Source organism: Scyliorhinus torazame, chromosome 17 (assembly GCF_047496885.1).
Source record: "Scyliorhinus torazame isolate Kashiwa2021f chromosome 17, sScyTor2.1, whole genome shotgun sequence".
Classification (NCBI taxonomy): Eukaryota; Metazoa; Chordata; class Chondrichthyes; order Carcharhiniformes; family Scyliorhinidae; genus Scyliorhinus; species Scyliorhinus torazame.
The window spans coordinates 9,341,609-9,464,542 of NC_092723.1; the positions used below are offsets into that span (position 1 = coordinate 9,341,609).

A 122,934-nucleotide genomic window follows, 5' to 3' on the forward strand; every position below is an offset into this window, starting at 1 on the left:
TACAGAGCGGAGGACAAAGTGATGGGGAATGCAACCGATTGGATAGCTCTACCCAAGGGGCTAGCACAACCAGGATGGGGTGAGTGGCCTCCTGACGTGTTAGATCATGATTCTATCTATGATTCCATAAGCAGTCACTACAATCTTTAAAGTGAAATAAGTCCCATTACTGACAGAAACAAGACGTTTCCAGTCATGATGGTCAGTTGAATTTTAGTTGCGATTATGACCCAAGGATTATCAAGGCTTCCAGGAACTTTTTAATTTGCTTCCAAACATCAGAGAGAATTTTCCAGAGATGTCAAAGGATTGGCCACTTGTTCAAGTGAATCTGCCAGGAATTACTCTATGGGGCTTGTCATAATATACACCAGTATATCATGGTGCAGACACACACTGATGGACACACAGTGGGACCAATCAACACACACAACACCGCAGCCAATCACCAGTGAGAGCACACGCACTATAAAGACAGGGGGCATCAGAGTTCCCGCTCATTCGAGTTGCAGCTAGCTAGGAGGACAGAGCTCACAGCCTGCAACACAGACATTCACCATGTGCTGAGTGCATCGACTGGTTAGGACAAGGCAAAGGTCTTTAGTTAAAGCTAGTATCGTATTAACCCACAGTCTAAGTAAGTTTAAACGGTTAATGATTCAATAAAATAGTGTTGCACTATTTCAAGTGTTGGTGACCTGTATGTGATCCAGAACACCCAACACATCATGGTACCAGGCGTGGTGGGATACTAGCACTTCTTAGGCCTACCTGCAAGTGATCTGCCTTCCGCCAGCATTCCGTCATCCTGCGACATGGACAACATCAGCCCGCCGCCACCGCTCCGCATCGCCGGCAACCTCGGGGCCAACTGGAAGATTTTCAAACAGCGCTTCCAGCTCTACCTCGAAGCCACGGACAGGGAGGGTGCCTCGGACACCAGAAAGATTGCTCTTCTCCTCGCCACGGCCGGGGACCATGCCATCCACATTTTCAACTCTCTCACCTTTGCAGATGATGAAGACAAGACGAAGTTCAAGACGGTTCTCCTCAAGTCTGACACTCACTGCAGCATAGAGGAGAATGAAAGTTTTGAATGCTGCGTGTTCCAGCAGCGTTTGCAGGGTAAGGACGAACCTTTCCAATCCTTTCTTATGCACCTCCGCATCCTTGCGCAATCTTGCAGCTACAGGCCCACCTCCGACTCCATGATACGCGACCAGATCGTTTTCGGTGTTCAGTCGGACCCCCTACGTCAGCAGCTCCTCAAAGTAAAGCAACTCGCCCTAGCGACCGCCATCGAGACCTGTGTCCTACATGAAAACGCCACGAGTCGGTACTCCCATATGCAAGCAGCAGAAACGGTGCGGCAAGGTCCCCACGAGGCGGAATGGGTCCAAGTGATTGAGCACCTCCAGGGCCTCAGCCTGGATGAGGGCGGCCATTTCACGCGCTTTTCGAGGACTCCCGCGCTTGTACATACCAAACGAGGGGACGGCGACGCGGAGGAACGTAATGCGCAGGCGCGCACCACGCAGGACCGCACCGAGCATGCGCGGTGGCTCAGCGAACGTGCTGACGTCACGACATGCGGCAACTGTGGCTCTGCCCATTTAAAGCGGCAATGCCCCGCAAAATCTTGACAATGTCTACGATGTGGCAGACATGGCCACTATGCTGCCTGCTGTCGAGCAGCTCAGCTTACCAACTCATATCGCTTCAGCCAGCCTTGCAGGAATGTTCGGGCAATTCAACCCACAGTCACCGAGTCCGATTCCGACCTCCCACACAGCAGTGACACCGAGGACCCGAAGGCGCCTTTTCGAGTCGTAACGAAAAACAGGCTGTCCCCGAAGCAAAGACACCAGCCGCTGTCGGTATACAGCATCGATCGAGACGATGAGTGGTGTGCCACCCTGACGGTCAACCGGTCCCAAATACGATTCCGCCTGGACACTGGTGCCTCCGCCAATCTCATGGCGTGGTCTGTTTTCCAAAGCTTTGTGTCAAACCAGCCATCCTTCCATCGGCCTGCCAGCTATTGGACAACAATGGCAACATCATTCCTGCTACCGGCTCGTGCCAACTTGAAGTGACGCACAAGTCACGGAAAGCCATCCTTCCTTTCGAGATCGGGGCTCCTCGAAGGACTCCCTGCTTGGCGCACAGGTGTGCAAGCTGTTGAACCTCATTCAAAGAGTTCACTCTCTCGCTCCTGATGACACGCCCGCCTTCCGGGACGCTGACTTCAGGGCGCAACTCGACGCCATCATCGACCAGTACCGCAACGTCTTCAAAGGCATGGGCACGCTCCCATATACTTACAAAATCCTACTCAAACAGAACGCCACGCCTGTGGTGCATGCACCTCGCAGAGTCCCAGCACCCGTCAAGGACCGCCTCAAGCAGCAACTGCAGGACCTCCAAGACCAAGGAGTGATCTCCAGAGTTACGGATGAGGCCTCATCATGGGCCCCCGTTGCCTATGCGTCACGCGCCATGACCCCCACGGAGCAGTGCTACGCGCAGATAGAAAAGGAGTGCCTGGGCCTTTTGACCGGTGTCGTCAAGTTTCATGATTATGTGTACGGCCTTCCCCAATTCACCGTCGAGACCGACCATCGCCTGCTGGTCAATATAATACAGAAAGACTTGAACGACATGACGCCTCGCCTCCAGCGTATTCTTCTCAAGCTCTGGCGATCCGACTTCCAGCTGGTATACACCCCGGGCAAAGAACTAATCATCGCCGACGCTCTCTCCAGGGCTGTCAACATTCCGTGTGACCCAGCGGGATTCGTCTGCCAGGTTGACGCGCATGTGGCCTTCGTGACCTCCAATCTACCTGCCACGGATGAACGCCTCGTCCAAATTCGCCGCGAGACAGCGGCTGACCCTTTGCTACAGCGTGTCATGCGCCACCTGACAGACGGGTGGCTCAAGGGCCAATGCCCGCAGTTCTACAACATCAGAGATGATCTGGCGGTAGTCAATGATGTTCTCCTGAAACTGGACCGCATCGTCATCCCGCACAGCATGCGCCAGCTCGTCTTGAAACAGCTACACGAGGGCCACCTTGGTGTGGAGAAGTGCCGCCGACGGGTCCGAGAGGCAGTGTACTGGCCCGGCATCAATGATGACATCGCCAACACAGTGCTCACCTGCCCCACTTGTCAGCGGTTCCTACAGCCCCATGAGTTGGTCACGTCCCCTTGGTCCAAGGTCGGCATTCACCTGTTCCACGCGCCGGGCAGGGACTATGTCCTGATTGTAGACTATTTTTCAAACTAACCGGAGGTGGTTCGTTTACACGACATCACATCGTCTGCAGTCATCCGTGCCTGTAAGGACACCTTTGCTCGACTCGGCATCCCACTCACTGTGATGTCGGACAATGGCCCCTGCTTCGCAAGCCAGGAATGGTCCAACTTTGCCAGGAGGTACAACTTTGTGCATGAGACACCCAGTCCCCTGTACCCCCAATCCAACGGCAAGCGGAGAAGGGCGTCCACATAGTCAAACGGCTCCTCTGCAAGGCTGCCGACGCTGGGTCCGATTTCTACCTCGCCCTGCTGGCCTATCGTTTGGCCCCACTGTCCACGGGCCTGTCGCCAGCTCAGCTGCTCATGGGTCGCACCCTGAGGCCGACGGTGCCGTCCATTCATGACCCAGACCTCGACCACGTTCCGGTCCTTCAACGAATGCAACTGTCTCGTGCACAGCACAAGGCGGCTCATGACTCCCGTGCAGCTGATCTCCCTGCTCTGGCTCCAGATAACAACGTCCGCATCCATCTTCCAGATGGTGGCTGGTCTGCAACCGCTGTTGTCCTTCGGCAGGTGGCTCCCCACTCGTTCCTGGTTCGTCTACCGGATGGCTCCATTCTGCGCCGCAATTGATGTGCCCTTCGTCTCGTTCCGCGCTCGCTACGTGATCCTCCGCCAGTGCCAAGCCCTCCTGTTGACCCTGACCTGGACTATGCAGAAATTCCGGTCACTCTGCATCCTCCTCACTCTGATGCAGTCTAGCCCGCTCCTCAGCCGACGGCTCCCGACCCACCCTTGAGGCGGTCAACCAGAATTCGTCGCCCACCTCAGAGACTTAATTTGTGAACTTTGTGGACTTATGGACTTTCTGATTTGTTCTGTTCTTCCGTTTAATCGTCCAAGTGGTTTGTATATAGTGTTCATCTCGTTATTCTTGTGACACACTGTTTTTCTGCACCAGGCACCTTCCCATGTAAATAGCTTAGTTTTATGTACATAGTCCTGTAAATAGTTCGCACACACATAGTCAGGAACATCGAGTTGCAGCTAGGAAGGAGGACAGAGCTCACAGCCTGCAACACAGACATTCACCATGTGCTGAGTGCATCGACTGGTTAGGACAAGGCAAAGGTCTTTAGTTAAAACTAGTATCGTATTAACCCACAGTCTAAGTAAGTTTAAACGGTTAATGATTCAATAAAATAGCGTTGCACTATTTCAAGTGTTGGTGATCTGTATGTGATCCAGAACACCCAACACTTCAGGGCTATCCATGATTAACCACGTGTTGCTTCTTGCTAAGGTTGCCTCGTGTTATGCATTCTGAGAGCTGAAAAATGTCATGAGGCTAATTGCTCTATTATTACCCAGTTTATCTTATTTCTTATATTACTTGACCTCATCTTTTGTCTGAGGTTAAGAGCTACTTAAATATTTTGATGCTATTTAATTTGTATAAGAAAGGAACACATTTTGAGCCTGAGATACCACGGCCTTCACCAGTGAAGGTGAGAAGTAAATCATTGACTAATCACAGGTATAAAAACACCCAGGCTGCATCCGTCTCCAGCACAATTGAAGAAATTGTGCGAATCACGTCAGCCGGTTACAGTTTTCCACAAGCTCACAGCAAGAAGCAACATGAAGTGGTTAATCCTTTCACTGCTCTGCATCCAGCTCTCTGACTGTCTCCACAGGTCTGTTGTTAAACCAGCAATTGTGCATTTTCTTTTGATGTGCGGAATGATCTGAGCTGCGCGCAGAACAATACTTTTCACTGTACCTCTGTACACATGACAATAAACCAATCCAAATCCAATCGAATTGATATCAGCCAATTCGTGCACCGTTGCGTACATCAGGCACCCACTATATTCCAATAATTTCACAGGATTTGCTCATTTAGGAATTGATTAAGAAAATCCTACCTGTGATCTATTTGAACTTGTTGAGTTTAGTTAAACGCCACATGGATTAACTTACTGTTGCCGCTTTGATGGTGTGTTTGTGAGCTGAGATGTTCAAACCAGAAAGAAGATTAAACGGTAAGACTGCTCCAGTGATCTATTCACTCTTTATCATTTCAGAATGCCTTTACACAGAGGGAAGTCTATGCGAGACGTCCTGGAGGAGCGCGGGGAGCTGAAGCATTTCCTAGAAACTCACAGGTTCGATCCAGCCTTGAAATACCGAGCGCTGTTCCCAGATTTACCAGCTCAGATGGGAAATGAACCACTTCTGAATTCCTTGAATGTAAGTATGAAGTCAGTCCACTTTAGAAAGAACTAAAACACCCATGGTTACTTCATATTGTTGTGAGAGAGGTGTTTTCAGAACCCCAAAATGTATCATGGAGTTCACCCAACTCCCACCTTTAATGGATTGTTGCTTTTGAAAGCACACGGCTTGTTCTCCAGGTGTGATATTACAATTATGGACATGTGGTTTTTAAAACAAAACAATGTTTATTCCATGAACTCAAATTAACCTTTTAAATAAACATTGGATCTCTTAACACCTCTTACTTCAAAGATAACCCCGAAAATCATACAACACTACCCAATCCTGCAAACGGTTCCTTTACAAATCCAAAAGACTTAACAAATCCTTCAAACAGAAGCACATTAGTTTTATATTCAATACTGAGACCTTTTTACAACTCCGATTTCACCAAAGGATTAGGAGATAATCCTTCATGGCAGAGATCACCAGCAATGCAGCTCACAGCCACATCCAAGCTTTCTTCAAACTGGCTTTCTCCTTTCAAGCAGCTCAATGCAAAACAGCCAGACACGTTTCAGCTGCACTCTCTCAAAACTGAAACTAAAACTTCAAAATGGCCGAGCTGGAGCCCCGCTCCACCCACACTCTGACATCACTGCATTTCTTAAAGGTACATTGCTTAAACATCCATTTCTTAAAGGTACTCTCACATGACAATATGTCGAAGGGGATGTGTTTCAGTGGAGGCTGAGTATCCTACACATCTAGCTATTCAGGGGTAAGCACTGCTGCCTCGCAGAGCCAGGGACATGGTTTAATTCTGACCTTGGGTGACTGTCTGTGTGGAGTTTGCACGTTGTCTCCGTGTCTGCGTGGGTTTCCTCCGGGTGCTCCAGTTTCCTCCCCACACTCCAAAGGTGTGCAGGTTAGGTGGGGTGACCATGTTAACCTTAGTGACTAGGGATGTGCAGATTAGGGTGGGGGGAAGTGGGCCTGGGTAAGGTGCTCTTTTGGTGGGTCGGTGCAGACTCAATGGGCCAACTGGCCTCCTTCTGCACTGCAAGGATTCTCTGGTTCTACTTTGTGTCTATTTTTATGGCAGAGAACTTGGAGCATTTCCCAAAGAATTTGGAAAATGATGAGGTAATAGGGAGGGATGAGTTTAATACAATCACCACCACCAGGGAAAGGGCGCTAGGAAAATGATTAGACCTAAAGGCTGACTAGTCCCCGGGACCAGATGGTCTACATACTAGAGTCTTAAAAGAATTGGGGGCACAGGTTGCAGGTTCATTAGTTATAATCGTCCAAAGTTTCTTCAATTCTGGAAAGGTTCCAGCAGACTGGAAAATAGCTACTGTAACAGCTCGAATTCAATAAAGGGGCAAGGCAGGTAGCAGGAAACTGTAGGCCAGTGAGTCGAACATCTGTTATGGGGCAGTGTCAGAATCCATTATTAAGGGGGTGAGAACAGGTAAATTATGAATTGATCAGCGAAGCCGATATGGTTCTGTGAAAGAGAAATCATGGGGAACTGATCTATTAGAGTTTTTGACCAGATAATATTCAAAGTGGTCAAAGGGGAACCTGGTGGAATCTGAAAGGTATTTGACGAGGTACCACGTCGAAGCTCACTGAACAAAATGAGAGCACATGGTGTAGGGGATAACATATCGGCGTGGATGGATGATTGGTTGCTAACAGGAAGCAGAGAACCGGGATAAATGGGTCTTAAGGAAGAACAAAGAACAATACAGCACAGGAACAGGCCCTTCGGCCCTCCAAGCCTGAACCTTGGCCAAAACCCTCAGTCTTGCTCAGATTGATAAACTGTAATTAGCGGAGTACCAGAGGGACCAGTGTTGGATCCTCAACTTTTCACAATTTACATCAACGATTTGATGAAGGGCCCGAGTGTACAGTAGCTCAATGTGCTGATGACACCTCGGTAGGAAGGAAAGTAAAATGTCTGCAAATGGAGGGAGCAGGTTAATTGAGTTGGCAAAAATTAAATAATGCGGGAAATGTGAAATTCTTCACATTGGCAGGAAGATTAGAAAAGCGGAATACTATTTAAATGGAGAGAGATTGCATAACTCAGTGGTACAGAGAGACCTGGGCATCTTGGTACATGAATCGTATTGGCCTGAATTTCACACTCACCCACCAGCAGATTTTAGACAGGGGAATTAGCATGATATAGCATAAGTGTGCTTCCCGCTAAGCTCCCCCCTTCGTCCCATCCTTTCAGTGATTTTATGCTGGGTTATGGGGGGAGCCCCAAAATAATTGAATTTTGGCCTTGCGTGGGAAGGGTAGGGCATTCAATAGAAACCCCCTTTCTAACTTTGGGCACCCCCACCCTCTTAAGGTTCGTGGCCAGTGGACTTCCCTCACCCCCCTACGGTCTCCCCCCCCCCCCCCCCCCAACACCCCAAACTCCCACTATCCAGCCTCCCAATTCTCCCCCCCTGTGAGACCCTGGAAAAGCACCTTTACCTGCACTCCTGGGAGAAAGGCTCCAGGGAACACCTGGAATTCCATTTGTGTCCACTTCACCTTCTGGCGCTGCAAAACCCAGAGAGCTGCCAGCCAATTAGGTTAGACGACAGGCCCCAAAGGCGGGACTTCCTTATAAGTGAAGGGCATTGGGAAATCTCTTAATCCATAAACTCCTGGCCATAAAGTGAATCATGAAGTGAGTTTAGTCGGTGATTAGGGAAGCAAATGGAATGTTGATATTTATTACAGAGGTAGGGAGGTACAGCTGTACAGGGCCTTGGTGAAACCGCGTGTGGAGCACTGTCTGCAGTTTTGGTCTCCTTCTATAAAACAAATCTGCTTGTATGACAGTTTGACCTCAGTTTTCACAATAGTACTCCCTGAGAGCTCAATCACATACTCGTGTCTTTCATATGTGTACTTTCTCTATCTCCTTGATAGCTGGCTGATCAAACTTTTGATGGGACAATGAGTGATTTCTTTGCCAATGCATGAACAGAGAGACTAAAGATTCTGATCATATTAACTCGTTTTGATCAGTCCCATTATTTTCACCTAACAATACAAAATAATAAATATTCAATACTTTCTCACATTAGTGAGGCAAGGCCGCACAGTGGTTAGCACTGCTGCCTTACATCATAGAATCATAGAATTTACAATGCAGAAAGAGGCCATTCGGCCCATCGAGTCTGCACCAGCCCTTGGAAAGTACACCCTACTTAAGACTCTGCCTCCACACTATCCCCCCAACCCAGTAACCCCACCTACCCTTTTGGATACTAAGGGACACTTTAGCATGGTCAATCCACCTAACCTGCACGTCTTTGGACTGCGGGAGGATACAGGAGTGCCCGGAGGAAACCCACGCAGACACGGGGAGAAAGTGCAAACTTCACACAGTCACCCGAGGCCGGAATTGAACCCGGGACCCTGGAGCTGTGAGGCCGCAGTGCTAACCATTGTGCCACAGTACCTCCCCCTTACAGCCTCTCTCCCTGCAACCTCCTATTCCCACCTAGGGAGCAAAATTCATCAGCCTAATTTGCAATGATCAATGTGTCACAGGAACCAAATAGGCACAGCAGCAAGGAGTCTCAATAATCTGAGCTAACGGGTGGTATTTTCCAGCCCTTCCCATCACGGGTACCCCAGCGTGGGCAAGCGATCCATACAAAACACTGTAGACCGAGCGGGACCAGGAGATGAGGCCAGTAGACAATGGTCAGCAGCTTCCGTCAGCAGGAAATACATTGTTGAAAATCTCAAGCAACACTTTGATTCTGTGACCAACTGAAATCTATTCTACCTGTCCACGATCTTCTGTCCTGTGACCTTAGCCCCTGGAGAACAAAGCCAATTGTATTGTAAGATATTTCCAGCAAGAATTCCATCTCCACATTCACCATGGTGCCACAGGAAGATACCACAAAGCTTGAACATCACTTTGATAAGCGCAAGAGCTCATCAGAAAATGCACAGTTTTGGTGTTTTTTATGGCGATCTTTGGTTTCAGTTATGGTCGTTAGCCTTGAATTCACGTAAATAAAATCCAGTTCTTGTTTTCCAAATCACTGTATAGACTTACTACTACGGATACATTACTGTGGGTACCCCACCCCAGAGCTTCACTGTCCTGTTTGATACTGGTTCATCCAACCTTTGGGTCCCATCAGTCTACTGTAACACTAGATCATGCGGTAAGTGAAGATAACATGTGATTACTTGATTAGAGCATGTTTTTAAGATTCTAACTCCACTGACTTTCTATGGAACCTGAATTCTGAAGTAATAGGTGATGATTCTTTTATCTCTTTCAGATAACCATGCAAAATTTGATCCAACTCAATCCTCAACATTCAGTTCAAATGGAAAAACGTTCAGTATATCTTATGGATCCGGCAGTCTGTCTGGATACTTTGGATATGATACAGTGAATGTAAGTAGTGAACAATATGCTACCAATATGCATTGAGCACTTCATCTCCAAGTTACCCCTGGACATCAGTTTTGCAATGGTTTTGTCTCAATATTCAGTCTTCAATGTGTATGAGCGTCATCCCATGTTAATTGAATAAAGTAACATTCATAGAACCATAGAATCCCTACAGTGCAGAAGGAGGCCATTCAGCCCATCGAGTCTGTACCAACACTTCGCAATGGCACCCACCTAGTCCCAACTCCCCATCCCCATTACCCCACCGAACCTTTGTCACTTTGGAGCAATTTAGTATGGCCAATACACCTAACCTGCATTTCTTCAGACAGCATTGTACTGACAGTGTTATGGGCCACGGTTTAGAGAACCCCAAAGTGTATCATGGAGTTCACCTGACCCACAACTTTTAATAGATTGTGGTATGGGGAGCACACGGCCCACTCTACAGGTGTGGTACTGCAGAAATGGAAAATTATTTTTTAAAGCAAAACAATGTTTATTCTATGAACTCAAGTTAACCTTTTTAAAACATACAGTGAACATCTTAGCAACCATCAATTCAAATACAACCCCCAAAGAATACAACACTAAGTAATCCTTAATAACTTCCCAAACAACATCCAGAAGACAAAAGAAACATCTTTTAACAGAAGCACATTAGGTTTATATTCACTACTGAGAACATTTATAATTCTCAATTCACCAAATGATCAAGAGATAGTCTTTTCATAGAAGAGAGAACAGCAGTACAGCTGCTTTGTCTGACTTCAGCTCCAACACTGAAAATGAAACTAAAACACACCCTGCAGCAAACATCCCAAGACAAAAGTAAAAAGCTGACAGCCCAGCTCCACCCACTCTCTGACATCACTGCAGTAATAAACACACATTTCTTAAAGGTACTCTCACTACAGATATTTATATACACACCCATTTATAAACACCCATTTCTTAAAGGTACTCTCACATGACACCTCCCCCCAAGAAAAAAAAAACCATCAACTTCAAGATGGTTTAATTTTTCACCTTTTCACTATCCTTGAAGAAATGCACACATTAAATATACATTTTCGTTTCAAAAAACAACACACGCAATTAGGTAGAATAATATATTCCATTTCTTTTCCGTTCTTCTTCCTCCAACTGAAACTGCTTCCGTTCATTTCTCTACGCCTCGGCATTTCTCTTTAACGTCAGATACTTTAGTTCACTGAAATTTTGGACGTTTCTTCAGCAAGCCTATCAGTGGAGCAACCACGCTGCAAAGCTTTTTCACCAATGTTCGATCAAATCCACTTATGCCAAGAAATCGCATTATTTCCCTTCGTTTCCAGGGTATTGGAAACTCCTCAAGTAAAGTGACTTGGGCTTTTCACTTTTGGTTAAGTTTATCACCAAATCCGCCTCCTGAAGTTGATTGAATAATTCCATCAGATGTTTTAAATGCTCTTTCCATGTCTGGCTGAAAATTATCAGATCGTCGATGAATACCGCACAATTGGGTAATCCTGAAACAACTTTGTTAGTTAACCGTTGAAATGTGGCTGGGGCGTTTTTCATGCCAAATGGCATAATTTTGAATTGGTATATACCATCTGGAATCACAAAAGCTGAAATCTCCTTCGCCTTTTCGGATAAAGGTTCGCCAGTAACCTTTAAGTAAATCCAGTTTGCAAATATAAGCCGATTGTCCCACTTTTTCAATGCAATCCTCCAAATGTGGGATAGGTTAAGAGTCCGTTCTTGTAACTGCATTAACCTTTCGTCCATGCACAACCGTTGGGTACCGAGCGGTTTTGGTACCATCACTATAGGTGAGCTCCATTGGCTGCAACCCACTTCAATTATGCCATTTTTAAGCAGACTCTCAATCTCTTTGTTAACCTGTGCAAATTTTAAAGGGTTAAGTCTATATGGATGTTGTTTGATTGGAACAGCATTTCCCACATCTACATAATGTATAGCCATTTTAGTACTTCCCAATTTATCTCTACAAACTTGCCCATGTGATATCAATAACTCTTTCAGGTCAGTTCGTTTTTCCTTGGGAAGGTAACTCAACAATTTATCCCAATATTTAAGAACATCCTCATTTTCCAATTTAATCTGAGGTCTATCAAATTCACAGTCATTTGGATTTGATTCGTCACTTTGAGTTAGAATCATTAAAACCTCCTCCTGTTTCTCCCCTTCCCTTTCAAAGTACCTTTTAAGCATATTCACATGACACACTCGATGAGTCTTCCTTCTATCTGGTGTTTTTACCATGTAATTCACCTCAGTTAATTTCCTTTCAATCTGATAAGGTCCAGAAAACCGAGCTTTTAAAGGCTCACCTACCACCGGCTACAACACTAAAACTTTATCTCCACTGGCAAAACTACGAACTTTGGATTTCTTGTCCGCGGCCGGTTTCATCACATTTTGTGCAACTTTTAAATGTTGTCTAGCCAATTTACCCACTCTATTTAATCATTCCCTAAAATTTGACACGGAATCCAATAGTGTAAATTCCAATTGCTCACTCACCAATTTTTCCTTAATCAATTTAAGTGCTCCTCTTACCTCATGACCAAAAATTAGTTCAAAAGGACTGAATTTGGTTGACTCATTTGGTGCATCCCTAATTGCAAACAGTACGAATGGAATTCCTTTACCCCAATCCTCTGGATAATCTTGACAATACGCCATCAACATTGTCTTTAATGTCTGATGCCACCTTTCTAACGCTCCCTGCGATTCTGGATGGTACGCAGTTGATTTACATTGTTTTATTCCTAAGCTATCCATAACTTCTTTGAATAACCTCGAGGTAAAATTTGATCCCTAATCCGATTGTATTTCTGTGGATAGTCCATATCTAGTAAAGAATTTAAGTAACTCCTCCACAATCTTTTTAGCTGTAATATTACATACTGGAATGGCCTCTGGAAACCTAGTAGACACGTCCATTATAGTCAAAAGATATTGATTCCCACTTTTTGTTCTAGGAAGCGGTCCTACGCAATCAATTAGGACCCTTGTAAAAGGTTCCTCAAACGTTGGAATGGGTATTAAGGGCGCTGGTTTTATCACTGCTTGAGGTTTCCCTATCACTTGACATGTGTGACATGATTGACAAAATTTAACTACATCTTTATGTAGTCCAGGCCAATAAAAATGTTTTTGTATTTTAGCTTGAGTTTTCCTTATTCCCAAATGACCTCCCACTGGTACCTCATGTGCAACTCGCAACACCTCCTTTCTATACCCTACCGGCAAAACTACTTGATGAACTTCTGCCCATTTTGCATCCGCCTGCATATGTAAAGGTCTCCATTTTCTCAAGACATCACTGTTACGGTAATAACACTCTGGTGTACACTCAGATTCCTCTTCCGTATATGCTTTCTGGTACATCGGGTTTAGTTCTATATCTTTCTGTTGTAACTCCGCCAATTTCCCTGAACTAAAAATATCCGCCTCATCCTCAACCTGTTCTTGTTCTTTTTCAACCATCTGATCAAAAATCGTTTCTGATAATTGCACTTCAACTTCATCTTCACTCTTTGATTCCTCCTCTTGTCTTAACCTGTGACTTTGCGACCTCGTTACTACACAATCCGGAAAAATCCCAGGATATTTGTCCTTCAACACTTCAGTTGTCTGATTTTCCACTGGCTTATCAACCACAGTAGGCATCACTCCCACCTGCAATCCAGCTATATCATTACTCAAGATAAATTGTATTCCTGGACAAGATAGTTTCTCTATTACTCCTACTACCACTTCACCACTCTTCACTGGATTTTCCAACCTTACCTTATATAATGGAACACTACACTTCTCACCTTGAATTCCACATATTACCACCTTTTCTGGTAACATTCTTCCCAAACTACATAACTCCTCATCTCTTACCATTAAAGATTGACTAGCCCCTGTATCTCTTAAAATTGTGACTTCTTTACCTGCTCCTCCTGATACACGTGGGTAAACTTTACCCACACAAGTCAATTCTTTAAAGAGATCTGGCACCTTCTTATCAATCACCTCTTGATCAGGTTGTCCAATCATTTGCACCTCCTTCGCTTCACTTGGGCTTTCCTTTCCCACGTTAACAAACTCCATTGTCTTATCCTGTTTTACCGCATCAGCCTTCCCAATGCTTTTCTTCAACCACCAACACTGTGACTTTACATGGCCTAGTTTATTACAGTGAAAACATTTGAAACTTTTTATTTCTTTTCCACCCTGCTGGATTTCCTTTTTAATCTGAGGTACACTCTCTTTATTGTCTCCCATCAGATCACCTTTACCACTTGAGTATTTCTCATGTCCCCAGTTTCTATCCCTCACCGGCCGAAACTGATGTCGGAAACCAAGCTTTGATTTATGAACTAATTCATAATCATCTGCCATTTCTGCTGCTAATATTGCAGTTTTAACCCTCTGCTCTTCCACATGAGTTCTCACTACATCAGGAATTGAATTTTTAAACTCCTCCAAAAGTATAATTTCTCTGAGAGCTTCATACATTTGGTCTATGTTCAACGCCCTTATCCACCAATCAAAATTATTCTGTTTGATCCTTTCAAACTCCATTTATGTTTGACCAAATTATTTCCTTAAATTTCTAAACCTTTGTCTGCATGCTTCAGGCACTAGTTCATATGCACCTAAGATAGATTTTTTCACCTCCTCATAAGACTCAGATACCTCCTCTGATAAGTGATGCAAACACTTCACTAGCCCTACCTATCAGCTTTGCTTGAATTAGTAATACCCACATGTCCTGTGGCCATTTCATTTGTTTAGCTACCTTCTCAAATGAAATGAAAAAGTCTTCTACCTTCTTCTCATCAAACCTTGGCAATGCTTGGACATATTTAAATAGATCCCCACCAAGCCTTCGACTATGACGCTCTTTCTCACTATCCTCATCACTGTCATCCAACTGTACGTTTCCCTTTATGCCTCCCAAGTTTAACTGACTGTCATGTTTCATGGCCATTTTCTGAAGTTCAAACATTCTCTTTTTATCTTTTTCCATGATCTGCATCCCCCTTTCTCCTTCTTTTTCCTCTCTCTCTTTTTCTTTTTCCTCTCTATCTCTTTCGTATTCCAGCTACTTTAATTCTTTCTCATGTTCCATTTGTTTAATTTGGAACTGAATTTTTGCCATTTCCAATGAGTCAAACTGTATCTCAGGCAACTTTAAATGCTTAACCACCGCCATAATTACCTGACCTTTTCGCATTTTGTCAGGTAATGTTAACTGCAATGTGTTTGCCAAATCTAACAGTCTGCTTTTAGTCTCTCTCCGTAAGGGACTGCGTGTTACCGTCTCCACCCCCAAAAACCTCAGAGCCTCTGAAAGAGCTATTGTCCAAAACACACTCTCCACTTAAACTGGAATACCACACCTGAAAAGCAACTGATGCACAATCAATGACCACTAAAGCGAGGTTGTAGTCCAACTAAAGGCTTTAATAAGCTAGATGTTTCCCCCAGCAGCTCAGGTACAGAATGAAGGTTGTTGGGGCGGCACGGGCTCTTATACCCCTCCTATCAGGGAGGAGCTACCATACAGCTTGACCAATAGGAAGCATACAATATCTACCAATGGTGTTCCAGCATGACCAGGTACCGTAATACCTCTACACAGATTACCACATTCACCCCCTGTTAAAAAAGAGTCCGGCGGGGGTGGTGGCCTGATATTACAACATGGTAATGTGGTAGAATTTTAGTTATGGAGGTACCGTAATACCTCCGTACAGCGTTTTGTAACTATTGACAATTATATTAACTATTTACAACTTATGATTCACACTTTAAAATGAAGCAGTCAGTCAATCCCCTGGTCGTTCTCTGTGATCGTCGAAGCTTCGGTGGTGACGCCGGTGGAGGCTCGGGCGTCTGTGACTCCAGGTGCGTGGCCTCGATCTCTGTGCAGCTTCGACACACCTAGACGGCGCTGGTGGGGAAAACGGTTGACCTGGGAAGGGAGTGTCTGCGGGGTGCGTTGGTGGGTGAGGGGGCCTAGACGGGGCCGGAGGGAGGACCGATCCTTCTGTAAGGTGCACTGGTGGAAGGGAGGGTGGGACTGGTGGCTGGGGTGTGCGTGGGGCTCCAGCGGGTGCCAGGTCTCGTAGGAAGACCGTATCTTGTCGGCCGTCGAGGTACGCCACGTAGGTGTTGGGGGTTAGTGTGGTGAAGATGGACCCTCTAGACCAACGGGTCCGACTTGTGCGCCCGCACGTGTTTTCGGAGCAGGATGGGTCCGGGAGCTGCCAGCCAGGTCGGGAGCGAGGTCCCAGAGGAGGACTTCCTGGGGAAGACAAGGAGACTACCGTGAGGTGTCTGGTTGGTTGTGGTACAAAGCAGTGAACGGATGGAGTGGAGGGCATCCGGGAGGACTTCCTGCCAGCGGGAGACTGGGAGATTCCTGGACCGTAGGGCCAGTAGGACGGTCTTCCAGACCGTTCCGTTCTCCCTCTCTACCTGTCCGTTACCCCGGGGGTTGTAACTGGTCGTCCTGCTCGAGGCAATGCCCCTGCTGAGCAGGAATTGATGCAGTTCGCCGCTCATAAAGGAGGACCCCCTATCACTGTGTATGTAAGCGGGGAACCCGAACAGTGCAAAGATGCTATGGAGGGCCTTGATGACGGTGGTTGCGGTCATGTCGGGGCAGGGGATGGCGAATGGGAACCGGGAGTACTCGTCAATCACGTTCAGGAAGTATGTGCTGCGGTCGGTGGAGGGGAGGGCACCTTTGAAGTCCATACTGAGGCGTTCAAAGGGACGGGAAGCCTTTATCAGGTACGCTTTCTCTGGCCGGTAGAAGTGCGGTTTGCACTCCGCACAGATTTAGCAGTCCCTGGTGGCTGTCCTGACCTCCTCGATGGAGTAGGGCAGGTTGCAGGTCTTGATAAAGTGGAACAAATGAGTGACTCCCGGGTGGCAGAGGTCCTCGTGGAGGGCCCGGAGGCGGTCCACTTGTGCGGTGGCACATAGAACATAGAACATAGAACAATACAGCGCAGTACAGGCCCTTCGGCCCACGATGTTGCACCGAAACAAAAGCCACCTAACCTACACTATGCCATTATCATCCATATGTTTATCCAATAAACTTTTAAATGCCCTCAATGTTGGCGAGTTCACCACTGTAGCAGGTAGGGCATTCCACGGCCTCACTACTCTTTGCGTAAAGAACCTACCCCTGACCTCTGTCCTATATCTATTACCCCTCAGTTTAAGGCTATGTCCCCTCGTGCTAGCCATTTCCATCCGCGGGAGAAGGCTCTCACTGTCCACCCTATCTAACCCTCTGATCATTTTGTATGCCTCTATTAAGTCTCCTCTTAACCTTCTTCTCTCTAACGAAAACAACCTCAAGTCCATCAGCCTTTCCTCATAAGATTTTCCCTCCATACCAGGCAACATCCTGGTAAATCTCCTCTGCACCCGTTCCAAAGCCTCCACGTCCTTCCTATAATGCGGTGACCAGAACTGTACGCAATACTCCAAATGCGGCCGTACCAGAGTTCTGTACAGCTGCAACATGACCTCCTGACTCCGGAACTCAATCCCTCTACCAATAAAGGCCAACACTCCATAGGCCTTCTTCACCACCCTATCAACCTGGGTGGCTACTTTCAGGGATCTATGTACATGGACACCTAGATCCCTCTGCTCATCCACACTTTCAAGAAATTTTCCATTAGCCAAATATTCCACATTCCTGTTTTTCCTTCCAAAGTGAATCACCTCACACTTCTCTACATTAAACTCCATTTGCCACCTCTCAGCCCAGCACTGCAGCTTATCTATATCCCTCTGTAACCTGCTACTTCCTTCCACACTATCGACAACACCACCGACTTTAGTATCGTCTGCAAATTTACTCACCCACCCTTCTGCGCCTTCCTCTCGGTCATTGATAAAAATGACAAACAGCAATGGCCCCAGAACAGATCCTTGTGGTACTCCACTTGTAACTGAACTCCATTCTGAACATTTCCCATCAACCACCACCCTCTGTCTTCTTTCAGCTAGCCAATTTCTGATCCACATCTCTAAATCACCCTCAATCCCCAGCCTCCGTATTTTCTGCAATAGCCTACCATGGGGAACCTTATCAAACGCTTTGCTGAAATCCATATACACCACATCAACTGCTCTACCCTCGTCTACCTGTTCAGTCACCTTCTCAAAGAACTCGGTAAGGTTTGTGAGGCATGACCTACCCTTCACAAAGCCATGCTGACTATCCCTGATCATATTATTTCTATCTAGATGATTATAAATCTTGTCTCTTATAATCCCCTCCAAGACTTTACCCACTACAGACGTGAGGCTCACCGGTCTATAGTTGCCGGGGTTGTCTCTGCTCCCCTTTTTGAACAAAGGGACCACATTTGCTATCCTCCAGTCCTCTGGCACTATTCCTGTATCCAATGATGACATAAAAATCAAAGCCAATGGTCCAGCAATCTCTTCCCTGGCCTCCCAGAGAATCCTAGGATAAATCCCATCATGTGCCGTGGAACAGGGCATCAGGAGGCTCGTTTAGCTTCCCGGGATGATACAAGATCTCGTAGTTGTAGGTGGAGAGTTCGATCCTCCACCGCAAGATCTTTTCGTTTTTTATCTTGCCCCGCTGTGCATTATCGAACATGAAAGCAACCGACCGTTGGCCAGTGAGGAGAGTGAATCTCCTGCCGGCCAGGTAATGCCTCCAATGTCGCACAGCTTCGACTATGGCCTGGGCCTCCTTTTCGACTGAGGAGTGGCGGATTTCGGAAGCATGGAGGGTACGTGAGAAGAAGGCCACGGGTCTGCCCGCTTGGTTGAGGGTGGCCGCCAGAGCTACGTCAGACGCGTCGCTCTCGACCTGGAAGGGGAGGGACTCATCGATGGCGTGCATCGTGGCCTTTGCGATATCCGCTTTGATGTGGCTGAAGGCCCGGTGGGCCTCTATCGACAGGGGAAAAGCTGTGGATTGACTCAGGGGACGGGCCTTGTCCGCATAGTTGGGGACCCACTGGGCGTAGTAACTGAAAAACCCTAGGCAGCGCTTCAGGGCCTTGGAGCAGTGAGGGAGGGGGAACTCCATAAGGGGGCGCATGCGCTCAGGGTCAGGGCCTATAACTCAATTTCTCACTACATAGCCGAGGATGGCTAGGTGGTCGGTGCTAAACACGCATTTGTCCTTGTTGTCTGTCAGGTTAAGGATCTTTGCGGTCTGGAGGAATTTTCGGAGGTTGGTGTCGTGGTCCTGCTGGTCGTGGCCGCAGATGGTGACATTATCGAGATACGGGAATGTTGCCCGTAAACCGTACCGGTCAACCATTCAGTCCATCTCGCGCTGGAAGACCGAGACCCCGTTGGTGACACCGAAGGGAACCCTTAAGAAGTGATAGAGCCGCCCACCTGCCTCGAAGGCAGTGTATTTGCGGTCACTAGTGCGGATGGGGAGCTGGTGGGAGGCGGACTTAAGATCCACCGTGGAGAAGACCTTGTACTGCGCGATCCTGTTTACCAGGTCAGATATGTGGGGGAGAGGGTACGCGTCCAGCTGCGTAATCCTGTAGATGGTCTGACTGTCGTCGATGACCATCCTATGCTTCTCCCCGGTCTTTACCACCACTACTTGAGATCTCCAGGGACTGTTGCTAGCTTCAATGACTCCTTCCCTCCGTAGCCTTTGGACCTCTGACCTAATAAAGATTCGATCCTGGGCACTGTACCGTCTGCTCCTGGTGGTGACGGGTTTGTAATCCGGGGTGAGGTTCGCAAATAGGGAAGGCGGATCGACCTTGAGGGTCGCGAGGCCGCAGACAGTGAGGGGGGTATAGGGCTGCCGAATTTGAAAGTTAGACTTTGGAGATTACACTGGAAGTCTAACCCTAGGAGTGTGGCCGTGCAGAGGTGGGGAAGGACGTAGAGCCGGTAATTTTTAAACTCCCTTCCCTGGACTGTGCGGTTTGCGACACAAAACCCCTTTATCTCCACTGAGTGGGAACCGGAGGCCAGGGAGATTTATTGATTAACGGGGTGGACGAGGAGAGAACAGCGCCTTGCCGTGTCGGGGTGTATGAAGCTCTCCGTGCTCCCAGAGTCGATTAAGCAGGACGTCTTGTGCCCGTTGATTAGTACTGTTGTTGTAGCAGTTGAGAGTGTTCGAGGCCGGGACTGGTCCAGGGTCACCGAGGCTAATCGCAGCAGTTTGAGTGTTCTCTTCGGGCAGTGTGTGGTCAGCCGAGCTGGGATCCTGGGAGTCCATCCAAGATGGCGGCTCCCATTGGTCGCACATGGCTGGGGGTGCACAAAATGGCGGCGCCCATCCATCGAACGTGGCGTCCGTGGGACAAGATGGCGGCACCCGGGGGCCGCACGTGGCCCTGGAGTAGGAAGTTGGTGGCGCTCGCTGGCCGCACAGGGACCGTGGAGAGGTTTGTGGTGGCTGTCCGCATTCGCCGCCGGAGACCGCGGCGACCACATGGGCCTGGCATACCACCACGAAATGGCCCTTTTTACCGCATCCCTTGCACATGGATGCGCGGGCCGGGCAGCGTTGGTGGGGGTGCTTGGCCTGCCTGCAAAAGCGTCCCGGATCAAGAGTTCTGTGTGGTCGCTCGCCGAAACTTGCGGGCAGCTGCAGTGTCTCCCCAACACCAGGAGTGCACGGTAGAATTCTTCCAACGATTCCCCAGGGATTTATCGCCTCGTTGCCAGCAGATGCCGGGCGTAGACCTGGTTTACTGGGCAGATATAATGTCCTTTTAGCAGCTCTATTGCCGCATCGAAGTCTTCTGCGTCGTCGATGAGGGTGTAAATCTCCGGGGTAACCTAGACTGCAGGACTTGCATTTTCTGTTCACCTGTGGGTGTGTTTTCGGCCATTGCGAGGTGTCCTTTAAAACACGCCAGCCAGTGCTTGAAGATTGCCGCAGAGTTCGCCGCGTGGGGGCTGAGTTGCAGACACTCCGGCTTGATTCAGAGCTCCACCCTTTTAAATCCAGCTTATTAAATTGATGCACAATCAATGACCACTAAAGCGAGGTTGTAGTCCAACTGAAGGCTTTAATAAGCTAAATGCTTCCCCCAGCAGCTCAGGTACAGAATGAAGGCTGCTGGGGCGGGCTCTTATACCCCGCATTGCAGGGTGGAGCTACCATACAGCTTGACCAATAGGAAACATACAATATCTACCAATGGTGTTCCAGCATTACCAGGTACCGTAATACCTCGACACAGACTATCACAGCAACCACAATATGCTCACCCCTCACTGACTTTAAGTTCACTAAGCCAATCCAATAGATAGACTTTTATATTCTCGAGTCCCCAATTTGTTATCGGCCAGGGTTTAGAGAACCCCAAAGTGTACCATGGAGTTCACCTGACCCACAACTTTTAATAGATTGTGGTATGGGGAGCACACGGCCCACTCTACAGGTGTGGTACAGCAGCAATGGAAAGGTATTTTTTAAAGCAAAACAATGTTTATTCCATGAACTCAAGTTAACCTTTTTAAAACATACAGTGAACATCTTAGCAACCATTAATTCAAATACAACCCCCAAAGAAGTGATCTTGCCTTGTGAGCAGTTTGATCAAGGCACAAATTGCCAAAACTATTTTGAGGAGGGGCAGGCAAATGGATGGAGTCAATTGTCAGCTCAGTCACAAATGCTTCTTTCAATGCACTATTTTTCATTCTCTTTTATTCTTCCCAAGGTTGCCGGCATATCGATTTCAAACCAGGAAGTGGGCCTGAGTGAAAATGAACCAGGCAGTAATTTTTATTATGCTCCATTTGATGGGATTCTTGGTCTGGCATACCCAGCGCTCGCGAACGGCGGAGCTACGCCTGTGTTTGACAACATGATAAGTGACAACCTGGTGGAACAGCCTCTGTTTTCTGTGTATTTGAAGAGGTAAGATACAAGAGTGAGGGACCAATAGATTAAGATGCCTTCAATGACATGTCATGGATTAATGGGAGTTTAGGCCGATGCCTACAACACCACAGAAAGGTTACTGCGCAGGAAGAGGCCATTCAGCCCATCGTGTCTGTGCCGGCCATAAACGAGAAAAAAGAAACTAGCCGCTCATTTTAATCCCACCTCAAATAAGTCACCCTGCAGCCTCCTCTGTTCTAAGGAAAACAACCCTCGCCTGTCCAATCTCTCCTCACAGCTGCAAGTTTCAGACCCCGGTGTCATCCCTGTAAATATCCTCTGGAATCTCTCCAGAGCGATCATGTCCTTCCTGTGATGTGGTGACCAGAACTGTACACACAACTCCAGCTGTGGCCCAACCAGCGTTTTATACAATTCCAGCGTTACATCCCTGCTTTTGTATTCAATCCCTCGCCCAATAAAGGGAAGCATTCTATATGCTGTCTTGACCACCTTGTCCACCTGTCCCGCAGAGATAGAAAGTTTTCAGTTTGTATCTTCTTGAGTCGTCAAAAGTGAATCACAAATATAAGTGTCTGTCTGCTCAGTATGAAACCCCCGTGCACCCTAGCAACACAGTCTGTGTCGTCTGATTGATCCCCTTGCGTCCAATTACAAAGTACCGCTAAGTAAAACATCCATTTGTGGGGCGAAAAATTGGGGCTACTGGTAAGAATATAACACGTCCTCGCTGAAAAGGGAGGTTTGGCCTTTCCACCAAGTACATGCAAAAACATGGAGGCCGAAGAAATTGAGTTGTTTTATACACCAGTTCAACATACAGTCCCTGACCGAGACTATTAAGAAGGAATAGAAGCAGCCATAGGCCATACAGTCCCTTTAGCTTGTTCCACCATTCAATAAGATCGTTGTTGATTCAATTACATCATTGCTGATTCAATGACATCATTGCTGATTCAATAAGATCATTGCTGATTCAATGACATTGTTGCCGATTCAACAAGATCATTGTTGATTCAATGACATCATTGCTGATTCAATGACATCATTGCTGATTCAATAAGATCATTGCTGATTCAATGACATCGTTGCCGATTCAACAAGATCATTGTTGATTCAATTACATCATTGCTGATTCAATGACATAATTGCTGATTCAATAAGATCATTGCTGATCTTTGGCCTCAGCTCCACTTTCCTGCCAATCCCCATATCCATGATTTACTTGGAGTTCAATCATGTATCTATCTCTGCCTTGAATATATTCGACAGCAGAATATCCACAGCTGTCTGGGGTACAGGATTCTGTCAATTCGAAAACCTCTGAGTGAACATTTAATGGGCAGAATTTTCCGATATGTTTCGAAGTGTGGGTCTCGACGGGAAAACCAGGGAGAATCCCGCTGGCACTGTCGGTGAGAAAGCTCGCTGTGTATTCAACCTCTTTCAGGGAATTGCTTTTCCCCGCAAGTTTCAGGCCTTGCCCATGGCGACCTGCTCTGATTCGCTCACCCCACCACTTCCTAATCTCTGCCCTCAGTGGGGCTCGCCATTTAAATGGCTCCCCAGCACTCGTTCCAAGACTAATCGGGGGGCGGTGGGGGGTGGGGTCTCACAGGAAGACTGCACCGTAATCCACCGAGGGAGCCATCAGCAAACTTCTGGATAGGGTCTAGCTAGCAGAGGGGCAGACCCTTGGTCAGGCAGACGTCCCGGACTCGAAGGGAAGTGGATCGATAGGAGTGCAGCCTGTGGCCTTCCACCCAGGAGACCCTGTGAGCAACACCCCTCTAACTGGCACGCTAACGAGGGCCAAACCCGTGTTCCCAAAAGCAGGCCCGGACCTTCAAGGTCCCAGCCCCCCAGGGGACACCCACCAAGGTTACCTCAGGCAACAAGGCATGGGGCAGTCAGCAGGCCGCCTCAGCCTCAGCTATGGATACTGGGGATACACCTAGACACAGTGGGAGGGTGAGGAAGAGTAAGAAACTGTCAGCCTGGTGTGGGCACAGGTGAACCGAGGCAGTATTAGAGAAAAGTCATCATTGTAATAACCAGCTAGCACTAAAAATCATTTTGATCACCCATGAAGAGGCACCACACTGTCATGTCATGGTGCCCTGCTCCGCAAACCCCAACGCAAACACACCGCTTCCTCCCTGTGCAGTGAGAGAACGGTAACGCTCTGTCTCTCCCATCTCCCAGACTGATGATGCAGTAATGTCGCACCGCTCGTGGTCAGGCACCCCCCAGCCCCAAGCCCCATCCATTAAAAAGTTACCCCCCCCCCCCCAGCTGCGATGTGTCATTCCGCCTCTCTGGGCCCCTAGGTCACCCCGTTCAGTGGCTGGTTGCGATCAGCTCTCTGTCAGACAGAAGTCAGAGATTTGACTGAGGGAACGAGGAGCATCGCTCTGTCCTCGCTGCACAACATCATCCTCCTCCTGCAGTTTCCAGCCAATCGCTTTAGCGCCCTGCCCGTGAATGGTGTAACCATAGCGATGCTACAGTGTCAGGTGGTGCAGTGAGCAGCAGATTAACAATGATGTGGGCCACCCTCTGGGGCTGTGTTGGAGGGCTACTCCAAACAGTCTAAACACTGAAACCGCACCTGGAGCAAAGAAATTACCTGCTCGACCAGCGCGCACGGTGACGCATGAGCCTCGTGTAGCGAGTCTCAGCAGGTGTTTGGGTTCTCCACACTGGCGCCATCCCCCACCTCCTGAGGGGGTACATTTTGTCCCCAACAAGCCGCCCTCTCAGCCGCTGCTCTCCCTCAGAAACGGCTGGGATCCGCAAGCCTCCCGGGATGTAGGTTTCATGGATTCTCCACGGGAAACGTTCCACACTATCTGAGCATTGAGGGAGTGGGAAGCCTTGCACTTTACAAGTGGCACTCCATTCTGCCATGGGGAATGCAGAGACACGTGACTGCAGTCAATGGCGCCCTGCACTTCAGGTGAACCCCATGGTCCTGGCTGTCATAATATACACCAGTATATCATGGTGCAGACACACATACTGATGGACACACAGCGGGACCAATCAACACACACAACACCGCAGCCAATCACCAGTTAGAGCACACTCACTATAAAGACAGAGGGCATCAGAGTTCCCGCTCATTCGGGATGCAGCCTCCTAGAAGGACAGAGCTTATAGCTTACAGCACAGATCTTCACCATGTGCTGAGTGCATAGACTGGTTAGGACAGGCATAGGTCTTTAGTTTAATCTAACATCGTGTTAACCCACAGTGAAAGTATGTTCAACAGTTTCTAACTTAATAAAATAGTGTTGCACTATTTTAAGTGTTGGTGGCCTGTATGTGCCCCACGGATCCAGAGCGCCCAACACATCACTGGCATCCTGGAGCGCCCAGTTCTGGTCAAAGTTGGTGAGCATGTAAGCCTTGACAAATAACGCATCTGTGACCTCCCTTATGCACTTGTGTGTGGCGGCCTGGGAGATGCCCAGGGCAGCACGGTAGCATTGTGGATAGCACAATTGCTTCACAGCTCCAGGGTCCCAGGTTCGATTCCGGCTTGGGTCACTGTCTGTGCGGAGTCTGCACATCCTCCCCGTGTGTGCGTGGGTTTCCTCCGGGTGCTCCGGTTTCCTCCCACAGTCCTAAGATGTGCAGGTTAGGTGGATTGGCCATGATAAATTGCCCTTCGTGTCCAAAATTGACCTTAGTGTTGGGTGGGGTTACTGGGTTATGGGGATAGGGTGGAGGCGTTGACCTTGGGTCGGGTGCTCTTTCCAAGAGCTGGTGCAGACTCGATGGGCCGAATGGCCTTCTTCTGCACTGTAAATTCTATGATTCTATGATTCTATGCCGCATAGCGCACCCATGCAGCCCAGAAATGAGCTGCTGTCACAAAGGTTCAGAGCGGTAGTTTCTTTCAGGGCCACAGGCAACGGGTAACTGCCCAGTCGATCTGGTGCCAACCCTTGCAGCACCTGGCACAGGTGGTCTACCATCCCTCGGGACAGATGCCGTCTTCTCCGGTACTGGACCTCTGGCATGTGGAGATGGGGGATTCTCTGGCAGTAAACCCATGGCCGCGTTTCCTGATCTTTGTGGGATTCATTGCACGTGTTGCCGTTTTCGCTGCTGGCTAACATGGGCTCAAAATTCCACCCAATGTTTCAGAGGGTTGGGGAAGAGGGAAACGAGTTTCAGTCAGGAGCTAGAAAGTAACTGAGGGGGAGAGTTGTATTGGACTATGAAATGCACTAAGTGACCCTGAAATATTTCATTGATTCCAGGAATACAAATAGCCAAGATGGAGGTGAAGTGATATTTGGCGGAATCGACAATAGCCTTTACTCAGGTCAGATTACCTGGGCGCCAGTTATTCAAGACGTGTTCTGGAGCATTGCCATACAAGGGTGAGTGAGAAACAAATGATACAGTTGAACAACTACCCTCTCTGCAGACTGGTACTGGGTGTGAATCCCTTGAAGGATCGCAGCACATTTCTGTAATGGGATCCCCGTTCAAAAGTAAAAAGAAGCTTTTACTGCCACTCCAGAATAAAAATGCATTGACCAATAATTTATATAAAGTTTCTGAAAGCTTTGGCCCTTGATTACTTCAACGACTTACAGGCAGATTTGTAAGTGAAACACAAAACTGTTTATTTATAAGGCACGCAATAATTATAATAGAACAATGGCCAGCTAATCCACTACTCCCTCATTTTGCCGTCCCACGCTCCACCCAAACACACACAAGACAGACACACACAGAGGGAAGGGGAGGGATAAAAATAATAGGAATTAAAATATGAAATAGAAGATAAGTGTCCTTGCTTCAGATAATAATGATCTTTTATTGTCACAGTATGAAGTTACAGTGAAAAGCCCCTAGTCGCCACATTCAGGCACTCGATCGGGTAAGCTGGTACGGGACTTGAGCCCGCGCTGCTGGCCTTGTTCTGCATTACAAACCAGCTGTCTAGCTCACTGAGCTAAACCAACCCATTACCGCAATAAGCTGTCCTTCCAGGATGCGGAATGAGTGAAACCAGCGGTTGGATTACTAATGAGGATCTTCTGCCAGTAAAATTCAGTCAGAACTCTCAGGCTTCAGAATTCCCTGTGGGGAGTCACTTTCACCTTTATTAACCTGGGCCTTCACTCCAAAAGAATAGCCTAAAGTCTGTGCAATTCGTATTTATGTCCAACTCCCCCGGAATGTCTAAAAACCTTTTTGTGATAAGAGCAGAGCTCCCCACACGAGAATTCAAAAAGGGTTTTCAAACTACTGACCCTGCCTGCAGCTGGTGCTGGACTGGATTTTCTGTGCAGCTCAAACTGGCTGTGCAGAGAGAAAAGTCTTTCCTCTGGACCTTCAGAAATAATCGATCAGGTGAGAGAGATATGAGAGTTGTGATGCTCCAGCTTCTGTACAAAATGAAACTAAACCCTGGAAACAGAGTCTCACTGAGGAAAGAACACTCCAGAACGGTCAGCACCAATCTGAAGTAGCTCATTTGCTGCCTGCCAAGTCCATCAAGAGGTGACATCACTAATATCAGACCAAACAGCACATCCTGCTGGAGTGCCATGTTTTTTTTTTAAATTCAAGGTAAAGTCCATCTTAACAGCATAGGTCTCATTAATTGTCCAGGCAAAAAAATTGAAAAGCCAACAAGGGACAGACGGGGATTAACAGTAGGTTCCTTACAGTGCCTTATTCTAACATTGCTTGAGACTTTATTCTAGATCTGGAGGAATTTGCGGCAAAATAGAATCACCATTAATCACCACAAGCCCACCCTTTTTAAATCAAACTCAATCCCATGCACTGAAGTTTTCATCCTATCCTGAAATCTCTTCATCTACCTGAAATGCAGCTTGCTGCGTCTTGAAGCCAATTATACTTCTGCTACCTTCTTGAATAACTTACTGCGCAAGATTGCATTCAATAAATTTTTATAATTTTCCCTCTCTCTCCCAACTTCCCAATTTCTATCTCAACTCTTCAGCACAATGAACAATTTGCTCAGGTTAACTTTGTAATTCACCAGCATGAACTAAAGAGAAACCACTTTTCAATTTTCATCATTAAGAAATTAGCGAATGATTCCTTTGCAGATTTTGAGTTTTTGTGTAATTTGGTGATTTTGTAGCTATTTCAGTGCTCACTAACAGCACAGTTAAGTCCCGTACCAGCTTACCCGATCGAGTGCCTGAATGTGGCGACTAGGGGCTTTTCACTGTAACTTCATACTGTGACAATAAAAGATCATTATTATCTGTGAATGCCAATATTTCTTCTAGCTCTTTGTCCCATTTTACCTAAGCAAAAGATCAAATTACGTACTTTTATTAATTTGTGGAGGAATTGTGTTTCATATTAAGGTTAAATCGCTTGAAAGTCCTATCTTGGTTGCCTGTGTGAAATAATTTTGAGCCGTCTTGGGCAGACACCTTGAGAGTATGAATAAATGGCACAAAACTCTTCTTCAATTTGCCTTTCACTCAGAAAGCTACAGGCCGGAATTCCCCTGCCGTTGCGAGTCACTTTTCCCACTGGCAGCGCACCCCTTCCCAGCCCCCGGGTTTCCCGGCAGACATGAAATGAAAAGAAAATCGCTTATTGTCACACGTAGACTTCAAATGAAGTTACTGTGAAAAGCCCCTAGTCGCCACATTCCGGCGCCTGGTCGGGGAGGCCGGTGCGAGAATTGAACCGTGCTGCTGGCCTGCCTTGGTCTGCTTTAAAAGCCAGCTATTTAGCCCTGTGCTAAACCAGCCCCAGAATGAGGAGGCTTCAGTGTGAAATCCCACTGACATGCGGCGGGGAGACAGAATCCCGCAGCCAGCGAACGGTGCGCGGCTGAGAAACGCCTGGTTGGACAACCGAAGAATCCAGCCCATAATGATGGTTCGCAAGGGAAGTGGAAAATAGATTAACCTGCAGTCTTTTGTGGGATGTGCTCAACAGGATGGGGAAAGTGGAAATCATTTGGAGGGGGTGTGGGGCTAATTGGACGGTTCTATCAAAGACGCGGAAGAAGCACGGTGGACTAAATTGCCTCTTTCTGCGCTGTATCATTCTGCGATAATTCTATGATTGTAAGTACTGCTCAACCGCACTGCAGCCATGTTTTTGCTGCAGGAACTATCATGAATGCAATTCTTCCTTTCAGTGTGCTTATCAATGGCCAAAGTGCCTTCTGTTCCCAAGGGTGCCAAGCGGTAATCGATACTGGAACTGCCCGAATCACCGTTCCACATCAGTACTTCACCACATTGTTACAGGAACTTGGTGCGGATCAGGATCCGAGTAGTGAGGTAAGTTGTTGTAACAAATACCAATTAATTCTGGGCTGGCAGAACAATTAGGAATGTTGTACCATGCTGACAGCGGAAGGGCTGCAAATCACTAGATGTCATCAATAATTAATGTTTATCTGGTCACATTTGTCACTATTAAATAATATTTCAACGATTAATTAAAATGTTTCCTCTACAATCCTCTTCCCGCACCTCACGGTAAGCTGAGGCAGACTTTCATTTGTTTCAATAGCTTCTAATTCCCGGAACAGGGGCAAAAGTCTCCGGTATCGGCGCAATGTCCGCCGACCGGCGCCAAAAACAGCGCACATCAGTCGGGCATCGCGCGCCCCAAAGGTGCGGAATCCTCCGCATCTTGGGGGGCCTAGCCCTAACCTTGAGGGGCTAGGCCCGCGCCGGACTGATTTCCGCCCCGCCAGCTGGCGGAAGTGCCCCGCCAGCTGGCGCGGAAATGACATTGCCGGGCGGCGCATGCGCGGGAGGGTTAGCGGCCGCTAACCGCATCCCCGCGCATGCGCTGTGGAGGGAGTCTCTTTCGCCTCCGCCATGGTGGAGACTGTGGCGAAGGCGGAAGGAAAAGAGTGCTCCCATGGCACAGGCCCACCCGCGGATCGGTGGGCCCCGATCGCGGGCCAGGCCACCGTGGGGGCACCCCCGGGGCCAGATCTCCCCGCGCCCCCCCCCCAGGACACCAGAGCCCACCCACGCCGCCTTGTCCCGCCGGTAAGGTAGGTGGTTTAATCCACGCCGGCGGGACAGGCATCCTAGTAGCGGGACTTCGGTCCATCCGGGCTGGAGAATCGCAGGGGGGGGGGCCCGCCAACCGGCGCGGTGCGAATCCCGCCCCCGCCGAATCTCCGGTGCCGGAGAATTCGGCAACCGGCGGGGGCGGGATTCACGCCAGCCCCCAGCGATTCTCCGACCTGGCGGGGAGTCGGAGAATCTCGCCCCAGGTCTTTTGTCTGTCGCCAGGGTCTTGTAACTTGACAGGCGCCACTCCACATCAAGTGTAGCTCACCAGGTGTCTTTGCCACTCTCACCACCAGCCATTAGCATGTTTGAAAGGATTTGCAGGTTGTCGTTCCACCTGTTTGACCGCATTGTGAAAGCAACCTCCTTGGCCGTCAGGTTCTGGGGTGGGACCCAGACCTTTTGGCTCAGAGGCAGGGGCATTACCCACTCCACCACAAGACCATGAAGATGGTCAATAACATATATTTCCAAACAGCATGCATCCTGTTTTAAGGATTAATATTGCCTCACGGCACTTAAAGTAAAATGGATGACACAGAGGATTAGGTGTCTACGTATTCAGTTCTGCGAATATAGATTCAAATTCAATTCAAAATGACGGAACTAAAGTTTCTTCTCTCTGGCAGTTGGAAGGATCTTAAGGAAAATGAGGTTAAACTTCAATTCCTCGCACATCTACCTCAGTAACAATGGGCCTCCGAGTGCAAAGAACTCAAATATCATGTGTTGTAGGAAATGGGACTAATAGGATTGATGTAATAGGGAGTGTTCATCTTTGGTTATAGTTCATGTGCAATTCAGTCTAATGGGAGCTTCACTTTGTGTTTTAAATGATGCCAAACTCACTGCTGGGAATCTTGATGCTCAAAATGGGTGTCAAAAAGAGAAATGTTTGATTTCAAAGTGCCTGGTCATAAACCTCGAGGACGATAAGTTGTCGTTTTGAAAAATCTTTATGATTTTTTTTCAATTTGATACTTAGGATTCCATCCAACCCACAGAAGCTCATTCACCAAGGAACCAGTTGTCATGGTAGCAACATATTGAAACCAGTTTTCCTATGTTAGAATTTTACTCGAGTACCTCGACCTGCATAATTATGTTTATGTTAATGCGATCCAGAGAGAACATATAGTGGGGGCCCTGAAGTGTAGCATTAGCACCATTTCAAACTTGAGTTTGATAATCTATTTGACAGGTTGTTTGTGAAAAACATGTTATGTCTCATGCTATTCACTTTCCATTTGTATCAATCATATGTGAATCTTCAGTGTCATCTGCTCTATTCAACAGTATCTTATCAACTGTGACAACGTCCCAAACATGCCTACTTTGACCTTTGTGATCAATGGGGTTGAGTTTCCACTTCCTCCATCAGTATACGTCCTTCGGGTATGTATGTACTTAGAAACATTGTATTTATATAACCCCTTTGATGTCATCAAATGCCCCTAGTGTTGTGTTTTGGGATGTATCCAGTGTGAGAGGTCAGCTGACTCACATTCACTTATATACTAGTGACACTCCCAGTGGTTATTCAGTGAATTACAACACAACCATGATATCACTACAACAGGGATGGGAGCGCTGCCGTGGCGAGGGCCCGGAAAGTCGTTCCTGTGCAGGAGGACTCCTCCACCCTCACCCATTCCGTGTCTGGGTCCTTCACCCACCCCCTCACTCATTCTTTCCGCTGTGGTTACCCAGTGGCAGTATTGCAAGTTCAGGAGGGCCAGGCCCCCATGTTTCTCCTTTGTAGTACTGGTTTGGGGATTCTTGGATTCCTCCCCCACCCCCACACAAACACCAGAATCAACTTGTCTATTGAATGAAAGAAGGCCTTGGGGATGTCGATCGGTATGGATCTGACCAGGAAAAGGAACCTGGGCAATACGTTCATCTTGATTGTCTGACCCTCTCCACCAGGGAAAGGACATCAGGATAATATAACGTGGGCGGGATTCGCTCACCCCGGGGCCGGGCCGGAGGATCGGCGCGACCGGCGCGAATTGCGCCATGCCGCCGGGACGCGATATTCTGGAGAGCGGAGAATCAGCGGCATTGGCGCAGGCGCGGTCGGCGCGGCGCCGGTCGGGAGCCGCTCTACGGTGCTCCCCCGGTGATTCTCTGCCCGGGCTGGGCCGAAGGGCCAAACAAAAAAACCCGGGTCCCGCCGGCGCCGTTCTAACCTGGACTTACCCGGCGGGACCTCGGCGTGGAAGGACTCGGGGGCGGCCTGTGTGGGAGGATGGGGGGTCCGACCCCGGGGGTGTGGTCCTCCGCTGTGGCCGGGCCCGCGATCGGGGCCCACCGATCGGCGGACCGGCCTCTTGGGCTGGGGGCCTCCTTTGTTCCGCGCCGGCCCCTGTAGCCCTACGCCATGTTGCGTCGGGGCCAGCACGGAGAAGGGAGACACCGTGCATGCGCGGCAATCGCGCCGGTCCCACTATCCATGCGCAGACCTGCGGCGCCCACCTGACGCTGGGATCGGCAGCTGGAGCGGCGTGGGCCCCTCCACTGCCGTGCTGGCCCCCTGTAGGGGTTAGAATTGCTGCTCCTGAGGCCGGGCTGATGTCGGCGGGAAATGCGATGGCGTTCACAACGGCGTCAACGGCCTCTGGATCAGAGAATCTCGCCCAGTGTTTCAGTTTTTTCTGGTAAAGTTCTAGAATGATTGCTCATCACACGCCTGGAAAACCTGGCACAGGGAATGATAGATTTCAATGAACATATTCGCCTGACCTGATTGTTGATCAATTCGCTGAAAAAAGATGGTTAAATCGTACAAAAACCTCAGTTAACGCACTGTCATTATTTTACAGCAAAATGGATACTGTATTGCTGGGTTTGAGCCAACCTACATCTATCCCCCGACCAATGATGGACCACTGTGGATTCTGGGAGATGTCTTCCTCGGAGCATTCTATTCTGTTTTTGACAGGGGGAATAACAGAATGGGATTCGCTGCAGCTGTCTAAGGGACATGTGTTCTCATTTCGATCCACATTTCAGTGAATAAAGCAAGACCTTTTAAAGCATACAATTCTCTCGGACTAAGTTTCAATTCTTTGACACACTGACTTCAACAGGGATGAATATCAGGCAGTTTCTACAATTAGCAGCAGGTGGGGAAAGTCAGTTTTACAGCCAGATATCAAGTTGTGAATCTGCTCCAAATTGTTTATTGTAACTGCAGGTGGGTGAAAGGCTTTTAACTTCAAACTGAATGGGATGTGTTGGGCTTCATCCTTTTCTCATTTAATCAGTCTTCCGCCCTATCAAAGACGCTGGCGGGATTCTCTGTTAGCCGACGGCGGAATCGGGCGGAGAGTAGGTTCCGAAGCCGAAATCGCGGCGGGCGCCAAATTTGACGCCAAATCATAATTCCCCACCACCTCGAAAATGGCATCAATGCATTTCACTCCGCGCGTACTTTAAGCACCGTTTGCATGTCATCAGTGGGCCCACCCACGATTCTTCACCCCCGATGGGTCGAGTTCCCAGCGGCGTGGTCCACGTGTTCTATTAAAAATATTGAACCTGGCGTGGTGGCTGCTGAGAAAGAGACAGAGGAGGTGGACATGGAGAGGACCGACTAAGGGCTGCCAGGCCCGATACTGGCCGTGCTGGCTGAGGTGGGGGGCACGGGGTGGGTGGAACAGGCTGAGTTGCCTGAGTGACCCCCCCATGGGACTAGGCCGGTGTCCAGGCATGGAGCGCCATTAGAGTGACCATCTTTCTTTGCACCCAGTGACCACCCACCCTGACCTCTGGTTCTGACCTGTGTCACCGGCCTTATGGGTGCCCCACCCCCCGCATGTTAGCTGTTTGGCTGCTGTTGTGCAAAGAGTCAAGAGTTCTGCTCCTTTTTACAAACACCTTTATTTCCCTTTATAAAACTCTGTACAAAACTCTATCATCACATCACATGCCCCAAAGGCCACCTGAAGCCTCTTTACATAATCAGTGTCAATTATTGGATACTTAACATAAATGAGACATCGAATTCGAATGTCTCTTAACCCATTCCTTAACAGGCTCCCATGTGTGCTTTCTTCATCGACGGTCTGCTCAGAAGCAAAGGTATCTTACTTGATACAACATCCGTGCTAATGAAATGATTCACTCCGGCAATATTGCAAGGGATCACCACTCTTTTCAGCGACTTCAGAGTATTATCATCCCCAAACCTGAAACTTGTGGAACTTTCAAATTCCTTAACCTTGTTACGACTTTCAGCATTCAAAGAGTAACATTTTAACCAGTCAATTCCACACACAGTAGATGTACAGCCACTGTCCAAAAATTACAATTGAAGGATTCTGCAACCAACACTCTCATTACCGGAGTAAAACTGCTTGTTAATAGGACAATTCCTTCTTTCTGGTCACTATCTTTTTCCTCTCCCGACTCTTCCGTGTCATGTGTAGCTTCAAGCACTCTACGATAACTTGTTGGACAGTTGAAAGCATAATTGTATTGAGAATCACACCGAAAACATCGATTTATCATACCCTGGGGTTCATTTTCCTATTTCCATTCTCCATGTCCATCCTCCTATTATAGGTTTTAAATGGGTTTCTGTCCTCATAATTTCCGTTTCCCGATCTCCTTCCATACTCTTGTAACCTGTTCGTAGCCATACGATTTCGCCATCCTGTCAGTAGTGTATCTTCCATAGCCTGCTTTATTGCTGACTGACCCATTTGTGTCAGAAGAGCCATAGAAATTGAATGTTTCCCCAGAAACTTCTTTAAGGCCTCTATCATCTGATCGAATAAGGTATCATTATCCGCAAATTTAACTCCTATCAAAACCAGGAGTCTATCCATGTTGCTCACTCTAGCACAGTCCAGTAACTTAAATGCCAACACAGACTGGAAATTCCAGGCGGTGTTTGTGCAACCTACTGTATAGTCTGCTAAATTCCATTATGTAGTCCTCAATAGAGATAGCCTCTGTTTTCCAGAATCTATCAAATTCTGACCAGTCTTCATACGCACTTAACAAGTCATCCTTTTGATAAATCTTATCCATAAAATGTAATAGAGTCTCCAGACCTAGTCTGGAGTTGCTCTCCTTTCAGCCACCTTGTTGACTGGGATGAGGGTGTGTGGGGGGAGAATCGTTTATCTGCGGCTGCAGCTTGTCAGCTTCCTGAGTGTCAATCACGGACCCGGTGAATCCCGCACCGTTTCTCACTGCAATCGATTGTGTTCCACGTGGCACCGGTGCTAACCCCTTAACAGTGGCAGAAGTCCACAGATTCTCCGTTAGCGTCAACGCGCAGGGTGGGATTCTCCATTGCCCAACTCTGAAATCGGGAATAGCGATCGGACAGAGAATAGCTCCCGATGCCGGGTCGCGATGCTCCGTCCCCTCCAAATCAGCATCATCGCGATGCACGACGCGCGCAGTTGCAACCGCGTTCGCATCTCATTATTGGGCCCACCTGCGATGCTCCGCCTCCTATGGGCCGAGTTCCCGATGGCGCGGTCCACGTGTGGTCTCAACAGTCATGAGCCTGGCGTGTGGGCTGCGGAGAGAGAGAGCGTATGGACAATGTCCAGCACTGTCAAACTTCATCGACCATTCCCATCCTTTCCATAAATCCTCCCAGCTCTTTCATCATCTTCAACTTTCTCATTGACTTAGTGCTCGACCTATCCACCCACGGCCCCAGTACACAATTAAAATCACCCCCCATAATCAGTTTATTATGTCCAGGCCTGGAATCGCTCCCAGCAACCCCTTCACAAACTCAACATCGTCCCAATTTGGCACATAAACATTCACCAGCACCAGTGGCGTCCCCTCCAACACCCCGCTCACCATCACGTATCTCCCCCCTTGGATCCCACACTTCCTTGGCATCTACAAACCCCATCCTTTTACTCAACAGGAGGACCACCCCCACCCTCCCCCAGCCACCCTCCAACCCCCCACCCCGCGACTTTGTATCGAAACCCGAGTGCAATGCCTGACCCACCCACGCCTTTCTCAACCTAACCTGAACCTTCACCCAGAGGTGCGTTTCCTGCAGAAAGACCACCTACACCTTCAAACTCCTCAAATACGCGAATACCCAGGACCTCTCCCCTGCCCAGGTTACTCCCCGTGTGTTCCATGCAAAACTGCTCACAATACAATGGGCTAAACAGCTGGCTTGTAATGCAGGACAAGGCCAACAGCACGGTTCAATTCCCGTACCAGCCTCCCCGAACAGGCGTCAGAATGTGGCGACTAGGGGCTTTTCACAGTAACTTCATTTGAAGCCTACTTGTGACAATAAGCAATTTTCATTTCATTTCATTTCATTTCATGTCAATAACCTTACCGGAGGATTGCACCTCCACTCCCCTCTACCATCTGCCATCCTCCCAATCCAATTCTGCCCCCTTTAAATTCACCTTAAACCAAGCCCATCCGAGATGGCCCCCTTCTCCGACCATGACCCCGCTCCTACTCCAGCACTACCATGTTGTGTCTCCCCCCCCCCCCCCCCCACTTGGCCAAACCCCGCAGCCACCTCCCCATCTCACTTCTGTTCCCCAGCATTATCTGCCAGCCTGGCAGCTCCTGCCCGAAGGCCCCCCCCTAACTTCGCCTCCACCCTTCTCCTCCTTGGTCTGTGCAAACATCTCCCTGCGGACCACCCCCTTCCCCCATACATACAAAGACACATCCAAAGCCATCTCCTCCAAAAAAAAATCAAAAACCAACACAAGTGGCAGGAAGGGTGGGGGTGGGGGTTAGTGGGTGTGGTGGGGCGGGGGGGGGGGGGGGGGGCGGCGGTGGCAGTTGCCCCCTAACAAACGTATTGCACCTGAGCAAACAATCACACGACCCGCTTCTTCCGAACTCTGTTGTTCCAGCTCCTCCGTCTCCCATCAACGTTCAGTTCTCCCCCAGTTTACGGTCTCTAAAAAAGTCATTGGCCTCCTTTGGGGATTCAAAATAGTGCATCCGGCCTTCGGAAATCACCACAGTTCCTTTGGGGTTTCTTCAGTACCCCAAACCTGATCTGCCTTCGGGACTGAACTGCTTTGGCCTTGTTGAACCAGGCTCACCTTTTCGCCAGCTCCAATTTCCTGATAGATTAACACCCTGTTCTCCTTCCACCCGCAGTTTCGCTTCTCCCTGGCCCACCGCAGGATATTCTCCTTCTCCATGAGCTCATGGAGCCTCACAATCACCGCCCGCAGCGGCTCCCCCACTCTTAGAACAATAGAACATTACAGCGCAGTACAGGCCCTTCGGCCCTCGATGTTGCGCCGACCTGTGAAACCACTCTAAAGCCCATCTACACTATTCCCTTATCGTCCATATGTCTATCCAATGACCATTTGAATGCCCTTAGTGTTGGCGAGTCCACTACTGTTGGAGGCAGGGCATTCCACGCCCTTACTACTCTCTGAGTAAAGAACCTACCTCTGACATCTGTCCTATATCTATCTCCCCTCAATTTAAAGCTATGTCCCCTCGTGCTAGACATCACTATCCGAGGGAAAAGGCTCTCACTGTCCACCCTATCTAATCCTCTGATCATCTTGTATGCCTCAATTAAGTCACCTCTTAACCTTCTCTCTAACGAAAACAGCCTCAAGTCCCTCAGCCTTCCCTCATAAGATCTTCCCTCCATACCAGGCAACATTCTGGTAAATCTCCTCTGCACCCTTTCCAATGCTTCCACATCCTTCCTATAATGCGGCGACCAGAATTGCACGCAATACTCCAAATGCGGCCGCACCAGAGTTTTGTACAGCTGCAACATGACCTCATGGCTCTGAAACTCAATCCCTCTACCAATAAAAGCTAACACATCGTACGCCTTCTTAACAACCCTCTCAACCTGGGTGGCAACTTTCAGGGATCTATGTACATGGACACCGAGATCGCTCTGCTCATCCACACTACCAAGAATCTTACCATTAGCCCAGTACTCTGTATTCCTGTTACTCCTTCCAGAATGCATCACACTTTTCTGCATTAAACTCCATTTGCCACTTCTCAGCCCAGCTTTGCAGTTTATCTATGTCCCTCTGTAACCTGCAACATCCTTCTGCACTGTCCACAACTCCACCGACTTTAGTGTCATCTTCAAATTTACTCATCCATCCTTCTACACCCTCCTCCAGGTCATTTATAAAAATGACAAACAGCAGTGGCCCCAAAACAGATCCTTGTGGTACACCACTAGTAACTGGACTCAGTCTGAACATTTCCCATCAACCACCACCCTTTGTCTTCTTCCAGCTAGCCAATTTCTGATTCAAACCACTAAATACCCTGAATCCCATGCCTCTGTATTTTCTGCAATAGCCTACCGTGGGGAACCTTATCAAATGCTTTACTGAAATCCATATACACCACATCAACTGCTTTACCCTCGTCCACCTGTTTGGTCCCCTTCTCAAAGAACTCAATAAGGTTTGTGAGGCACGACCTACCCTTCACAAATCCGTGTTGACTATCTCTAATTCTTCCACACCTTCAGCTACACTTTCCTGGCAAAAATCCCGCACTTTCGGATAAAAAGAGCTCAAATCAAAGCCTTCGAGCCAGAACTGCCCTGTGTGCAACCAGTCACTCCATGGCCGCCACCGGAAGTCTGTGCTATGAAATCCTTGATATTGGACTCCAGCAACTTCCCTACTATTGACATTGGGCTCACTGCTCTATAGTTCCCTGCTTTCTCTCTACCTCCCTATTTGAGTCGCGGGGTTATATTAACTACCCTCCAATCTGTAGGAATCATTCCAGAGTTAAAAGTACTTTGGAAAATGACCACCAATGTATCTGCTATTTCTAGGTCCACTTCCTTAAGTACTCTGGGATGAAGATTACCCGGCCCTACAAAGATTATCCGGCCCTGGAGGTTTATCCGGCCCTGGAGATTTATCCGCCTTCAATCCCCTTAATTTCCCCCAAACCATTTCTTTACTAATACTAATTTCCTTCAGTTCCTCACTGAAACATGTGTTGCTCAGAACTTCCGGTACATTATTCATGTCTTCCTTGGTGAATACGCAGTTAGTTCCTCAGCCATATCTTTTTTTCCCATTATGACTTCCCCCGTTTCTGACTGTAAGGGGCCTACGTTCGTTTTGTTTATTTTCTTTACATACCTATAGAAACTTTTACAGTCAGTTTTTATGTTCCCCACTAACTTACTTTCATACTGTATTTTCCCCTTAAACTGTTTCCAATCCTCATGTCTTTTGCTTTTTCTTGCCAATTTGTATGCTTTTTCTTTGAATCTAATACAATCTCTAATTTCCCTTGTAGACCATGGTTTGGCCACGGTTTCCTTTCAACTTTCGTGGCAAATCGGAATGAACAACTTTTGGAGTTCACCTATTTGTTCCTTGAATGCTGCCATTGCCTGTCCACTGTCCTTCCTTTCAGTAATGTTTCCCAGTCCATCATAGCCGAATCATGCCATATACCATCATAATTACCTTTAAACCAAGGTCTCAGAATCAACTACCTCATTATCCACCTTGATAAAGAATTTAACCATATTATGGTCACTCATCCCAAGGGTTCTCTCACAACTAGATTGGCAACTAATTATTTCTCATCGCACCATACCCAGTCCAAGAAGGTCTGTTTTCATTGGCTCCCCCAACGTATTGATCCAGAAAACCATCCCGTGAACCTCCAGAAATTCCTCCTCTATTGCACTGTGACTAATTTGGCTCACCCATTCTATATGCAGATTGAGGTCATCCATAATAACAGATGTTCCTTTCTCTATGAATCTCTGATTTCCTGCCTAATGCTATTCCCAACATTACCACTACAGTTTGGAGGTCTGTGTACCACCCCCACGAATGAATGATGTACATTTTAACTACAGCGACCTGATTTTGTTTTAATACCCTTGACCAAACAGAATGTGTTGAAATTTGAATGTTTTGGCTTCAACAACTTTATTGATGGAGAGAGTTCTAGATTTACACTGCTCGTTGTGTAAAGAAATTCTTTCTGACAGCTGCCTTGAAGAGCCTTGCTCTCATTTTAAGATTGTACCTTCGTTTAGGAGGTCTTGTGCACAGTGGGTAGTCTCCTTTATTCAAGCCATTCCTTTTGATTTCCATTTGTTCCCATTCTCTTTTATTTTATTACTTTTGGTCCATGGGCCCATGATCAGAATGAGCCTTTAAGCAGCGGACTCAAGCTGAGGCAGTCTGCGGGTCAGGACAGTGTGCTCCAGGTTTTGAATTTTGAAATGGAGGAAACAGACTTGACGGCGCCGAGTGAATCAGCTTTGAAGGAAGTCAGTTATGATTGGCTGGCTTGCAGCCTGTGGGCTGGCCAGGGACTGTGTTCTGCCTGACAACAATCAGTGATTTGTTCCTGTGTGATGCTTCAGAGAGAGGTGAGCATTGAACTCCTGGCACATTTTTACTACAAATTTGAAATGACCTTGAATCTACAGAGAAAGGAGACAACCTTGCCAGAGAAAACCATCTCAAACCTAGAAGGAAGAATAAAAGCCCGAACTCCAGGAATACACTAACTGGAAGCCATCCGAATGCAAAGATCCTTCATCCTTTTATTTTATTGATATTTTCTTTACCTCTCAATCACTCTTTTCTCTCTGTGCTGTTTGTCTGTGTGTTTAGAGAGTGCGGGTAGTTAGAAAGACTGGAGGGAGGGGTTGGAAAAGGGGTATTAGGTAGTCAGTTACATTTTTTGTCAGTTTAATTAATTATATTACTGTTAAATAATAAAAGGTTAATTGTGTTTAAATTTTACAAAGCTGGTGACTGCAGTTCATTGATACATAGACACATAAAATTTACAGAACAGAAGGAGGCCATTCAGTCCATCGGGTCTGCACCGGCCCTTGGAAAGAGCACCCCACTTAAGCCCTCACCTCCACCATATCCCCGTAACCCAGGAACCCCACCTAATCTAAGGGCAATTTATCATGGCCAATCCACCTAACCTGCACATCTTTGGACTGTGGGAGGAAACCGGAGCACCCGGAGGAAACCCACGCACACACGGGGAGAACGTGCAGGATCTGGGTTGTCATGTTGGGTGTTCTGATGCACAAAAGACCCAACACGGCTGTAGATGGTACAACTCTGTTTTATTGTCTAATCAACGGTAACAACTGGCTTGGGTAATCAATGGTAACAACTGGCTTGGGTACGTACTTCACCAGCTAACCTATGGACCCAGCCCTATCACTATCTTAGTGAGGCACTCAGCACATGTTCTATGTCTGAGTGGCGCGCTGAGAGCTCTGTGCTCTGAGCTATCTCCTGGTAGAATGAGCGGGAACTGTGGTGTTCCCTGTTTTATAGTGCGTGTGCTCTCACTGGTGATTGGCTGCGATGTTATGTGTGTGCTGGTTGGTCCAAATGCCTGTCCATCAGTGTGTGTGTGATTGCACCATGATATGCTGATCTGGATATCATGACATCCCCCCCTTTCACAAAGGATATGTGCCTACATGATACCAAATAGAAATGTGTACTGAGTGCATCTGAGTATGTGTGTGCAATATTTACAACATGTACATGAGGCTAAACTATATACAGAGGAAGGTGTCAGGTGCAACAGAACAACGACGTTCTACCAATAACAGAACAAATGCAATCAACAAACGACGAGAGAAAACTCTGGAACAATGAACGACAAGAAAAGAAACTCGTTAACAGTACTGTAAAACAATTCAGTGAGTCCAATGTGCTAACAGGCTCATAAGTCAAGTCTCTCAGAAGGGCGATGAATTTGGGTTGACCGCCTCAAGGGTGGGTCAGGATCCACAGGCTGAGGAATGGGCCTGGCCACGGGCAAGAGAGGAAGAGGCAGAGTGGCAGGAAGCTCACAAAGGCGACATCAGGGACAACAGGAGGGCGTGGCACTGGTGCATGATCTCGTAGCGAGAGCGGAAGCGGCAAAGGAAGACCATTCTTGACTCTCAAAGCAAGGTTGTCAGACATGACGGTGAGCGGAATTCGATGGCAAGCAAAGGTTTCTTTGCATGCCCGGATGACAGCTGATGACGTTGTGTCGTGCAGGCGTATGACCTCCGGATAACTTGAGAAGTAGTCAATCAGAATGATGTAGTCCCTGCTGAGCGCATGAAAGAGCTCCACGCCCACCTTCGCCCAGGGGGACGTGACCAACTCATGGGGCTGAAGGGTCTCAGGGGGTTGCGCCGACTGAAACCCCTGGCAGGTGGGGCAATTCAGCACCACGTTGGCGATGTCAGCGCTGATGCCCGGCCAGTACACAGCCTCTCGGGCCCTCCGCCTGCACTTTTCAACTCCGAGATGGCCTTTGTGCAGTTGTTCGAGGACAAGCCGGTGCATGCTGTGTGGGATCACAATCCGGTCCAACTTCAAGAGGCCACCATCAATGACGGCCAAGTCGTCCTGGACATTGTAAAATTGTGGGCACTGCCCCTTGAGCCATCCTTCCGTCATGTGGCGCATCACATGTTGTAGCAGGGGGTCAGCCGCAGTCTCACGGCGAATGTGGATTAGGCGTTCATCCGTGGCCGGCAGATTGGCCGATGTGAAGGCTACCTGTGCGTCGACCTGACAAACGAACCCCTCCGAGTCGGGCGGTGTGTTGACCGCCCTGGACAGAGCATCTGCGATGATGAGATCCTTCCCCGGGGTGTAGACAAGTTGGAAGTCGTACCTCCGGAGCTTGAGCAGAATGCGCTGGAGGCGAGGGGTCATGTCGTTGTGGTCCTTCTGAATGATGCCGACCAGGGGGCGATGGTTGGTCTCCACAGTAAACTGCGGAAGACCATGGGCGAGATTCTCCGACCCCCCCGCCTGGTCGGAGAATCGCCGGGGCTGGCGTGAATCCCGCCCCTGCCGGTTGCCAAATTCTCCGGCACCGGATATTCGGCGGGGGCGGGAATCGCGCCGCGCCGGTTGTTGGGCCCACCCCCGCGATTCTCCGGCCCGGATGGGCCGAAGTCCCGCCGCTAAAATGCCTGTCCCGCCAGCATAGATTAAACCACCTACCTTACCGGTGGGACAAGGCGGCGCGGGCGGGCTCCGGGGTCCTGGGGGGCGGGGCGGGGGGAGATCTGGCCGCGGGGGGTGCCCCCACGGTAGCCTGGCCGGGATCGGGGCCCACTGATCCGTGGGCGGGCCTGGGCCATGGGGGCACTCTTTCCCTTCCGCCTTCGCCACGGTCTCCACCATGGCGGAGGCGGAAGAGACTCCCTCCACTGCGCATGCGCGGGAATGCCATCAGCGGCCGCTAACGCTCCCGTGCATGCGCCGCCCGGAGATGTCATTTCCGCGCCAGCTGGCGGGGCACCAAAGACCTTTTCCGCCAGCTGGCGGGGCAGAAATTCGTCCGGCGCCGGCCTAGCCCCTTAAGGTTGGGGCTCGGCCCCCAAAGATGCGGAGCATTCCGCACCTTTGGGGCGGCGCGATGCCCGACTGATTTGCGCCGTTTTGGGTGCCAGTCGGCGGACATCGCGCCAATACCGGAGAATTTTGGCCCATATACATAGTCATGGAAGTTGCCGATGCCAGTCAACAGGCCTAGGCACTCCTTCTCAATCTGCGCATAGCGCTGTTCTGTGGGGGTCATGGCTCGCGACGCATAGGCGACCGGAGCCCATGATGATGTCGTCCCGTTGCAGGAGTACCGCCCCAATGCCAGACTGGCTGGCGTCAATTGAGATCTTTGTTTCCCGTGTGGTATCGAAAACGCCAGTACCGGGGCGGTGGTGAGTTTGACCTTGAGCTCCTCCCATTCACTCTGGTGTGCGGGCAGCCACTGGAATTCCGTTGTCTTTTTGAACAGGTGGCGAAGAGCAGTCGTGTGCGAAGCAAGGTTAGGAATGAACTTCCCCAGGAAGTTGACCATCCCGAGAAAGCGCAGCACTGCCTTCTTGTCTGACGGCAGCTGCATGGCTGAAGAAGGCTGCCACTTTGTCGGCATCCGGCCGCACACCCGATCGGGAGATGTGGTCCCCCCAAAAATTTAGCTCAGTCTGGCTAAAAGAGCATTTGGCTCGGTTAAGGTGCAGGCCCTGATCCCGTATCGATGCAAAGACACGCTGGAGACGACTGATGTTCTCCTGCGGTGTGGTGGATCAGATGATAATGTCGTCTACGTAGACGCGTACCCCTTCGATGCCCTCCATCATCTGTTCCATGATGCGATGGAACACTTCGGAGGCCGAAATGATGCCGAATGGCATCCTATTGTAGCAGTATCTGCCAAATGGAGTGTTGAGAGTGCACAGCTTCCTGCTGGACTGATCCAGTTGAATCTGCCAAAAGCCCTTTGAGGCATCCAGCTTGGTGAATATTCCGTAAATGACAAAACTCTGAGGAATATAGAAAGTCAGAGGTCTGGACATGCAGATCCACAGACCTTTGAAAGTGGCAACACAAGTGGACAAGGTAGTCAAGAAAGCATACGGAATGCTTGCCTTCATTGGACGGGGCATCAAGTGTAAAAACTGGCCAGTCATGTTACAGTTGTACAGAACCTTGGTAAGGCCACACTTGGAATATTTGCACAAAATTCTGGTCACTACGCTACCAGAAGGATGTGAAGGCTTTGGAGAGGGTGCAGAGGAGGTTTACCAGGACGTTGCCTGGTCTGGAGGGTGTTAGCTATGCGGAGAGGCTGAATAGACACGGACTGTTTTCATTAGAATGGCGGAGGTTGAGCGGCGACCTAATAGATGTCCACAAGATAATGAGGGGCACGGATAGTGTGGATGGTCAGGCACTCTTTCCCAGGGTGGGGCAGTCATCACTAGGGGGCATGGATTTAAGGTCCTTGGGTCAAAGTTTAGTGGAGATGTGCGAGGCAGGATCGTGAGTGTCTGGAATGCACTGCCAGGGGAGGTTGTGGAAGCAGATACATTAACGGGGCTCAAAAGGCATCTCTATGAATACATGGATAGGATGGGTATAGAGGGATACGGCACTAGGAAGTGATGAGGGTTTTGGCCAAGGTTGGTATCATGACCGGTACAGGCTTGGAGGGCCGAAGGGCCTGTTCGTGTGCTGTATTGATCATTGTTCCCATTGTGGACTCCAACCAGAAGACATCGTTTCTATCTACTCCATCAAATCATGTTCTCATCTTAATACTTTAACTGGATCCCCGTTAATCTTCAATACCCAAGGGAACACAAGCCTGGTCTGTTCAACCTAAGCTCATAACTGAACCCGTTACGCCCAGGTATAATTCTGCACTCCATTGCAAAGCCAATATGCCCTTCCTGTCCATGCGGAGTTTGCACATTCTCCCTGTGTCTGCCTGGGTTTCACCCCCACAACCCAAAGATGTGCAGGTTAGATGGATTGGCCACGCTAAATTGCCCCTTAATTGGGAAAAAAAGAATAGGGTACTCAAAATTTAAAAAAATATACATTTGAAAAAGATAAAGGTTTGAGAAGGAAATATCTGTACATCTCTGGGGAGAGGGCAGTAGAGTTTAAGGCGTAATGTGGGAATTGCCTCCTGCTCTGCAGTATCTTTCTGTCAATTCAGACATGCAAAGCAAAACACTGCAGACATTAGGATGCTGAAACAGCAATGGTGGACATAAAAAATTGTGGATATGCAAGAGGGCAGAATTGGAGGAATGTAGAGATCTCAGAGGGTTGCAAGGCTGGTAGGGGTGACAGAGATGTGGGGCGGTGAGGCTGGAAGGGGTTACAGAGATGTGGGACGGTGAGGCTGGAAGGGGTTACAGAGATGTGGGGCAGTGAGGCTGGAAGTGGTTACAGAGATGTGGGGCGGTGAGGCTGGAAGTGGTTACAGAGATGTGGGGCGGTGAGGCTGGAAGGGGTTACAGAGATGTGGGACGGTGAGGCTGGAAGGGGTTACAGAGATGTGGGGCGGTGAGGCTGGAAGGGGTTACAGAGATGTGGGGCGGTGAGGCTGGAAGTGGTTACAGGGATGTGGGGCGGTGAGGCTGGAAGGGGTTACAGAGATGTGGGGCGGTGAGGCTGGAAGGGGTTACAGAGATGTGGGGCAGTGAGGCTGGAAGTGGTTACAGAGATGTGGGGCGGTGAGGCCGGAAGGGGTTACAGAGATGTGGGGCGGTGAGGCTGGAAGTTGTTGCAGAGATGTGGGGCGGTGAGGCTGGAAGGGGTGACAGAGATGTGGGGCGGTGAGGCTGGAAGGGGTTACAGAGATGTGGGGCAGTGAGGCTGGAAGTGGTTACAGAGATGTGGGGCGGTGAGGCTGGAAGGGGTTACAGAGATGTGGGGCGGTGAGGCTGGAAGGGGTTACAGAGATGTGGGGCGGTGAGGCTGGAAGGGGTTACAGAGATGTGGGGCGGTGAGGCTGGAAGTTGTTGCAGAGATGTGGGGCGGTGAGGCTGGAAGGGGTTACAGAGATGTGGGGCGGTGAGGCTGGAAGGGGTTACAGAGATGTGGGGCGGTGAGGCTGGAAGGGGTTACAGAGATGTGGGGCGGTGAGGCTGGAAGGGGTTACAGAGATGTGGGGCGGTGAGGCTGGAAGGGGTTCCAGAGATATGGGGCGGTGAGGCTGGAAGGGGTGACAGAGATGTGGGGCGGTGAGGCTGGAAGGGGTTACAGAGATGTGGGGCGGTGAGGCTGGAAGGGGTTACAGAGATGTGGGGTGGTGAGGCTGGAAGGGGTTACAGAGATGTGGGGCGGTGAGGCTGGAAGGGGTTACAGAGATGTGGGGCGGTGAGGCTGGAAGGGGTTACACAGATGTGGGGCGGTGAGGCTGGAAGGGGTTACACAGATGTGGGGCGGTGAGGCTGGAAGGGGTTACAGAGATGTGGGGCGGTGAGGCTGGAAGGGGTTACACAGATATGGGGCGGTGAGGCTGGAAGGGGTTACAGAGATGTGGGGCGGTGAGGCTGGAAGGGGTTACAGAGATGTGGGGCGGTGAGGCTGGAAGGGGTTACACAGATATGGGGCGGTGAGGCTGGAAGGGGTTACAGAGATGTGGGGCGGTGAGGCTGGAAGGGGTTACAGAGATGTGGGGCGGTGAGGCTGGAAGGGGTTACAGAGATGTGGGGCGGTGAGGCTGGAAGGGGTTACAGAGATGTGGGGCAGTGAGGCTGGAAGTGGTTACAGAGATGAGGGGCGGTGAGGCTGGAAGTGGTTACAGAGATGTGGGGCGGTGAGGCTGGAAGGGGTTACAGAGATGTGGGACGGTGAGGCTGGAAGGGGTTACAGAGATGTGGGGCGGTGAGGCTGGAAGGGGTTACAGAGATGTGGGGCGGTGAGGCTGGAAGTGGTTACAGGGATGTGGGGCGGTGAGGCTGGAAGGGGTTACAGAGATGTGGGGCGGTGAGGCTGGAAGGGGTTACAGAGATGTGGGGCAGTGAGGCTGGAAGTGGTTACAGAGATGTGGGGCGGTGAGGCTGGAAGGGGTTACAGAGATGTGGGGCGGTGAGGCTGGAAGTTGTTGCAGAGATGTGGGGCGGTGAGGCTGGAAGGGGTGACAGAGATGTGGGGCGGTGAGGCTGGAAGGGGTTACAGAGATGTGGGGCAGTGAGGCTGGAAGTGGTTACAGAGATGTGGGGCGGTGAGGCTGGAAGGGGTTACAGAGATGTGGGGCGGTGAGGCTGGAAGGGGTTACAGAGATGTGGGGCGGTGAGGCTGGAAGGGGTTACAGAGATGTGGGGCGGTGAGGCTGGAAGTTGTTGCAGAGATGTGGGGCGGTGAGGCTGGAAGGGGTTACAGAGATGTGGGGCGGTGAGGCTGGAAGGGGTTACAGAGATGTGGGGCGGTGAGGCTGGAAGGGGTTACAGAGATGTGGGGCGGTGAGGCTGGAAGGGGTTACAGAGATGTGGGGCGGTGAGGCTGGAAGGGGTTACACAGATGTGGGGCGGTGAGGCTGGAAGGGGTTACACAGATGTGGGGCGGTGAGGCTGGAAGGGGTTCCAGAGATATGGGGTGGTGAGGCTGGAAGGGGTGACAGAGATGTGGGGCGGTGAGGCTGGAAGGGGTTACAGAGATGTGGGGCGGTGAGGCTGGAAGGGGTTACAGAGATGTGGGGCGGTGAGGCTGGAAGGGGTTACAGAGATGTGGGGCGGTGAGGCTGGAAGGGGTTACAGAGATGTGGGGCGGTGAGGCTGGAAGGGGTTACAGAGATGTGGGGCGGTGAGGCTGGAAGGGGTTACAGAGATGTGGGGCGGTGAGGCTGGAAGGGGTTACAGAGATGTGGGGCGGTGAGGCTGGAAGGGGTTACACAGATATGGGGCGGTGAGGCTGGAAGGGGTTACAGAGATGTGGGGCGGTGAGGCTGGAAGGGGTTACAGAGATGTGGGGCGGTGAGGCTGGAAGGGGTTACAGAGATGTGGGGCGGTGAGGCTGGAAGGGGTTACAGAGATGTGGGGCGGTGAGGCTGGAAGGGGTTACAGAGATGTGGGGCGGTGAGGCTGGAAGGGGTTACACAGATATGGGGCGGTGAGGCTGGAAGGGGTGACAGAGATGTGGGGCGGTGAGGCTGGAAGGGGTTACAGAGATGTGGGGCGGTGAGGCTGGAAGGGGTTACAGAGATGTGGGGCGGTGAGGCTGGAAGTTGTTGCAGAGATGTGGGGCGGTGAGGCTGGAAGTTGTTGCAGAGATGTTGGGCGTTGAGTCTGGAAGTTGTTGCAGAGATGTGGGGCGGTGAGGCTGGAAGGGGCTACAGAGATGTGGGGCGGTGAGGCTGGAAGGGGTTACAGAGATGTGGGGCGGTGAGGCTGGAAGGGGTTACAGAGATGTGGGGCGGTGAGGCTGGAAGGGGTTACAGAGATGTGGGGCGGTGAGGCTGGAAGGGGTGACAGAGATGTGGGGCTGTGAGGCTGGAAGGGGTGACAGAGATGTGGGGCAGTGAGGCTGGAAGGGGTTACAGAGATGTGGGGCGGTGAGGCTGGAAGGGGTTACAGAGATGTGGGGCGGTGAGGCTGGAAGGGGTTACAGAGATGTGGGGCGGTGAGGCTGGAAGGGGTTACAGAGATGTGGGGCGGTGAGGCTGGAAGGGGTGACAGAGATGTGGGGCAGTGAGGCTGGAAGGGGTTACAGAGATGTGGGGCGGTGAGGCTGGAAGGGGTGACAGAGATGTGGGGCGGTGAGGCTGGAAGGGGTTACAGAGATGTGGGGCGGTGAGGCTATGGAGGGAGATTTTCATAAGGCCGCGAATTTAAAAATTGACGCTTTGCCAGATTGGGTCACAAGGAAAAGGAAATCACTTGGGTAGAACATGAAAAACGAACTGTACTTTAACACTGACTGGAACAGGAGATCCATCAGTTTACAGGGGAGGGATTCTCCCGCAATTGTCGGGGCGGGCCGTACCGGCGGCAAAGAGTGGCGTGAATCACTCCGGCATCGGGCCGCCCGGAAGCTGCGGAATCCTCCGCACCTCCGGGGGCTAGGCCGGCGCTGGAGTGGTTGGCGCCATGCCAACTGGCGCCAAAGGGCCTCCGCCCGCCAGTGCGGGTTGGCGCATGCGCAGAACTGTTGCCGTGTTTCCTGCGCATGTGCAGAGGGTTTCTTCTCCATGCCGGCCATCGCGGAGCTTTACAGAGGCTGGCGCGGAGAGAAAGAGTGCCCTCACGGCACAGGCCCGCCCGCAGATCGGTGGGCCCTGATCGCGGGCCAGGCCACCTTGGGGGCTCCCCACCCCGGGGCCGGATCCCCCCCGTACCCCACTGAGGACTCCGCAGGCCACCCACCAAGCTAGGTCCCGCCGGTATGGAGCTTGTCTAATCCACGCCGGCGGAACTGGCCGAAGTCGGGCGGCCGCTCAGCCCATCGGGGCCCTGAGAATCGCCGGGGGGGGGGGGGGGGCGGTACACTGCCAACGGCCCCCGACCGGCGCGGCGCGATCCCCGCCCCCGCCCAAAAACGGGCGCCGGAGAATTCAGCAGCCCACGTCAACGGGGCGGGATTCACGTCACCCCCTCCCCCAGCGATTGTCAGACCCAGCGGGGGGGTTGGAGAATCCCGCTCCAGGTGTTTGACCATATCTGAATGCCAACAAGACAAGAAACAGACAAAACAGGAAGAATATTTTGCAATGCTTTATTGTGTTCCCTGTTTATACACAAGATGAAATGGTAATCTTCAGCAGAAAAGGCTTTCTCAAATAAAAAAAGGAATATTTCAATAAAAAATGGGGCAGAAACTAGACCAAAACAAGTGCCGTCACACCTGGGTAATATCCTAATTTGCAGTTATGGACATTCCAAAGTGTTTGACGGAATATACTACAATCAGTCCGTGAAGGAAGATAATTGATGTCAGACAGGGAGTCGATTGAAGATACTGCTTTCCTTGCAGGGCTAGAGGCATAAATGACAAGGGTTTAGGCAGCCCTAGCGAATCCCATTCTGTTGTTGCCCCGGTCATAAATTGAGTAGAACTCCCGCAGGAAGACATCACCCAAGATCCACAAGAGTCCATCTCGGGTAGGGGGACGCACGTAGGTGGACGAAATGGCAACAAAGCACTCACCAGAAACCTGGAAAACATGAGATGACAGCACTCTGTTAGACTCATGAACAGATTAAGTTTACACTTTTCTAGGCTTATTATAAGACTGGCAAAAGAAAGATCATTTGCTCAAAGTTAACGTGCACCTCTTTTGCATTATTTTAGTTGGTAGGCAGCTATCTGTGACTTTAAAGTTTTTGACTCCCATTCAAATAGCTCAAGTTTGGGTCTGCAATTCTTCAGCCATTTGAAAATGGGAATGTTATGATTATTGCCCCAGTGAGTAGAATGGCCTGTGGCACGATGGCATGGATTCCAAAGAGGGGAATCAAGGAGGAAGGGATGGAAGGGATGGGGGAGTAATAAATCTTCCACAAGGTCTATCCCGGCCCACAGAATTAGTGCCTGTTAGATATTACTATCTTCAGTAAATGCACTCAAAGAAACTATAGCACACCTCACCGAAACCTGATATAATGAAGAAAATTTGAATTAAAGTTAGATTGCAGAAGTGATGTAATTTTTTGTCCGTCCTCAAATAATAACATTTTCCCTTTAATACAAATGGAAAATGCTGGATAAACTCAACAGGTCAGGCAGAATCTGTGGAGCGGGAAGCAGAGTAAATGTCTCAAGTCCATGTGACCCTTCTACAGAACTGCAACTTCATAAACATCTTCCTTATCAAAGGTTTGTGACTTGACTGCAACTAGGATACAAAGGAAATCTTTGACCAATACTGTATTTCTAATGCTTCCCTGTTAACAAAGTATTAATGGGGGTGAAGTAGCACAGTGGTTATCTCATTGGACTAGTAAAGCAGAGGCCTGGAATAATGATCTAGAGACATTAGTTCAAAGGGGAAATTTAAATTCAATTAGTTACATAAAATCTGGATTTAAAAAGTTGCCAACAGTACTGGCGATCATGGAACTACCAGAGTGTTACAAAAACCCATCTGGTTCACTTGTGTCGTTTAGTGTTTGTAAGCGGTCACCCTCACCTGATCTGGCCTACATGTGACTCCAGGCTCACAGCGATGTGGTTGACCTTGGGAATGGCCTAGCAAGCCACTCAGTTGTATCCAATGCTGTGGCTTTGCCGCCCCGCACCTTCTCAAGGACACTTAGGGATGGGTAACAAATTCTGACCTTGCCAGTGACACCCACATCCCCTGAATTAACAAAGCAGGCAGAATTCCCGGCTATTTTGACTAAACTGAGTAACGTCAAACGTTGGTTTAAAGAATAAAAGACAGGTGTTGGACATACCCGTTGGATGTAGGCCGAGCCTGGAATAGTGAGATAAACTTCCTCGATTATAAACGTCAATGAAGGCAGGTTTCCGACAGTATCACAGTTGACTACGTTCTAGGGCATAAAGAAGAAAACATTCAGTATGCCTGTGTCCTTAACTTGAATAAATAACGTACAGCAAGAAATCATTGGGTAAAGTATTATTGCACAGATAACCTATCTCGTGCAGCAACATTTCCGCTAATAAAGGTAAAGGTACGGTAAAGTCGCCATAGTCGCAGATGACCATAGGCTGCTTTCTCCTTTAAGGGGGAGAGCTGACCGGTGGTGGTTTAACCAGGGAAACACCACATCTCAGGTGAGGGGAAAGGTTGAGAAGGTAGACCTTCAGAGAAGTTTTTAAATTGAAGAGCTTTGGTAGAGTGCATTAGAAAATACCATTTCTATCAGCTATGGAGTGCAGGTCAATGCTTTCTCAATTTAAAATCTGTACTAAGAGAGTCGGGATAGTGATTAAGGGGAAGTTCTTAACACAGAGTTGTTGCAGCGAGGGGTGCTTTGCCAGAGAGAAGAGGGTCTTACTCAGCATTTTGTTGTACCACATGAATGAGCCAATTGCTTCTAAAATCTGCCACTCTCATTGGGTCCTGTGAAGACTAAATTGGCTAACTAAAGCCAATTGTCAAAGAACAAAAAACAAAGAAAAGTACAGCACAGGAACAGGCCCTTCAGCCCTCCAAGCCTCCGCCGACCATGCTGCCCATCTAAACTAAAATCATCTACACTTCCGGGGTCCATATCCCTCTATTCCCATCCTATTCACATATTTGTCAAGGTGCCCCTTAAATGTCACTATCGTCCCTGCTTCCACCACCTCCTCCGGCAGCGAGTTCCAGGCACCCACTACCCTCTGTGTAAAAAACTTGCCTCGTACATCTCCTCTAAACCTTTCCCTCGCACCTTAAACCTATGCCCCCGAGTAATTGACCTCTCTACCCTGGGAAAAAGTCTCTGACTATCCACCCTGTTTATGCCCCTCATAATTTTGTAGACCTCTCTCAGGTCGCCCCTCAACCTCTGTCGTTCCAGTGAGAACAAACCGAGTTTATTCAACCTCTCCCCATGGCTAATGTACATTGTATTTTCCTTATATGCCACGAGAAATCGATATTAAGAACTTGTTCTGATGAAAGTCCTTCATTTTAAGTAAGTTTTTAATCCAATTATTTTAAATCTGTCGACAACTTTGTTTCAAATATCGCACAACACAGCTTCAAGATATGAGTATCTGCCTTGGGGGAGCACTGGGGAACCCTGTCTCGACACCACCCCAGTGTCCACACAGCAGCTGTCTCAAAAGAGGGGTATCTAGGTGAGGGAGCCAGGGCAGTATTATTTTCCACACCAGCTGATCTCGGTGGCTCCTCCAAATAAAAGTGAAGATTTTGTATAAACAGCGGAGTTTTATATCCACCAATGGATTCAATGGAGACCAACTGAAATTAATCTTGCTCAGGACATCTACAACAATTAGATAGGGGAGATGGTTATCCACCACACCGAGTTGCATTATACCCAGGTCCTAGATCTGTAAGGATAGTCTTGTCAGCGTACACTCTACTGTTGTGGCCGGACAGTGTCACTGTTGTCCTAGTGCTCTTGAGTTTAGACAAATGAGAGGAGATCTAATTGAGTTATGTAAGATGATAAAAGGTATGGGCAGTTCGGTAGCACAGTGATTTACACTGTTGCTTCACAGCGCCAAGGACCAGGGCCGATTCTACCTCGGGTGACGACGTGGATTTGCACTTTCTCCCCGTGTCTGCGTGGGTTTCCTCTGGGTGCTCCGGTTTCCTCCTACAGTCCAAAGATGTGCATATTCACCATAGAATCATAGAATTTACAGTGCAGAAGGAGGCCATTCAGCCCATCGAGTCTGCACCAGCCCTTGGAAAAAGCACCCTACTTAAGCCCACACCTCCATCCCGTCCCCACACCTCCACTTTATCCCCTTAACTCCACCTCACCTTTGTTGGAGACGAAGGGCAATTTAGCATAGCCAATCCACCTAACCTGCACATCTTTGGACTGTGGGAGGAAACCAGAGCACCCAGAGGAAACCCACGTCGACAGAGGGGAGAATGTGCAGACTCTACGCAGACAGTGACCCAAGCCGGGAATTGAACCTGGGACCCTGGAGCTGTGAAGCAACAGTTCTAACAAGTGTGCTATCGTACTGCCCGGGTTAGGAGGATGGGCCATACTAAATTGCCCCTTAGTGTCCAGAAGGTTAGGTGAGGTTACAGGGATAGGGTAGAGGTGTGGGCTTAAGTAGGGTGCTCTTTCCAAGGCGTCGGTGCAGACTCGATGGGCCGAATGCCCTCCTTCTGCCCTGTAAATTCTATGAATTCTATGACCTAGGTTCAATTCCTGGCTTGGGTCACTGTCTGTGTGGAGTCTGCACCTTCTCCCTGTGTCTGCGTGGGATTCCTCCGGGTGCTCCAGTTTCCTCCCACAAGTCCCGAAAGACGTGCTTGTTAGGTGAATTGGACATTCTGAATTCTCCCTCAGTGTCCCCGGACAGGCGCCGGAGTGTAGCGACCAGGGGATTTTCACAGCAACTTCATTGCAGCGTTAATGCAAACTATTTGTGACAATAATAAAGATTATTATTATTTTTGACGAAGTAGACGTAGGGCAGATGCTCCCTCTTGTGGGGCAATCTAGAACAAGGGGCAATAGTTTAAGGATAAGGGGCAGCAGACTTTAAACAGATGAGGAGAAATTACTTCTCTCAAAGGGCGGTGAATCTGTGGAATTCACTACCCCAGAGTGTGGTGGATGCCGGGACATTGAGTAAATTTGAGGAGGAGACAGACAGATTTTGAATAAGTAACGGGGTGAAGGGTTGTGGAGAACGGGCAGGAACGTGGAGTTGAGGCCGAGAGATCAGCCATGATCGTATTGAATGTCGGAGTGGGCTCGAGGGGCTGACATGCCGATTCCTGCTCCTTCTTATGATACTGTCCCAGAATCTGTATCCATTTGCACTTGTTACAAAAACTTACATCACCATTCTCATTCTGATATACGCCAATGGATTTAAACAGTTGCCCCATTTCCTGACTTGGTACAGTGAGGAAGGAAGTGCCAGTATCGATCATAGCTTGGCATCCTCGGATACAGAAGGCAGGCTGATCATTGAGGAGCACACTGAAAACAGAATTCCATTATTGATGTATTTATTTATGCTAAGTTGTAATTTAGAACCACGTGGCAGTTACTCTGCGAGACCTTTATTTGCCTGCTTTCGTTATATCCTCTTTGAATGTCCCTATTTTAACAAGGACCAATCCTCAAAAGAAGAGGAGTCACATTGAGCTGGAAATGTTAACTCTGGGGTGGATTCTCCGGCCTACCAGCCGAGTGTTCCGCGGCAGCGGGAGCAGGCGTGCCATTTGCTGGCGGCGAGATGCTCTGTTCCCGCCGCTGTCAATCGGAGTTCCCACTGAAACCACCCCTCACTGCTGGGAAACCCGCGGGCGAGCCGCGGGCGAACGTGCGCTGCCAGCAGGACCAGCGAACGGCCGGAGAATTTCTCTCTGGCTGCACAGTTTTGTTTTTATACAAGGAGACATTCCGAGATTATTCCTTTTTGGTTCTGTTTTTTAATTTAGCTCCTAGCTGCTCATATTCCTTCAGTAGAACTTCTATCCTTGTTCTGCCTATGTCGTTGGTACCAATGTGGACCACGACAACTTGACCTTTACCCTCCCACTCCAAGTTTGTCTGCAGCCCAGATGAGATATCCCGAAACCGAGCTCCAGGCCGGCAACACAACCTTCGGGATGAGAAGTTACTGGTCACAATGAGCTGGATAGACGAAACGGCCCTGTGCACTCGCACCATTTTTAATAAAGCAAGTTTAAAAGTATATGTACAGAGATGAGGTTAAAAACATATGTAAGCAGGAATCGTGAGAGCTTGGGTTTATTGTTCTGTAGAAATTATGTTTTATAGATCCTTGTCTGGTCTCATACATTAAAGTTATATCACCTGTTTTTCATGGTGATCTGTTGCCAGTACAAGCCAGTATTAAGTAACCACTTATTCATACTTACCCTTCCATGGCGATAAGCCACCACCATTCCTGAAGAACAGGGGCCCAGGTAATTTCACCCGTGTAAAGTCTATTGTCAACTCCTCCAAATGTCACTTCGCCACCATTTTGACTAGTTGGTTCCCTGGAGGAAAGAAGTATGTTCAGCTTTACTAATACTTCAATTAGTGCTTCAGTATTGAGACATAAGTTGCCGTCATCTAGCTCCAAGTTACTGACTGAAACACAAGTCTCACTGTCTACTCCATGCACTGACATGGTCCCATATCTGGCTTGAGCTAAATATATTGCCTTACATTCAGCACCACAATTAGCATCCAACAATCTGTGGCCAACAGTTTGTGACGGACTGTATCATAACCCTCCCTGCTTTTTGGGACAATCCCAGGTCAGGGGTACCTCTCAGGTGGTTCCCCTTAACTTCAGATTGAGAAAGGTGGATCCCAGAATCACTTAAATGAGTTTGAAGGACTGGTCCATCTCCTCCAAAGAGCAAGTGCCAGCCGTGATACTTACCCTATTCACATAGTCTTTCAGTAAACTAAAGCCAGATTATAATTTTCTCTGATATTATATGAGTGTGGGTAAAAATTTCTCATTGTATTCCCTCATCTATGGGATTACAATGTCAGGCTCAATAGTTAGTGATACAGAAGACAATGTGTGACAATATAAATTCTAAAATATAAAAAGTTCAGTCAAGAACCTAACATCCAACTTAAAGGCTCAGTGGAAATAGTGAATCACAACATTAGATAGGATCCAGGAAAACAAGAGATGGTAAAATGTTATATCTAACAGAGGATCCAGTTTCACATTTTTAATTGTTCAAGGAGAAATATTTTAAGGATATCTATCAAATTTCAAAGTAACATATTCCTTAATTCTCCCGAGTGAATGAGACTCCCCCGAGCTGGTTCAGTGAATCTATCTTATCCAGTTTCTTCTAAATGCATCATTTTTGAAAACTGCGCAATTCATTTCTCATGTGTAAGTGTCGTTTCTCAATTGTCTGAGGTGCTTCCTTTTTATGGTCCAAATTTTGGTTTTGATCATTGTTAGTTAACCCCTAACCTGTTAGCTGAACCTTTGTCAACTGTTTTTGGGCTGTCGTTTAAAAAAAAAAAATCACTCTGTTAAAGTTTTCAGAGGAAAATTACTCTCGACTTTCAATATAACCATATTTCCTGACACTGTGTTTTAATTATCAAAGGTTTAGCATTATTTTGGGTGTTCTATAGTATAGGCTCACAAAACCATAAGATATAGAAGCAGAATTAGGCCATTCGGCCCATCGAGTCTGCTCCGCCTTTTGACCATGGCTGATATGTTCTTCATCCCCAGTCTCCTGCCTTCTCCCCATAATCCCCGATCGATCCCCTTACTAATCAAGAAATCCACTTATTGATCAAGATTATTGCTCACACATGACGCTGCTCCAGACAAACATGTCTGAGTAACTCATGATGATATACTGATCCTCGTGAAAAGTGTGCTAGAGACATATTCAACTTTCAGGACATGGTTCAGCTTCAACCCTGGCGCACTGGTAACATTCTCACTATTAAATCAAAGGGTTGAGTTGAAATTCCACTCCAGAAACTTGTGCAGTAAGAAATCTCACTTGACACTCCAGTTGGGGATGAGTGCTGCACCTATGAGTTGTTGGCTTTCAGATCCGTGTTACAACAAGGCCCCATTTCCCTCTCGAATTGATGCAAATGATATCATGGTGGTATTTTGAAGAAAGACTTTAGGATTCCTCCCAGTGACCTCAGCCAATAATTACCCCTCAACCTCCGTAATTAAAAAGCAGATAACCTGGTCATTGCTGTTTTTGAGATCTTACTGGGCACAAACTTGCTGCTACCTTTACTACTGCGTAGCAGTGACTGCTCTTTCTGAGTTGTTAGCTGGCGATAAATCTTGCTTTGATCAACTTTTTGGCTTTCAGGCTGTGACATTCCCCATGATTTCTTAAGAAACCTTTCTGTGTTTTGACCAAAATCTATCCGTTCAATGTAGGCAGCCCCCTCAGTTGATTTCATTACTTCAGTATGGTCCTAATTCGTCTTACCTGCTCAGGTATATAGAAAACAGAGGTGATGACACCAGATTGTCACGCATCATGTTATCAAACACTGGGGTGGCGTATCCTGATGAAAGTGCTGGGTATGCAAGACCAAGGATTCCATCAAATTTGGCATCATAAAAAAAAGTCCCAGGTTCATTCTCACTGAGGCCAAACTCCTGATTTTGAATATTTATGCCAGCAACCTTGGGTGGGAAACAAAAAGAGAATCAGAAGATATTACATTAAACTTAGAAAGAAGTTAAAATCCAACCGACTAATGATTCCAAAATCTTAGCCATCGATTGATTCATCCGAACCCACGACACTGCGTTGGGCAGCTGCATAGAATCATAGAACTATTGCAGTGCAGAAGGAGGCCATTTGGCCCATCGAAGATCTACCAACCCTCTGAAAGAGCACCCTAACCAAGCTCCGGTTCTAGACCCTCAACACCGTAACCACACTTAGCCCACATATCCCTGGACACTCAGAGGCAATGTTATCATGGCCAATCCACCTAACCTGAACATCTTTGGACTGTGGGAGGAAACCAGAGCACCCGGAGGAAACCCACGCACACACGGGGAGAATGTGCAGACTCCACACAGACAGTCACCCGAGGCTGGAATCGAACCCGGGTCCCTGGAGCTGTGAGGCAGCAGTGCTAACCACTGTGCCACCGTGCCATCCATCTTAAATACAAGTGGGTTTGTGCTTTTTGAACGTTGGCCACAGGGTCCTGTCGACTGAAATTCAGAAATCTGCAGAAAAACTCTTCTGTCAAGGATTGAAAATCAAGGTTTGATATACCATCTGTTTCTTAAAAGGTTGGAGAAAGGTAATTGACCATCTGATGAAAGAAAACTGGGGAAACAGTGATTTATCATCACACCTGGCCCAATATGTCTCCTCTCTTCTACTGGCGTAACTCCCTGGTGAACCTTGTGTGCCCTGGTATTACCCTACCTCCTACAGGTTAATCATCCTTGGATTGGAAATACAGCTGGAATTAACAGGTGGTTGACAGGAGGTCGAAGGAGCCACTTCATCAATCACGGAGGTATTAAGCGTGGACTAATTAGCAATGGCTTAGCACATCGCACTCTCTCGTCTTGGAGCCAGAGCGTTCTGGGTTCATGTCCTGCTCCACAGACACTGTAGCACAGTACTGAGGGGGTGCAGCACCATCAGCGGTGCCATCTTTTGGATGAGACCTTAATGCCAGGGTCCCGCCTGCCCTCTCAAGCGGACGTAAAAGTTCCCGCAAGCACTATCTTAAAGAAGAGCAGAGACCCCCTCAACCAGAATGATTTAAAACAGATTGCCTGGTAACTACCTCATTTTTTGTTGTGGACCTGGTTATGCCCAAATTGCCACGGTTCCTGTATAAAAGAAGTGAACATACTTCAAAAGTTTTTAAACTAACTGTAAAGCACTTTCAGACGTCTCGAGGCCATAAGAGGCGACATAAAAATGCAAAGTTTTTTTTTCAGTGACTGGTATCCTTTTCGCTTCGTGCTGTGTAACACTTACATTAGCCGTGTCATATCCAAAGAATCCAGTCAAACTTCCCGAACCGTAAGCAATGCTGAAGTATTGATTTTTTGTGCTGTACGTTGAGGATCGAGATGGATTAAATCTGGCATGGTTCGCTGAAAATAGAAAAATGAATCACGATTTCTTTCTCTCAAAGGCTGTGGCAAGTTATCTGATCATCCAATGACAAAGAAGAACTGGGAAAATAACCACTTGTTTGAGTTATACTCACTGCACGCGGGGCTCTCGCATTTGTTGGATGGGACCCAAAGGTTAGAGGAGCCAGTGTCGAATAGGACCTCGAAACTCTGGGGTGGGGTACCAATTGTCATGGACCCATAATAGAAGTTCTGGTGTAAGTTCGAAAATAAAAATTAGAACTGATTAACACAGGAATTAGGAGGAGTCGGCAATTCTGCCCCTTAAGCCCGCTCCGCCATTCAATCAGACCATTGCCGATGTCTTCCTGATCTCACATCCACCTCCCCACCCATTTCTCATATCCCTTTAACTCGATTTGTAAAAAAATCAGAAATCTCTCTATCTCCCTCCTGAAACCATTTAATGATTCAGCCTCCACTGCACTGAGGCAGCAAGTTCCACAAATTCACCACCCTCCCCGGGCAGTAGTTCCTCCACATCTCTGTGCTAAATCTACCGCCTCTCAAACTACACCTGTGACCACTCATTCCAGATTGCCCCACAAGGGGGAACATTTGGTCTATGTTTACTTTATCAATCCCTTTTAGTATTTTATATACCCAATCAGATCCCCTCTCATCCTCCTAAACTCCAGCAAGTACAAGCGCAAACTGTTTAATCTCTCATCATTCGTCAACCCCTTCATCCCTGGAATCAATCTTGATGACTGTCACTCTGGATAAGAATCATACTTTGTCATTAACCTGTGGAAGAGGCCAAAATATCACAATCTCAAATTATTTCAAGCTTCAGTCATTAAAAAAATAGGAACGTTTAAAAAAAAGCAGAGGTCGCAAGATGAGAGCTTGAGGAAAGGTTTGGCTATTGGCTCATTAGACTGGGGGATGGGTCAGCAAACAGCAGCTCTGGCCCCAGGTACCAACCTTGATCGGTCATTTAATGGTAATCACGGATCGATTCTTTTCTGAAATCATTGTTCGGGTTGTGAGAAAGTACAATTCAGCTGACAATTTACTTTGTTTAATCCTTTAAAATGTTGAAACGTGCCTCTGTCCTGTTTTTGCTTATTTCTGCACTGGAGTAGCAGGTTGGCAGCTCTCGTGTTATTGCATTATTGACTAAATATTCTTTTAAGTAGCTGTTGATAGAACATAGAATATAGAACAGTATAGCACAGAACAGGCCCTTCGGCCCTCGATGTTGTGCCGAGCCTTGTCCGAAACCAAGATCAAGCTATCCCACTCCCTGTCATTCTGGTGTGCTCCATGTGCCTATCCAATAACCGCTTGAAAGTTCCTAAAGTGTCCGACTCCACTATCACAGCAGGCAGTCCATTCCACACCCTAACCACTCTCTGAGTAAAGAACCTACCTCGGACATCCCTCCTATATCTCCCACCCTGAATCTTATAATTATGCCCCCTTGTAACAGCTAACATCCTCCCGAAGGAAATAGTCTCTGAACGTCCACTCTATCTATCCCCCTCATCATCTTATAAACTTCTATTAAGTCGCCTCTCATCCTTCTCCGCTCCAAAGAGAAAAGCCCTAGCTCCCTCAATCTTTCCTCATAAGACCTATCCTCCAAACCGGGCAGCATCCAGGTAAATCTCCTTTTCACCCTTTCCAATGCTTCCACATCCTTCCTATAGTGAGGTGGCCAGAACTGCACACAATACTCCAAATGTGGTCTCACCAAGGTCTTGTACAGTTGCAGCATAACCCCACGGCTCTTAAACTCAAGCCCTCTGTTAATAAATGCTAACACACTATAAGCCTTCTTCACGGCTCTATCCACTTGAGTGGCAAACTTCAGGGATCTGTGGACATGAACCCCAAGATCTCTCTGTTCCTCCACATTTCTCAGAACCCTGCCGTTGACCCTGTAATCCGCATTCAAATTTGTCCTACCAAAATGAATCACCTCGCACTTATCAGGGTTAAACTCCATCTGCCATTTTTCGGCCCAGCTCTGCATTCTATCAATGTCTCTTTGCAGTCTACAACAGCCCTCCACCTCATCCACTACTCCACCAATCTTGGTGTCATCAGCAAATTTACTGACCCACCCTTCAGCCCCCTCCTCCAAGTCATTGATAAAAATCACAAATAGCAGAGGACCCAGCACTGATCCCTGTGGTACACCGCTGGTGACTGGTCTCCAGTCTGAAAATTTTCCATCCACCACCACCCTCTGTCTTCTATGTGATAGCCAGTTACTTATCCAATTGGCCAAATTTCCCTCTATCCCACACCTCCTTACTTTCTTCATGAGCCGATCATGGGGAACCTTCTCAAACGCCTTACTAAAATCCATGTATATGACAACAACTGCTCTACCTTCATCGACACACTTAGTTACCTCCTCAACGAATTCAATCAAATTTGTGAGGCAAGACTTACCCTTCACGAATCCATGTTGACTGTTCCGGATTAAGCTGCATCTTTCCAAATGGTCATAAATCCTATCCTTCAGGACCTTTTCCATTAATTTACCGACCACCGAAGTAAGACTAACCGGCCTATAATTACCAGGGTCATTCCTATTCCCTTTCTTGGACAGAGGAACAACATTCGCCACTCTCCAGTCCTCTGGCACTATCCCTGTGGACAGTGAGGACCCAAAGATCAAAGCCAAAGGCTCTGCAATTTCATCCCTTGCCTCCCAAAGAATCTTAGGATATATCCCATCTGGCCCAGGGGACTTGTCGAGCCTAAGGTTTTTCAAAATTGCTAATACATCCTTCCTCAGAACATCTACTTCCTCCAGCCTACCCGCCTGAATCACACTCTCATCCTCAAAAACATGGCCCCTCTCCTCGGTGAACACTGAAGAAAGGTATTCATTCAACGCCTCTCCTACCTCTTCTGACTCCATGCACAAGTTCCCATTACTGTCCTTGACCGGCCCTAACATCACCATGGTCAATCTTTTATTACTCACATAAGTGTAAACGCGTTCTTGTTATTAAGGTTGGTGACCCCTGCACTGGGGCATTCCTGTGCTCGTCTCCTTGGCAAAGTGGCAGCTTTAGAAGGAATTATAAATCCTGAGATATCAAAGTGTGGGCAGAGTGGAAGGTGTTCATAATGGGTTAAGAGACATTCCAATTACATGTCAAATTGATGTTAAGTATCCAATAATTGACACTGATATGTAAAAGGTTTGCAGGTGCCATTTGTGGTGTGTGTGGTGATTGCGTTTTAGTATAGAGTATGTTCAAGGAAAGTAAAGCAGGACTCTTGATTCTTTACTCAACAGCTGCCAGAAGCTAACAGGCGGCTGGATGGTTAGCACTGCTGCCTCACAGCTCCAGGGACCCGGGTTCGATTCCGACCTCGGGTGACTGTCTGTGTGGAGTTTGCACTTTCTCCCAGTGTCTGCATGAGTTTCCTCCGGGTGCTCCGGTTTCCTCCCACAGTCCAAAGAAGTGCAGGTGAGGTGGATTGGCCAAGATCAGTTGTCCCTTAGTGTCCAAAAGATTAGGTGGGACTACTGGGTTAAGGGGGTAGGGTGGAGGTGTAGGCTTAAGTAGGGTGCTCTTTCCAAGGGCTGGTGCAGTCTTGATGGGCCAAATGGCCTCCTCCTGTAGGGACTCTATGAGAGCTTATAATCAGTCTGACTCCTGACTGTACCTGCTGGTGTGTGAGTTTGACAGTCATCCTCTGTTGGAATTCAAACCAATAGCATTTTAACTCAGCCTCACTCTCCACTCTACATTGATTTTCTTTTTCTTACGTCAATGTAACTCTGGAGTGGTTCACTTGCAGCCTCCGACTGGTATTCGGGGAAGAGGTGGCGGTACTTCAAGGCGGGATCACGCTGGTGGGTTTTTAAGAATTCTTTCAGCTCCCCGCGCTCCCTCAGGATCTGACGCACAGATTTGCCATGGTGTAAAATCACTCTGAAATGTTAAAAAGCCAAATCAATGGTGATCAAATAATCATGGGTTGGAGCAAACTTACTTTGAAAATGAGAATCATGAGCTGCATTGTCATTCCGCGATTCGGCACAATTCAAGACAGTTCAGGTCCCCATGAGAATTAAGAGTGGGGAAATTAGATCCTTTCTCACACAAACTTCTTCTGGGGGGATCACCCTTGATTATTTGAGAGTCACTGAAGCACAGTTTACACTGTAACTTTGCTACGTGGCAGGACGAGGAGGCAGGGCCCTGTTCTAACTCAGCCAGAATTGAGATCGAACCTACCCTGTTGGTGTTATTCCAAAACCATCTAGCCCACTGAGGTAGGGCCCTTAAACTTGCCATTTCTTCCAGATTATACACAGAGTGACATGTTCAGAATCAAATTTAATTGCTGCAGACTTCATACAAATTTGTGTTTGTGCTTCAGTAATTATTTTGAAGAATCATTCTCAAAAATACCCAGGATTTTAGCAGTTCAGTAACCAACTCCAGTCAACGTTTACAATGGATTCTACCTATTTAATCTTTGATCGGAAGTTTGTAAAATGTATCCCATAATTTCTGTACCTCGAGCTCTGCGTTCCACTATTTAGCCTTGAAGGTTCCTTAATTTGCACAGGTGACAATGCCTTAGTCTCAGCTACACAGGAACCAGGACGTTCCAGGAATTATTGCTCATCTTTTGCCAAAGTTGTCTCTGCAGGCTTCAGTCTCCCTCCTCATTAGATGCTCAACTATTTGCTTGGATTATTGAAGTAATGCAATCCAGGTTAGTCGTTAGCAACCTGCTGCGTTGGTACAGCGCTCCATTTCTCAGATGTCCCTTTATTCATGCAAGATGTTCAGGTCTTGCCCCTATTTTTCGGTGCATGTTAATGGACAGTTTTTCTTCATTGTTCCACGGATGTGGGCATCATTGGCAAGGCCAGCATTTGTTTCCCATGCCTAACTGAATAATTCAGAGGCAGTTAAGACTCAACCACATTGCTGTGGGTCTGGAGTCACACATAGGCCAGACCGGGTGAGGGTGGCAGATTTCCTTCCCTGAAGGGGCATTAGTGAATCAGATGGGTTTATTGGGGACAATCGATGATGGCTGCCATTGCTGAGACTAGCTTTATATTCAATATTTATTCATTGAATTGTAATCCCACCAGCTGCCATTGGGAGGGATTTGAACCCATGAAAACCCAAAGCATTAGACTGGGCCACTGGGTAACCAATCCAGTGATGGTGCTACTACCCGACCATGTCCCCGATGACAGGATAGGTATTGTGGTCAGATACGATCAAATGAGACAGAGACTTCTTTATCCAAACTGGAAAAGGCAATTCCCATCTTGCCTTAAACATGTTGCTCATATCCTTGGGTTGTCCATTATAAGAACACAAGATATAGGAGCAGTTGTAGTCCATCCATCCCCTCCAGCCTGCCACACTATTCAATATCATGACTGATTTTAAACCTTATCTCCAGGGCTAGTGCGGGACGTTAAAGTTATCCATCTGTATTGAGTGTGCTCAATGTTGGAGCATCCACAGCCCGCTGGGATTGAGAATTTCAAAGCGTGTCGCTCAGTTTGGAAAGTACGACAATAACCAACCTTTTGTTTGTCTGCTTCTAATCTAGGTAACCATAAATTAAGCTCAGTTATCTGATGGAATTAACTTCTCTTTAAGCAAACATCCCTATTCATATCATGCACAACTAGCATATAATCTGGCAAAAATTTCAAGTGGTGTCCAGTTTTTAAATTGCTGAATGACTTACTTGTGGAAGCACTCAGAGAGTTGGATACAGGCCAAGGCAATGATTAACCATTTCATTTTGCTTCTCGGTGTAGTGTCGCTGAAAATGGGAGGCAATTGAGGTCCACACAATTCCTCGAATTGTGCTGGAGACTGCACTGGGCTGGGTCCTTTATACTTGCAAGTAAACAGGTGATTTGTTTGTCTTTCAACTTTACTAATGAAGGTCATTTTATCTCAATTGATAAATTATACAGTTTCATTGTTCTCTTTTTATTACAAACAAAGTCACCTGAAAGTACTTCAACCTCTTTCAACCTTGAAAATTCTTCGTGGTCAGAAGGTTTACATCTGAAGACAAGCATCAACCATCCTGATGAGAATTGGACTGGTAAAGGTGTTTTAATATAATTAGGTAGAGAATGAGGACTATTCCATTCAGTTGGCAACAGTGCATGCATTTATATTGTTCCCCCAAAAAGGCTTGCATTTATTTAAGAATGCAGGATGGAGACAAGGCAGAGGTTTGCAAGGACAAAGGGGTTAAGTGTTGGCGTCTTTTTGAGAAATGGGGTGAAAGAGGTAAATTTGGAGAAGGGGTTTCAGAACTTGAGCAGCGAGGACAGCGGGAACAACGGGGAGATGGTGGTATTGTCGCTGGAATGGTAATCCACAGAGTGAGGTTAATACTCTGGGGGCACAGGTTCATATCCACCATGGCAGGCGAATCCAATAAAATTCCGGAATAAGTTCTGGACATAGAAAGCACACCTGGTTCACTGATGTCCTTTTGGGTAGGAAATCTGCCCTCCCGGCCTACATGTGACTCGAGACCCACAGCAATGTGGGTGACCATTAATTGCCCTCTGAAGCGGCCTTGCAACCACTCACTCAGTTGAAGGGGAATTAGGGATGGGTAATAAATGCTGGACCAGCCAGTGACGTCCACATCCCGTGAATTAATTTGAAAGAAAATTACCATCAGCTAATATGGGAGCCGGACGGTGAAGTTAGGGGGCCAGTGGTTTAGTGGGAATAGAGTCAAGGGAGCAGTAAGTGGGTCTCATGGACAAGATATCTTCTAATGGTCTTTCACAGTCCTCTGTGCTATTTTTCAAACTCCTGCCACAGCAATAAACTTCGCCATTGGTTGACCACACCCAATAATGTGCTTTCCAAGAATCTTTAGCTGCCAAAATGCCACAGAATACTGCCTTCAGTTCCTCAGGCTGAGAAACTTTGAGCTTCCGCACAAGCAGTGGATATACTAAAACGTGCACTCATTCTAATTGCATGAAGCACTGAGATCTCCCACCTTAAACAGCTACCAATGCAAATTCTCACTGTCCCTCCATATAAAATGGATTGGTTTCTCTAAAGAATGAAATCAAAGGGTGACATTTACTGGTTGAACTCCCAAGTAATTATTTCACTGTAGAAGTCCAAGTTTTAGAACTGATGCACCATCAATTACTCGACAAACTTTTGGCCTTTCATCCTCCTGGTCTCAAAAATGTCGAGAAGGCTCACGGGAATTGAACCCATACTGTTAGCCTCCCTCTGCATCATAAACCTGAGCTTGGGTAGACTGGTTCGTGATGCAAGGCGAGGCCAGCTGCGCAGGTTCAATTCCCGTACAGGCTGCTCCCCAACCTTGTCCCTCGCCTGAGGTGTGATCCTCAGGTTAAATCACCACCAGCCAGCTCTCCCCCTCAAAGGGGGGACTTTACCTGTATAGATGGAAATATGGGTTCTAAAATTCTTTGAAACCTGTGCCACAGCTGAGAAAATATAGCTCATATTACTGCACCAAAGAAATTCAATCAGGCTTGGTAAACAGAATACTTACCGGAAATCTCCAACTCGTTTTGTGAAGGGGAGGTCGTGTCTCACTAACTTGATAATAGAGTTTTTCTAGGAGGTCACGAAGATGATTGATGCAGGTAGGGCAGTGGATGTTGTCTCTATGGATTTCAGTAAGGCCTTTGACAAGGTCCCTCATGGCACACTGGTACACACGGGATCAGAGGGGAGCTGGCAAGATGGATACAGAACTGGCTAGGTCATAGAAGGCAGAGAGTAGCAATGGAAGGATGCTTTTCTAATTGGAGGGCTGTGACTCGTGGTGTTTTGCAGGGATCAGTGCTGGGACCTTTGCTGTTCGTAGTATATATAAATGATTTGGAGGAAAATGTAACTGGCCTGATTAGTAAGTTTGCAGACGACACAAAGGTTGATGGAATTGCGGATAGCGATGAGGACTGTCAGAGGATATAGCAGGATTTAGAACATTTGGAGACTTGGGCGGAGAGATGGCAGATGGAGTTTAATCCGTACAAATGTGAGGTAATGCATTTTGGAAGGTCTAATACAGGTAGGGAATGTACAGTGAATGGTAAAACCCTCAAGAGTATTGCCAGTCAGAGAGGTCTAGGTGTACAGGTTCACAGGTCACTGAAAGGGGCAACAGAGGTGGAGAAGGTAGTCAAGAAGGCATACGGCATGCTTGCCTTCATTGGCCGGGGCATTGGGTATAAAAATTGGCAAGTCATGTTGCAGCTGAATAGAACCTTAGTTAGGCCACACTTGGAGTATAATGTTCAATTCTGGTTGCCACACTACCAGAAGGATGTGGAGGCTTTAGAGAGGGTGCAGAAGAGATTTACCAGGATGTTGCTTGGTATGGAGGGCATTAGCTATGAGGAGAGGTTGAATAAACTCGGTTTGTTCTCACTGCAACGACGGAGGTTGAGGGGCGACCTGATAGAGGTCTCCAAAATTATGAGGGGCATAGACAGCGTGGACAGTCAGAGGCTTTTTCCCAGGGTAGAGGGTCAATTACTAGGGGGCATAGGTTTAAGGTGAGAGGGGCAAGGTTTAGAGAAGATGTACGAGGCAGGTTTTTTACACAGAGGGTAGTGGGTGCCTGGAACTCGCTGTCAGAGGGACAAATACATGAATAGGATGGGAATAGAGGGATACGGACCCCGGAAGTGTAGAAGATTTTAGTTTAGACGGGCAGCATGGTCGGCGCATGCTTGGAGGGCCGAAGGGCCTGTTCCTGTGCTGTACTTTTCTTTGTTCTTTGTTTATATGTATAAACTCCAATTTATACTGAGTTCGCTGATCTCAGTCAGGCGCTATTAAGGTGAACACAATTAGTCAAAGCATTCCTGGGCAAGGGAAGAGAAAAATGATACTTGTTCCTGCTCCTGATTGCCAATCAGCAATTCCTGCTGGGAGACTACATCCTGGACATCCCCATTTCTGGCCACTTGCTCACTTTGTTAACTTTTTGGTATTCACAGTCAAGTTTCACACTTCAATAACTGATAGTTGGGAGCATTAGAAAGTGATGGCCATCTGTGAAACAAACAACAAACAAACAACTGGCATTTATAATGCACCTTTGAAGTAGTAGAATGCCTCACGACACTTTTGCAGGAGCGTTACCATACAAAATTAGACACCGAGTCATATAAGGAAGGTATTAGAGCAAGTGACCACAAGCTTAGTCAAAGGGACAAAGACCATCTTAAAACCGAGGGAGGGGTAGAGAGGTTCTAGGGGGCAAATCCCAGAGTTTAGGACCGAGACAACTGAAGACAGGGCCACCAATGGTTGAAGTGAATCAGGGATACCACCGCGAGGGCCAGTGCCTTCAACAAACAAGGATAAAGAGAACTCAGCCTTAACAAACTCTGGATCAAAATAGAAGAGATCTCTGAGAACTGATTATACATTGTTCTCACACCCTGGGCTGGTGTCCCACTGGTCCCACTCGACCCGGAGTCGCAACACAATTCAAATTGTTTATTAATTCTTAGCAAATACACAAAGTCTTTGGTCGTTGGCTGCCCAATAATCTCAGTCACCAGGTTTGTCAATTTAAACAGTTAATTTTTATTAATAATGATATCAATAATTAAATACTTTGCAAATACAACTGTTTAACTATTATCTCATTCTTATCACTGTGATGGCCGTGAATCAAACCCAGGTCAGCTGCTTTGAAGGCAGCTATGCTCACCACTATACCACCATCGCTCACTAACTATTATCTCATTCTTAATCCCCTCTCTTTAACTCGCCCCCACCTTCTACACACACAAGACAGAAATCACAGAATGGAAAGCGGGGTATAGCCGTTGGCGCCACTCCAGCCAGCGCCGAAGGGGGGCCGTGTATTCCCGCATGCGCGGAATGGCCGGCGTGATCTCCGCGCATGCGCGGGGTTTCTCTCCTCCATGCCGGCCCCCGGGCAATATGGCGGAGCCTTACAGGGGCCCGGCGCGGAGGAAAGAAGTGCCCCCATGGAACAAGCCCGCCCGCAGATCGGTGGGCCCCGATCGCGGGCCAGGCCACCGTGAGGGATCCCCCCGCGCCCCCCCAAGGACCGCCCCCGCATACTCACCTGCCAGGTCCCGCCGTGCGTGAGGTGAGTAATTCACGCCGGCGGGACTGACCAAAAATGGACCGCTGCTCAGCCCATCGGGGCCCGTAGAATCGCCGGGGGGGCCGCCGTCAACGGCCCCCGACCAGCGTGGCGGGAATCCCGCCCTGCCCGAAAAACACATGGGGTAGCCGGGTCGGGGTGGCGGGATTCGCGCCTCCCCCCGGGGGGGGTCAGAGAATCCCGGCCTATGTCCGGAGCATGTGTCTGGTCTTACGACCAAAAAGTCGGCGCCGCCCCCGCACTGATGCCACGCCCAGTGGGGGTCTAGCAGCCGTGCCACGCAAAGCTCCCGGCTTTACCTGCAGATACAGGTGGACAATTGCCGGGTCCATGGCTGTGCATATGCACGGCGGTGACCTGCGGCGGGGGAGACGTACAACATGGCGCGGCCACTCGAGGACCCAGCCTGCCAGATAGTGCCCCCCTGTAACCCCCCTCACTACCCCCGGACCAACCCCCCACCAGTCCCGCCAGCACCCGCTACAGGCCCCCCCCCCCCCCCCGACTGTGGCGCCGCTGGACACAGTTCGCAGCCGCCACGCGAGGTTGACGAAAGCTCAGGCCACAAGCGATCCACGCTGTCGGGAAGTCGGCCCATCGGGGGCGGAGCATCGGGGGAGGGCCCGCAGGTGATGTCCTGAGGCCGCCCCAACGGCACACGCCGTACTCGGCGCTGATTTCGTTTTTCAGGGGGTGGAGCATCAAAAAACGGTGACGCCCCCGGTTCCGGCTTAAAAGCGGATTCTCCGGCCAATTGGCGAACGCGATGTTGCCGTCGGCAATCGGAGAATCCAGCCCTTAAATCCCTTGTTCCCACTCCCAGCAGAAGCTGTTCAGTTCCCTCATCACAAAGCAGTACATCCATATGTGAACATGTTTGACATATCCATGCTGGGGGTCTGTTTAATTCAATCACTTATTGTTCCTCCTCGGTAAAAATGTCAGGCATGAGAATTAACAAAATAAAAAAATCAAAACTTTCATTTCTATAATGTTCTTCTCATAGCAGCAGAACCCCTATCATATTGCTAACACTCGCACCCCCCCCCCCCACCACCACCAACCCACCCCCACACTACACTAGCCACTAGCCCCCACCCTGCACAACCTGTAGCCACCTAAAATGGCTGATTCCCTATTAATTTGGCCAAAACCCGATTTAAAATGGTTCACCGAAAAGGCTGATGGGAAAAGCAGGCAACAGGACACAAACGGACAGCTGCAGACAGAATAGCGTATTCGGCTCTGGGGAAGTCGGCCCAGAGCGATACTCAAGACCATTAGCAGCACATCAACCCAGACATCTACAGTTTAATCGGCTATCCCCGGGAACAATTGCAACATATTAGCAATTGAATGCCGGACCAGACCTGTCGGCACCTGCAGTGGCCGAAACAAAGACAGGTGAACGACCACCCCCCGATCGAGGAATCGCCCCACTATTGGAGCATATCGAACCCAGTGACTGGGAACAAGTCCAATCACTTGGGACTCAGGGTCAAGGGCCGCCCCGAGAGGCGGGAAGCCCCTGGGCCCTATAAAGTACGGGGCCAAGTTCAGGGGCGTCATTCTTCGACCCCCCGCCAGGTCGGAGAATGGCCGTTGGCCGCCGTGAATCCCGCCCCCGCCCCCACTGAAGTCTCCGGTACCGGAGATTGGGCGGGGGCGGGAATCGGGCCGTGCCGGTTGGCGGGACCCCCCGCTCAATTCTCCGGCCCGAATGGGCCGAAGTCCCGCCCAGAAATTGCCTGTCCCGCCGGCGTAAATCAAAGCTGGTATTTACCGGCGGGACCAGGCGGCGTGGGCAGGCTCCGGGGTCCTGGGGGGGACGCGGGGCGATCTGACCCCGGGGGGTGCCCCCACGGTGGCCTGGCCCGCGATCGGGGTCCACCGATCCGCGGGCGGGCCTGTGCCATGGGGGCACTCTTTCCCTTCCGCCTCCGCCATGGCCTCCACCCATGGCGGAGGCGGAAGAGACTCTCCCCACTGCGCATGTGCGGGAAACTGTCGGCGGCCGCTGATGCTCCCGCGCATGCGCCACATTTCCGCGCCAGCTGGCGGGGCAACAAACGCCATTTCCGCCAGCTGGCGGGGCAACAAACGCCATTTCCGCCAGCTGGCGGGGCGGAAATCCCTCCGGCGTCGGCCTAGCCCCTCAATGTTGGGGCTCGGCCCCCAAAGATGCGGAGCATTCCGCACCTTTGGGCCGGCGCGATGCCCGTCTGATTGGCGCCGTTTTTGGCACCAGTCGGCAGACATCGCGCCGTTGGGGGAGAATTTCGCCCCTGATCTCTCTCTCTCTCATCTTCGCCTGCTCGCGACCTTCGCAAGAACATCGACCAGAAAGCGTAAGTTTGACTCCAGCAATCGCTACCCGATAGAGACTCCTAGCCATCGACCCGTATCAGCCTTTTGAATCCCGCGGGCCAGATCCGATTGGATAAGCCTTTTGTTTCCCTGATCTGGTGGGCCCTTCCTAAAGCTAAGTATTGGCCAGTAGTGATAGGTTTCTATATAGAGAATAGCATTATTGTGTAAGCATTACTTGTTGTAGATAATAAATGACCGTTGATTTCAATCTTACTAAGCGGTGTGCTGACTTATTAATCATAACTCGAGCTTGAACTACGTGGCGGTATCAGAAAGATACCTGGCGACTCATGAGCAAAGGTGACGTAATTCGAACTAAATAAACTAAGGCTAATAAGAGCAACAAACCCCCCCACCCCCACCTCCCCCCGCAACTATGTTGAATGCATCTCAAAAGCTTTCATTCACATAACCCACAACTAAGGGGGAATGCAAGCTTTAGAAAGTAAAAATTTATAGCAACACTGTCTGACACACAGAAATAAAAGTCATGTGAAGCTATTTCAATATTCTTACACCACTGAGCCTTGGCTGACACTCTCTGAGCAAGTTTGAGGTTTCGGAGATGAATCCTGCCTCAACCGGCTGCATTGCTAAAGTCCCAGATTCACCAGCCCACCAGAGTGTTACAATTTCCAGCAATATCTTGGAGGCCTGTGCTCCCGCCCTCACAAAACCCACTGTCATGTTTGTTATGATGACAGGAATTGCACGATTTGCCCATAAGGGCTTGTGCAAACACGTTGTGGGACCATTTATTAACTCCAGGCACATGTGTACAGATAAACGTGGAGAGAAAGGTGGAAAACACTAACTGCAGTGCTGCCTGTGTGCTCTACTTAAATAGAAAAGTTACGCTAAAACTGGATTGCACGGCACACTTGCTTTTCGTGATGTGATATTGCAATCTCTTAAAGGCATATTGCAACACTCACTGACCTTCGAATTAGCCCCAACAGGAAAGTGGTTCATAAAGAAGTGGCCACAGAATCTCGGGATGATTGGCCACCGTGGGTTTCAGGAAAATCATGACAAGTGTATTCATTCCAAACAGCCAGAAAGTTACAGATTCAACTAACTTTGTCACCGTGGAATTGGAGACATTTTTCTTTCTTAGGAGCTCTGCATTGAATACTACCCGATAAAAATATGGGTCATAATTGGTCAGGATTAACGCTGACAACAGCAGTCCCACCGACACTGCCAAAAACAGTGAGTGAACCGGCTTCAGTGGTCAGCAGGAGCTGTGGCCACATTTGCATGCAGTAAATTCACTGTCACTGGGCCCGTTACCCCCATTAACAATGGCCTCCCGGACCCATGAGCTGCTGACCAATCGTAGGACCGGAATTTCAGCATTGAGCAATGGAGTGGTGGCCACGGCTGGAGTTGCGCCTGGGAGAAGAGGACTCACCGATGGATGTGCACCTCACTGCCAGCAATGTAGGGTAAGACAAGCCCCAGATAGGAAGTGGGAGGGGTGGGGTGTGGACTCCAGGATGCGGCATTACCAGTGAGAAGCCCCTGCATGGGCCAAATAGTGCCTGAAAAGGAAGGCCGCCCCTCGGGGGCACACTGAGAGGCTGGCACGATTCCCCCGGCAATCTCCCCAGAAGATGGAAGGTGCGCCACTCCTGGTTAAATGCCACCGAGGTGCTGGTAGACTCTTTGCATCAAAGTGGCTCAATTGGACCCTTGGGCAAGAGGGCTGGGCAATACTGTCCCTGCCGTTGCCAAGATGGTATGGCACGGAGAAGATGTTGGGCACTTCACCCGCCCCCTCCCTGTGCCAATTGTCCACGCATCCACCCCCCCCCCCCCCCCCCCCCCCCCCAGACCATCACCAAAGCATTGGGAGAATCCAATTAATCAGATTCAGTTTAATTTCGTAATAATTTTTATTTCACGTGTCCAATCGAGATAACATTTTCACACCTTTGACAACTTTATTTTCGGCATCTGTTAGAAAGAATCTGGTAAATTGACATTGAAGGTAAGTGCTGTGTTACTGGACCAGGAACCCAAAGGCTTAGACTATTCATTCAGAGGGTGTGTGTTTTAATCCCTGCATTATAAGTTTAAGAATTTGAATTCAACTTGTCATGATATTCAAACACACATCACAACACACACATCATGATAGACAGACCAACAGACCAATTAGCACACATAACACGACAGCCAATCACAGACAAGAGCAGACACAGTATAAGATAAGAAACACGACACTTGCTGGCTAGTCCATCTGGAGACAGGACAAGGCCAGGACCTCATTAACAAGACACACACATCACCACGTGCTGAGTACCAAGTCAGATGTGTAAATAACTAGTTGGAATAAAACTGCGTTGTACCAATCGCAACCGTGTTGGTTCGTCTGTACCTCAGAGCACCCAACACTACACAACTGGTCACAGAAAGTTGGTGTCAGTGAAAGTGACAAAAAAAGCAATGGCGCTGTCACAGAATATGTAACCTGTTCACTGATCTCCTTTAGGGAAGGGAACCTGGCTGTGTTATGTGACTCCAGTCTCCCGCTAACAGGGTTAATTGTTATAAGACCACTGAAGAAGCCCAGAAAGCCACTCAACTTTCTCAGAGACACAGACAGCACACACAGGGGCTGCTCCCTCATTGTGCTGCTGGTGGAGTTTTCAGAGATCATCAAATCAGCCCAACTCTCCGTAGTCCTGAAAATTTAAGAAAATCAAAACCACTTTTTAACAAAACTATTCAGTTTGGCAAGGGCACCGAATTCACTCAGCTGAGGGATTTCTATGTTCATCAGCAGTAGTGGCTTGTAGCAGTGTTTCAGACTGAGTTGGCTCGGTCCTGAGGATATTGCCTCACTCGGCAAATCACTCACTCAGCATGTCCGTCCCTCAGATTATCCCTTTCTCGGAATGTCCCTCATTTGGTACATCCCTCACTCAACAAACCCCTCACTCGGCATATCCCTCACTCGGCATATCCTCACTCAGCATATCCCTCACTCGGCATATCCTCACTCAGCATATCCCTCAATCGGCATATCCTCACTCAGCATATCCCTCACTCGGCATATCCCTCACTCGGCATACCCCTCACCTCGTAATGTCCCTCAGACAACATTTCCCTCATTCTGCAAACCCCTGACTCCGCGTATCCCTCACTCTGTATACCCCTCACTCGGTACTTCCCTCACTTAGCACACTCTCACTCGGCAAATTACTCACTCAGCATATCGATCACTCAGATTTCCGTCACTTGGCATACCCTTCACTCGGAATATCCCTCACTCGGCATTTCCCTCACTTGGCATGAGTTCACTCGGAATATCCCTCACTCAGCAGTAACAGGAAACAAAAGGTAATGGTCAACAAATGCTGTTATAACCTGCCCGGATCCTATTGGCTGGGGTCAACTGGTTGCCCAGCAGCACGGTAGCACAGTGGTTAGCACAGTTGCTTCACCGCTCCAGGGTCCCAGGTTCGATTCCCGGCTTGGGTCACTGTCTGTGCGGAGTTTGCACGTTCTCCCCGTGTCAGCGTGGGTCTCCTCCGGGTGCTCCGGTTTCCTCCCACTTTCCAAAGACTTGCAGGTGAGGTGGATTGGCCATGATAAATTGCCCTTAGTGTCCAAAAAAGTTAGGTGGGGTTACTGGGTTATGGGGGTAGGGTGGGGGCATGGGTTTAAGTAGGGTGCTCTTTCCAAGAGCAGTCTCGAAGGGCCAACTGACCTCCCTCTGTACTCCAAATTCTATGATTCTATGATTCTACCCCATGTTACTTGAGGAACATGAGCTCCCGCAATAAGAGGGAGGTGGAAAACATTAGCCGTACAGCTGGATAAATAGGGCTGGCCAGTGTGGTGCCGGCTAGAGAGGGGAGCAGTAGTGAATGACTGGGCCTGTGTACATATTGTTGTAAATGAAGTATTTTTGTGTTTGACTTTACAAACTCGTGCTGGATTCTTCCTGACCCTCACAGAAAATGCCCTTGTGAATGGAAAGTTGTTTCAAGTTGTGTTCCTCAGGACTCGGTGTTGGGACCCTTACTGTTTGTGTTTATATTAATGATCGATTTGTACAGCAACATGGGAGCAGGATTGGGAAATTTGCAGATAACACAAAGATTGGCTGATTGGTCGATAGTGTAGAGGATAGCTTTAGGGCGGGATTTTCCGACCCTCCGCCGGGCCGGAGAATCGCCCGGGGCGGAGTGAATCCCGCCCCCGCCGGCTGCCGAATTCACCGGCGCCGGGGGCGGGAATCACGCCGCGCCGGCCAGCAGTCGCTGGCAGCGCCCCCCCCCCCCCCCGGCGATTCTCCGGCCCGCAATGGGATGAGCGACCCCCATTTTAGGCCGGTCTTGTCGGCGTGAATTAGACCTGGTACTTGCCGGCAGGACCTGGCTCTGCGGGCGGCCTCCGGGGCCCTCAGGGGGACGCGGTGGGATCTGGCCCCGGGGGGGTGGCCCCCTCGGTGACCTGGCCCGCGATCGAGGTCCACCGATCCGCAGGCGGGCCTGTGCCATGGCGACACTCTTTGCCTCTGCACCGGCTGCTGTGGACCTCCGCTATGGCCGGTGCGGAGACGAACCACCCCGCGCATGCGCCAACTCGCGACAGCCGCGGCGGCACTTTGCTGCCGGTTGGCAGGGCGCCAACCCCGACGCCGCAGGCCTAGCCCCTGAAAGTGCGGAGGACTCCGCACCTTCCGGGCGGCCCGACACCGGAACGGTTCACAGGAGAATCCCACCCATAGTCTCCAAAATGATCTAGATGGGTTGGTGGAGTGCACGATAAAGTGGCAGATGGATTTTAATACAGAGAATTAAATACAGTGTGAGGTCATGCATTTAGGGAGGCTAAACAGTTGTAGGGAGTACACAATAACTAGGAACATACTAAGAGGGGTGGATGAAGTGAGAGATTTTGGTGTACAGGTGCATAGGTCCCTAAAGACAGCAGTTGCAATAGACAATTGTTAAGAAACCATATGGAACGCTCTGCTTCATTGGCAGAGATATAGAATATAAAAGTTCGGATATGATGTTGGAATTTTATTTACACGGGTGAGGCCACAACTGGAGCATTTCTGGAGAGAGTGCAGGAGAGAGTCACAAGAATGTTGCCAGGGCTAGAAAAGTGGAGCTATGAGGAGAGATTAGATAGGTTGGGGTTATTACCCCAGGAACAAAGAAGGCTGAGGGGTGATTTAATTGAGGTGTACGAAAGTATAGGTGGAAAAGATAGAGTGGACCAGGTCAAATAGTTGCCCTTGGCGGAGAATTCTAGAAGGGGACATGGATTCAAGATAAGTGGTCGAAGGTGTAGAGGGGACATGAGAAAGAACATTTTTATGCAGAGGGTAGTGGGAGTCTGGATTCGCTGCCAGAGTTGGCGGTGGAAGCAGAGAGCCTGAACTCTTTTATAAAGTATCTGAATCTGCACCTTAAGTGCTGTAAGATCAGGGCTACAGACAGGGTGCAGAAAGGTGGGATTAGAAGGGGCACCTGAGTTTCCTCGTGCTGGCATGGACGAATGGCCTCTTTCTGTGCTGTAACCTTTCGATGGTTCTTTGGTCAATGGATGAGAAAGCTGTTCATGGCAATGTGGTACATTCAAGTGGGGGTTAATAGGAATGTACTCGTATTTGAGGGCGCTAGACCAGGGATTCTCTGCAACCGAGGGTATGAGTCCAGATGGTTCTGTTGCCTGTGCAGTGCCAGGGTGCAGGATATCTGCTCTGGGCTGGGGAGGAACATGTTGGCTGTGTTACACACTGGCACCAAAGGCATAGATAGGACTAGGAAATAAGTTATGCTCAGGGTGTATGAGCAGCTAGGGGGCCAATTAAAAAGTAGAACCTGAAAGTAAATGGGGTGTGATTCTCCATCCCGCTGCGCCCGTTTACTGGGGCGGCGTGCCCCCGCCAGCAGTGAGATTCTCCGTCCCTGCAGCCGGTCAATGGGGTTTCCCATTGTGGGCAGCCCATGCCGTCAGTGAATCCGTGGCCGTGTGTGTTACCGGCGAAATGGAGGATCTCGCCGATTGTGAATCCAGCCCATGATCTCTGGATTATTACCTCAGCCACCAGCAAACTGGTGTTGGGTAAATCGGATTAGAGAGATGAATGTGCGGCTCAAAGATTGGTGTGAGCGAAATGGGTTTTTGATTCACGAGGCAATGGCTTCAGTCCTGGGGATAATGGGAGCTGGACCATTGGGACAGTCTTCAGCTAAACCAGGCTGGAACCAGCGTTCTGGTGAGGCATATAACCAAGGTGGTCGAAAGAGTTTGAAGCTCAATACTAGGTAATGTGTTGGGTATGCCGGGTCTGCGAGGACTGCGTTTACTGCAGCAGTGAGAGACACAGGCTTCCAACACTTGAAGAAATACAACTTGATTTTATTGAACTATCATACATACTTTAACTGTGGGTTGACACTATGCTGACTTGACTGGAGACGTGAGGCTAACCTGACCAGACTATCTTACGACCACATGGTGTATGTTCTAGTTGCTGCTCATGGGCTCTGACTGGTCTCAGAGGCTGGATCCCAAGAGAGTAGGAAAACTAGTGCCCTCTGGCTTTATAGTGGTCGTGTCCTGTCTGGTGATTGGCTGCTGTGTTCTGTATGTTCACTGGTCATCCTGTGTGTCAATCACTGCCTGTCTGTGCACCATCATATACCTGTGTGTATATTATGACACTAGGCGGAAGGAATCATGTCAGAGGCAGTGTAGTAAATCAAAGGGACAACGTTTTGGATAATGACAAGTAGAGTATCCAGGGGAGGGACTGAACATACAAACTTAAGAGAGCATCAGCAGCTAAGGCCGGAGAATTCAAAAAGGGTAAAAGGACAGAATTTCTGGCTCTGTATCTGTTGGAGAGGAACGTGCAGATGGTGGTGTTCCAACTCATCACTTGCCTTTGTTCTTCTAGGTGGCAGAGATTGCCAGTTTGGAAGATGCCCTTGGAAAATTCTTGGTGAGTTGCTGCAGGTCATGTTGTAGCGAGAAGACGTGGCCACAATGCACAGGTGGTGGAGACAGTGTCCACCATGGTGTTTGGCTCATCTGCTTATCGCAGCAATGGCTTTCCACAACGTGTATCAACTCAATCCAATCCTTAACAAAGGATTCTGGTGATAAAGACAGCATGCTTATTCCATTGTTGCAGCAACATTCAGAACCAACCATTGCATTTCTGACCCTTACAGAACAGAAAAGAGGCTATGAAACTACGTGTGGTCTAATCCAATACACGAATCACCAAATCTTAAATATTTGTGTCATGATATTCAAACACACACATCATGATGGACACACTAACAGGCAAATCAGAGTACACAACACCACAACCAATCACAGACAAGAACACCAACCACATAAAAAGCACGAGCACGACACCTGGAGGTCAGTAGGTCTGGGGAGAAGGAAACAAGAAAGAGCTGTTGAAACACCACAAGCAGGGAGCCCCCCACGTGCAGAGTGCAAAGACCAAGTTGTAAATAGTGAGTTTAAATAAAGAAGCGTTGTACCATATGCAACTGTGTTGGCTCATCTGTGTGTCAGAACACCCAACACCACATGGTACAGGAGTGGATCGATACCTGCCTACCAACCTGCCATTCTGGACATGGACCACACCGGCAAACCGCAGCCGATGCAAGTCACGGGGAACCTAGGCACCAACTGGAAGCTCTACAGGCAGCGATTTGACCTGTACATCCGTGCCACCGAAAAACAGAATGTCTCGGATGATTCGAAGATTGCAATGCTCCTCTTCTACGCAGGCCCCCACCCAAACGATGTCTATAATTCACTGGTGTTCGAAGAAGGCGAAAACCAGGCCAAATATGACACGGTCATCCTCAAACTGGACCAGCACTTTCAAACTGAAGTAAACGAAACTTTCGAAAGATACATCTTTCAGCAACGCCTGCAAGGTAAGGAGGAGCTTTTTCAACCCTTTTTGACGCACCTCCGGATTCTAGCGCAGTCCTGCGGTTACGGCACCACTACAGAGTCCATGATCAGGGACCAGATTGTTTTTGGCGTTGCCTCTAGTGGCCTACGCCAGCAGCTTCTTAAAATAAAGAGCCTCACCTTAGCGTCTGCTGTGGAAGCCTGTGTCCTCCATGAAAATGCTACCTGCCGTTTTGCCCGATTTCAGGCGTCCGAGTTGGCACGGAGGGGGTCCCCAGCCGTCGAATCGGCAAGCCAGGCCGCCCACGACGTTGAACGCATCCAGGCCGTCGATTTCTTCCCGCCCCACGGCCCGGACGACAGCGGCCGCTTCCCGCGCTTTTCGCGGTCTCCCGCGCAGGTGCGCGCCAAAAATAACGGCCACAACGAGGGACGCACTGCGCAGGCGCGCCCACCGCAAGATCGCACTGCGCATGCGCAGTGGCGCAACGAACGCCGTGACGTCATGACGTGCAGAAATTGTGGAGGTCTACACTTAAAAGGGCAATGTCCTGCAAAATACCGACAGTGCAACAGATGTGCCATGATAGGCCACTACGCAGCCCGCTGTCGTGCGGCTCAACCTATGGATCCGGCGCATCCTCGACAACCTCGCACACGAGTCAGGACCGTCCAGCCCACGCATCAAGACTTCCAATTAAGTGATGCAGATGACCAGGATGACTTCCGAGTTGCCGTCATTGATGTCAACAAGGTCAATGCCATCAATCCAGACGATGAGTGGTGTGCCACCCTGACGGTCAACCGATCGCGCGTCGCCTTCCGTCTGGACACCGGCGCATCCGCCAACCTGATTGCTTACTCTGCAGTCCAGGCCATGAAGGTCAAACCACCCATCACACCATCCCGGCTTAAGATGGTTGACTATAACGGGAACGTTATCCCGTCCATAGGATCTTGCCAGCTACAGGTGACTCACAAGAGGTACACGGCCACACTCCCCTTCGAAGTTGTGGGCTCATCAAAGGACTCGTTACTGGGCGCACAAGCGTGTAAGGTCCTTCACCTGGTACAGCGCATCATGTCTCTCTCTCCAGATGAGATATCCGACTTCCCGGATGCTGAGTTCCACGCGAATCTCCATTCCCTCCTCGCTCACAACCAGGAGGTTTTTGAAGGCATGGGGACATTGCCACACACGTACAAGATTCGACTCAGACCGGACGCCATCCCTGTCGTTCACGCACCTCGCAGGGTTCCTGCGCCTCTCAAAGACCGCCTCAAGGCACAACTGCAGATTCTTCAGGACCAAGGGGTCCTATCCAAGGTCACGGAGCCCACGCCATGGGTCAGCTCCATGGTCTGTGTAAAGAAGCCCTCTGGCGAGCTCCGTATATGTATAGATCCAAAAGATCTGAACAACAACATCATGCGGGAACACTATCCCATCCCGAAACGAGAAGACCTCACCAGCGAGATGGCGCGAGCCAACATATTCACTAAATTGGATGCGTCCAAAGGATTCTGGCAGATCAAACTGGACCCGGCCAGCCGAAGACTATGCACATTCAACACCCCTTTTGGCAGATTCTGCTACAACCGGATGCCATTCGGCATCATTTCGGCATCTGAAGTATTCCACCGCATTATGGAACAGATGATGGAAGGCATCGAAGGGGTACGTGTATATGTGGACGATATCATCATTTGGTCCACCACTCCGCAGGAACACATGCATCGTCTTCGACGTGTCTTTACCCGCATACGGCAAAATGGCCTGCGTCTCAACCGTGCGAAGTGTGCTTTCGGCCAGACGGAGCTGAAATTCCTCGGGGACCACATCTCAAGGTCCGGGGTCCGTCCCGATGCAGACAAGGTTAGCGCCATCACAGCCATGCCACGACCGGCTGACAAGAAGGCTGTCTTAAGATTCCTCGGCATGGTCAACTTCCTTGGGAAGTTCATTCCCAACCTGGCTTCTCATACAACAAACATGCGCCATCTCGTAAAAAAATCGACGGAATTCAACTGGCACCAGTCGCATCAGCGGGAATGGGAGGAGCTCAAGCACAAACTGGTCACGGCACCAGTGCTGGCCTTCTTTGACACGACTCGCCCTACAAAGATCTCAACAGACGCCAGCCAATCTGGTATTGGAGCGGTACTCCTCCAAAAAGACAGCACGTCATCATGGGCCCCGGTTGCGTATGCCTCACGAGCCATGACCCCTACCGAACAGCGCTACGCGCAAATCGAAAAAGAATGCCTGGGCTTGTTAACTGGACTGGACAAGTTCCACGACTATGTGTATGGCCTGCCACGATTCACGGTCGAAACTGACCACCGCCCCCTGGTCAACATCATTAACAAAGACCTGAACGACATGACTCCTCGCCTCCAGCGCATCTTACTCAAACTCAGGAGGTACGATTTTGAACTGATCTACACTCCGGGGAAGGAACTCATCGTGGCGGACACTCTTTCCCGAGCAGTGAGCACACCACCAGATGCAGAGGGGTTCGTGCGTCAAATTGAGGCACACGTGACTCTGACAGCAGCAAATATGCCAGCTGATGATCCTAGTCTGGCCCACATACGCGCAGAGACGGCGACTGACCCTCTGCTGCAGCGAGTGATGCGCCACATGACGGAAGGGTGGCTAAAAGGGCAGTGCCCCCAGTTTTATAATGTGCGAGATGATCTCACCAATATAGACGGGGTCCTTATGAAATCGCATAGGATCGTCATTCCACACAGTGTGCGCCAGATGATTCTTCGTCAACTACACGAAGGCCACTTGGGCGTCGAAAAATGCAGACGAAGGGCCCGGGAGGCGGTATATTGGCCGGGTATTAATGAAGACATAGCCAACATGGTGCTCAACTGCACAACCTGTCAGAGGTTTCAGCCAGCGCAACCTCCGGAAACACTTCTACCACACGAGATGGTGACGTCCCCCTGGGCGAAGGTGGGTGTTGACCTATTTCACGCGCTCGGCAGAGATTACATTGTTATTATAGACTACTTCTCAAACTACCCGGAAGTCATGCCTCTCCATGATCTGACGTCGTCCGCAGTCATTGGGGCCTGCAAGGAAACGTTTGCTCGCCACGGCATTCCAAGGACTGTCATGTCAGACAATGGACCTTGTTTTGCCAGCCGTGAATGGTCGTCCTTTGCCGCAGCATATGGTTTCACTCATGTGACATCCAGCCCTCTGCATCCACAATCGAACGGGAAGGCTGAAAAGGGTGTCCACATCGCAAAGCGGCTCCTGTGCAAGGCGGCTGATGCCGGATCGGACTTTAACCTTGCCTTGCTGGCCTATCGATCGGCCCCGTTATCCACGGGCCTCTCGCCAGCGCAGCTACTAATGGGTCGCTCCCTCAGGACGACGGTACCTTCCGTCCTGGCACCGACAACAGACCATGAGGCGGTTCTTCGGAACATGCAACTGCAGCGTGATCGCCAGAAAGGTCGGTACGACACACGAGCGACGGACCTGCCCCCCCTGTCCTCCGGAGACAAAGTACGCGTCCATCAACCGTATGGTGGCTGGTCAGCACCGGCCGAAGTCCTCCGACAAGTGGCTCCCCGCTCGTTCCTGGTTCGCATGCCGGATGGTTCCGTGCGTCGCCGCAATCGGCGCGCCCTTCGCCGACTTCCACGCTCACAGCCACACAACACGCCAGATCCTCAACAGGCTTCCGAGGATGACTTTGTGGAGCTGCCGCACATCACGCCCTTTCCATCGCCACCCATGGCCATGCCTGCACAGCAGCCGGTGGTTCTTGATCCACCCTTAAGGCGGTCAACCCGAATTCGTCGCTAACCCATTAGAATGGACTTATAATACAGTTCATATGTTTAATAAGTTGGACAATTTTACATGATAACCTGTTGTTGTTTATCGTTCCAGATGTCGTCTGACGGGACAACTGTTCAAATTTTTTTTCTTCTTCTCTCGTTCGCATTTCTGTTATGTTATGGTACAACTGGATTCATGTGACGCACTCGACATCGCCCCATGTACATAGTTCCGTCATAGACACATGCTGCACACGACACACACACACTCTTAGATGCACTCACGTCACGATCATATTTATTACCACGTAGGCACATATCTTTGTAAAAAGGGGGGATGTCATGATATTCAAACACACACATCATGATGGACACACTAACAGGCAAATCAGAGTACACAACGCCACAACCAATCACAGACAAGAACACCAACCACATAAAAAGCACGAGCACGACACCTGGAGGTCAGTAGGTCTGGGGAGAAGGAAACAAGAAAGAGCTGTTGAAACACCACAAGCAGGGAGCCCCCCACGTGCAGAGTGCAAAGACCAAGTTGTAAATAGTGAGTTTAAATAAAGAAGCGTTGTACCATATGCAACTGTGTTGGCTCATCTGTGTGTCAGAACACCCAACACCACAATTTGTTGATTACAGATTGTGTGCTCTGTGTTGATACCGTCCTGGTGCCCTCTCCACACTAGGAGTTTTCCCACTCAATGGGCAACCTACACATCAGCTGACCTACCATATACAAATAAGCTCAATGTCATCCAGACATTAATTCATTGCTTATCAGTACCTGAGGCAAAATGCACAAGCTCCAACACCCCAAGTAACTACACTAATCATTTTTCATGGGTTTGTAAATAGAGTTTTGATTTCTTTGTCGGTTACAATTGCATTAATAGGGGCCATTGACATTTAGTCATGTGATAAATTGTAACTTTCCCAAGTTTGACGTTACTTAAATTGGAAACAATATCTGTTTTTCCAACAAGGTCACCATGTTTGAAATTTTCCATTGTTGAAAAACTTTTAATTACCTGTTATCCAAATCTGTAGACCACGGAATGGATTGATCCCGATGACTATAAAAGCAGCAACAACCAGAACCCATTCACATTGGAATTTGACATTTCCTTGTGGTGTCCTTCTACTACTCGAAGAGGCAAAAATGAAGTGGTTGCTCATTGCACTTGCTTGCATTCAGCTCTCTGAATGTTTAGTCAGGTAAAAAAAAATTCTATTATAAATTTAGAGTACCCAATTGTTTTTTTCCAATTAAGGGGCAATTTAGCACGTCCAGTCCACCTACCCTGCACATCTTTTGGTTTGTGGTGGTGAGAGCCACGCAGTCCGGGGGTGAATGTGCAAACTCAACTTGGACAGTGACCCGGGGCCGGGATCGAACCCGGGTCCAAGGCGCCGTCAGGCAGCAGTACTAACCACTGCACCACCGAGCTGCCCAGTCAGATATGAATTTGTGATTGCAGTCTTGGTTTTGAAGTTTGGATATGTGTTTAATGTACCCTCTCAGAAGACGATAATGCTAGCAAAATACTTGGTGTTTGGTTTGAACGTTTCAATTATGTATCTCTCTCTTCCACCATTCGGGATATCGGAACAGGAGTGGGCCATTAACCCCTCGAGCTGGTTCTGCCAGTCAATGTGGGTGATGTCCACAGAGCGGCCTTTGACTTATTCCCTTAGTACCTTTGGAGAACAAAAGTCTAACAATCTCAGATTTAAAATATATCATTGATCTAGCAGCCACGGCCAGTTGTAGAGAAGAGTTCCTTAACATCTACCACCCTTTGTGTGTCGAAGTGTTCTCAACTTTCACTCCTGAAAGATTCAGCTCTAACCTGTAGACTATTCCCTCAGACTGACACCTCAAACAACGGAACCAGTTTCTCTCTATCTACCCTATCTTTTCCCCTTAACATCCTGAAAGCTTTAATCAAATTGCTTCTTAATCTTTTAAATTTAAGGGAATGAAACCCTGCTGTGTGCAAGGTCCTCTCATAATTAATCACGTGCAATGAAGGTGTCATTCTGGTAAATCTAGGGTTATTGATGAAGGCCCCGCCTTCTCACCCTTGCCCCTCACCTGAGGTGTGGTGACGCTCAGATTAAATCTCCACCAGTCAGCTCTCCCCCTCAAAGGGGAAAGCAGCCTATGGTTATCTGGGGCTGTGGTAACTTTGTCTACCTCTACCTATAACACTCCGGGTGTGAGGGAATTGAATAGTTTCATTAAGGCACCATAACACACAGCATTTAAAATAATAATAATCTTTATTGTCACAAGTAGGGTTACGGTAACACTGCAATGAAGGTACAGTGAAAAGCCCCTAGTCGCCACATACCGGTGCCTGTTCGGGTACACAGAGGGAGAATTCAGAATGTCCAATTCACCTAACAGCACGTCTTTCGGGACTTGTGGGAGGAAACTGGAGCATCCGGAGGAAACCCACGCAGACACGGGGAGAACGTGCAGACTCCGCACAGACAGTGACCCAAGCCGGGAATCGAACCTGGGGCCGTGACGCTGTGAAGAAACACTGCTACACATTGTGCCACTGTGCTGCCCATATCTATATAAAATCTATCTATTCTAACTTCAGGTAGACACAAATGTGCTTTTGCAAACAAAGTCCACTTTGAGTTGGTGCAAGGGGAGTTCCCTGTGCAATGGAACTCTCAGTGGAGAACAGGATTGTTTTTCCTTTCTGCACCAATCTGGTTTTTGAATTAATTAATAGATGCGGCCAATATTTATGAAATTTGTAATGTATATGGTGACAATTTTGATTGAATTATTACGGTACGTTTGCCCTTGTATGTCCTCAAAGAGCAGTACCTTAATGTGCACTAAGTCCTGAATGTAGCAGACATGGAATGAAGTGTTTACAGGGTTTTAGCAGACAATGAACTGGACAGAAAAATAAATTCAATAATAAATATCACATTGCACATCTCAATTCAGGAGAGATGTTATTTAAATGGAGATTGATCCCTCCTTCTCGTCTATTTTCTGTGGAGAATCGGCACCATTGGCGCTGGCGTGGTTGGCGCGGCGCCAGTCGCGCGCCACTCCACGCGGCCGGACCACCGATTCTCAGGCCGGGATGGGCCGAGCGCGTTGTGGACACACTGAGGTCCCGCCGGCGCCGTTCACACCTGCTCTCAGCCGGCGGGACCTCAGCGTGGAAGGGTCAGATGGGGGGGGGGGGGGGAGATCCCGGGGGGCCTCCGATGTGGTCTGGCCCGCGATCGGGGCCCACCGATCGGCAGGCCGGCCTCTCTGGCTGGGGGCCTCCTTTCCTACGCACCGGCCCCTGTAGCCCTGCGCCATGTTGCGTCAGGGTCGGCGCGTTGAAGGAGACCACTGCGCATGCGTGGATCCCGCGGCGCCCCGTTAGCGCCGGGATCGGCAGCTGGAGCGGCGGGAACCACTCCAGCGCGGTGCTGGCCCCCTGTAGGGGCCATCATTTGTCCTGGCAGCGGCCCCTTTACGACGGCGTGGACACTGCCGTGGGATGAGAGAATCCCGTCCTATGGTCCAGCTGTGGCCTCACCAGAGTTCTATAGAACTCCAAAATTACCTCACTGCTTTTGTAATCTACGTCCCGATTGACAACGGTAAGTGTCCCTTGTGCCTTTATCACCACCCTATTAACCTGCCCTTCTGCCTTCAGAGATCTATGGTCAAACACGCCACTGTCCCTTTTGTTCCTCAAAACCTCCCAGAGACATACCGATTGTTGAATATTCCTTGTCAAATTTCGCCTTCCAAAATGCATCACTTCACACTTTTCAGGGTTAAAGTCCATCTGCCACTTAATCTGCCCACCTGGCCATCCCGTTTATATCTTCCTGTAACCCCAGACACTCATTCTCACTGTCAGCCACCTGGCCAATCCTTGTGTCATCCGCGAGCTTACTGATCTACCCCTCACATAGTCATCAATGTCGTTTATATCAATAATGAATAATCGGGAAGCCAGGACAGATCCCTGGGGTACGTCCCTGGGCTCTGGCTTCCAGTCACTAAAGCAGCCGCCTGTCATCACCCACTGTCTACTGCAACTAAGCCAACTTTGGATCAGTTTGTATGTGTACCTTCATACATCAATCACTGGTTTTTGTAAATGCTTCTTTTGTTGACCAATCACAACATAGTACATAGATGATTATAGCTTGTACACATGAAACTGCAAGGTGTAGAAAAAGATATTTGGTTAATTTAGAAGGACGTATCTGCCTGAATGTTGATCCATTTGCATTCCGATCCTTGCAGAGTGAAACTATTTAAGGGTAAATCTGTCCGCGATGTCTTGGAGGAACGTGGTTTACTCGAAGAGTTTCTGAAAGAACACAAAGGCAATCTCTACTCAAGATTCCGTGGAGCATCCAAGGGGCAGTCATTGGGTTCAACAGATTCACTAGTAAACTACCTGGATGTAAGTAATCTGTACTCGTTTTAAAGAAGATCAGCATACAGAATAGAATTGAAACAGTCACATCCCGGTGGTTTTTATTGCATTCTGCCCTTTATTAATGCTGCCACGTGGATCTGAAACCAAAAAGTGCAGCAAGTGCTGAAGTCGGTTATTTTGCGATGGATATATATTAGCACAGCGCTGAGGGAGTGCTGCATTGTCAGGGATACCCTCTATTAGAATGGACATTAAGCCAGGACCATGTCTGCCCTGTCACATGGATGTAAACAATTCCAAGACACCTTTTTGATGCAGAGCAGGGGGGATCTACCCAACAGTTATCACTGTACCAAAGTTACTAATACAAATCTGCTGGCCATCACAGTGCTGTTTGTGGGATCGTGCTGTGCGCAGATTGGCTGGGCTGGGATCGGCCATGATTTTAATGAATGGTGGAGCAGGCCCGAGGGGCTGAATAGCTGACTTCTGCTCCTCATTCTCTTCATTGAGAAGTTACAGCTCAGAAGGAGGCCGTTCGGCCCATCTCGCCCATGCCAGCCTGAGGACACCCAGCTGCCCTTTCTAACCCTACCTTCCCTCACCGATCCACAGCCCTGTACCTTACAGCACTTGAGGTGCAGATCTAGGTAATTTTTAAAAGAGTTTAGGGTCTCTGCCTCCAACGCCAACCCGGGCAGCGAATTCCAGACTCCCACTATCCTCTGCGTAAAAAACTTCTCCCTCATGTCCCCTCTACACCTTCTACCACTGATCTTGAATCTATGTCCCCTGGTTCTAGAATTCTCCACGACGGAAAATAAATTAATCCTGTCCACTCTATCTCTTCCCCTCATAATTTTGTACACCTCAATTAAGTCACCCCCTCAGCCTTCTTTGTTCCAAGGATAGTAACCCACCCTATCCAATCTCTCCTCATAGGTATTCTGGCCTGATGGTCATCATAGAACATTACAGCGCTGTACAGGCCCTTCGGCCCTCAATGTTGCGCTGACCTGTGAACCACTCTAAAGCCCATCTACACTATTCCCTTATCGTCCATATGTCTATCCAATGACCATTTGAATGCCCTTAGTGTTGGCGAGTCCACTACTGTCGCAGGCAGGGCATTCCACGCCCTTAGACTCTCTGAGTAAAGAACCTACCTCTGACATCTGTCCTATATCTATCTCCCCTCAATTTTAAGCTATGTTCCCTCATGCTAGACATCACCATCCGAGGAAAAAGGCTCTCACTGTCCATCCTATCCAATCCTCTGATCATCTTGTATGCCTCAATTAAGTCACCTCTTAACCTTCTTCTCTCTAACAAAAACAGTCTCAAGTCCCTCAGCCTTTCCTCATAAGATCTTCCCTCCATACCAGGCAACATCCTGGTAAATCTCCTCTGCACCCTTTCCAATGCTTCCACATCCTTCCTATAATGCGGCGACCAGAATTGCACGCAATACTCCAAATGCGGCCGCACCAGAGTTTTGTACAGCTGCAACATGACCTCATGGCTCCGAAACTCAGTCCCTCTACCAATAAAAGTTAACACACCGTACGCCTTCTTAACAACCCTCTCAACCTGGGTGGCAACTTTCAGGGATCTATGTACATGGACACCGAGATCTCTCTGCTCATCCACACTGCCAAGAATCTTACCATTAGCCCAGTACTCTGTCTTCCTGTTATTCCTTCTAAAATGAATCACCTCACACTTTTCTGCATTAAACTCCATTTGCCACCTCTCAGCCCAGCGCTGCAGCTTATCTATGTCCCTCTGTCCCTTCCGCACTGTCCACAACTCCACCAACTTTAGTGTCATCTGCAAATTTACTCACCCATCCTTTTACACCCTCCTTTAGAGTGGTTTCACAGGTCGGCGCAACATTGAGGGCCGAAGGGCCTGTACTGCGCTGTAATGTTCTATGTTCTCTGTTCTATTTATAAAAATTACAAACAGCAGTGGCCCCAAAACAGATGCTTGTGGTACACCACTAGTAACTGGACTCCAGTCTGAACATTTCCCATCAACCACCACCCTTTGTCTTCTTCCAGCTAGCCAATTTCTGATCCAAACTGCTAAATCTCCCTGAATCCCATGCCTCCGTATTTTCTGCAGTAGCCTGCCGATTCTTACACCATAACAGTGACTCCACTTCATAGCGTACTTTCCTGGGATAAGTGTTTCGGGATATCCTGAAGTTGTTCTATTTAAATACACAATTTATTTTCTCATTACCAGAATCATAGAACAGGTAATGAATCTGATTAATTCAGTTTCAAGATCTCTCATGAAACTGACGATAGCCACTCACCATTCCTACACATTTATGACAAAGTTTTTAAGCCGCCTCACTACGTGAACCTGTGGAATATTTGCTAAAAGTGGCAGCGCCATCTTTAAAAATCTTAGTTTGACATTTGAAAACCTAAGGAGGTTGTTTTAATTAAACACTGAGGACAGTAAAATTTTACCTAGTTGGATAATAAATGCAAAACTCGTCCCATTGTGGTTGGTTAGTATGCACAACTTAAATTATTCTTAGACAACCCAAAAGCTTAAGCAGGTCTGATCTGTAACGCATCTCAACTGTACTTTACTATCTGAGAAACAGACACATTCCTAATCACACGTTTTTCTTCTATTTTGCTGACAGCTGTCGTACTATGCACCAATCAGCGTTGGGACTCCACCTCAGAGTTTCATTGTCATCTTTGACACTGGCTCTTCAAACCTTTGGGTTCCATCGAATTACTGCTACGGTTATGCCTGCAGTAAGTACTTCCAGATAATATAGGCAGCACGGTAGTATTGTGGATAGCACAATTGCTTCACAGCTCCAGGGTCCCAGGTTCGATTCCGGCTTGGGTCACTGTCTGTGTGGAGTCTGCACATCCTCCCTGTGTGTGCGTGGGTTTCCTCCGGGTGCTCCGGTTTCCTCCCACAGTCCAAAGATGTGCAGGTTAGGTGGATTGGCCATGATAAATTGCCCTTAGTGGCCAAAATTGCCCTTAGTGTTGGGTGGGGTTACTGGGTTATGGGGATAGGGTGGAGGTGTGGACCTTGGGTAGGGTGCTCTTTCCAAGAGCCGGTGCAGACTCGATGGGCCGAATGGCCTCCTTCTGCACTGTAAATTCTATGATAATCTATAATAGCAGTTCTCACAATAGCACAGGTTGTCTTTTTTTGAAAGCATAACGGTTCACAGAAACGTGAGGTGATACAGTTATTCTTCTTGACTTAGATTTGCTTCATTATGAGCTGATATTTCAATTGTTAGACACTGAATCCCCACTTGGCTGGGTGGGAAACAGCTGATCAATGTGGTGGGGAAACTTGAAAAGAGCAACACAGAGAGCTCCTGTGAAGATGTCAGGATTCAGAAAGTGGCCCGGGGCAAGAGGAAGCAGCTGATTGGTTTGGGGAAAGGAGCAGCAGTGGGGAGAGAGGAGCAGCAGCGAGGAGAGAGGAGCAGCAGCGGGAGTAGAAGAGAAGCATCGGGGGGGAGAGGAGCAACAATGAGGAGAGAGGAGCAGCAGCGGGGGGAGAAGAGAAGCAGCGGGGGGGCGAGGAGCAGCAGCGGGGGAGAGGAGCAGCAGTGGGGAGAGAGGAGCAGCAGCGGGAGTAGAAGAGAAGCAGCGGGGGGGCGAGGAGCAACAATGGGGAGAGAGGAGCAGCAGCGGGAGTAGAAGATTTGCAGCGGGGGTAGAGGAGCAGCAGCGGGGGGAGAGGAGCAGCAGCGGGGGGAGAGGAGCAGCAGCGGGGAGAGAGGAGCAGCAGCGAGGGGAGAGGAGCAGCAGCGGGCAGAGAGGAGCAGCAGCGGGGGAAGAGGAGCAGCAGCGGGGGGAGAGGAGCAGCAGCGGGGAGAGGAGCAGCAGCGGGGGGAGAGGAGCAGCAGCGGGGGGAGAGGAGCAGCAGCGGGGGGAGAGGAGCAGCAGCGGGGAGAGAGGAGCAGCAGCGGGGGGAGAGGAGCAGCAGCGGGGGAGAGGAGCAGCAGCGGGGAAAGAGGAACAGCAGCTGGCAGAGAGGAGCAGCAGCGGGGGGAGAGGAGCAGCAGCGGGGGGAGAGGAGCAGCAGCTGGGAGAGAGGAGCAGCAGCGGGGGGAGAGGATCAGCAGCGGGGGGAGAGGAGCAGCAGCGGGGAGAGAGGAGCAGCAGCGGGGAGAGAGGAGCAGCAGCGGGGGGAGAGGAGCAGCAGCGGGGGGAGAGGAGCAGCAGCGGGGTGAGAGGAGCAGCAGCGGGGAGAGAGGAGCAGCAGCGGGGGGAGAGGAGCAGCAGCGGGGGGAGAGGAGCAGCAGCGAGGAGAGAGGAGCAGCAGCGGGGGGAGAGGATCAGCAGCGGGGGGAGAGGATCAGCAGCGGGGGGAGAGGAGCAGCAGCGGGGAGAGAGGAGCAGCAGCGGGGTGAGCAGGGGTGAGAGAAGCAGTGCTAACAGGGGTGAGACTGCAAGGCACGAGGGAGAGGGAAATGACAACCCCCTTTAGAAGTGACGTCACTGACAGACAGGCAGGTGAATGGAGGATGATGGGTGTGTGTTAGACCCTGTCCTATAGCAAAGCCCGATCTCCAGTCATCTCAGATTTCCCTCCCATTGAGCCAAGACCTCGCTCTGTTGGGACCGTGTGGAGGTTGTAACGACCACCCCATGTTAAACGAATCCACACACAGGCATCATCACCCCAACCCAACTCCACCCACCCAAAAACTCATCCTTGACCCTGAGGCACAGCCCAAGAAGAAATCACCACAACCAATGCTAGCTTTTTATTCCATATCTATTTTTAATGAATTGAATCTAAATTCCTCAGATGCTCTGCTGGGATTTGACCATAGCTCTGTACCATTAGTCCCGGCCAACTTGTTGTACTGAAATGAACAGAATCATCTACTGAAACTGAGTGGATACAATGTGCTTTTCTTGTAGGGGATCACACCAAGTTCATTCCAGAAGATTCCTCAACATTTCGGATGGGCAAAAAATCAATTTCCATTCAATATGACACAGGCAGCATGATTGGTATACTGGGATATGATACTGTCAGAGTAAGTCAAACTCGCTGATTACCCATCTCTGAGGGGCTCATTGCCCCAATTGAAGTCGCAGATTGTGTTTTTTAAATCTTTTGTTGGATGTGGACATCGCTGGTTAGGTCAACATTTATTGCCCATCCCTAATTGCCCTTGAGCACCTGACCAAGGGTCTACAAAACCGAAGAACAGCTTCCTGTCCTTTGTATTTCATCGTTTATAATTAAATGAAAATGACATGAAAATCGCTTGTTATCCAAGTAGGCTTCAAATGAAGTTACTGTGAAAAGCCCCTAGTTGCCATAATCCGGAGCCTGTTCGTGGAGGTTGGTACGGGAATTGAATCGTGCTGCTGGCCTGCTTTGGTCTGCTTTAAAAGCCAGCTCTTTAGCCCTGTGCTAAACCAGCCCATTTTAGCCCCTTTTATACACCAGCAATCGATTGGCTTTTCTGATTGACTTTTGTACCTACCTACTGGCTTTTAATGATTTGTGTTGTTGGGCTCCTGAGTCACTCTCCTCGACCATTCTTAGTTCCTCATCATTTGGGAAATATTCTTTATCTTCTTCCAAAGTCGATGATCTCACACATGCCCACATTGAACTCCGAATGGCCATTCACTTATTCTATTTGTGTTCCTTTGCAAGAATGACCTTCCATCTGCACTACGTACTATCCCTGCTAACTTTATGTCATCAGCAGTCGTATACAATGCTCAATTCCTTCATCTGGGTCATTTTTGTAAGGGGACAACGAAGAATCCACACCGCGTTTTAGAGAGAAACATCACTTATTTTGTTTAACACTTTAACTATTGTGTACAGCTGCAGTAGTCCCCTACTGGGCCTTCTGTAGTCGGTGCCTAACTGGTCGACTCTATTTATACAAAGACACATGGCCCTTGTTAAGGGTCCGCTGTCCCCTTATCGAGGGAGCTCATATTCTACAAGCTCCATGGGACGGTCGATCATCCCAACCCCGTGAGACCCGTGTGGGTTATAACAGTCATCAAAAAATATGGCGAAAAACTGAGGTCCCAGAGCAGATCCCTACCACATTCCACCTTCCACATATATATCCTTTATCTCCACTCTCTGCATCCTACCTCCCAAACCATTTCTAACCAAAGCCACATCTCCATCTCCAAAGAGTGGTCTTACTTTTGCCAATAATCATTTGTTTGGAACGTTATCCAATGTCTTTTGAGGTGCCTCTGATGTAAAACCTCCATGGACGTTCCTTTGTCTACCCTTATGGGTGACCATAAAACGCATCCTATCGGGCTGCAGCACAGCCTGGTATGGCAACTGTTCGGCCCAGGACCGCAAGAAACTTCAGAGAGTCATGAACACCACCCAGACCATCACACAAACCTGCCTCCCATCCATTGATTCCATTTACACCTCCCGTTGCCTGGGGAGGGCGGGCAGCATAATCAAAGACCCATCACACCCGGCTTACTCACTCTTCCAACTTCTTTTTGCAGGAGATACAGAAGTCTGAGAACACGCATGAACAGACTCAAAAACAACTTCTTCCCTGCCGTTACCAGACTCCTTAATGATCCTCTTTTAGACTGACCTCATTAACACTACACCCTGTATGCTTCATCCGATGCCGGTGCTTATGTAGTTACATTGTGTACCTTGTGTTGCCCTATTATGTATTTTCTTTTATTCCCTTTTCTTCCCATGTACTTAATGATCTGTTGAGCTGCTCGCCGAAAAATACTTCTCACTGTACCTCGGTACACGTGACAATAAACAAATCCAATCCAATCCTACTCAAAAGATTTGGCAGGTTTAGACAGACATGCCTAACCTTTAATTGAGTCACATTGGCTCTCTCTGTCCAGTTCATATTTGTCTAAGTGCTGGGTCGCACGCACCACAGTGACAGACAGTAACTGGGTGCACTTCGAAAGTAAGTCATTCGCTGTGAAACATTTTGGGATATCTAAACAATGTCTGAAGATGCAGCATAAGAAGAGGTTTCCTGGGGCAGCACGGTGGCGCAGTGGCTATCGCTGCTGCCTCACGGCGCCGAGGTCCCAGGTTCGATCGCGGCCCTGGGTCACTGTCCGTGTAGAGTTTGCACATTCCTCCCATGTTTGTGTGGGTTTCACCCCCAGAAGCAAAGATGTGCAGGTTAGGTGGATTGGCCATGATAAATTGCCCCTTTTAAAAAATATATATATTCATTAAAGTTTTTCAACAACACAATTTTTTCCCCTTACACACAATAACCCTCCCCCCCCTCACCCCCGTAACAAAATAACACGAAATCGCACTGAGAAAGATATATACATGGCAAAATGGTATATTTACATAGGTTGATACACTTGCTCTCTCCCGCACGTGCCAGTTTCCCCCACCCTTCATGTTATCTCCTGCTCATCCATCCCCCCAAGCAATCCCCCATTCCCCCCCCCTTCCCAAGACGTCCCCCCCCCCCCAGTGTTGCTGCTGCTGCTGATCGATCTTCCTCCAACTCTCCGCGAGATAGTCTAGGAACGGTTGCCACCGCCTGTAGAACCCCTGCGCAGACCCTCTTATGGCAAACTTAATTCTCTCCAGCTTTATGAACCCAGCCATGTCGTTTATCCAGGCCTCCACGCTGGGGGGCTTCACCTCCTTCCACATTAGCAAGATCCTTCGTCGGGCTACTAGGGACGCAAAGGCCAGAATGCCGGCCTCTTTCGCCTCCTGCACTCCCGGCTCGTCCACTACTCCAAATATTGTTAGCCCCCAGCTTGGCTTGACCCGGACTTTCACCACCTGAGATATTGCTCCCGCCACTCCTCTCCAGAACCCCTCCAGTGCCGGGCATGACCAAAACATATGGACATGGTTCGCCGGGCTCCCTGAGCACCTTCCACATCTGTCCTCTACCCCAAAGAACCTACTCAACCTCGCCCCCGTCAGGTGCGCTCTGTGAACCACCTTAAATTGTATCAGGCTGAGCCTGGCACACGAGGAGGAGGAATTAACCCTACCTAGGGCATCAGCCCACAGACCTTCCTCGATCTTCTCCCCCAGCTCCTCCTCCCATTTACCCTTCAACTCTTCTACTAGCGCTTCCCCCGTTTCTTTCATCTCTTGGTGTATTCGATAAATTGCCCCTTTATTGGAAAGAATTAATTGGGTACTCAAAATTTATTAAAAAACAAGTTTTCTCTTCTTCTTTAATTTGCAAACATTGTCAAGTCCACAATCTTTGTCACGTTGACCTACTCGAACTCTTGAGGCTAGTGTAATAGCATGTAATTAGAATTGACGAATTCAGTGCAACTGCCAACTATGGGTGCACACCTGACCCATGTGGTCAGGAACTCCGATGCCCACCTGGGAGTTTGGAAGGTTATCCGCGTTCGCCCTGACATCTTCTCCATATGTTGTGGGACAAAAGCCAGTCGGAGTCCAGAAATGGTTAAAGTCAGAAAATCGTTTATTTCCAGTGTGCAAGGGAAAGATTCAAGTCACAAAATCTCTCACTGAGCAGTTGCAATAACATACATGTATACACAATACAGCTTTGTGTGGGTGCGTGCCAAAGCTTATTTTGACTGCTCACGGCCTTCAATGTGTCCCCATTGTGCACATCCCATCATATTCTCACAGCTCGTGGGAAAGTGCGAAATGTTAAAAATAAACAAAAACAGCTACAGTAACTTCATCTCTAACAAAACGCATCTAGAATAACGAGCCAGATGTGTACGATAAAGCTTATGGAAAAATACAGCAAAAGAAACAGCTTTCAAAAATGTATCTCACTTTATAACTCAAAGTAATTGTGCTAACCCTTTATTTCTCACATCACATATCTTCCTCAGCTCCTGGAGGAAGACACAATGTTCCGGAAACTCTTTAAAAACTCTTCAGTGGGATGGGTTAGTGGGGCCCACATCTGTCCATTTAGAGACTGCAGTGCCTCACCTCACTGGATACATTAGTGCCCAATGACTGAGACATTGCAGCAGAAAATTTTTGGAACAGAGTGTTTATAACAGGGGCTGTTTAGCACAGGGCTAAATCGCTGGCTTTGAAAGCAGACCAAGGCAGGCCAGCAGCACGGTTCAATTCCCGTAACAGCCTCCCCGAACAGGTGCCGGAATGTGGCGACTAGGGGCTTTTCACAGTACCTTCATTGAAGCCTACTTGTGACAATAAGCGATTTTCATTTCATTTCATTATATCCCTATCTTCACATTCCGAAGACATTCACCGAGTGAGGAGCAGCCGGAGGCTCGATACCTTCCAAGGGCAATTTTAAACAGCAGAGACCAAGAAACTGGCAATACCCTAATGTGTTCATATGTTAACTTGACCTTCTTACAGGACGACCTACTGTAAATATTTAAACTGTCTTCTTTTCGATTAGGTCGGCAACATTGATATCACCCAACAGGAATTTGGTTTAAGTATCACTGAGCCTAGCACTTTCCTTTACTACGCTAAATTTGATGGAATTCTGGGATTGGGATATCCAAATTATGCCGTATCAGGTGCCACAACTGTTTTCGAGAACATGATGTCCGAGCATCTGGTGGAGCAGCCTCTGTTTGCTTTTTACCTGACCAGGTGAAGTATTTTTTAACATTCACTAATTAATCTCTTCATAAAGAGCATCTAACATAACCTGCACCAAACTTGCCCTTTTCTTCAACCTCTCTTTATCAACACCTGGATTTTTCTCTGGCATAATTCAATAGGCGATACAGCATTGGGAAATTAAGTAAAGTAAGAATGGGATGCCTGTAGACAGAACTCCACTCCCCATCTGCACTGCAGCAAAGTTTCTTCCAGCTCCCTGCCCCATCTGACAGGGATTTTAGCCACCTGACTGTCCGCCACTCCGTGTATTCAAATGATGGTGGGAGAGGCCAGGGTCAGAGAAACCAGCCAATTTCCCTCTGTTCTGCTTTGGGACCATCTCCACCAGGGGATCCAGATGTGGCAGCAGTACATGGGGTCAGAAATAGGAAGCAATAAAAGCTCAGTTGGGAATGTGAGGGCTAGCAGTGGTCATCGCTACGTCCCTTTGGGCTCATCGTTTCTCCTGGAGGGCCACAGCTCATGGAAAGCCTCACTTGGAAAAAAAAATTTGATGTCTTTGAATTGCTTATGCCCCCTTTAAGAATCCTCTTCTGTTCTGCTCCAGTTTTCCTCCCTGGCTTTGCTCTGACAATCATTCCTCGGCCCATCCTGCCACCCTAGGCAGTGAACCCACTCTAGATTTGATTTCAGCCCTGTAGACTTTAATGAATAGAATCACATGCAGCATAGAAAGAGGCCATTCGGCCCATTGTGCTTGTGCTAGCGCTTTGAAGGAACTATCGAATTAGTCTAACTCCCCTGCCCATCCACCATAACCCTTTCCCCAACATATGCCCAACTCCCTTTTGCAATTTACTCTTGAATCCGCTTCCATTTTCTGCTCAGGCTGTTCCCCATTCCCGATCGCAACAACAAATCAAATAAATCTGACTAGATCACGATGCAAACATTTAAAACCATGTGGATTCACACTGCTGTGGTAGGATATAGTTGCACCCTACTCATTAGTTACCACATTCTCTAGACTTTACAGCAAGCTTTCCAGCAGGTTAACAACTATTTTCAGGCACATATTTGACAAAAGGCTAATATGATGTGATCGTAGAAGCTAACAGAAATTCTGAACCTGCACAATTCCAGATTTAATTCATTTTTAACCGTTGATTTACAGAGAGAATGGTCAGTCTGGAAGTGAAGTTGTATTTGGTGGAGTTGATCCAAACCATTACACAGGTCAAATTAACTGGGTTCCCGTCACCGTACAAGGATACTGGCAAATCCGTCTGGATGGGTAAGTAAATGCCTATTAACAAATGTTACATGTTCTGGATAGAATTCAGCTCCAAAGAACATCTAACATAACCTGCACCACACTTGCCCTTTTCTTCAACCTCTCTTTATCAACACCTGGAATAATTCATAATGAAAAAGAGGTTAATGTTGCACAGTGCTTGCTGGGTAGTTTAACATTACAGCCGTGTCAAAGAGAAATATCAGGAATCAGCTGGGAAATGCATAATCCAGAGTTACTCAGGTTCAAAGCAAGAGAAGCTCACTTGGCCTGTACTCCCTGCTCCATTGTGCTCTCATGGTCTTCTGCCCCATACCTCCTGATGATTCTCTACATCTTCCCTATCCACCTGATTGGAAGATCACGCAGCATGATCAGTACCTCTCTCACCCTCAACCCAAATTCAACACCTCCACCCTATCCCCATAACCCAGTAACCCCACCCAACACTAAGGGCAATTTTGGACACTAAGGGCAATTTTTCATGGCCAATCCACCTAACCTGCACATCTTTGGACTGTGGGAGGAAACCGGAGCATCCGGAGGAAACCCACGTACACATGGGGAGGATGTGCAGACTCCGCACAGACAGTGACCCAAGCCGGAATCGAACCTGGGACCCTGTAGCTGTGAAGCAATTGTGCTATCCACAATGCTACCGTGCTGCCCAAATATTTATAATGTTGGGGCTGCTTGAATGCACGTCAACTGCAACCAGGTTTGTTGTGCACTTTTCCCATAACTGCAACATCCAAAAGCACTCTAAAGGTTAAACAGTGGATGAAGCGGGGATTAAGGATTGGATTGGATTTGTTTACTGTCACGTGTACCGAGGTACAGTGAAGAGTATTTTCCTGCGGGCAGCTCAAACAGATCATTAACATAGAACATAGAACAGTACAGCACAGAACAGGCCCTTCGGCCCTCGATGTTGAAGTACATGAAAATAAAATGACAGAAAAAGAAAATACAGAGTAGGGCAACACAAGGTGCACAATGTAAATACATAGACACTGGCGTCGGGTGTGTTTTTGAAAACTCACCACTATTCTTAGAAGTCCCCCTATACCAAAAAGGGCTGACATTCTAAATGGTGATCAGGGATTCTCACTCCGCGACTCCGATGCAAACTTCAGTGGGTGCTATTCAGGTCAAACTATATTTTCAAGTTATCAGCTGGTATAACCCATACCTTCACCGAAGATTTCATCTACTTACCACTTAGTAGCATCGATCCTGGGTCCCGCATGGCTAAGTAAGTAAAGTAGACTAATAACCACTGTTTCAGGTTAAAACTTTTAAGTTATTTTATTATTATATATTTTTTTCTCTTTTTAAAAGATGCAATCACTGTCTTTACAGAAAAGTAAAAAGGTCTTGCTTCTGGATCCTTCTGGTTGGTTGAAGAGACCTTCGGGCCCAACTTGACAATCAATCTTCTTTAAAGCCTGGTCTTCTTTAGATGTATCAGCTATTTTAGCTCGGCTGCTCTGCCCTGTCCATTTCCCATGGCCGAGCTGATTGTAATCTGAGTCTAGCTGCTTGTTCCTTCTCTGCTTCTCTCTCTCTCCCTCTGAGCTGTGGTTCTGGATCTGGATCTGAATCTGATAGTTCATGTTTATATTTGCTTTCTAACAATTAAGTTTTTTGATGTTATTGTAAAGTAATTCTTATTTTCTTTGATTGTAAAAAGGAACTTTGATCTAAAACAGTCTAATCCTACGAAGTATTCATTTTGACATGACTTAATCTCATAGATCTGATTACATTGTGTCCTTTGTGGTGTTCAAAATGCTTTGGTTTCAAGAGGTGTTACTTTTAATTCCTGTCATTTCTATAGTTTTATTTTCCAATTGTGTCCTCAGCTCCTAATTTTGACTTTGATTTATGTTTCTCGTAGACTGATAGCCTCCAGTTTTCTTTAATTTACCTGGTATTAGCAAATTTTCACACTTAGAATTATCACCAAATTCAACTGAACTCATCCATTCTTTTCCAGATCCTTACTAAGATAGTTACTTTCAATGAAGGTGTGGGCCATTGTCTTTGGCTTCATTCAAAATCCTGTTTGTCGTGTTTGCTGAGCCTGCTTGACCAAGGATATCTGCATTTTACAATCCTTCCCTGGCAGCTGCTGTTAACCCTTTGAGGGATCTTGCCCTGTATTTTCTCACGTTTCTCTCAGACCAGATATTGTCAGACTTCCATGTTTCAAATGACACATCTTTCCATATTATCAATTACAGGTGAAGCATACAGGTGTGGTATTAATCAGGTCAGTCCATAAGAGGATCATTTAGGAGTCTGGTAACAGCGGGAAGAAGCTGTTTTTGAATCTGTTCGTGCGTGTTCTCAGACTTTTGTACAAAAAGAAGTTGGAAGAGTGAGTAAGCTGGGTGGGATAGGTTTTTGATTATGCTGCTCGCTTTCCCCAGGCAGCGAGAGGTGTAGATGGAGTCAATGGATGGGAGGCAGGTTCGTGTGATGGACTGGGGCGGTGTTCACGACTCTGAAGTTTCTTGCAGTCTTGGGCTGAGCAGTTGCCATACCAGGCTGTGATGCAGCCCGATAGGATGCTTTCGATGGTGCATCTGTAAAAGTTGGTGAGAGTTAATGTGGACATGCCGAATTTCCTTAGTTTCCTGAGGAGGTATAGGCGCTGTTGTGCTTTCTTGGTGGTAACGTCGACGTGGGTGGACCAGGACAGATTTTTGGAAATGTGCACCCCTAGGAATTTGAAACTGCTAACCATCTCCACCTCGGCCCCGTTGATGCTGACAGGGGTGTGTACAGTACTTTGCTTCCTGAAGTCAATTACCAGCTCTTTAGTTTTGCTGGCATTGAGGGAGAGATTGTTGTCGCTACACCACTCCACTACGTTCTCTATCTCCCGCCTGTATTCTGACTCGTCGTTATTCGAGATCCGGCCCAATTTAGGCGTGTCATCAGCAAATTGTAGATGGAGTTGGAACCAAATTTTGCCGCGCAATCGTGTGTGTATAGGGAGTAGAGTAGGGGGCTAAGTAAGCAGCCTTGTGGGGCCCCAGTATTGAGGACAATTGTGGAGGAGGAGTTGTTGTTTATCCTTACTGATTGTGGTCTGTTTGTCAGAAAGTCGAGGATCCAGTTGCAGAGTGAGGAGCCAAGTCCTAGGTTTTGGAGCTTTGATATGAGCTTGGTTGGGATTATGGTGTTCAAGGCGGAGCTGTAGTCAATAAATGGGAGTTGTTGTTGTCGAGATGCTCTCGGGATGAGGGAGATGGCATTTGCTGGGGACCGGTTGCGAATTGCAGTGGATCAAGGCGTCTTGAGATGCGCTTCATGATCAAGCTCTCGAAGCACTTTGTCACGACTGATGTCAGGGCCACCGGACGGTAGTCACTGAGGCATGGGAATGCAAAGAGGGAAGTAACTAAAGGCACAGTTAAAGAATTGAGTTTTGAAGAGACTTTTGAGGATGAAGAAAGTTTTGAAACAGAATTCCCAGCAAAAAAAAGCTACATAGACTAGCCCCATAGAACCAACAAAGAATGCAGAGTAATTGGGAGACAGCTGACAGCATGTGATGTTATTTAGAGTTGGAGAAGATCACAATGATTGAGGTAAGCAAGCCAGTTGGGGAATATGAACAGGAAGAGGGAGGTTTTGAAGCCAATGCACTGGATGACAGAGAGTCAAATGCAAACCAGGACAGTGGGAATCAACATACATTGACCTGGAAAAACATTGCAAGACAATAGTTGAAAATGTACTAAAGACAGAGCAGCCAGACTGAGAGATTTAAAAATACAATCCGAATGCTATGTTTTATATTTACCGCACGTATAATAACCATCTTGATGCACAATGCACACATTTGCACACATTAATCTCAGTTGTCAATTAGATTTACAAAATAGGTCACCTAACTATGAATGTCCTTTTACTTCCTAGTGTGAAACTAAATGGCCAGGTGGTGGCTTGCCAAAGTGGTTGTCAGGCCATTGTCGATACTGGAACCTCTCTGATCGTTGGACCTACCGCACCTATTCAGAAAATACTGCGTGCGATTGGCGCCGGCCCAGAAAATAATTCATGGGTAACTTGCACTGTATTTTATCATGGGAAGGAGATAATTTCATCTCAAATCTTAAAGTACAGAAGTTCCTTATATTAAAGGAGGTTCAGATGCATTGATAACGATATTTTACACTTATGCTACAATTAAGTAAATTCTCAGAGCTAACGTTTGGTCAATAATTCAATTTAAACATAGATGAGAGCTGCTCCTTCAGATTATATCACTGTTAACTTCTTCTTTCTCTGTTCTACAGTATTACGTCTACTGCAATACTGTGTCCAGCATGCCCGATGTGACATTCGTCATCAATGGAATTGACTATCCCATTTCTTCTTCTGCTTATGTGATCAAGGTATGTTTTAACCCTTAGGCTGCCGGGGTTTCCACAGCCCCGTACACCATCTCAGGGTTACTGGTTTTAGAACAGGTTTCAGTGCTGGGGCAATGGTGGGATTGGTCCAAGGCTGGCGGGCCTGGCCAAAGGGGGTCACTATTTGGCAGGCCGGGTCACTGCGCGGCTGACACCGTGTTGCACGGTGCGACCTCTGCGCATGCGCGGCCATGGGCCCGGCAATTCTCCGGCCGTATCCACAACTAGATCCGGGTGCTCTGTGTGCCTGCTAGCCCCCCGCCAGTCGGAGGATCGGTGGCCATTTTGCACCATTTGTTCGGTCGTTAAAAAGCCACCGCTCTCACGCTGGCGTCAGCGCTTAGTCTCAGAATCGGAGAAGCCAGCCCAGTGTGCTTTCAAAAAAATATATTTTTGTTTAAACCAGAACATATATGAAGATAAACACAGAATCATTCAACAAACATAACGCACTCCCCACAGTTTGACATTTTTTTGTTGTTTTCTCCCCTTAACACCCTCCCCCCCTCCCCACACACTGGCAACAAACAAGTCCTCAAACAGGCACAAGAACAACTTCCATCGTGGCCAGAACCCCAACACCACCCCCACCCCCCACCCCCTCCTCCAGCCCCCAGCTCCCGCCCAGTCCCCTCCCAGCCCCTCAGGGAGAACATAATCTTTTCTAATTCAAGGAATTCTGCTACGTCTCCCAGCCACGTTGACCCCCCCAGTGGTTGCACCGACCTCCAATCCAATAGAATTGGCCGCCGGACACATTGCAGCGTAGTAACCGTGAGGGGGAGCTCAGGCTGATTTGTTCTCCCACCTCATAACGTCGGGGAGTTCTGACTGAACCTTTCCCCCAGTTACTAACACATCTGCCCTGAGAATGAGAATCTCCTCCTGTTCTTCCCCAAATCGGACCCTCACCCATGTCACTCCTTGAAGCAGCATCGGCAACAAAATGATCATAGAAATCATGGAATTTACAGGCTGAAGGAGGCCATTCAGCCCATCTAGTCTGCACCAGCATCTGGAAAGAGCACCACACCTCTACCCCTTCGCCGTAACCCAGTAACCCCACTCAACCTTTTTGGATGCTGAGGGCAATTTATGATGGCCAATACTCCTAACCCGCACATCTTTGGAATGTGGGAGGAAACCGGAGCACCCGGATGAAACTCACGCAGACACGGGGAAAACGTGCAGACTCCACACAGACATGACCCAAGCCGGGAATCGAACATGGGACCCTGAGCTGTGAAGCAACAGTGCTAACCAACGTGCTACTGTGCCGCCGTGATGAACTGTTCATTCATCCGTATGGCAGACGTGCAATGTGGTGATGTGAATATTTTCAACAGGGGCGCGGTGGCGCAGTGGTTAGCACTGCTGCCCATGGCGCTGAGGATCCGGGTTCAATCCCTGCTCCGGGTCATTGTCTGTGTGGAACTTGCACAGTATTCCTGTGCCTGCGTGTGTTTCACCCACACAGTCCAAAGATGTGCAGGTTAGGTGGATTGGCCGTGCTAAATTGCTCCTTAATTGGAAGAAAAAAAAATTGGGTACTCTAAATTTATTTTTTAAAAGTGAAGGTTTTCTGCTGGATTTTCCCTTACCACAGACTCTTTCCCTTCAAATGAATTCAATTTGCAAAGTGCTTTGGTCTTTTTTCCAAGAAAACATCAGGGTGTTCTGCTCATCATGAAGTTTGGGGCAGGTATGTTTCCTATCTGTCAAATAAGTATGTCTGCATGTAATTGTGGTAAACCACTGTTGCACCTCTATTAGGTGATGTATGGTCGGACCTGGGTACTACAGGTACGTTGGTAGCCCCTGGAGAGCCCAAGTGGTCGTAGTTAAAACTGGGGAGAAACACAGAATGTTCGTGGACTACAGCCAGACCATCAATCGGTACAGGCAGCTCGACGCGTACCCCCTTCCATGTGTATCTTGATATGGTCAATCAGATTGCACAGTACCGGGTCTTCTCAACGGTAGACCTCAAATCCGCCTACCCACCAGCTCCCCATTCGTAAATCGGACCGTCCATACACTGCCTTCGAGGCGGACGGTCGTCTCGGTCACTCCCTCAGGGTTCCCTTCGCCATCACCAACGGGGTCTCGATCTTCCAAAGGGAGATGGACAGAATGGTCGACCGGTACGGTTTGCGGGTCACCTTTCTGTACCTAGACAACGGCACCATCTGCGGCCATGATCAGCAGGACCACGACGCCAACCTTGCCAAATTTCTCCACACCGCTACTCTCCTCAACCTCACCTACAACAAGGAGAAATGTGTGTTCAGCACGACCCGCTTAGCCACCCTCGGCTATGTGGTCCAGAACGGAGTTCTGGGGCCCGATCCCGACCGCATGCGCCCCCTCATGGGCCTCCCCCTCCCCCACTGCCCCAAGACCATCAAACGCTGCCTGGGATTCTTTTCTACGCTCAGTGGGTCCCAAACTATGCGGTCAAGGCCCGCCCACTCATACAGTCCACACACTTTCCCCTGACAGCCGAGGCACAACAGGCCTTCGCCCGTATCAGAGCCGATATCGCCAAGGCCGGGATGCACGCAGTAGACGAGACACTGCCCTTTCAAGTAGAGAGCGACGCATCAGACGACGCCCTAGCCGCCACCCTCAATCAGGCAGGCAGACCCATGGCATTCTTTTCCCGCACCATTCATGCCTCAGAAATTCGGCACTCATCCATCGAAAAGGAGGCCCAAGCTATCGTTGAAGCTGTGCGGCATTGGAGGCATTACCTGGCCGGCAGGAGATTCACTCTCCTCACTGACCAACGGTCGGTCGCCTTCATATTCATTAACACACAGCGGGGCAAGATCAAGAATGATAAGATCTTGAGGTGGAGGATCGAGCTCTCCACCTACAATTACGAGATTTTGTATCGCCCCGGTTAGCTCAACAAGCCCCCAGACGCCCTATACCGAGGTACATGCGCCAGCGCACAGGTAGACCGACTCTGGACCCTGCACGACAGTCTTTGTCACCCAGGAGTCAAACGGTTGTACCATTTCATAAAGGCCCGCAATCTGCCCTACTCCGTCGAGAAAGTATGGACAATCACCAGGGACTGCCAGGCCTGTGTGGAGTGCAAACCGCTCTTCCACCCGCCGGATCGCGCGCCTGGTGAAGGCTTCCCCTTCCCGCCCCTTTGAGCGCCTCAGCATGGATTTCAAAAGGCCCCTCCCCTCCACCGACCGTAACATGTATTTTTTCAGTGTGGTCGATGAGTACTCCAAATTCCCCTTCGCCATCCCATACCCCGATATGATGTCTGCCACCATCATCAAAGCCCTCAACACAATCTTCGCTCTGTTCGGTTTCCCCGCCTACATCCACAGTGACAGGGGATCCTCATTCATGAGTGATGAGCTGGGTCAGTTCCTGCTCAGCAGGGGTATAGCCTCCAGCACAACGACAAGCTACAACCCCCGGGGAAACGGACAGGTAGAGAGGGAAAATGGGACGGTGTGGAGGGCAGTCCAATTGGCCCTACGGTCCAGGAATCCCCCAGCCTCCCGCTGGTAGGAGATCCTCCCTGATGCACTACACTCCATTCGGTCACGACTGTGCACCGCCACTAACAACACACCCCATAAACATCATTTTGCCTTCCCCAGGAAGTCCGGGGTGTCGCTCCCGACTTGGCTCGCAGCTCCAGGGCCTGTCCTTGCTCCATAGGCATTTCCGACTCCACAAGGCGGACCCGTTGGTGGAGAGGGTGCGATTGCTCCATGCAAACCCCCAGTATGCCTACGTGGCGTACCCCGATGGCCACCAGGATACTGTTGCCCTCAGGGACCTGGCACCAGCAGATCTCACCCCCCCCCCCGGGCCCGGCACCCCCCCCCCCCCCCCCCCCCGGCGCTCCCAGCAGCAACCCTCCCGGGACCATCCATCCTCCCTCTGCCCACGCCCGAGGATGATCCTCCCTCTGCCCACGCCCGAGGATGAAGAGGATTCCGGCACGCTCTCGGAGGCTCCGGACATCAGACCAGCATCGGCATCGCCGCTACCACTACGTCGCTCCCAGCGGCACATCAAGGCCCCGGACCGGTTAAACCTCTAACTGGTCCACTGGACTTCAAAAGACATTTTTTTTCTCTCTATCAAATATTGTAAATGTAAATATAAAAAGAAAACCATTTGTTGTACATAGTTCGCCACCACCCCCGCCGGACTAAATTCTAACAGGGGGCGAATGTGGTAAACCTCTATTAGGTGATATATGGTAGGACCTGTACTACAGGTACGTTGGTATTCCCTGCCTGCTGGCTCCGCCCAGTAGGCAGAGCATAAATATGTGTGTCCTCCATGCTGCAGCCATTTCGCCAGCTGCTGTGGGAGGCCACACATCTTAGAGCAATAAAGCCTCAGTTGTACCCAACTCAAGGCTTTGTGCAATTGATCGTGCATCAGTAATGCAATATGTTTGCGTGCAATACCGTATGCTACAAAAGCAAGTGTAATCTTAGAAGCAACAAATGTAGGAAAATCGGCTGATTTGTTCTTTAATACTTTACTTGCAGGGAACTTACCAAGGAAAGAACTATTGTGCGAGCGGATTTGAGAACATGAATGACGACCTCTGGATTCTTGGAGATGTTTTCATTGGAGTCTACTATTCCATTTTTGACCGAGGAAACAACCAAGTGGGTTTCGCCAAGGCTGCCTAATTTATTCATCCATGATGTTGTTTCCTTTTCCTCGCCCCAAATCACAACTACCAACATCGCCTGAATTCCTCACAATTTCCAAATGCAATGGCCAACACGGTAGCAGCAAAATGGTGAAAAATATTATGAGTAATGATTTGTACAGATGAAGATGACATTTGTTATTAAACCGAACAAGATAAAGGTTGCCTGTTTAGCAGTGCAGCGCTGTACTTTGCAAATGATTATTGGAAAGGATTATTGAAAATGAACATTAAAGTATCAGAAATGTATTAATAGCTCTGATCTCTTTTTGCGATACGGGTATTGGAGGTGAATGAGATGCCGCCCAGTTTCTGCTTGGATTAGACACGTGTCTGAGGCTGGATTCTCTGCACCCCGATGGGGAAATCGCGTTCGGCGACGGGGCAGAGAATCCCATTTCCCGCATGAAATCGGGACCGGCACGATTCGGCGGCCCGGCCACTAGAGGCTGCCGCCGTGCGCATGGGAAGTGCGGGGGCCGTATCGGCAGCTGGAGCTGCGAGCTCCACGACAATTGCCTGCCACCCCCCTGCAGGGCTGTGAATCTGTGACCTTTTAAAAAAATAAATTTAGAGTACCCAATTATTTTTTCCAATTAAGGGGCAATTTAGCGTGGCCAATCCACCGAGCCTGCACATCTTTTGTGTTGTGGGGGTGAAACCCACGCAGACACGGGGAGAATGTGCAAACTCCACACGGACAGTGATCCAGGGCCAGGATTCGAACCGGGGTCCTCAGCGCCCTCGGCTGCAATGCTAACCACTGTGCCACCGTGCTGCCCAATCTGTGACCTTTTGACGCCAGTTTTTCCTGGAATAGGGATAACCGCCCTCCAGGGACCGCCGGCCTAAAGGAACTCCCTGCACAGACCACAGAAGGTGGACTCTTTTATTAAAATATTTTATTCAGGCATTTTCATAAAAACAAAGCAAAGCAGAAGAAAAATGGTACAAAGTGTAAATAACCAACACCCATTCCCCCCCCCCCCACCCCCGCTCCGCACCATCACCCTCTTTCTCCATCCTGCCTTCCCCATTTTCACCCCCTTACCTCCCTCCCTCCCCTCCGCCCTTACTGACCCCTCAATCCTCCTTAAAGAACGGCCTCCACTTCCGAGCGAACCCATCAGCCGACCCCCTCAAGACCAACTTGACCTTCATTGTAGTAGTTCATTATATTCGCAACGCCCCCCCCACCTCACACCCCACCTCACACCCACACCAAAAAAGCCCTCCTGACTCGCGGGGTCTTCCGCGCCCACACAAACCCAGAAATCAACGCATTGACCTTTTAAAGAATGCCTCTGGGACAAAGATGGGGAGGTTCAGAAACACGAACAGAAACCTTGGCAGCCCCGTCATTCTCACTGACTGCGCCCGTCCCGTCAGTGACAGTGACAGCAACAGCACATCCCATCCCTTCACCTGCTCCACCAACCGGGTCAAAGACAACTTGTGCAACTGCACCCAACCCCCCGTGAATGCCCAAGTATCTAAAACTCACCCCCACTACCTTATACAGCAGCTCTCTGAATCTCCTCTCCCACCTTCTAACTCAGTCGGGAACACCTCGGGCGAAATTCTCCGGTATCGGCGCGATGTCCGCCGACTGGCGCCCAAAACGGCGCAAATCAGACGGGCATCGCGCCGCCCAAAAGGTGCGGAATGCTCCGCATCTTTGGGGGCCGAGCCCTAACCTTGAGGGGCTAGGTCGGCGCCGGACGAATTTCCGCCCCGCCAGCTGGTGGAAAAGGCCTTTGGTGCCCCGCCAGCTGGCGCGGAAATGACATATCCGGGCGGCGCATGCGCGGGAGCGTTAGCGGCCGCTGACAGCTTCCCGCGCATGCGCAGTGGAGGGAGTGTCTCAGTGGAGACCGTGGCGAAGGCGGAAGGGAAAGAGTGCCCCCACGGCACAGGCCCTCCCACGGATCGGTGGGCCCCGATCGTGGGCCAGGCCACCGTGGGGGCACCCCCCGGGGCCAGATCGCCCCGCGACCCCCCCAGGACCCCGGAGCCCACCCGTGCTGCCTTGTCCCGCCGGTAAGGTAGGTGGTTTAATCTATGCCGGCGGGACAGGCATTTTAGCGGCGGGACTTCGGCCCATCCGGGCCGGAGAATCGCGTGGGGGGGCCCGCAAACCGGCGAGGTGCGATTCCCGCCCCCGCCGAATCTCCGGTGCCGGAGACTTCGGCAACCGGCGGGGGCGGGATTCACGACAGCCTCCGGCGATTCTCTGACCCGGCGGGGGGTCGGAGAATCTCGCCCCTCGCTCTTTTCGATGTTCACCTTGTACCCAGAGAACCTGCCCAAATCCTCCAGAACCACCATAAACCCCCCAATACCACCCAGTGAGTCCGACAGTGGAACAACAGGTCGTCCGTATACAGCGAGCCCCTAGGGAGAGCATGGTTGACACAATGGTTATCACAGCTGCCTCACGACGCTGAGGTGCCAGGTTCGACCCCTGCTCTGGGTCACTGGCCATGTGGAGTTTGCACATTCTCCCCGTGTTTGCGTGGGATTCGCCTCCACAACCCAAGTTGCGTAGGGCAAGTGGACTGGCCACGCTAAATTGCCCCTTAATTGGAAAAAAAAATGAATTGGGTACTCTAAAATTTATTTTTAAAAATACAGCGAGCCCCTGTGCTCAGCGCACAGCGCTCAGCGCACAATCCCCCTCCAATCCCTCGACACCCTCAGCGCCATTGTCAGCGGCTGAATTGAACGGGGAGAGCGGGAACCTCTGCCTCATCCCCCAATGATGCCCAAAATATCCCCAACTCACTCGGTCCACACACTGTGACCGGTGCCTTGTACAGCAGCCGGAGCCAGTCCACACACCCCTGCCCAAACCCAAACCGCCCCAGCAGCTTCCACAGCTATTCCCACTCCACCCGGGGCAAACGCCTTCTCCGCGTCCATCGCTACCACCACCTCCACCTCCTGCCCCTCCGAAGGCAGCAGAATTACATTGAGTAGCCTCCACACAGCTGCCTCCTTTTCACAAAACCCGTTTGGTCCTCGCCTTTCACCCCCGGGACACAGTCCTCAATTCGCGAAGCCAACACCTTCGCCAACAACTTGGTGTCTACATTCAGTCACGACATCGGGCTGTACGACCCACACTGCTCCGGATCCTTGTCCTTTTTCAATCTCAGGGACATGGAAGCCTGTGATAGTGTTGGGGAGAGTTCCCCTCACTCCCTCGCCTCGCTGGATACCCTCACCAGCAGAGGCCCCAGGTCCCCTCAAAACGTTTTATAAACCTCGGCCGGAAACCCATCCAGACCCAGGGCCTTCCCTGCCTGCATCACCCCCATGCTTTCCATCACCTCCCTCAGCACGATCGGGGCCCCCAATCCCTGCATCAACTCCTCATCCTGGGAAACCCCAATCTGTCCAGGAACTGCTGCATTTCCTCCCCCTCCCGCTGCAGCTCCGACTCATATAATCTCCTCCAAAACGCCTTCCCCGGTCCACTCGCAAATCCACCCAGTGCGGCGGGTAGTCGGAGACCACGATCGGCGGATACTCCGAGCGAACAAACCCCGCCTGCAACGCCTCATCCAGTCGTCCCGAGAGCAAAGCCAGAGCACATGGGAGAAGTTTGGGAATTCCTTCGCCCGCGGCCTCCCAAACCTCCACGGCTCCATCCTCCCGTCCCCCCCAACCAACCCCCCCCCCTCTCCCCCCTCCCCCAGATGCTCCAGAAACCCCTTCATGAGCTTTTCTACTGCCGACACCTTCATCAACCTCGGGCTCAACTGGTCCAAACTCGGCTCAATAACTGTGTGAAAATCCGCCCCCCCCCCCCCCCCCCCGTCACACCCCATAATTTTGCGATTTCACAATTTCGACGTCACAACAAAGAACCCCGCCCTTTGTGTCCATGTTTACTGTATAAGACGTCAAAAACTTCCCGAAGATACTTGAAATCAAACGGTGAAAGGGAGGGAAAAACGTTAAACAATTGACATCACTGGGGCAAAGGTGCCAGGAGAAACATCACACCTAAAGGCTGACAACTGCACGGCCCCAGATGGCCCCCATCCTAGGGTCTGAAGAGATTTGTCTGTCGAGATAATGGGCTGGATTCTCCGTTCTTGCGGCTCAGTGCCGATGGCAACGGAGGATCCGTGGTGTTTCACGATGGGAAAATCAGTGCGAAACCCTGACCGATTCCGGTACCGGGGAGGAGCTAGCTCCGGCGCCGCTTGATCCACCTGCGAAAAGCAGTCGGAGAATCGCTGGGTCCCGGGCCGCGCATGCGCAGGGTTGACAAGCTGCAGCCGCGCACGCCTCCACCCCCCCCCACACACGCACCAATCACGCAGACCATGACGCCGCCCGGGCTGGGCGCATACCCGCCCACCCCGACCCTAAAGCCCATCTTCTGGTCACACCCCGCCTATCCCCCCAGCCCTAGCAGAAGCCCTCCGGCCAGCGGCAGCGATCTCGGCCGAGTGTGGTGGAGCGCTGGACACTGTCCTCAGCCGGCACGCTGGAGGGGGCAGAGCATCACGAACCACGTCAAACCTGCGCCTCCCCCCATTCCGGCGTCGGGAGCCATTCTCGGGCCCAATCGCCGGTCTCGATTTCGGCATCAAGCGACAGAGAATCCCGCCCAATGAATGTATTGGGTATAATCTTCCAACATTCCTTAGTTTTGGAAGGGTAGCAGTTGTCGGGTCCCTTCCTGTTGATTCTTTTAGTTCCTATTTCTTTTAATTAGCCTTTATCATTTTTGGTCCATGGATTGTTAATGAAGACATACCACTAAGTCGAGCAGAGGAAGTAAGGAGCTCAGAGTGTCAAAATAGTACACTGTGCTGTCACGTTTTATATGTCGGGCAGAACAACTCAGACTTTATGGCACCCAAGTGATTGGAGGCATTTGTTTAGATTGGTTGACTGGTGGCCAATGGATTGGCAAAGAATAGTATTCTGCCCGGCAACTGACAGCGATTGGTTCCTGTCAGGTAGGGCTTTTTGGAGAGAACCCAGGAGTAGCCACGAGATCCTCAAGGTGGAATCAGCTCTCTCTCTCTCTGCTCTGCTGACTACGATCTGAAGGTAGCACCTTCTAGACCTTAAAAGAAGAAGCGGTCTCTCTCTCTCTATCTCTCGCTCTCTCTGGCTGCCTGTTATTCCTGTGAGTCTAAAGTGAAAACCATTACAAGCTGAAAGAAAAGATAACCCATCTGAAAACTGAGACTGAAGAAGAAACTAGCTGGAAGATGTCCATCCGACACAAAGACTCTTATCCTTTTACTCTCATCATTATATTACACCCCTCTGTCCCCTCTGTGTTTGTTTGTGGGTGTCGAGGTTGGGGTAAGTTAAAAGTGGAGGGGGGAGGGTTAGAGATTAGTTAGAAGTTAACCAGTTGTATTTGTTGCCTATTTAATTATTATTACTGTTAACATGAAAAAGTTAATTGTGATTAAATTTACAAACCTGGTGACTGTAATTATTGGGCAGCCAAAGACTTCGGGTGATTCAAAATAAAAGTTAATTTAAACCGTATTGCGACTCTGGGTCAAGTAGGGCTGGAGTTTCCCGTACACTGGCCCAGGGTGTTGTAACACAGTGGATTGGAAAGTAGTTAATGTGAGACTTTTATTGAAGAAAGGAAGGAGGCAGAAAACAGGGGCGAAATTCTCCCGAAACGGTGCGATGTCCGCCGACTGGCGCCCAAAACGGCGCCAATCAGACGGGCATCGCGCCGTCCCAAAGGTGCGGAATGCTCCGCATCTTTGGGGGCCGAGCCCCAACATTGAGGGGCTAGGTCGGCGCCGGAGGGATTTCCGCCCCGCCAGCTGGCGGAAACAGCCTTTGTTGCCCCGCCAGCTGGCGCGGAAATGACATCCCCCGGCGGCGTATGCGCGGGAGCGTCAGCGGCCGCTCACAGTTTCCCACGCATGCGCAGTGGAGGGAGTCTCTTCCACCTCCGCCATGGTGGAGACCGTGGCGGAGGCGGAAGGGAAAGAGTGCCCCCATGGCACAGGGCGCCCGCGGATCGGTGTGCCCCGATCGCGGGCCAGGCCACCGTGGGGGCACCCTCCGGGGCCAGATCGCCCCGCGCCCCCCCCCCCCAGGACCCTGGAGCCCGCCCACGCCGCCCTGTCCCGCTGTTCAAAAGGTGGTTTAATCCACGCCGGCGGGACAGGCAATTTATCGGCGGGACTTCGGCCCATCCGGGCCGGAGAATCGAGCGGGGGGGGCCCGCCAACCGACGCGGCGTGATTCCCGCCCCCGCCGAATCTCCGGTGCCGGAGACTTCGGCAACCGGCGGGGCAGGATTCACGCCAGCCCCGGAGATTCTCCGACCCGGCGGGGGGTCGGAGAATGACCCCAAATATTGTGAGCCCCCAGCCCGGTCTGACCCTGGATCCTACCACCCTCGACACCGTCCTCGCTATGCCCTTCCAAAATTCCTCCAGCGCTGGCCATGCCCAGAACATATGGGTGTGATTTGCTGGGTTCCCTGAGCACCTAACACACCTGTCCTCACCCCCAAAGAACCCCTTGTCCCGGTCATGTGTGCCCTGTGCAGCACCTTAAACTGTATGAGGCTGAGCCGCGCGCACGAAGAGGAAGAATTCACCCTCCCTAGGGCATCTGCCCACGTCCCCTCTTCGATCTCTTCTCCCAACTCCTCCTCCCACTTACCTTTCAACTCCACCACCGAGGCCTCCTCCTCCTCCTGCATCACCTGGTAAGTTCCGAGATCTTCCCCACCCCCCACCCCCCCCCCCCCCCCCACCGCGAGAGCACCCTGTCCTGTACTGTGTGTGGCAGTAACCGCGGGAATTCCACCACATGCCGTCTGGCAAACGCCCTACGTCCTTACCTGTAAGTACCTGAAGGTGTTACCCGGGGGGGGGCCCGTACTTCTCCTCCAGCTCACCCAAGCTCGCGAACGTCCCGTCCACAAACAGGTCCCCCAACTTTCGTATCCCTGCCCTGTGCCACCCCGAAAACCCTCCACCAGTGGTTCCCCCGTAATGGGGTCCACGCCGAGGCCCCAACATCCCCACTATGCCGCCTCCACTGCCCCCAAAGTTTGAGGGCCGCCACCACCACCGGGCTCGTGGTATACCTCCTTGGAGGGAGCGGCAGCGGCGCCGTTGCCAGCGCCCCCAGATTCGTACCCACACAGGACGCCGTCTCCAGCCTCTTCCATGCAGCCCCCTCCCCCTCCATCACCTACTTGCGCACCATCGTCGCATTGGCAGCCCAGTACTACCCACAGAGGTTGGGCAGCGCCAGCCGCCCCCCCTATCTCTACTCCGCTCCAGGAACACCCTTCTCACCCTCGGAGTCCCTCGCGCCCACACAAACCCCATTATACTCCTGTTAGCCCGCCTGAAAAAAGCCTTCGGGATAAACACGGGGAGGCACTGGAACAGGAACAAAAACCTTGAAGCACCGTCATTTTGTTTGACTGTACCCTACCCGCCAAGGACAGCGGCATCGCGTCCCACCTCTTGAACTCCTCCTCCATTTGCTCCACCAGCCTTGTAAAGTTAAGCCTATGCAGGGCCCCCCAGCTCCTGGCCACCTGGACCCCAAATATCTGAAGCTCCTCTCCGCCCTTTTTAGTGGGAGCTCGCCAATCCCCCTCTCCTGGTCCCCTAGCTGAACTACGAAGAGCTCGCTCTTCCCCACATTGAGCTTGTACCCCGAAAAGTCCCCGAATTCCCTAAGGATCCTCATTACCTCTGGCATTCCTCCCACCGGGTCCGCCACATACAGCAGCAGGTCGTCCGCATAAAGCGACACCCTATGCTCCTCCCCACCCTGCACCAACCCCCTCCAGTTCCTCGACTCCCTCAGTGCCATAGCCCGGGGTTCAATCGCCAGTGCGAAGAGCAGGGGGGACAAGGGACACCCCTGCCTTGTCCCTCGGTGCAACCGAAGGTACTCGAACCTCCTCCTATTTGTGGCCACACTCACCATCGGGACCTCAAACAACAGCCTAACCCACCTGACAAACCCCTCCCCAAACCCGAACCACTTCAGCACCTCCCACAGGTACCCCCACTCTACCCTATCGAAGGCTTTCTCAGCGTCCATCGCCACCACTATCTCCGCCTCCCCCTCCCTCGCCGGCATCATGATAACGTTCAAAAGCCTCCGCACATTCGCGTTCAACTGTCTCCCCTTCACAAACCCCGTCTGGTCTTCATAGATGATCTGCAGCACTCAATCCTCAATCCTCGTGGCTAAGACCTTCGCCAGCACCTTGGCATCAACATTTAGCAAGGAAATCGGTCTGTAAGACCCACATTGCAGGGGATCCTTGTCCCGCTTCAGGATCAAGGAGATCAGTGCCCGGGACATCATCGGGGGTAAAGCCCCCCCCCCCTCCCTTGCCTCATTAAAGGTCCTAACTAACAGCGGGCCCAACAGGTCCATATAACTTTTATAGAACTCGACCGGGAAACCGTCCAGCCCCGGTGCCTTCCCCGCCTGCATGCTTCCTATCCCTTTGATCAGCTCCTCCAGCCCAATCGGGGCCCCCAGTCCCGCCACCAGTCCCTCTTCCACCTTTGGAAACCTCAATTGGTCTAAGAAACGGCCCATCCCTCCCTCCTCCCGTGGGGGCTCGGATCGGTACAATTCCTCGTAGAAGTCCCTGAAGACCCCATTGATGCCAACCCCACTCCGCACCACGCTCCCTCCCCTGTCCTTAACTCCCCCGATCTCCCTAGCTGCGTCCCGCTTCCGAAGCTGATGCGCCAGCATCCGGCTTGCCTTTTCCTCATACTCGTAGACCGCCCCCTGGGCCTCCGCCTTCCTGGTGGTCACCAGGTCGAATTCGGCCTGGAGGCTGCGCCTCTTCCTCAACAATCCTTCCTCAGGTTCTTCCGCATACCTCCTGTCTACCCTCACCATCTCCCCCACCAGCCTCTCCCTCTCCCTCCGCTCCCTCCACTCCTTGTGGGCCCTAATGGAGATCAGCTCTCCCCTCACCACCGCCTTCAGTGCCTCCCATACCATCCCCACTCGGACCTCCCCGTTGTCGTTGGTCTCCAAGTACCTCTCTATACTTCCTCGGACCCGCTCGCTCACCTCCGCATCCGCCAACAGCCCCACCTCCAAGCGCCACAGCGGGCGCTGGTCCCTCTCCTCCCCATCTCCAAGTCCACCCAATGCGGGGCGTGGTGCGAAATGGCTATTGCGAATACTCGGTATCCTCTACTCTCGCTATCAGCGCCCTACTCAAAATGAAAAAGTCGATTCGAGAATAAGCCTTATGGACATGTGAGAAGAATGAAAATTCCCTAGCCCCCGGCCTTGCAAATCTCCAAGGGTCCACCCCTCCCATTTGGTCCATAAATCCCCTCAACACTCTAGCCGCCGCCGGCATCCTACCCGTCCTAGACCTGGAGCGGTCCAGTGCCGGATCCAACACCGTGTTAAAGTCTCCCCCCATTATCAGGCCCCCCACTTCCAAGTCTGGGATCTGACCCAACATACGCCGCATAAAACCCGCATCGTCCCAGTTCGGAGCATACACATTGACCAGTACCACCCTCTCTCCCTGCAACTTACCACTTGCCATTATGTACCTACCGCCATTATCTGCCACAATGCTCGACGCCTCGAATGACACCTTCTTTCCCACCAAGATCGCCACCCCTCGATTTTTGGCATCTAGCCCCGAGTGAAACACCTGACCTACCCATCTTTTCCTCAGTCTTACCTGGTCTGCCACCTTCAGGTGTGTCTCCTGGAGCATAACCACATCCGCCTTGAGCCCCTTCAGGTGCGCGAACACGCGGGCCCGCTTAACCGGCCCATTCAGAACCGGCTGCATTGCTAATGTCCCAGATTCACCAGCCCACCAGAGTATTACAATTTCCGGCAATACCTTGGAGGCCTGTGCTCCCGCCCTCACAAAACCCACTGTCATGTTTGTTATAATGACAGGAATTGCATGATTTGCCCATAAGGGCTTGTGCAAACACGTTGTGGGGCCATTTATTAACTCCAGGCACATGTGTACAGATAAACGTGGAGAGAAAGATGGAAAACACTAACTGCAGTGCTGCCTGTGTGCTCTACTTAAATAGAAAAGTTACGCTAAAACTGGATTGCACGGCACACTTGCTTTTCGTGATGTGATATTGCAATCTCTTAAAGGCATATTACAACACTCACTGACCTTCGAATTAGCCCCAACAGGAAAGTGGTTCATAAAGAAGTGACCACAGAATCTCGGGATGATTGGCCACCGTGGGTTTCAGGAAAATCATTACAAACAGCCAGAAAGTTACAGATTCAACTAACTTTGTCACCATGGAATTGGAGACGTTTTTCTTTCTTAGGAGCTCTGCATTGAATACTACCCGATAAAAATATGGGTCATAATTGGTCAGGATTAACGCTGACAACAGCAGTCCCACCGACACTGCCAAAAACAGTGGGTGAACCGGCTTCAGTGGTCAGCAGGAGCTGTGGCCACATTTGCATGCAGTAAATTCACTGTCACTGGGCCCGTTACCCCCATTAACAATGGCCTCCCGGACCCATGAGCTGCTGACCAATCGTAGGACCGGAATTTCAGCATTGAGCAATGGAGTGGTGGCCACGGCTGGAGTTGCGCCTGGGAGAAGAGGACACACTGATGGATATGCACCTCACTGCCAGCAATGTAGGGTAAGGCAAGCCCCAGATAGGAAGTGGGAGGGGTGGGGTGTGGACTCCAGGATGCGGCATTACCAGTGAGAAGCCCCTGCATGGGCCAAATAGTGCCTGAAAAGGAAGGCCCCCCCCCGGGGGCACACTGAGAGGCTGGCACGATTCACCCAGCAATCTCCCCACAAGATGGAAGGTGCGCCATTCCTGGTTAAATGCCACCGGATGTGCTGGTAGACTCTTTGCATGAAAGTGGCTCAATTGGACCCTTGGGCAAGAGGGCTGGGCAATACTGTCCCCGCCATTGCCAAGATGGTATGGCACGGAGAAGATGTTGGGCACTTCACCCGCCCCCTCCCTGTGCCAATTTTCCAGCGCATCCCCCCCCCAGACCATCAGCAAAGTGTTGGGAAAATCCAATTAATTAGATTCAGTTTAATTTCGTAATAATTTTTATTTCACGTGTCCAATCGAGATAACATTTTCACACCTTTGACAACTTTATTTTCGGCATCTGTTAGAAAGAATCTGGTAAATTGACATTGAAGGTAAGTGCTGTGTTACTGGACCAGGAACCCAAAGGCTTAGACTAATAATTCAGAGGGTGTGTGTTTTAATCCCTGCATTATAAGTTTAAGAATTTGAATTCAACTGGTCACAGAAAGTTGGTGTCAGTGAAAGTGTCAAAAAAAGCGATGGCGCTGTCACAGAATATGTAACCTGTTCACTGATCTCCTTTAGGGAAGGGTACCTGTCTGTGTTATGTGACTCCAGTCTCCCGCTAACAGGGTTAATTGTTATAAGACCACTGAAGAAGCCCAGAAAGCCACTCAACTTTCTCAGAGACACAGACAGCACACACAGGGGCTGCTCCCTCATTGTGCTGCTGGTGGAGTTTTCAGAGATCATCAAATCAGCCCAACTCTCCGTAGTCCTGAAAATTTAAGAAAATCAAAACCACTTTTTAACAAAACTATTCAGTTTGGCAAGGGCACCGAATTCACTCAGCTGAGGGATTTCTATGTTCATCAGCAGTAGTGGCTTGTAGCAGTGTTTCAGACTGAGTTCGCTCGGTCCTGAGGATATTGCCTCACTCGGCAAATCACTCATTCAGCATGTCCGTCACTCAGATTATCCCTTTCTCGGAATGTCCCTCATTTGGTACATCCCTCACTCAACAAACCCCTCACTCAGCATATCCCTCACTCGGCATATCCTCACTCAGCATATCCCTCACTCGGCATATCCCTCACTCGGCATACCCCTCACTCGTAATGTCCCTCAGACAACATTTCCCTCATTCTGCAAACCCCTGACTCCACGTATCCCTCACTCTGTATACCCCTCACTCGGCACTTCCCTCACTTAGCACACTCTCACTCGGCAAATTACTCACTCAGCATATCTATCACTCAGATTTCCGTCACTTGGCATACCCTTCACTCGGGATTTCCCTCACTCGGAATATCCCTCACTCTGCATTTCCCTCACTCAGTATATCCCTCACTCGGCATGTGTTTCACTCGGAATATCCCTCACTCTGCATTTCCCTCACTCACATGAGTTTCACTCGGAATATCCCTCACTCAACAGTAACAGGAAACAAAAGGTAATGGTCAACAAATGCTGTTATAACCTGCCCGGATCCTATTGGCTGGGGACAACTGGTTGCCCAGCAGCACGGTAACACAGTGGTTGGCACAGTTGCTTCACAGCTCCAGGGTCCCAGGTTCGATTCCCGGCTCGGGTCACTGTCTGTGCGGAGTTTGCACATTCTCCCCGTGTCAGCGTGGGTTTCCTCCGGGTGCTCCGGTTTCCTCCCACTTTCCAAAGACTTGCAGGTGAGGTGGATTGGCCATGATAAATTGCCCTTAGTGTCCAAAAAAGTTAGGTGGGGTTACTGGGTTATGGGGGTAGGGTGGGGGCATGGGTTTAAGTAGGGTGCTCTTTCCAAGAGCAGTCTCGAAGGGCCAACTGACCTCCCTCTGTACTCCAAATTCTATGATTCTATGATTCTACCTCATGTTACTTGAGGAACATGAGCTCCCGCAATAAGAGGGAGGTGGAAAACATTAGCCGTACAGCTGGATAAATAGGGCTGGCCAGTGTGGTGCCGGCTAGAGAGAGGAGCAGTAGTGAAAGACTGGGCCTGTGTAGATATTGTTGTAAATGAAGTTACTTTCTGTTTGACTTTACAAACTCGTGCTGGATTCTTCCTGACCCTCACAGAAAATGCCCTTGTGAATGGAAAGTTGTTTCAAGTTGTGCTCCTCAGGACTCGGTGTTGGGACCCTTACTGTTTGTGTTTATATTAATGATCGATTTGTACAGCAACATGGGAGCAGGATTGGGAAATTTGCAGATAACACAAAGATTGGCTGAGTGGTTGATAGTGTAGAGGATAGCTTTAGGGCGGGATTTTCCGACCCCCCGCCGGGCCGGAGAAACGCCCGGGGTTGGAGTGAATCCCGCCCCCGCCGGCTGCCGAATTCTCCGGCGCTGGGGTTTTGGTGGGGGCGGGAATCACGCCGCGCCGGCCGGCAGCCGCTGGCAGCGCCACCCCCCCCCCCCGGGCGATTCTCCGGCCCGCAATGGGACGAGCGTCCGCCCGTTTTAGGCTGGTCTTGTCGGTGTGAATTAGACCTGGTACTTGCCGGCGGGACCTGGCTCTGCGGGCGGCCTCCGGGGCCCTCAGGGGGACGCAGTGGGATCTGGCCCCGGGGGGTGGCCCCACGGTGACCTGGCCCGCGATTGGGGTCCCCCGATCCGCAGGCGGGCCTGTGCCGTGGGGACACTCTTTGCCTCCGCACCGACTGCTGTGGATCTCCGCCATGGCCGGTGCGGAGACGAACCACCCCGCGCATGCGCCAACTCGCGACAGCCGCGGCGGCACTTTGCTGCCAGTTGGCAGGGCGCCAAGCCCCTGCCGCGCCAGTTGGTGCGGCGCCAACCCCGACGCCGCAGGCCTAGCCCCTGAAAGTGCGGAGGATTCCCCACCTTCCGGGCGGCCCGACACCGGAACGGTTCACGGGAGAATCCCACCCATAGTCTCCAAAATGATCTAGATGGGTTGGTGGAGTGCACGATAAAATGGCAGATGGATTTTAATACAGAGAATTAAATACAGTGTGAGGTCATGCATTTAGGGAGGCTAAACAGTTGTAGGGAGTACACAATAACTAGGAACATACTAAGAGGGGTGGATGAAGTGAGAGATTTTGGTGTACAGGTGCACAGGTCCCTAAAGACAGCAGTTGCAATTGACAATTGTTATGAAACCATATGGAACACTCTGCTTCATTGGCAGAGGTATAGAATATAAAAGTAAGGATATGATGTTGGAATTTTATTTACACGGGTGAGGCCACAACTGGAGCATTTGTGAGTAATTCTACAGGAAGGACCTAACGGCTCTGGAGAGAGTCACAAGAATGTTGCCAGGGCTAGAAAAGTGTAGCTATGAGGAGAGATTAGATAGGTTGGGGTTATTATCCCAGGAACAAAGAAGGTTGAGGGTTGACTTAATTGAGGTGTACGAAAGTATAGGTGGAAAAGATAGAGTGGACCAGGTCAAATAGTTGCCCTTGGCGGAGAATTCTAGAAGGGGACATGGTTCAAGATAAGTGGTCGAAGGTGTAGGGGGGACATGAGAAAGAACGTTTTTATGCAGAGTGTAGTGGGAGTCTGGATTCGCTGCCAGAGTTGGCGGTGGAAGCAGAGATCCTAAACACTTTTATAAAGTATCTGGATCTGCACCTTAAGTGCTGTAAGATCAGGGCTACAGACAGGGTGAAGGAAGGTGGGATTAGAAAGGGCATCTGGGTGTCCTCGTGCTGGCATGGACAAGATGGGCCGAATGGCCTCTTTCTGTGCTGTAACCTTTCGATGGTTCTTTGGTCAATGGATGAGAAAGCTGTCCATGACAATGTGGTACATTCAAGTGGGGGTTAATAGGAATGTACTCGTATTTGAGGGCGCTAGACCAGGGATTCTCTGCAACCGAGGGTATGAGTCCAGATGGTTCTGTTGCCTGTGCAGTGGCAGGGTGCAGGATATCTGCTCTGGGCTGGGGAGGAACATGTTGCCTGTGTTACACACTGGCACCAAAGGCATA

At 49.5% G+C, this 122,934-nt stretch overlaps 2 protein-coding genes across 2 annotated transcripts; one reads left to right on the forward strand and one right to left on the reverse strand.

Moving 5' to 3' along the window:
• The first annotated feature begins 4,840 nt into the window (after positions 1-4,840).
• On the forward strand, positions 4,841-108,422 carry LOC140394554 (uncharacterized). Its single transcript, XM_072481912.1, has 19 exons — positions 4,841-4,963; positions 5,354-5,519; positions 9,574-9,691; positions 9,812-9,930; positions 21,660-21,859; positions 26,116-26,238; positions 29,007-29,151; positions 31,201-31,299; positions 32,730-32,879; positions 78,057-78,280; positions 84,771-84,938; positions 88,012-88,174; positions 90,816-90,933; positions 93,082-93,200; positions 97,566-97,765; positions 98,913-99,032; positions 102,966-103,110; positions 103,346-103,444; positions 108,004-108,422. The coding sequence occupies exons 1-19, from the start codon at positions 4,908-4,910 to the stop codon at positions 108,148-108,150; spliced, it is 2,679 nt and encodes an 892-aa protein (XP_072338013.1). The 5' UTR covers positions 4,841-4,907; the 3' UTR covers positions 108,151-108,422.
• LOC140393696 (gastricsin-like) lies at positions 49,909-65,311 on the reverse strand. The gene is made up of 9 exons (XM_072479991.1): positions 65,181-65,311; positions 63,220-63,385; positions 59,552-59,669; positions 59,317-59,435; positions 57,787-57,986; positions 55,711-55,833; positions 54,658-54,802; positions 51,605-51,703; positions 49,909-50,361 (listed from the first exon to the last, which is right to left on the reverse strand). The coding sequence occupies exons 1-9, from the start codon at positions 65,234-65,236 to the stop codon at positions 50,206-50,208; spliced, it is 1,182 nt and encodes a 393-aa protein (XP_072336092.1). The 5' UTR covers positions 65,237-65,311; the 3' UTR covers positions 49,909-50,205.
• Positions 108,423-122,934: the final 14,512 nt, after the last annotated feature.

Coding starts and splice junctions, on each gene's coding strand:
- LOC140394554 (XM_072481912.1), top strand. CDS start 4,908: ATGAAGTGGTTAATCCTTTCACTGCTCTGCATCCAGCTCTCTGACTGT. Junction 97,766..98,912: donor TTTGCTTTTTACCTGACCAG/GTGAAGTATTTT, acceptor GTTGATTTACAG/AGAGAATGGTCAGTCTGGAA. Junction 103,111..103,345: donor GCCCAGAAAATAATTCATGG/GTAACTTGCACT, acceptor TCTGTTCTACAG/TATTACGTCTACTGCAATAC.
- LOC140393696 (XM_072479991.1), bottom strand. CDS start 65,236: ATGAAATGGTTAATCATTGCCTTGGCCTGTATCCAACTCTCTGAGTGC. Junction 59,436..59,551: donor ATGCGAGAGCCCCGCGTGCA/GTGAGTATAACT, acceptor TTCTATTTTCAG/CGAACCATGCCAGATTTAAT. Junction 50,362..51,604: donor GCTCGGCCTACATCCAACGG/GTATGTCCAACA, acceptor CATGTTTTCCAG/GTTTCTGGTGAGTGCTTTGT.